Below are 141,801 nucleotides of genomic sequence, written 5' to 3' on the forward strand. Positions count from 1 at the left end.
GTGTGGGTGGGGGGGGGATCTGACCCAGACAAGAGGCGAGGCGGGTACCACTTGAGGTCTTGGCGTTATAGGACATGACTGCACGCGCCTGTATCGAGCCTGGGAAGCCCAGTGATTACAGTTTTGATTACATCGGTTAACTAACTCATTGGATTGGACGTAATCTATTTTTGATTAATCTGCAAATTGGACACAGGCAAGGCGTGGTTGTGCAGATTGGTATTAGAAAGTCAATTATATTGGCTTCTCTATTGTATTTAATGTCCCACCTAGTGTGTATTGAACTCCTGAGTGCTGTATTAACGGCTGTAGATTTGTGAGGATGCAAAGATATTTCACATATTTCACTTGATCTCACCTCGCTATGAATTTCTTTACCCCTTTAACATGTTTTTCTGCTTCTCCCTCATGTTTTCCCTCACGTGTAGCATTCAATTTTAATAATTTGTAGTACAGACAATCTAAATGAGGGAGGTTTTCTCATTTCACGGGTCAGTGAGACCGATATTTATTGAATGTTCTCACCAGAGGAGACAGCGGACATATCAGGGAGAGCCAGCAATGTGCGGCACGCTTATTTGACCAGAAGAGGAAGCGATGATAACGTGTTTATGTAAGCAGAAGATATACACAGGCCACATATTTATTCATGAGCCAGTCCTCCCTGATACATTAGTCACCTGGCCACACAGAGAGGTGCAGCGACAGCCAAACGTCTGAAAGAAGAGCTCTGTATAGCTTTGATTAAGCAGATATGAAGGCACGTGATGTATTCAGGCGCCGTAACTCCACCATCAGTCATTTGTCATAATTAGGCCTTATCTGGAGTCACGTGGTTTGATGTAAATGACAGTGATTCATAAGCGTCTTCTCTGTCCCAAACAGGACGCGGGTTCATCTCATAACTCTGACTGTGAGAAAGGTGAGACCGCACGGAAGAAGATGAATCTGAAATGTGAGTCTATTCAAATATGATTATTCTATATTCGACGTCGCGTTCCTGATACTTTATCAACAACAACAGGTAACATTTGGATTTATGAGACCGCCAAAGCTCCCGAGCCGTTTCCTCCACATCCCTCCTAAAGAGACCTGAGACTGATGATACACCAGTTTATTGATTGAGGAGGAAATTGTGGGTTGTGTTTGGATCATAGGGATATTTGTATTTTTGTCCACCGCAGCATAGTGACAAGTACAGATCAATGCGTGGTTGTTGTTTCCTGGGAGAGTGAAAAACACAGTCGAGGAGGAAGGAAGGGAGGAGCTGATCTAAGATGTAGGAATGAGTAATAAGCTGTGTGTGTGTGTGTGTGTGTTTGTGTGTCTGCTTCTGATTACTGGTCTCAGCCGACCCCCAGATCTAATAATTACTATCTTTACTTCCTTCTCCAGAACACACACATTGTCTCTCCTGCACGCAGACTGAACATTCTTGCTGGTCATAGCTGTTTTCCCAATGTGGACGTTCTGGCACGGATACTTGGATCATTCACACCAAAGTTTGGGCAGTTTTGGGGGGTAAATGACGTAAAGACTGAACATTTAACATACTCGCCCCTCTCAGAAACCACATCTCATCGTCTTATACACATTCCAGAAATTTCTCAGTAAATGCATCCGCTAAGTTTACTGCCCACTGCCCGCAACAGCTTAACTAGACATGATGCAGAAGCAACCAGAAAGGGAATTTATGAGAAGTAAACAACCTAAGATCTGAAACAAAAGCCTTATTACCATATAAATAGATATTCTCTTTATTTAATCAATGATATTCAGTGCAAAGTTAACATCACAAAAGAAACTAAATTGACTTTCTAGAGGTCATTCTTCTGCCAAATTCCTTTTACAGCTTTATTATCTGGATGTATATCTTTAATTATATAACATTGATCATACTTTTGAATCTGCACCATCTTAGCCACACGTTGGCGGTAGTTTCCTGTTTCTAGCCGCTACAGTGACACAAAAAGGGTGACCTCATTTCCCTTCATATATTTTAATCTGCTTGATCAGGATCAATAACTCAATCTGGGCTTAATTGCACCTGCTCACATCCATCATAGGTCACACACGCCTGAAAACGTTTCTTATCCCGTTATGTTAAAGCAAGTGAAAACATTCCTGTATCCTGATCCATGTGCCTCCATATGTAATCAACTTTTCCTTGACCCATGTCTTGCTTATCTTTGTCCCGCTGACACAGAGACCAACAAATAAACACAGACAGAAACATGACGGCAACAAATGTTTCCGTCAATGCCCGTGTCTGAAATCAAACGCATCCCCAATCTTTGACAACACAAATTCCAACACCTCCCTGACTGGTGACTGCATATAAATAGATAAATACACATGATATGCTGATGACAAACAAGTCTGACAAAGATGTAATGTCACCATGCCAAGGCGCAAAATGTGTGTAACCCCCCCGCCTCCCTGTAGCAGAATGGTTGAGTATGAAATGTATATTTTCTGTTTAGCAGCAGTCACAGTTTCCCACCGATAAAATCAGCTGTGAGCGAGGAAGCAAAATCCAATCACCAACGGTCACTTGAGACGCATTTGTGACGCATTCTGATGCCACGCGTGAAATACTGGATGCCGCCACAATCGGAATACAAACACGGAGGGAAGACACGAGGCCCGAGCAGAGACCTGCAGAGAAAGTATGATTCAGGACTCGCAGCGCATCGAACACCAAAATAAAACTCAAAAGTATATTTAGTGTCTTCCTGCTGCTCCGTTCCCATATGCCAGTCGCCATAAATCAGACCGACACAGACACAAAAACATCATAAAACCAGGAGCCTTGCCTGCAAGGTTATCACATTGTTCCATAGATTACGTGTCTGAGCAGCTGCTTTGTGCGGCACATACGTCAAACCGCAATTTAAGCATCGATTGAATGAAAACACAAAGCTGTTAAAGTAATAATAGGCCAAATGTGTTTGTTGTGGCCACTGAGACAAATTGTACCTTTCTGACCCTGTATGGCTGTAGCAGCTTGCTCGAAAAACAAATTATGGCAACCCGGTAAGACAAACACGGTGCTGTAGAGCGGTCAGTTGATCTCACTCAGCTGTTGGGATTGTGGAGCCGCATGCTGCTAAAGGTCAAGGTTTATAACCCCAGTGGCAGTGTGGTCAGCTTCACCTTATTTCCCCCCTGATGTCACACCAATGGTGGCGGATGACTGGACGGCCGATGCGTAGGGAGGGGCAGGGGGAAAGACGTCAAATAAAGATGGCACAGACAGATCCAGGGAGGCAGGAAGCAGCCATGATGCCAGGTCATCGGATACAGAAGCGCTGCAGCTGTCTGTTAACCACAGTGCAGTCAGCCAGCCTTAATGGGAAACCAAAGAGAGCTCACTCACAACTACTCAATCTCTGCTGGTTCTCAATGAGAGGGTCGCAGAGTCAAAGCTTACATCCCCATGCCAAGAGGAGTCCGATTTCTCTGACACGACTGCAGCAAAGCCTCAGGTCTTATTCCGCTGTTAATGCTCCATAATCCATCTACACGGCTAGCATTTACTGAAATCTACCGCATGCACGTTGTGGCAAATCTGCTGATGATGTCCCACCTCAACTGGGGTTTGGCAGCAGTTCATTTTGATTATTAGTTTGAATAAAATCCTCTTGTCAAAGTCTTAAAGCAACAGTGTGGAACTTATTTTCTGTAGAGTAGAAACGTAGTTAACAATGAAATACAGGCCACCAGGGGGCACTGTGTTTCAAACTACGTCAGATTTTGAGGAACCAAATGTGTCTTAAATAAAAATTCACAATGTGCAGCACAGCAAGAAACATCTCATTCATTTCGCAGATAAAAGATACATATGTAAAATGCAAAAATAACGTAAACTACAAAAAACACCTGATCACAGCGTGAGCGCAGTTGTAACGAACACGAACAAAAGGAACATCACTACTATATTGTGTGCGTGCGTGTGCGTGTGTGTGTGTGCTATCACTCTGTGTAATCTACATATTGTGTGTATGGCGTGTTAAAATTGTATGAGAACGTCTATGTGTAAACGCCTATTTTGTTAAAATGATGGAGTGTGATGAGCACTATTAGGGAAAAGCTGCTTGTGTGTGCAGCTGTACAGAATGTGTTTGTGTTAATTTAATGAAGACAGAGGAAAGTGAGGGAGGTCAAGAAGTTAAATTATGCATGTGGAGTGATTAGCCAATCAAGTGTTTAAATTAAATGTTGAGCGTTAATGAGAGTCTGCGAGAGATGAGAAGGTGACGCTCAGAGTGTAGAAGCTGCGATGACAAAAGAAAACAAACACACACACACACACACACACACACACGCACACATACTGTTTGCTCCCTTCTACCTACCAATACTCTCATTTTACTGGAATAATGAAGTATTGGTGCCGATGCGTTCAGGGACACTGAATAAGCCCTCACGTTTAGCTGTTTTCCAATGATGCCATTAGCGGATCATTGGCTTATCTGATATATGCTTGTAATTACTGGACATTGCAGAGAGGAGAGGAGAGGATTCATGTGCTGGGCCACATCACCACCTCACCCTGTGATGTTATATCACATGCTTATAGCAAAGTACATCAAACCTGCTTATCGTGTTATAAGGAGGCCCAGATTGTATCAGTAGCAGCCAGTGAGCAATGTGATGTGTGTCCTCCTGCTGCTCTCGGCCATGATTGTTTGTTTGTTAGCTAACTATACTTTTATGCTATACAACTACTTGTCAGCTTGTGATTTTATGCTGATTTCAATTGATAATATGCTGATAAAAGTGCTTATATGTGTACTGCCTGTTTATCTGACATATCAAGCCGTGAAGTTCTTCTTCTTGTTCTTCTTGTTCTTCTTGTTCTCCTTGTTCTCCATGTTCTCCTTGTTCTCCTTCTTGTGATTTATCTACTTTCAGGCCCGTAAATTAGAACAGGACACATCTAATCTAGGCTTGTTTGGCCTTGGTGGAGGTATGTGCCGGAGCGAGGGTCCCTCTACTTAAATATTAGCTCAATAGCTGTGTTTAGATGCAGAAGGTCAATACTCTACTTAAGCATATGTGCTGGGCTCGATTCTCCTCATTCGTCCTGCGTGTCCTCAGGCGCTCACGTCTCTCACTCTGTATTCATTGCACTTCGACAGTTGTGGCCATTTTAAATGTTTCATGAACTCCATTTCTCTGCGATCTTCATCATGAGGAAGGTTCCCTCCTCTCTCCAAATGTTTTTAGCTTTGGCTAACTATTAGCTACTGCGCTTGCTAGCTTAAAGTCATTCCAGTAAAGTTGTGTTAAGCTGCTGGTTTTATATGGGATATCTACGCCAAACATACAGTCTCAGAAAGTGCTGCTAATTGTTGCTAAGACTTTGATTGTGAGTACATTACATTACATTACGATCATCATCATCATATCCAAAGCGACTTACATTACATTACCACCCTTCGCAGAGGGGGGAGCAATTGAGGGTTCGGTGCCTTGCTCAGGGGCACCTCGGTAGGGGCTCGAACCGGTGTCCCTCCGGTTCCGAAGGGGAAGCACTACCCACTGAGCCACTGCCTCCACAGAAATTGCACAGTAATTGCAGTTTAGGCGTTTGGGCATCCATTAGAGGCTGAAGAGTCCGGCTAATGTTAGCATGGGCCTCCGCTTTTAGCCAGACTAAGTTTAGCCTGATAAGGTCTCAGTCAGGCTATTCCAAGCGTTAACATGATCAAATGTTGGTGTGATAAATGCTCTTAAGCAGGCCAATGACCTTTGGGCCTGTAGATGAGAATTAGCTTTGTAGCTAAAATCTGGTGCAATTATTTGTTGTGCAAATAAACAAATAATATAAAATATATTTCTGTGCATTGTGCAGGCAGAATCAATCTCTGGTATTTTAACACCTTACTTTAATTTCACATCTGCCAGTACACTTATGGTGAAACCCAAAACTGAAATCCAATCATCAGGCATCATTTCCTCTCCTTTTATTACCTTTTACATTATGACTTTCTGTGGATTCTCATGGTTCCATATTGCTCCAGCGTGATGGCAACAGTCTGGATGAAGGTGGAAAGGTGGAGCGGTTCTGCTGCGATCATCAGCTCTGTTCTTACATTAATCTTTCATGTTTTGAAGCGGCATTAAATCGTTATTAGTCAGAGTGCATCAAGTCCAGATACCATAAATGATTTGCTGAACGTTCCTCTCAAACGTACGCAGCAGCACCGTAATCATATTTATCTCAACGCTGCGAGTCGACACATGCAATATGTAATAAATTGGACATTTGGGGTTGTAATGAAAATCTAAATGGTGCGCACACACACACACACACACGCACACACACGCTCACACACGCGCACACACACACGCGCAGACACGTACACACAAACACAAACAGGTCTTTATAAGTGCTCAGGTTCTCCTAATGAAAGAATCAGTCACAATAGTTGTATATGTCCTATAGACACACACACTCTCACACACACACACACACACACACCCACACCCCGGAGAGCATTCAACCAAATCATTTGAAAAACGAGCAAATTTGCTTGTATGCATTATTAGGATTATTGATATGAGCCCTCCCTCTCTATCCAGCTCGGCCATGTGCAATTAAAGGAAATGCGATAAGTAATATGTATCATCATCATCAGCTGGACTGGATTTACACACACACACACACACACGCACACACACACACACACACACACACACACACACACACACACTGGCAGCACCATCACATGAATATGTAATGCCGTCTACGCTCACATGAGAAGGATGGAGTTTTATACGGCGCTCCCCTCTCCTCTTCCTCATCTTTCTCACTCCAGCCCTCCTCCCCCATCTTCCTCCCTCTTCCTCCCACAGCTTCGTCGCTCAGAGGCCCCGCAGCTCTGAAATATTTAACGTTTGAGAATGATCCGCGTCTGTCTCCCTGCAATGAATCAGAAGCTTCACACAGTGAGAAAAAAAAAACACCCGGATCTGCTTTTAGGTTTTCCGTAATTTTTTTCCGTTTCTGTGTGATTTCACAGACTTGCCGGTGAGATAATGTGAGATCATATTTTTGATTTTTTGGTAGGAGTTTAAAATCCTCCTCTGCCTTTTTTCATCAGTCAGAGGCTGGTTGTGCTTCCTCACAGCAACAGAGGTGAGAAGACGTGAGGAGGAAGAGATGGAGAGACGGAAACGTCCTCCTCTGGGATTGGACAGCATGTGAGATATTGACGAGAATGTAAATGAAGAGTTGATTTGCAAAAACAAATAACCACCATGTCATCAATTTTATTGCCAAATCAACCCACCCACCATCTGTTCAATTAATGTTACGGGAAACACACAGATTTGTGAATTATCTTCTTTTTGAAAAAAAAAAACGCTTCAAATCTTTGCTTTTTATCTCCTGAGCTCTGACCAAAGCATCTATACCAATTAACTCTGTCTTCACTTTAATGATTCTAGCCAATAAGGAGATTTCATCCAGTAAATCAGAAATGCCAAGGCAACAAAACCTAAATCACAAATGTTATAGAAACGAGGCATTGAATCGACCCACGGACACAGAATATACAGAGTAGAGATGATGTCATTAGCAGGTCAAGATTGAAGGTTTGGTAAATAGAAATTAAACATTTACATTCATCAGTGTATGAAATGCGTTTGAGGCGTTATTCTGCTCTTCAGTGTTGCTTTGGACACTTACACATGTGATCCACTGCTCAATGAAGCATGGACCACACAGCAGCATTAAGATCTCGATAATTGACTCAATAATGAATCTCTGGTTGAAATTAGATTACCTTAATTGATTGAGACAAGGCCACACATTAAGTCCAAATTCCAGATTTCAGATATAATGATTTTGTTAGGGAATTAAAAGGAAAAGCGTTGAATAATGGAACTCCATCTGAGGGCTTGGCTCAGGGGGGGATGGGGAACCTCGGGCCCGTGACTTTGAGGGTTGTCATCATGTAGCTCCGGCATGACTGAAAATGATGTCTGTTGCCACTCAGCGAGACAGATTCTGTGAGAGAGCCTCCATTTACATACATTTACATAGGAACATTCCTCTCCTCTATTCTTTGTTTAATGGGGTTTCAGGCAGACCGACTGAGTGCCGGTTAATGAATCCCTAGTAGGTAAAAACAGCGTGTGTGCGTTTGCATCCATGCAAAGGCACAGTTGTAGGTTTTGAATATCAGAGGTAGGCCTGGAGAAGCTGCGTGAAATTCAAAGTGAGAGCAATCAGAGGCCCCACAGCACAGCAGGAAGGCGTGAAGGAAAGGAAACCAAAGAGGCGCGTCAACGCATTCGCACAACGCATGGTTGACTTTGCATTTAGAATAAATTACACCTTGAAAGGATACGTACATAGGAAAGTATCATTAGATGTGCATTTGCATTTTGCGGGCCTTTGGGACCTGGGAAATGGTGATCTTGTACGGCGTGGCCTCCAGAGACGGGCCCTGACAGGGGCGGCGTGTAGGTGGAGCTCTGACATGCGAGGAAGGGGATGGTAGGCTGGATGAACGGAGCTTTCATGTGTGACAGTCTGAAATAGCAGGATTTAGCACTGTCTTCCACGCTTTCACTTGTCTTCATCAGCAGCAGCGCCTTTTCTTTAGTTACGCTCTGTCAAGCTTTAATAAATACACAGCAGACACAGAGCGGCTCAGTCAGCGGCATCACGGCTCGGTTGGAAACTTTCGCCCGGGAAACTGACGACACTAAGGGTGGATGCAAAGAAATGCGATGCTCTAATTAAGATCAAAAGGTCACACACGCACGCACACACACAAACATCTCCAACCCAAACTGAGTAGATGATTGGTGACACTAAACCTGACTTATGACGGCACAAATTTACGGTACGCTGCATGAACGTGTGTGTGTTTGTCAATCCCGCTCTACACGCGTAGATGCAGATTGTGGACGTAAGAGAAGCACGGGGTGTGGCGTCTGTGTGTGTGTGTGTGGGTGGGTGTGTGTGTGTGTGTGTGTGTGTGTGTGTGTGTGTCAGCGTGGGAGAGAGTAAATGATAGGGGTGAGCAGTTCACTGAGCAAATCAAATACAGGCAAATCATGTTGTTGCCACTACGGCGCTTTACGTAAGTGTTTGTCAGGTGGTGGCAGCTGTAAACATGGAAGTTTCCAGCGCGCGGTGAAAGGCCAAAGGCGTCCTTTTTCTTCCCAGGAGGCTAGCAGAGCTACGAGAGTATTCATAGCTTTGCCCTGATCGCCACGTTGAGACCTGAGTCGCACAAATGTAAAGGTCAGAATCACACAAACAGAAGGGAACCAAGAAAGGCTTTCAGAGCTCCCTTACATCCTTCACTCAAGCTGTCGCCACAGGGCCCATGTGTGTGTGTGTGTGACTGCGTATTGTTTAATCTGGAGTCTCCTGAGACATTGAAGGACAGCCCTGCTCTGTAATACTGTTGAGCCAGCATGTGGCGCGATGGTGTAAGCACAATTTCTGACATGCTCGGACCACTGTTGAAAAACAACTAACTCCCACGAGGGTCCCACAGAACAACGCTGTGACGGTGACATGTGTGTGTCTGCGTGTGTGCTGTGTGTGTTTGTGTGTGTGTGTGTGTGTGTGTGTGTGTGTGTAATGTTGTGTTGATGCAGGTGTTACTTTGGCCTTCTGAGAGGCTAATGGAGGGGCCCATTAACACCACAACAACTCTAACAGTACTGTAAATACTTGGTCTGCTGGTGTGATGATAGCTTTGTTCAATAATTCAACAGCTGCCGAGAAAATCAACACTGCAGCTTTCTGCAGAAAAAAAAACAACCGGCGTCTAAGACAAACATCACAAACACAGCAACCTGACTGATGTGTAGAGACAAGAGGTTACGTGCTGCACGGCCTATTGAAGTAGAGGGAAATACGTGGAATTAATCGATTAATGAAGCCTAAACTCATCACGTTGTTAGTATTTTCCTGTATTGGAGTGAATCAAGAGCATCAACCTCCTCCTCCTCCGCCTCCGCCTCCTCCTCCGCCTCCGCCTCCGGTGTATTAATGGTGCTTGATTCCATGTGATGACTTCAGTCTGCATGTAAATGAAGCAGCCGAGTGGCGGGGATACACATATGAATACGTATGTAGCTGTTAATATTAAGTGAGGTAATTTAGCATGAAACGTAGTAAAAGGTTATTTACTAAGTATGATGTGCTGGTATAGATATGTGTCTGCTATGTAAATGAGATTGTAAGTTACTGTGTAGTGTTTGAAACGCTAGCCTGTGTGTGTGTGTGTGTGTGTGTGTGTGTGTGTGTGTGTGTGTGTGTGTGTGTGTGTGTGCGCGTGCGGTGCAACGAACCGAACGACTCGCCAAACCTTTTACACGAGACGCCCGACATGAAGACAGATGGCCGAGTCATACATGACCACGTGTGCGTTTCTCCTCCAGACGCTCTTTAATAATCGTTAGTTTGTCATTTACATTATAATGTGACAAGATCATGAAAGTGTTGCCATCAGTTTGGTTCAGGCTCCTCGCCATCATGGCGGGTGGAATTCGGGTCAGTCAGTCACGGCTAAGATGTTTCCACTCCGCATGTCAAACTCCATTAGCCTGCAGCTTTATGAGGAGATCATCTCCATCCACTCATGTCTCCTCTATTGACTTATCCAGTTAATTGTGTGAATAAAAATGTATTAAATCTCAAATCTTCACACCTTTTGATTCGGATCTTCACACGTTCGCCCACCATCCTGTTCATATCATCATAAAGAACAATGCTTTATTACTATTTTCTCATCAGGGTTGAGTGCAGGATGTGCAGTACGCCCTCAATCCAAACAGCTTCCTCTGGAGAACGAGGACAGTGTGGAGAAATGAGCTCCTGACACAACAGAACATCCAGAACATCCAACACAAACTAATCAAATGTTTTATTCCTGCCAGAGAATTTATGACAGGCGAGATGTCAGAGCCCAGTCGCTTCATTGTCTGTTTTGCGGGGGGAGAACAGGGGGAATATGGTGCACACACACACACACACACACACACACACACACACACACACACACACACACACACTCACACACTCACACACACTGTATGCCATGACTTTTTGACCTTCCTCCCTTCCATCTGGCACTTTCTTCTCTATTTCAATATTCAGTTACTATGGTTTCCTCTTTGTCAGTCTGTTGCCTGACTTCCACTTGTCACCCGGTGCAGGCACACACACACACACACAAACACACACACACACACACACACACACACACACACACACACACACACACACACACACACACACACACACACACACACAGTTCCTGAATACTGCCAAACCATCTGATGGCACTAACGGTCCAGAAGGGCAAATCAGAGCCTCCTGTCCTGGATGCTGTTTGCTCTGATGCTACTCTTCATCCTGCTGTAGCCGTCGTTGCTCCGACTGTGTGTTTTTCTGTGTTTCTCTTCCCTTCCTCTCCTATTTGTTTCTCCCACAGAGAGATGAGTCACTCTCTTCCGGCTCAGGTAAGAGGAGAAAGTACCCAGACTTCAGCACCTGACACAGATCTGTTAGAGGGAGGGGGGGGGGGGGGGGGGGGGGGGGGGGGGGGGGGGGGGTGACGTGTCATTTACAGTGTGTAACAGTGTGTAACAGTGTGTAACAGTGTGTAGGTGCCGTGTGTAAGATTCCCCTCTAATAAATCGTTTCCTGTGAGCGATGTTGAAATCTGTGATCCATCTATATATAAAAATGAAAGAGAAGAGAGTGAGGGAGGATTTAAAAGGCGTTTTTCTAAAGATGGTGTCTAATCTAAATGAGATGAACAAACAAGAGAAGCAGACTGAGTTACGCTGGACTGCCTCCCACGCCTTCACTCCTACTCTTCCTCTCGTGCCCACGCACTCGCTGTTACTCTGACGTCCAATCTTCCTTTTTACTCCTCTGCTCTGCTGCGGAGGCGTTCTGTTCTCCTCTCATTCATGCACCGCCGCCACCACCACGCCGCCTCTGTGCCTCTGAGTGGAAGCTGTGCATTGAAGGTGAATTTTTTTTTCGGCAGAGGAAGAGGAGGTGGAAGAGGAAGAGGAAGCGCCATGTTTGGGTTTCGTTCCCGGATATCCGATCGTGCTGAGCTCGTGATCCGCCAGGCAGTGTGGATGGAAGCGTCTTTTCACATAGAATGTTCCAGCAGCATCACGTGGAGGATGCAGTCACACTCTCTACAAACACACACAGAGCCATTTCATCATTTAACAGGAAAGAAGATATATTACACATCTTAGTGTCTTTATGAAGATCCGATCATGGATCAGTAGAAGGATCCAGAAACAATTACAAATAGCTTATATTGTAAACACTGTTAAAGGTCTTAGGTCTTCATAGGTTAGGGTGACATTTAGGGGTCAGAGGTCAACTTGCCTCTCAACTCAACGTTTAGCAGAATCCTCTCTCTCTCTCTCTCTCTCTCTCTCTCTCTCTCCCCCTCCCTCTCTCTCTCTCTCCCTCTCCCTCTCCCTCTCTCTCTCCCCCCCTCTCTCTCTCTCCTATGCCTGACGTTGTGCCACTCTGTTGCTTTTCTTCATCTTCCTCTCCCGTTTTAACCGTTTGTGGGAGACTCATTAGCTTGTGTGCATCACATCAAGTGTAAGTGTGCTAACTGCTACAAATGGCTGCTGAGGCGTGCATATACACTGTAAATGAGCCATGTAGATGAGAGAAATGTCAGAGTTTGGTCTTTTGGGCTTCACAGGCTTGCAGGCTTGTTATCAGAGGAAGAAGATGCTGTTCACTTTGACGCATGACACACTATGGTTAAGACCACAAGCTGAAAACAAAGTGAACCTAGGACTTTACCTTTAACAGGCAGTGAAGGAAGTGACTTCTGGTAGAGAGAGAACGGGTGAGACTGGTTACCTGGTAACCATCCAAACCACCGTCCTCCCTTAACCTTAACCAAGTATAGGTTTAATTCTCCAAACGTCACCATAGCTCAGCAGGCACAGATGTCCGATGTCAGGATATAGGATATAGGAAGACATTTTGCCATTAAAACATTTCAGGTGAGTTGGATGGCAGCTTGTGAGATCTCCATGGGTTACTGACAAAATCTCAGTGTCATCATACGAGGGACGGAAGGAGGTGAGGGGAGTCGCTCCAAATTTCTCTGTGATAAATAGAGAAGTAGTGGACAGTGAAGCTGAGGATTTCTCTTCCAGTATGTGAGAAGGCGCAGAGGCATGCAGCTGTACACTTAAAGCCGTCATTGTTTATTAGCCCTGTGATGTTTAGTGGATTATATATATATTATATAATCACACGCTGAAACACGCCGGTATGCAAAGTCCTGTTTGTGTGTGCATATGTTGGTGGGCGTTTGTTCTGTATGTGCAGGGCTTCTGTTGCATTTTGCATTGCGTGCTTTGTCGCAAGCTAATCTGTATTTGGCAGGGTTCAGGTCAAAGGGGGAGGGGAGGGGAGGGGGGGGGGGGGGGGGGGGGGTGCTCTCTGTATGATCCGCTCAGGAGAAAGGTCAGGGTCATACGAGCCTCCTGACACATTTTCTCCCTTTAGCATAAACGCCACCTATTGAGTTACAGTAACATAGTGAAGTTCTCATCATGGGTTTCATGTAACTCAGTGTACTCTCCACATCTCTGATCGTCACATTCGGCAGGGTCTGAGGTCGTGACCTACACACACCGATCGCAAATGTTAATCTCACTTTACTGTTTTGTTGAAAACTAAATAGCAGATCTGATTGACAGCATGAGGGGATGATTATCGACTGTTTAACCAACATGGAGCCGTATTCTCTGAAGCCTAATGAGTTACTCACCCTTAATAAGACTGCTTTATGTTGTAAACAAGGCTTAAAACACTTAATGTTTTGAACTCTAAAGCTCCTCTATCCTTAAGCAAGCCTCAGTGCTGATCCCAACTACAATGCAATGAGTTTGTGTGTGCGTGGGTGTATGGGTGGGTGTGTGTGGGTGTGTAGGTGTGTAAAAGTGGCTTTATATGGTAAAAGCCTATTTTCTTGAATCAACTGGTCATGAGTGATTACACATGCAAGGACACAAAGAGTTCAACCAGAGAGGCCATTTTGCATTCTGTTTACAAAGGCAGAGCAGTGAGCCATAGAGCGGCTCATACTGCTGCAGATCAGGACAATATTTCGAGAAAATTTTAGAAATATATTTGTTGTTGATATAAATTTGTAGAAATGACTGAAGAGAATTTTCAAAAAATGTTGGGCTATTTTAGAATTTATTTTGTGAATAAAGACTTCGTTCAAAATAAACCAGTAAAATAAAATAATTACATTACTGAAGTGCTGCAGCAATTGTATTAGTCAACGTCTCAAACCTGACACGGTGCAGATGAAGCTTGACAGGTGTCAGAGATTGTTTACATCACTGATGTGTCATACATGTCAAAGGTGAGACAGACAGACAGACAGGTTAAGTTTTGTTTCCAGTTTAGAAATTCACCTGCATTATTTATCTGGTCAAACTCAATGTTAGAGCCTAATAAGGAGGCATCCATTAAAGCTCTATTGTCACTTGCTCTCTTTATCTAAGTAGGCAAATGTTTTCAGCTGCTTATCTCTGAACATAGACTTTGCTCTTACTGGAGCACCGAAGCTTTGGAGCAAATGATCCTGCTGACAGCCATGAGACAATTGCTCTCATATGTAACTACCATTTGGTTGTGTGTGGTATAAACATCAAGTGACTCCCACCTGAGTGACCTCGCACTTCCTGGTCAAAGGTCAAGGCCTTGTTAGGCATGTTTACAAAGATAGCTAAGGGTCAAGGGCTCTGTTTGTCTGGCTGGTGACAAGAGAGGAAACAAGGGATAGGATTCCGGTAATAGATGAAAGACGAGAGTGGAGATGAAAGGGGGGTTATCTGGTTCTCTGCTGAGTGTATTGATCTGTTTGTGTTTTCGTGGGGTGAACGGGTTTGTTGGCCACCTTCCCAGCAGAAGTGCTGAGGTAGGAGATGTATTGCACTGTGGAGTTAGAGCACAAGCTGCACTGAAATTAGGGCTCAGACCTTATTTTAGGTGTGACTTGAAGTTCTGAAGATTTGCTTGGCTGTCTGGCCTGTTGTTGGATAATTAGCAGTAAAGTACCTAAACAAAACACCCTGAAATGAACTAAAGTCATGTGGCTGCTACTGCTAAAGTGGGCTGAAGCTGCCCTCTTGTGGCAATTGTGCAGAGCTACACCGGAGTTAGTTACAGCTGATTTGCAGGAGGTAAAAATGCTTCAAAACAAAGCAGGAGAGGAATGATTTAGAATATTCTACAAATCATTTTATTGCATGACTTACACAGTATTGGGTCTGGGGAATTACACAATGTCAGTGGAGTATTTTGGCCTTTTTGTTCATCAGTTAAGTGTGAGACTGCAAACAAGAAAATTCCCACTGTCCTCAAGTTTGTTTCCTTAGCAGATTGTGTTAATACTGTACGTACGTTCACAAAGCATTTTACAACTGAGCACAACACACACGGAAAAAGAAAAGGGACCAAGTTTGGATCGAATATATTTGGAGACAATCTTAAAGCATCTTAACCTTTAAAGGCACTTAAATACAGCCTGTCTGCCTTGGTAGAATCATGATCTGAAGACATCTTACTCTACATAAAGGATTTATCTTGCATAGGAAGTCAGTTATATGTATGTAAGTATGTACAGGTGTATTTCTTTGGGATATAAAACAACTTAAAAAGATTAAGTTCGCATAGTTTGAAGGGAAAACTGAAGTTATTTTTTCTATCTGATTTTGTGTGTGTGTCTGTGTGTGTGTCAGCATGTGTGTGTGTGTGTGTGTTTATGTCAACAGTATTGTGGAACAACTAACAGGCAGGCATGAACACACATCACGAACAAACAGCTCAACGGTATATGCACAAGCACACAGACACACACATACAGACTCTCTCTCACACACACACACACACATACACACACCTGCCGACTCTACTTCAGTGCTGTTTTGTATGGTAATCTGGTGTTGATTGTCAAAAGTCGTCCACCTGAAACGTTACACTTTTGGTTCTATGGCATCTCAAATACACTTTAGTCCAACACATTTTCATAAATCTCATAAATAAAAAAAATGGACTTAATAACACACAAACGTAATTCAATAATAACCTGAGGAGAGTATGCTGAGCTATGTTAGGGAAGAAAACGACGCATTATATGTACAACAGAGCTGTGGTTATCTATCTATCTCATTTTATATCTGTGCTGGCGAACATATGGTGATTTAGCAAAACGACAAAGCATCTGTAACCAGTGGTAAGTCCCATTCTTTGCATTAGTACATGTTTCTAAAAATAAAAAAAAGTTTAAAGATGTGAAAATCAATAGTAATAAGTAATTATATCTTGTTTTATGTCATGGCACTGGTGGGGGAGGGGGGAATACAAACCTTACAACCATAGAAGGCGGCAGACAGGTTAAGATTCAATAGCACCTGTTCTATGCAAAACAACCCTTTCAAAATGAACACCAGTTTACTCGTTGGGGTGGGGGCGTGTCTTCAGTGCAGTGGTAAACTGGGTGCCATCCGTTAGAGAGAGAGAGACGTGTAATCATCATGTTTTCTTAAGTGTTCTTCATGTTCCTGTAAGGGGCTCACTTGGTCTCGTTTCTTTTGGTCTCTGATTTGCGCTCCGGTGTGTAAAAATCTGTGCTCTTCTCCGGCTTCTTCTTCAAACCTCAACGTCTCTGTCCCCCCACTCCACTCACACATGCAGGGAAATAGCACCATCCTTTGTTAAAGACAGGAATTAAAGACACAACCAGGACGCTGACGTGCACGGTGTTGGCCGGAGGTTAAGAGGAATGGTTCTGGGGTTTCGTGTACGTCCTCTTCATGCACACCTGGCAACGGCTGATGTGTGTTCGTAGATTTCCTGCCTTTAGCGTCGTCGGGACAGGCTTCCTGGAAAAGAAAAGAGAGAGAGAAAAAAGAATCAGAACTCTGTGTTGTTTACCATCATGGTGTTATTGTTGAGCAGGAGTGATGTAAGTTATGGCGGTGTTTGTGTGAATGTAGGTGTGTGTTTCTTACGTAAACATGTCCTGGTCTTCGATGGTGGCGAGCCAGAAGCTGTAGGAGTTGGCATAATAGTTGCACGTTCCACGGCCGTGACACTCGATGAAGGGAGCGCTACGGAATTCCTCCAAGCAGGAACCAGGAGAGGCCAGAGCCTGGCCCGAGCCCTCAGCACCAGCACTGGTATGCTACAAAACACACACATACACATGCACAGCCATGTCAGTCACATCATGTGATTTCAGAATGAGAGTGTGTAGTGCTGACAAATTGAAGGACAAAATCAGAAGAATCCTGCCGTGTGTCTCACCATGACAAAGGAGTAACCGATCCACAGAGAGTCCCAACCATTAGGGCACGTTGGGATCATGATGGTCTGACTGTGAACTGCTATCACCATGGCTGGGGCTTCACAAACAGAGCACCTGCACACACACACATGAGTAACATCACACAACATCGGTGTCAGACAGATTTATCATACACATGGATGAATGGCGGCAGAATGCGAGCGTACCTGCTGATGAAGGGTTTGATGCTTTCACCAGTGATAGGTGCCATGCTCATGGGCATAGGCTCAGGGGAGGTGAGCCAGTAGGAGTAATCATTACGGGAGGCAAAGTTGCAAACATTGTTGATGTTACAGAACAGGAAAGGCATGGGGCTGAACTTCTTCAGGCAGCTGCCGGCCGTACCTACAACACAAACAATACAGTCGCCTTCAGCCTTCCCCTTTTCTTCTTCTTCTTAATCTTTTCTTTCTTTCCGTTTCTTACCCAGGTCCTGTCCATGAGAGCGCTCGTTGCCTTGCACGTAGAGCAAGGAGTAGCCATCATAGATGACACTGGTTCCATCAGGACACTTGGGAACCTCCTCAGATTGGCTGTGTCGAGTTACCAGGAACCCGTGATCCATGGAGGAGGGACCAGGTGCACCCACATGGCCTGGAACACCATCAGGTCCAGGGGGGCCGGGATATCCTCTGGGGCCTAAAGATACACGTAATGAATAACTTCTGCAAAGAGATAACACACCTATGCTCCCCTTCGGCCCCTGTGCACCTCTCACCTGTGGGCCCCGGCAGACCAGGATCTCCTTTGCCTCCATTCTGGCCATTATATCCAGGGTGGCCATCTTCTCCTTTCGGCCCTGGAAAACCTATCAGACCTGAGAACAATCACCAAAAACAGTGGAAGAATTAGACATTAGGTTAAGGACGACAGAGTGAGAAAACATTCAAGTCCATTGTAATTTTGGGATGAGCCATATTGTTGGAGCAAATCTCCACCTTGTTGTCCTTTCTGTCCAAGCAACCCAGATGGTCCCTGTGGTCCTGGTAACCCTTGATGCCCCGGGGATCCAAGATCTCCTTTGATGAAAGTGTGGGGGCCGGGAGGACCAGGGGGGCCTTGATGACCTGAAATCCATACCAGCATTAGAAGTGCCACAAGATATCTCCCTCTTAAACTAAGTCATTAACAAAACCTATGATTCAGTTTTGTAAAGTTGTGATATACATTACGATCATTTGGCAGACGCTTTTATCCAAAGCGACTTACATTACCACCCTTCGCAGAGGGGGGAGCAATTGAGGGTTCGGTGCCTTGCTCAGGGGCACCTCGGCAGGGGCTCGAACGGGGGATCCTCCGGTTCCCAAGCGGAAGCACTACCCACTGAGCCACTGCCTCCCAGTGATACTTAATGAAGATACCAACTGTTTCCCTCTTCTTACCCTTTTCTCCTGAGAATCCTCTGTCTCCAACTTCTCCTTTGAATCCAAAATCCCCAAAGGTGCCTTTTGTACCTAGAATTCATGGACAGAATTTGACACTTTCATTCAATTTTATGGATAAAAAAAGCATCTTGCATTTAATAAAACACATAAACACACGCATCATTTACACACTAGACATGGTGCACATAACACACATCACACTGTATGTACACACCTGGGAAGCCAGGGACGCCCTGGAATCCCATCTCTCCCTTCTGTCCGTCAACACCTGGGAAACCAGGTGGTCCCTGAAACAAACAAACACTCTGAGTTCTACAAAGGTTTGGAGACTGGCAGAGGTGTGAGCAAACCTCCTGTAATAGTGGTGGACATGTAAATGTCAAGCTTCAGTAATGTAAAGCTTAGTAACCCACAGGAAGTCCAGGGGTTCCACCATCCCCCTTATGGCCCGTCTCCCCCAGGACACCAGGTAAGCCATGATCTCCTTTCACTCCCTTTTCGCCCTCTCTGCCTGCCACACCTGCTGCTCCTGGAGCTCCATATGATCCTACAGAAAGAGACAATGAATATGAATAAAGTTTTCCAATGCAGCATAAAATGATACTTTGGCAACAGTCATGTTGTTTCATTGTCACCTTGCTCTCCTGTTGGTCCGGAATCTCCCCTCTCTCCTTTAGGGCCTTCTAGCGCAGATCCTGGGATCCCCCTCTCTCCTTGCCCACCCTGTGACCCCTGTGGCCCTGTAAATCCCTTGTCACCTTTGATACCAGGAATACCTGGGTGACCAGGAGTGCCAGGGAAGCCAGGAATACCTTTGTCACCTGCAGAGTGAAAGAGACAGAGAAGGTCACACGGTCGTATGTGAGACTCTGATCAGAGTGTTTGTAAGAATCAGGCATCTTACCTTTGTTTCCACTGGCTCCAGGTGTGCCGGGGAGACCATGTCCAGGTAAACCTGTACAGAAGGACAGTGAGGGATGATGAGGTGGAAGTGCAGTGTTGACCACCAGACAGAAACGTTTTACAAGCTGAACCACTAACCTGAATCTCCTCTCTCCCCTGACGATCCAGGGATGCCATCAAAACCAGCTTCTCCTTTCTCCCCAGGAAAACCTGGGGGGCCCTGCATGCCACCCTCACCTAGAGGAGAACAGAGTTACACAATGTCTGTGAGTGTGTATTTGGCTGTTTCATTTCAAGTAGGCTGTGGAATATATAATAAGGGATTTTGAGATGTGACCAGTCACACAGTCCTCTGCACCTGCCGCCCCCCACAGGAGACCACACAGTACCACAGCCATCAAACTGACAGGCTGAAGTTTGTCAAATGAAATGTTTGCTATAAGCATCTAACCTACAATACAAGAGATCAGATAAACCCGTTACTTACCAGGCCGACCATCACGACCAGTATCTCCTGCAGATCCAGGAAGCCCAGGGACGCCCTTGTCGCCAGGCCTACCAGACTGACCTGTTCAACACACACACACACACACACACACACACACACACACACACACACACACACACACACACACACACAATAAAAACACACTTTTAGTTATTATTATTGTTACTACTGTTGAGAAATAGGGAGAGGGTGACATCACATATTGAAATCTGACCTGTATAGCCGACGGTTCCTTTTTCTCCTTTGGGTCCTGCCCCACCTGGCATGCCAGGCACACCCAAATGACCCTTCTGACCCTTATCTCCATGTGTTCCTTGTAATCCTGGCTCACCTAATGGACCCTATAAGAGTGGAGGATGTTGACAAATAAGACATGTAGGAATGAAAGGAATCAGACAAAAAACAAAGAATGCTGCATCTGCAAACTGAAAACTGCAGTTAGATTCTCAATCAACTTTTATTCAGTTGGATGACCACTACAATCACAAATGAGTCCAGTAGCTCAGATAAAGCTGCAGTGCTTGGATGATGCCTGGTGAAGCTCATGGAGCCATGCTGGTGGGTTCCATGTTCATGGAGATAAGGTTACACAATGTAGTTCTTATAATCACCAGATGATTACCTTCTCTCCTGGAGGTCCAGGGAACCCAATGCCTGGCTCGCCATCTGTTCCTCTGTCTCCTTTTTGACCATCCGTGCCTTTGAATCCAGGATGTCCTGGTGTACCCACATCTCCTTTTGTACCCTTTGGACCATGTACGCCTGCATACACACACATGCGCACACGCAATTCCATGACACCTCCAGCAGTTTCCCTCCGGCTGCATGAAGTCTGTGTGTGAGTCTAGAGCACACATACCTGGTATTCCCATCTCTCCTATACTGCCCTTCTGCCCAGTTGGTCCCATACTGCCAGGATACCCAGGATCACCTGTGTCTCCCTTTTCACCTGAAACGCATCATTCAGTAAATTAATGGAAACACACAATGAATACATACAATACAGTACATTCATAGAGGAGCACAAAATAGGATTGCCACTGTAGTAGGGAAACATTATTTATATGAGCTTTAACACATTTTAGAGTGCTGTAACTGGTCAGGTAGCCTACCCGGTTGTCCAGGTAAACCAGCCTCTCCGTCTTTCCCTGGCATTCCAGGGTCTCCAGCTAGTCCAGAGTAGCCTTTCTGTCCACTGGACCCTGGGCCACCTGAGGGAAAATGGGGATAAAATGCAGAAAATATTTGAGCACTGACATGTTAAGTTTTGAATCAAAGATCTGAGGTTCTGCAGTTTCTCTCCATACTATTGCAGTGTTCATATCATTCTGATGTGTCTCAAATTCATACCTCTGTCTCCACTGTCTCCCTTGTCTCCTTTCATGTGCTCCATGTCCACTTCGCTCATGTTCCCAGGAGGCCCCTGTAGACCTGGCTCTCCTCTTTCTCCTTTAGCACCAATTTCACCGATCACCCCTCTAGGTCCACTTATACCGGGATCACCTGAGAAGGATGGAAAAAAGGAAATGTTGTCTCTGCAGATACAAATCTAAATAGAGCCACAGAGCCACGTCCAAAAGACATGACATTAGAATAGTTTTCATTGTTGTTCTTCTCTCTCACCTCTGAGACCAGGAAATCCAGATGTGCCAGGGGGTCCAGGAAATCCAGGTACTCCAGGTGTCCCAATGACACCCATTTCACCTTTAGGACCTGCAAAAGACAAATGTCAGTTTAAACATTGAATAAATGACATGGGTCAGTTTTTGTTTGTATATGTATTCATTGTGTCCTACGTCTGTGTATTTCTGCCAAAATTCACTTTTCTCCTACTTGTCCAGGACAATGATCCCAACGTTCCTTCCTTATAAGTGTCCCCAAAGGTATTGTACTAATTGTTTTTTATGATGGTGTCTTGATGTTTGTCAGTCTCACCTTGATTTCCGGAGAATCCATCTCTGCCAGGGGATCCTGGAAGCCCCGGCAATCCTTTAGAACCTTGCAATCCGGGGAATCCAGGGGATCCTTTATCTCCATGAGGCCCGGGCATGTCATGACCAGGAGAACCTGGGAAACCCTTTTCTCCCTTTACACCTTCCCTCCCTGTACCACAAACCCACACACACATACACATTTTCAGTGATCTTTACATTACCAATTAACAGTCAGCAGGAGGTGATGATGCTGAAGATTACTCACCATATGGCCCTGGTTCTCCACGTTGTCCCTGGGGTCCAGGTCCTCCGGGCTGGCCTTTACCTGGAGGACCTGGTAGGCCAATGACTCCAGGAGTTCCAGGAGGTCCCACGTCACCTGAATTTTAAATAAAGTTACTTAGATCGTACGAACAATGTAACCACACCAAATTCACAATAGAGTTCGCTTCTCTACCTTGGACTCCTTGAGGTCCTGGTTGTCCTGTTAGTCCTTCTCGTCCAGGAACACCTGTTAGTCCAATGTTACCCTTCTCTCCCTGGAAGCCAACAATTCCCAACGGGCCCTGTGAACCTTTGGGGCCTGGCAAACCCCGTCCTGGGTCACCCTTTTGTCCAGGTATACCAGCCTGTCCTGTCAAGCCGTCCTGCCCTGGTCTTCCTGCTTCTCCTGGTAATCCCGGAGCGCCTGGAATTCCAGAGATTCCTACAAGGATAGGAAAAAATTGCAATTGTCAATGGCTTGATTTGGGTCTATTTATGGAATGTATATGTAGCATTTACTAGGGAGAGGTGAGACTAGATTCACCACAGTACCAACGTACCTTTGGGACCAGGTGGTCCTGGTAATAAAGGTCCAGGGAGACCTGCGTTACCCTTCTCTCCTGGAAAACCTGGCAACCCATGGTCTCCTTGCACTCCTCTCCCACCTGTCACAACATGTAAGTCAAGTATGCAGTTGTAACAGCTGATGCATGTTATTGAACTGAGAAACTTTAACATCATTTCATGCTAAAGATTCTCATTTCAGATGCTGTAAAATAACACACCTGCAGTTCCAGGGCGGCCAGTTTCTCCACGTGGTCCGGGCACACCCTGAAGACCAGGGGTCATCACACCTTTACCTGCATCACCTTTTGGACCTGGTGGATGCAAAGTTTAGCCAATATAAGTAATTGCAAATATCATATCTGTTTGTGTGTGTGTGTGTGTGTGTGTGTGTGTGTGTGTGTGTGTGTGTGTGTGTGTGTGTGTGTGTGTGTGTGTGTGTGTGTTTACAGTATATACATCTGGGTTTGTGCATTTTTCAGATTTAATATTATGTTTGCAGGACTCTGTCTTTCTGTCTACAGGTCTCTGTTTGGTGTTCTGATGCCTACCAGACAGTCCAGGCACTCCAGGAAGCCCTGGTCTCCCCTGACTGCCTTTCTCTCCAGACACTCCTGGTCGACCGTAACCTGGCACACCCGGGGGTCCCCTGTCTCCAGGCGGCCCAGTCAGTCCCGGGTCACCACCCAATCCACGGTCACCTTTGATGCCCTCTTTAGCCTGTAAGCCAGAGTAGAGGAACAGTTTGGTTGTTTAAATTGGGCTGGTTTGCATTTGTACTGAGCTAATCCGCATCCACAGCTGAGTTTTTACTGCCCATGAATCAAAGTACACGCAGACTTACCTGCTCTCCTTTGAGGCCAGGCAGACCTGGGGCACCATCTCTGCCTGGCAGTCCGTCCACACCTGGCAATCCTGGAGAACCAAAAGAACCAGGCAGACCTTTGTCCCCCTTTAGACCAGGGGCTATGTTAATGTCCCCTGGCTCGCCAACAGCACCGGGTAAGCCCATCAACCCGGGACTGCCTGGAATACCCTGCACACAGATCAACACAGTTTCAGACATACGAGAGAGAATAGCTCTGCTGACAACATGGTAAACCTTTAAAATTGACCAGTCCATTCTTTGACATCCTCGTAACTGAATTCACTTCTTTAACATGTGTTTGGATGCATGTTGGTGCATTGTGAAGGTATTCTTTGGTTTGTTTATAAGTTTGTTGTATATGGAACCTTAAGGCTTCTACTCACAGCGTTTCCAGAAGGTCCAGCAAGTCCACTTCGACCTTTATCTCCTTTGCTGCCCATTGGCCCAGGATATCCTGACAGGGAACAAGGAAGGGTTACACAGCGCCCATCAGCTGCCCATCAGCTGCCCATCAACATGGATGATGTTTTTTGAAAAATGACAACTTCATAGTCAGATATAAGCTACTACATAAATCTCTCACCCTGCGTTCCTTTAGAGCCTTGGGGGCCTCGTAATCCAGGAATGATGGAACCCTCACACTCTACACAGGTGTCTCCTGTGTCACCTAATGGAAAGCAACAAAATACAAATCATATCCACAAACTGTGTAAATGTCTGAATGAATGTTTCATCTGGTGGAGTGTGTTGTTGGTGGGGTTTGATCGCTCATGATCAATATTAATCAGAGGCCTTCTCACCTTTCTGTCCCAGTTCTCCTCTCAGCCCTCCAGGTCCTGGTGGGCCGGGGTTTCCTTTCTCAAGTTGACATTCACCAGGTTCAACTGTGATCCATCACAGCACAGAAACACACAAACATTGGGATTTTGGATGAATATACACTCTGAACTGTTAACCTTTCTGTCATTCGTAAAATGTATTATCATGATTAATGGCATACACAGCTCTCCTGCTGGTCCAGGGGGTCCTGGGAGCCCTTGCTGTCCCGGATGTCCAGGGAGAGACTCTCCTTCGACACCCATGTCTCCTTTCTCACCCGTAATTCCTTTCTCTCCAGGAGGCCCTTCAATGTGCCTGCCTGAATGTCAGTAACAGTAAGTGAGTGCACATTGTTTAACCACACAGCAGCTCATTCTGTGTATTTTCTGTTGTTTCTGTCACTTTCAGCCTCCTCAGAGTCGTCTTGAAAGCAGAAGTAAGGTTATCTTACCTGGTGGACCTGTAACTCCCTGAGGGCCAGTATAACCTGTTGGTCATCAAAAATAAATAAATTGATAACGTGAAAATAATACATTGATATCATTGAAATGTTTAGTGGAAACACTGGGCTCACTTTACCTCTCTCTCCTTGTAATCCTTGGGATCCAGCTGGGCCAGGGGGACCAGGAGCACCATCACCCTAAGACAGGATGATTACAAACACAACAAATGTCTTATGATGACTTATGATGTCACTGTACATTAAACACACACAACTACCAACAATTTGTAGCTAAGATGATATTGGTTCTGACTGAGAGTGTGGTGACATCTGCTGGTGCTTTATAGAATTTCTTCTGTTGCAGGGAAGGAGAGAAAGAGAAAGAGAGCGAGAGAGGGAGAGAGAGAGAGAGAGAGAGAGAGAGAGGGAGAGAGAGAGAGAGACTTACAAATCCCGGTGGTCCTCTTTCTCCTTTTTCACCCTGTAATAAGATAATAAGACAGAGTTTAGAGTTGAACCTTCCTAATCACAGCAGGTACATTAAAAAACGTTTGATTAGGATTGAATGATGGAAAGTCTCAGGTGAATAACTTACAGAGATCCCGTTGTATCCATGACTTCCCGGAAAGCCTTTATCTCCCTGCAAGAGTATGCATGTACTTTAATAATGGATACTTTAAAACCAAATAAACCCATGCAGTGAGAAGGTAGAGCAAGTGCAGTGACTATAATAATATAATAACATATTCACCTTCAGTCCATCATCTCCATCTTTGCCAGCTTTGCCCTAAAATTACATGTTTTGTCAAGTTTAAGATAGAATTTAAGTGAAAACAATGATTCTCTTAATATTCTGTATCGCAAATGCAAAATGTGCCATGATCTGATACAAACTCACTCTTGCTCCTGGTTGGCCGCGTTCCCCTTTGATACCGGCCTCGTAGGGAACACAAAAGCCCTGCCAAGGAAATAGGCCAAGAAATGTTTGAAACTTTGACAATGTAGCAAATCATAAACTGAATTTGAAACTTGTGAAAAGCTAAATACACACTTTAGGTCCTGGTTCTCCTTTGGCTCCGCTACCCCCCTGTAAGAACAACACACACACACACACATTCAGGGACTAATACAAATCCAAATCACGTTTTCCATAGAGTTGAATATTTGCCAATAAAGATCCATGCAAACATTAATAAATAAGTGAATGAGTACCGGTGGTCCAGGTACATGAATCGTCACAGAGTTTCCTGTGGCTTCCTGTGATGGTCCGGGGGGGCCTGGGGGTCCTGAATACCCTTGGTCACCCTGACACACAGCAACAACACAAGACTTAGACAAAAGCACCTCTAAAACAAGGTCATCATCATCAATTTAGTATTTAAAGTCTCACCTTTTCTCCTTTCTCACCCAGGAATGACAGCTTGTCACCCTACAGGGACAAAGAAAAGGAATAATAGGTCACAACCACGTTTCAGCTGTGGGTTCCGGTCTTGCAGAGGTTTGGGAGGAGGAGGAGGGTTGATTTTTGTATTATGAGGGTAAAAAATCTAACGTTTGTCTTACTTTGTCTCCTTGTTCTCCAGGAGGTCCAGGCTCACCCTGTGGAAGAATCAAACACACTGATATCAATACTGCATCCAAGTAGTAATGACATCTTTGATTATAACTCAGGACTTGACAGTGAGGGTGACTGTGGTGTGATGTCATAGACAGAGTGTCACTGTGGGAGGAACTCACTCTGATGCCCTCGTAACCCCGAGGTCCTGTGGGGCCAACGGGGCCAGGTGATCCACTTGGTCCCTGGAAGAGGAAGATGAGCGTTAGAATGTGTGATTATTATTGTAAAACGTGCACAATATTGAGAAATCAACCTTGGTCATTATACTTAAGCAAAGTTGCACAATAGGGACGGCTGTGATGCAGATTTAGTACACAATGCTAGGTAATGAAAGTTAAAGTCTGTCTCTATGTGGTTTTCTCTCTGTTCAGACAGAATGATGCAGGACATACGAGAGTTCCAGGTATGCCAGGAAATCCCCTTTCTCCTTTCAGAGGTATGATTCCGATCACACCACCAGATTCACCCTGCAGGAGACAAAACAAACACACACGTGGTATGATACAGCTGATGTGACAGGACATACTCATACTGACAAACAGATATAAGTTCATAAGAATCATATATTTTCTGATCTCAACTGACCTTCATTCCAGGAATTCCAGGGACACCCTGAGAAGAGAGGACAGTAGATGATGAACAAATGTACTGAGGCAGCGTCATGTGGCAGGATGAAGGTGTTTTCACCATCATCATGTTTAATAGATTATATGATCCTATGTGTGCTGGTGTTTCCTGCTCCAAACCCGCTGGACAATATCACAAAACATTATATAGTCAACACATAAGAAAAGACAGTTTCCTTAAAATGTCGGTACTTAATCAGTGAATTGTGGGTGTGTGTGTGCTGCTGGATGTTTACATTAGATCCTGGGAGACCACCGAAACCAGGAGCGCCATTATTGCCTCTGTCTCCCTGAAACACACACACAAAGAAAACAAAATCAGAGAGGGCAAACAGAGTTCAGCCTCTGAGAATAAAGTCACATATCAGCAGGGAGTGAGTGAATGAGCACAACAGACATTTAAAGAAAGCCTTACTTTAGTCCCATTGCATCCTGGGATACCTGATGAACCAGGTGGGCCATCATTTCCATTGACACCCTATGGGAGGGTGGAAACAGTAACATTTGTAATTAAACACTAAGAAATCCCCCAACTCACACACTCACAAAACATTCAAAGTGAAAAGTAACCATCATAAAACTACAAAGTGTAAGATTGATTGTGATGATTGTGTATTAGACAATATGCTCATGGTTATATTGTAACAATTTCTTGTAGGACTTCAGACTTGAATGAAGATCACAAGAACTTACTGGTAATCCTGGGTTACCCGGGAAACCTGGCAAGCCAGGAGGACCCTACAAGGTAAGAAGAGGGTAAATGTGTGTGAGACCACTTTGCTCTGCAGACCTTAGAAGCTCATACACGCATCATACCACACAATACTGTGTCACACACTTACCCGCACTCCTTTCAGTCCGGAAGCCCCATGTTCACCCAGATCTCCCTAAAGAGAGACAAAAGACATGTTGATCATGAGGACGCCACTCATACAGAACAACCGTGTGTGTATGTGTGTGTGTGTGTGTGTGTGTGTGTGTGTGTGTTCACCTTTGGGCCCATCGGTCCTGGTGGCCCTTCATGTCCTTGCATCCCTGGGAATCCCATATTGCCCTGCAGACCAGGAAATCCCCGCTCACCCTATGAAGCACAGGTCGCCCAGTTCAGGATCAGTGTAATAAAATCAGTGTGTGTATCATTAGAGTGTATCCAACATTCAGGCATCATTACAATTACTAAGGATCAACATCAGTTGTTGTTTATTGGTGCAGACAAAGAATGGAATTGCACAACATAGTTCAAACTAGGCTTTGCTGTATATTCAGGATGTAATTCTCGCTATGTGCCACCAGAGGGCGACAGCTTCCTGAGGGAGACACTCCAACCTCCACCGCACCACTCCAAAATGAGAGTGCGCGGTTCAAACTCAGCATTAGAGGAATGAAACATGTTATCTAACATTAAGGGCCATGACAATCATCACAGTAAAGTTAGCATGGTGAATGTTTCTGCACGACATTGGAAAATAAATCATGTGAGAATTTCAGTTCTTTCAATAACACCTTTCAAAACACAGCAGAGCTTCAAACAGCCGGGGTTTGGCCTGGATCCACTGAAAACTGCTCTGTTCTGCTGTGGGTTGACTGTTTGGCTGCTGTGTGTGTGTGTGTGTGTGTGTGTGTGTGCGCGTGTGTGTGTGTGTGTGTGTGTGTCTGTGTGTGTGTGTGTCTGTGTGTGTGTGTGTGTGTTTGAATGAGCCATAAAAGGCTCTGCTGCTTCAATAAGACAGTGGACCACACAGAGCACTGATCAGATATAAAAGACACTGAAGGCAACTCTTAAATTCAGAACAATGTGGTTTATAGCAGGTATAGTGTGTATACAAGGCTGAGGCTTTGTGTCCCGGCTGCTCATGCATCTGATTCGGAGAGATTCCCTCCATCTGATGGGAATGAAGCCTTTAACCCAGCTGTTTGTACGGTCATGCTCTAATTCAAACTGCTCTCCTGCTCTCTTGCTCTCTTCACCGTAACTGAGCCCCATCCACTGTTGAGCTTAGAACCCAGAACTCAGCCAGTATTGTCCTGTCTGTTTAGAATTCACTGAATCCCATCTCTGATCTCATCAAACTCAGTTCAATATCAAATAGTGCACAAAGATGGAGTGAAACCTAGACTCACCTTTCCTCCTTTCACACCGCTGCAGTCACATTTTCCACAGTTTGTCCCGCAACCCTGAGCAGAAAGAGAAAAGCAGAAGCTATATCACATCAGGTATGTTCAGTGTGTACGTACAGGAATGTGACCCTAACATGGTGACCTAGTTTCTCCAGCTGTGGAACATATCAAACTTGTTGTGCTTCAATGTATTTCCTCCATCCGATGTGTAACGTGTGCACAATCGCTTTATTGTCTGAGGCTCCATACAGAGTCCTGCTCATGGGTCTCATAGATCCCACTGACGCTGTAAATCACAGCTGTGGGCTGACTCCTGGAATTGGAGGAGGATCCCACGCGGGAACATATGCAACATTTCCTGCATTGCTTTCATTCATTCGTCTGCCAAGAACCAGCAAACGGTGAATTTTTAAAGCATAAAGTCTGAAACTGGGATGAGAAATAACTTCAAATCAAGAGGTTGTGACCTTTTCTGCGACACATCTGTACGTCTCGTCACCCAGCTGAAGAAAGGCTTTATTATCCTATAATCAGGTTACTGGAAGGTCATTAGAGGTCAGTGATTAGCACAACAGTGAGGCAGCAGCATCTTTGCAGCTGGCCGAAGCCCCTCAGCACCCCACCCCCCCTTTCCTCTCCCCTGGACTCTCCAGAGACCAGAGCCTGGGAACTGGCCCACACCGCCTTGGCTCTCCTCTCCTCTCCTCTCCTCTCCTCTCCTCTCCTCTCCTCTCCTCTCCTCCCCTCTCCTCTCCCCACCTCTCCTCTCCTCTCCTCTCCTTCCATCGGCCAGCTGCTGCTTCGGCTCACGTGCGAGGCGTCCGGCCAAAAGCCTGTCCGGTCTTTGTGGACAGACTCGGCATGCGCGGGCAGAAGGTACACAGGCTCAACTGCCCCCACAACAACTCCCTCTGTCTGCCTCCCACACACACACATACACATATAGAATGACGCCATGGTAATGCATCTGTCCACTGATCCTGCTGCCACTCTCTCACACACACACACACACCCACACACTCCTCTCTAAAACACCTGATAACTGATTCAATATGTGGTCTGTGGAATCATGGGAAACACACATTTCCCTCTCAGGACCTTACGACCGGCTGCCCCACACCCTGTCCCACCGCTCTTGTTCTCCTCTGGACGCTCTGCCTCATACATGTGTGGCCCTCTGCGGTGCGTCATTCCCATTGTGGTGTTCCCTCTCTCTCTCTCTCTCTCTCTCTCTCTCTCTCTGTCTGTCCCTCCATCTCTCTCTCACTTCATCTCACCTCTGCGCCTCTCGACAGTTTCCTGATATTTTCTTTCTCAGTATTGGTTTCCATTATGGCACAGGAAAAGCTGGAGGAACACCTGCTTCAGCTCAGATTAGTGTCATAAGACAAACAGAGGAAAAGGGAATATTGACTTTGAAAAGGAAACGCATGTGTGTTTCATTAAGCAAAGCGCCGGCTCAGTGCAGCAGAGCTCCTGATGCTGGATTAAAATGAGGGTTCACCGTGGGAGTTAATGCACGCTAACACGGCGAGCCAGTCAGCTTATTGTACTGTCAGCACCATCACAGCTGCTCGCGCTTAAGTGTTACTTAAGTATTTCGTCATTCACCTGTTGCTCTGCGTCTGTCTGGAACTCTATCAGACACAACTTAGCAGAGCGGACATTCCTGCTGGACCCAGGCGTGACCGAGCATCCCGAGGCCTCACACACACACACACACCGACACGCACGGCGACACATCTGTGTGCTGGTGTGCGACGGATAGAAACCCTCTGTGATGTGTGACGCCGCGTCTGGAACCACAGAGCGCTAATCTGCAGGTAGATCAAAGCAGCATTCCTGCCTTTGATTTCTCCTCTGAGTTGTTTTGCTTCTATGGCCGTTATGCATCTGAATAAACCCAAACACCAGATGGGAGCCACGGTACAAAGACCAAGCTGACATCTGCACAAAAAAAAACATCCGACTAATGACTGCAGCAGCCTTAGAGAGGAACACGGCCTGAGTTGGTATCTGCGCTTTGGAGAACAGGAATCTTAAGAAGGCCTTATCACCACAGATCCTCGGGTACAGAGGATGATGAGGGTTGATGAAGGCCGTCTGGATTATCAGAAAGCTGCAGCACGTGACTCAAAGACTTCACACATACACACACACACACAAGAGCACATGTGGCAGTTGTAAGAAAGAAATGCGATGGAGATGAAGATGAAGATGAAGATGGAGATATTCCCTCCAAAACCGCAGGATACAAGCCAGAGCAAACACAAACCCCGCGCTCTGCGGTGATGAGTGTTAATGTCCTGTGTGGATATACAGTGGCTGGTGAGTCAGCCAGCTCTGGAGAGTCTCTGCATACAGCGGGTAAACACCTGCAGCAGAGGCCTCACGTGGCTCCGGACAGCTGTTTACATGAGAGGACAGGCGGCCCGGTTACCTCCAAACACTGAGGAGTCAACGTGACGTACGCTGGCCGCCGGTGTTTACGTCTGCAGAGCGGCACAGAGCGGCCTCGTCATTACTGTGCGTGTGTGCCCGTGTGTGCCTGGATCGCTTGTTTGTCATTTGTTTACTCAGGACCGAGCTGGCAGAGAAACACACGAGATAAAGTTTGCTTAGACGGAATCTGAGATAGAGGCAGAAAATGCCAACGGGACGGGAAGGGAGGGGGGAAGAAGGGGGGAGGAGAGTAATTGCCAAGGCACAAGCCATTTATAAGGTAGAATGATGTATGTGCTCCCTGGTATTACGTGTCAGAGGTGCCTGGGGGCTGCACCTCCACTCTAAAGGACTAATATGTCAACATCACCCAGACGTGTGACATCACCTGAGAGAGGGAGAGAGAGGGAGAGAGAGAGAGAGAGAGAGAGAGACGTGAGTCATGTTTACTCTTCGTTGGCAGCAGGAGATGCCAGAGTTCCTGACGTTAACACAAACTCTCTATATAAACCGGCCGCTGTTGCGTAACCATGGCGATGCAACGGCTCCTGTTGGATGTGTTGTTGCTCTGGATTAATCATGGAACGATCCAGGAAAGGCGTTTATAGAGCTCATTACAGCGTCGCCTCCTCGACACACCCAAGCATCAAACTACTGAGGAGGCAAACATCCTGTTAAACTGCATTTTAACTTTAATTTCGCACCAAGAATAAGTGCTATTTGCAGAATTTAGTGCTTTTGTCCAGGCTAATGGATTTCCCCAAGCCTACACAGAGGGCCCTTCTCTCTGGAGTCCAGAGGCTCCATTCATTCCGCCTGTTCTTTAGCCTTTTTGAAGCTCTATGACTCACTGCCTCTGTTCTTTCAGCCAAATACACATCTCACGCTTTGTAACTGACCACTGAACATGTGTAGTGTACTTAAACGTTGTCAGGGGAGAAGAGGGAATCTCATAAGTTGTGTTGAACTGGACAATATCTGCAAGAATGGAAGGGGATTTGCCCGGTCAAGGTCATAGGTCAGTACTGCTTGTTACCACAGGGGGGCAGAGACGTTCCCCTCACTCGAGGGCTTTGCTGTGGGTTTGCGAGAAGGTCGTAGGTGTGTGACTGTGCACTTCCTTCCATGTTAAAGCAAACCGCAGATCGCTCTAACATCTGCTCAGTGTCTCGCCCAGCAACCATCAGGCTCCATCACATTCCTGCCATAACCTCCCACAACACGGCTGCTGGGGTTTGTCATTCCAAACTCCCCCCCAGCTTCTGCCGCACACACGTGAACACACACACACAAACAAACATGCATGAAAGACCAACATTGTGATAATCCCACAGATACACACGCACACACGCACACACAAACACACACACACACACGCAGCATGTATGCATCAGTGGGGTCCAGCTTTCTGAAATGGACGCCGTCTCTCCTTTGGAAACGGTTTCCACCTCACTTCGGATTCCATTTCCTGTTTAGACTATCAGCCCATTTACGAGCCGGATCGAGTCACAGGTCCCGGCCTCGCTGTCCTCCTGTCCTGCTCAGAGAGGAGCAGAGAGGAGCCTTCCTTCCTTCCACAACGATAAGAAGTTCATCTAGAGGGAAACCATGTAGATAAGTATCCTGACTCAGCTGTGCGTCATTTTGAAGCTTTTCCGAGCTTCTGTTCACACTACAACTGCAATCTGGGTCTGTGAGACACCGGTGTCCCATTTGTATTTCTCAGTTTCTTCACCTGTTTAGATTTCTCGCGTTTTTTATTTGTTCCAGGTTACTTTTCAACCAAATCCCTGAGCTTTAGACCGTCTCCATCCCCCCTGAGCCAGTTGTTTTGTCGTCCCTCTATTATGGCTTCTTCTTCTTCTTCTTCTTCATGCCTACTTGACATAATGACCCCACAGCACAAAGAGGTAAGCAGTCAGCAAGCAGAGCTGTTGCATCATTCCCGTGTTGTATTGCCTGTTCTGTTCTGTTCTGTGCTTTGGGCGTTCATCTGTTTTGGTCGATCTAATTGCTTTTAATGACATCCGGTGAGATTCTGGCTCGGCGTCCCACTGGTAAATATTGTGCAACATTTCAAAATTGACTGTTTCCATGAACTGTAACATAAACATCTGGGCTCTCGTGTGGATTGAGCCAGTCCTGAAAAACAAAACATTTTTTAAACTCTTTTTTTCTCCCAAGGTCCAGCATCCTTTTACAATCAAACCTAATTCCAGAGCAGGTTTCACATGTTCCTACTCGAGGTCTGCTCGGTTACAGTCCATTTACAGCTGTGGCGTATTGGCTCGTCTGATACCTTTGACCTGGGGAAGCCCCGTAATGACCCGCTGATGATTCTAAACCACAGATCAGCGCTTCCATATGGGGACAATCAGGATCGTTTTACTCTATAAAAGACAGAGAGGTCTCACTCTGCTGCAGGACTCATTAAACATGGACTCTTTACCCTGACACACACGCATACAAACACACACTCATACATTTACAGTAGCCGCAGTGACCTGTACAGTTCATTCTGACGTAATGAAAAGTAGATCAGTCAAAGCTGTGGTTGCTGTTGGGTCAGCGAGGTCACAGGTGTGATGCTGTCAAACAAGAGAGGAAGATGATGAAGGATGACAGGAGGAGCAGGAGGGAGAGAGAGAGAGATATGTTGACTCTGGCCGGGCTGAACTGTGCTGCTCGGACATTCCAGGCCTTCTCTGGTACCGGAGAATGAGAGAGGAGGAGGAGGAGGAGGAGGAGGGAGGTTCTGTCTCAATGCCATACTTGGAAGACGAAGCTCTCTAGCCGGTGCAACTTTCTCTGTAAACAGTGCGAGTGTGTCTGTGTGCGCGTGTGTCTGTGTGATAGAGAGAGAGAGAGAGAGACAGAGAGACAGAGAGACAGAGAGACAGAGAGACAGAGAGACAGAGAGAGAGAGCGATGCCAAGTTTGATATGAAGTTGAATCCAGAGCATTTCTCACACTAACTTCTGTTGCTCTGAAGTATAAAAATATCGAGATCTGTTTTGTTTGGGAGGAAATTAAAACCTAAATCAAATGAAAGTAGGTCAAAGTGTGACAACAGAGTTAGACTCAACAAACAATTGAGGAAATCACTGAAATATCTGAAACCAAAATGAGGAAAATATGCAGGTGTGTGTGTGTGTGTGTGTGTGTGTGTGTGTGTGTGTGTGTGTGTGTGTGTGTGTGTGTGTGTGTGCGTGCGTGTGCGTGTGCGTGTGTGGGTGCGCGTGTGTGCGTGTGCGTGTAGGTGTGTGTCACTGAACGGTTCAACAACTCAGCCAAACTTTGCTACTAAACTCCTCAACGTCTTCATCTCATCTCACCTCCTCCTCTCCCTCATCACAGCTGTACACAGTTGGAGCTCATCAATCCCTCAAACAAGCGCGACACGTGAGCTGGAGTCATCATTCATCGTTTACGTTCTGTACTTCAACACGCCGAGTGTCTCCGTTTCCTTTCTTTAAGAGTTTGCGTGGAGCTGATTTGCTGATGTAAACCTGCTCTGCTGCAGCTACAAGCAGCAGGTATTCATCTAAATCACAAACATCAGTAAGGAGCTTCTGTAACCCAAAGCAGATGCACATTCGGAGCAGTTCTCACACACACTAACACACACACAGACACACACTCACGCACTCATACACACAAAATGAATCCCAGAGTTTGTGCGAATCTGTGAATGTACAAGATTATCTGTTATAAAACGTGACCAAGCTTCATGTGCAAAGATTAAAGCGTGACACACCGTGGGAAAATCTAGCATTGCTTTAAAGTGAAACACACACACACACACACACAAGCACACACACACCAGTTAGTCTCCAGTCCGCTGTGTTCATTTTGCTCTGTGTGCTTAACTGCAGCTTTGCGACAAATCCGAGGATCTACAGTCTCGTCCAGCAGCTGCTGCTCCGCTGGGACGCCAGTGAGTGCTGGACATGTCAGTGTGGACATGTGGACATGTGGACATGTGGACATGAAGCAGGGACGCAGCAAGTCAACAGTCCCGGAATTCTCACGTGCAAAATTAACCCTTCAAATGGGAAAATGGTTTCAAGAATTTCTCAGAGGGGCTCGCTGGTTGGTGAGATGCTGCGTGAGTGTGTGTGTGAGTGTGTGTGTGAGTGTGTGTGAGTGTGTGTTTGTATGGAAACCCTGGAGTTCACTTATCTTCATGTGCTCGCATGATAACTTCAGCAGCTTCAGCCTCCTGCAGCAACCTGCTATTTTCCAACGCCTCACTCAACACTTTGAGGGAAAGAAGCAGAAAATCGGAGCTGGATGACAGCGGCGTATGAACGTGTGTGTGTGACGCTCCTTATAGAGCCTCTACGCCGCCTCTGCTCTGGATTACAGAGAGGCCCTGACCTCTTAATCAGCTGCTCCATCTACGGCCCCTCTTGACCAGTCACATGACCCCCCCAAGCCTCATCCTGTCGTCCTTTGACCTCACGCCAGGCCATTAGCGGGGACTTAAAGTTTCAAATAGGGACGCCGATACGCGGGTCATCGTGATAACCAAGCTCTTCCTCACTGCTTCAGTGAGAGTGTGTGTGTGTGTGTGTGTGTGTGTGTGTGTGTGTGTGTGTGAATGGGCAGCTTGTTGGCAAATTAGTGGAGGTTCTTCCTAATCTCATGGCTGCAGACGGGACTTTCCTGCCTTAGCTACTGCAAAAACACAGACACACACACACACACACACATACACACACACACACACACACACAGAAGGCATGCATACAATACACCCTCACAAACACTCCACCCAGAACAGCTGATCTCAGTGTTTCTCTGATGCTGCCTCGCTTTTTGGGCACAAACTTGTAAGAGAAACAGAAACAGTGCAGGCGTCTGTTCATCGCTGCTCCGGCTCGGTGATTGTTCCACATAGTAAAAGTAAACATTCCTCAACAATCCCAGAGGAACGTAACACGTCCAAGAGGCAACACACACACACACACACACACAAACAACCAATCAGAGGCTGCGTCACATCTGCACTTCATTCTCTTGTTTTCTCGATGTGTGTTTGCAGCTTCAAACAGTCGCGTGTTCGGCTTGTTTGCGCCTCAAATGCCGTTTGCCGGCGTTCCACATTTTCCCAAACAGAGGGAGAGTGATGGAGTTGTTTTCTACGAGCAGAGGCCGGCTGAGAGGAGGCCAGTGCTGGCCTGTGGCTCCTCTGTGAATGTGCGACAGGATGTGGGGTTTAGGAAGTCATTCTTTCTCTGAGGAGGAAGGCCTCTTCCTCGCCTTTTATGCTCACAAAGACAAGAAGGGGCTGGGTCAGCTTCACTTCACTCTCAAGAGCGTTCCGGTATCTGGGAATAATGTCAGAACGTGAGGAGTGGGAATGACCTCTGTGACTCGGTACCAACAATACCGCCACAACCCTCGAAGCGGGAGTATTCTCACACACACACACACACGGCTGGATGAAAACGTATAGGGTTTGGGGGGTAGTTTGCCATCAGACACACACACACACACACACACACACACACACACACCTCTATGGAAAGCTGCTGGGATGTGCGTCTGAGCATCATCAAGCTGTTTTTGCATTTCGCTTCATAAAGGATTTCCAGTTCCTTTAACTGTGTGTTGATGTTGTCGGTTTCCATAGCGAGGATTATCCCCTTGTAAAATTATCATGATGTACTCCATCGTCAAACACACACACACACACACACACACACACACACACAAACACAGAGGGCTTTGTGCAACGGCACTACGGGGGGAGAAAGTGTGAGAAAGAGTGAACAGCCTCCATCTCTGCTCCACATCAGGACACAGACCTAAGATGGAGGCTGAACACTTCACACATCTGCTCTCTATTCTTCTTCTGTTCCCTTATTTGCCCTCATCATCTCCTACATGGCATTACAGCGCCGCCCTAGGAACATAAAGACGCTCATTTACACACCAATTACAGATAAATCCTCTTTTTTGCGTGATCTGTACATCGATGTACTTGTAAACGTTACAATCTGCATTCACTTCCTCTCCTCATCCTCTGAGGGTTACTATCTTCCTCGCACACACGCTTCCTCCTCAGCCCCAGCTTCAAAAACCTCAACACATCGGATCAATCACCAATAACAGCCGGTTTGCTCTGCTCTTCTGCTCTTCCGGTGTTGGACTTTGGGATGCAGATGTTATCAGATGTTCCCTCAGGCGCCGAACCGCTTCATGTGCCGAGTTTATTCCCACCGTAAGATTAAGATGTTATCTGATGAAGTCCGATCTAGAATACTTCAGGAGAGCAAAGGCCAAACGAACAATTCCCATTGTCCGGCGATGTCGATACACAGAGAGAGAGAGAGAGAGAGAGAGAGAGAGAGAGAGAGAGAGAGAGAGAGAGAGAGAGAGAGAGAGAGACAGAGAGAGAGAGAGACCATGGACAGGAAAGGGCCACACGGGAGGGAATGAATCAAGCATCTGTTCTTCACGTGAGCGAGTGGGATCATAACACAGATCTGCTATCGCTATCAGTCCTCCTGTGTCAATGTAGCGTTAATGCTAAGTAACTCTATCTGGCTCGGCTCTATAGTAAGAAGTGGGAGTTTAAAACTTGATTACATCGCCGTCGGATACGGCCGCTTTCGCCTGACAGAATCCTTCAAACTGGGTGAAAGGAGACACAAGCAGCACCCACAGCACCCTGTCAGTTAACCTTTAATGGGCCAAATATGGAGCATGTGCTTTCCTCATCCGTCCCACGTGTGTCCACAGTGTCCCACGTGTGTCCACGCTCTCACACTGACCTGGAACGGGGGGGAAGTTTCTCCCACATTTTCACAGATAATCAAATGTAAACCAGATGATTTTGTGATCATATTCGCATCTTTGTATTTGTTTACAAGCTACAAGATCTTGAAAACAAATCAAGCAGCAGGGATCGGATCCACTTTGGTTCTCATCTTTGTGGCGAGTGGAAACTCCCACGCCTGGTGACGTTGTTGTTTCATTCTCCACACACTGATTTTGTGTTTAAAAGCATAGAGAAAACTAGAATTGTGCTTTTCCTGTATCATAAGCTGAACCAACTGGTCCATCTTGTCTCCTCTGCTGTGTGCTGGGAGCCTTTCAGGTCACACACAATGTCAGAAAGGACAACAGCTGGAAGAGGAAATCACCATAACCTCCCACTGCATGGCGCTAAAACAAACACGAAGCCGTAAATCTGATATGAGACCATCATCGCTGTCTCCGCTGTCCTCTGCTGGGGCACTTTGGGATGATTTGGCAGCAGGGTGGGACAGACAGAGCAGGTCAAGAGTGAGGAAGTGAGACGAAAAGATTTGCCACGGGGCATCATCGCTGGCTCCAATGCACATTCCTGACCTCATCACCTCCTCCGCCTCCTCCTCCTCCTCCTCCTCTCCATCAGCCGTTCCCTCCATCACTCCACACTTCCCCCGCGCCCGGACAGACGGATGGATCCATTACAGAATCTCCCTCAAGGTCCCCGAACGACATTTATGACTCACGGATTTCACAGCGCCAAAATTGCACGTTCACAATAACAGAGCACCTCGGCGAAGTCACCGATAACTCACAGAGTTGAGTGCCGAGCATGGGAATACGGAAACCCCATCACACACACACACACACACACTGGAGGGTTCACACACACAAACACAGGGACAAAGTGGAGCGTACCTGCCATCTCACCACACAGAGACACAAACACAGACAACTGCAACTCCTCCACATGTTGGCGTTTTTACAATGTGTGGGACAGGGGTGTGTGTGGGGGGTCAGGCAGGTTGTGCTTTCCCAGGGTGCACTGCTCGGTTGGTGGGCCGTCACGGTGACACGCTCAGCTGTCGTCTCTGTGGGGGGTGAAGGATCTCAGGATCAGACCCAAAACAAACTACAATTGTCTTCATGGGTGCTTCAGGTTAGAGGTCAGCCATTCTGTAAGCCTCAGGGTCTCAAGAGACACACACACACACACACACACACACACACACACACACACACACACACACACACACACACACACACACACACACACACACACACACATCATGCAGTGTGAGGACTAACTGTTGTTGTGTGTTCCAGAATCTTTTCCATCCTCTGGTGGGATCACCCAACGCTGGAACATCGCGGCCTGGAAGTAGGAGAACCTGGCAGCACCGAGGAGCTCATTGGTAATTTCTCCATCCCACACAGACACACACACACATCTCCTCCTCCTCCTCCTCCTCCTCCTCCTCAGGCACAGCTAATGACTCATTGTAACCACACTAAATGGTCGCCAAGGGAGATAAACTTTAATTTCCCTTGATTGATTCAGGTTCAAGCGATGCGGTGATGAGGAAGAGAGCCGAGGTCATCGCAGCTCAAAATATGAGCTTCCTCCTTTTCAGTTATCTGCTCATTATTGCTTTTCCCCAGTCAGTCTTCTTAAATACGTGGGGTTATCGTGTGTGTTGGCGTGTGATTGATTCCATTATTAGAGTGTTTATACGGTCAATTCACAGCTGACTTTAGCTCCACTGATTACAAAGGAGACCAAACAGGAGGCGGTGACATCATCACGTCACATCAGCAAGGACGGGGAAAGGAAGGAGAGATAAACACGGCGAGGGGCCTCAGCTGGACTTCAGCCAAGACTCTGATTCCTTTCACCAGCTTCACCTTTTCTCTATGTAAATGTGGAAATACACTTTAGAGAAGCACAAACACAAATGAATGATTTGCTTAAGTTTGAGCGCCCAACATCTGTCAGGATCAAACCTTCTTGTCTGGACCTCCCGTGTGTACAGCTCCACACAAAAAATGTCGAAATACTTGAATTCCCTCTATGTTATCTGACACGTGACGGGACGTTTAGCCAAATCCTCCTCTCCTCTCCTCTTATCTCCTCTCCTCTCCCTCTCCTTCTTTCTCCACAGGGGGTTTCTGTCCAGATGTTCACCGTCTCGTTCTCCTTCTTACTCGGTGACTAAACTCTGTCCCCACACTGCTTCCTGAATGAAAACATAACTTCAGACTTAAGAGGTACATCATGTTTTGAACAACAAACTGAAAGAAATCCCGCAAACAACATCTGGATTACTTTTGCTCCCACTTGTTTGCTCCAATTTCCAATTAAGGCTGGACGCACCATCGGAAAAAACGGATGGATTGGATTGATGGATAGAGACATGTTGTTGTTAAACATAGCGATACCTTCACTTTAATTGTTTTGAACATGTGTACTTTGATTCATTCAGTCTCAAATTGAGGCATTTTATGAGGAATCGTCCCAGCTGCGATCCACCACAGCTCAATATACAGTATATCCTCAAAACACCCCACACTTCCCATATGGTTCAATAATGCCAGGCTACCTTGTGGTCCATTAACCCCGACTGGTAATTGACTTTTCCCTCTTATTTGGATGCTCTAATCCTTCATCCTGAATCTGCACTAATCCATGCAAAACGACATCCACATGTTAAGATTAAACAACAATGCTGTCATGTTTGGCGAAGCTTCTCATCAGAGCCCATGCTATGTTGGTTACACACATTTCAATAAGGAGCAACAGGAGCCTCTAATGGTGGAGGAGACAGAACAAATGGAGCAGAAAGTCTCCAAACAGGCTGATGTTCTCCTGGGAGAATCAGAGCACAAGTATGTTTTTCTCCTTCGCCCCCTCCTCAGGATCCTTTTACTTCCACTGCTGTTTGCCATTAAATTCATTCATGAATCATCAACTTTCGAAATTAGAAAACCATGCTGGGAAATGAAACCAAACACTACCGATGCCCTTTATTAGGGGGGCGATCATCACGTAGGTGTTTCCAATGAATTCTGACTAACACAAACCATTATCAATTAACTTTGCAGCCGTAATGGAAGTGAGAGGGAAGGGGCTGAATGTTTAAAAGATCCACTGCGTCTCACACACACACACAGCCGAGGGTGAGAGTGATACAGGACAGGGTGACTGGAAAAGAGGAGAAATGTTTGACTATAACTGACTGTGGCTGAAATGTGAGAGCAGACAACCACCTGTAGCTATGACACAATGTAGAGGAAACTATCATGGAGAGTTTATACAGACCGCATATGCTCATGATAAACAGTCTTTGCTTAAATGTATACCTCTCTCTCTCTCTCTCTCTCTCTCTCTCTCTCTCTCTCTCTCTCTCTCTCCCACACACACACAACTCTGCCCCACCCTCTCTCGATGAGAATTTCCTCTACCTCTTTCCTCTCTAACTTCTCCAGCAGAGGTGCAACAGGCTGGAGTATAGAAGACAAATAAACTACAAAGAGGAGCAGCTCATGACAGGACACATACAGTTCAATCGCCACAGAGCTGACAAATACAATGTAAAGAATGCAGATGCAGAACAAATAATGTCCTTTTGAATGAGACAGAAACTTTGAAACTTTGAATCTGTGGCAGTTCACTATGCCTGGACTATTTTCTAATCTTACTTTCTAATCTCATCAAAATCAGTGTAAGGATCAAGTATGAATATAGTGAACACACACGCTGCAAGAATGTCTTTGGATCTATTGATCAAGATCATCATTTCACCTTATACGCATTATTAACTTCAGCATACATGCAAATAAAAGTGTGATCCCCCCTCAGTGTGTTCTTACCTCAGCTCCTGACCGGTCTATAGTGGAGCTCAGAGCCGCCAGCAGTAACAGGACCCCGGCGGGTAACAGCATCGTGGAGGCGGTTGGTTGCGCGCTGGTGAACCGTTACGCGCAACCGAACAGACCGAACTGACCGTCCCGTCCGCAAAGCACCTGCCGCCCGCTGCTTGTCCTTTCTCAGGTGTGTGTGTGTGTCTAAGTCTGTGTAATTCTATGGCGATCAGCAGAGAGACAGATACACGTTGAGCTGCATCTTTGTCCGAGACGATATGAGGTTCTGATCAACGCAACTCGGTCTTGTTTCTGCCCCCATCCAGCAGCAGCACTACCACACCCCCCAGGTCTGATGCGACCACCCTCCTCACCCATGCAAACGGACACAGCCCCGATCATACTAACACTTCACTTTGACTTTTTGTCGGTAAGGAGAGAGACAACGAGTCCCACTTTGGTGCTATTAGTGAGAATATTACAGGAGGTTTTGCGCGACGACCGCTTCGAGGGGGTGAAAGAGTCCAGGGTCCGGCGCGTCTCTGTCTGTTTAGAACCGTTAGCTTCATCCTGACACCGCACACGATCCTGCTGTGACCGTAAGTAGCCTGATGATTCTTTTATAAGCTTAAGTTATTGTTTAAGACGCTCTGCACTTGTTTAAATCTGCCATGTTGCTGCTGGTGGCGCAGCAGCAGCGCCGCTTTATTGCCGCCAAACAATGAATGTAGACGTTGAGATGTATGTAAAGTCATTTACACGGCAGATCGATGAAATGAGCGGATTCAAAATCGATACTGAATGATTGACGGCAAGTGTGTTGGTGTGTGTATGTCAGGTCGGGCAGATGTGCTGAAACTATATCGGTGTGTGAGTGAAGTCTGTGGTCCGCATGAGAGGGATGATGCAGGGACTCAGGTCAGTACATGACAACATCAACACTTTATTATTGATTATTGATTTAGCATTGATATCATTAACAACACTGTCTTTCCATGATCGACAGGCTGCTGCTTCTGTGCGTCTCCATTTCCATCCTCGCCTCTGGAGTTCACGCAGTAAGTTCCCTGCACACATGTTGACTCTTTCTCAGCCTCCACTCACTCACACACTCACTCACTCACTGCCTGTTCACAATTAAGCTCTCTAAACTCGAACGCCACAGCGTCTGTGTGCTTGGAGGAGCTCAGAACCCAGAGCTGCCTGCCTGCCTGGCCGGGGGAGTGTCAGGTTAGGGGAGTTTCTCTGGTAGGAGGGTTCTCATGCTTCACTCTGGCTCTGGGTGCCTGCTGATATGATTCATGATGCACATCAGTTGGTAGAATTTAAGGCATTCATATAGCTTTGCCTGCTCAGAGTGAGTAAATCAATACTCTGCCCTCCACCTGGCACTAATGAAGGGTTTGGGGTCATGACCTCTTCAGGCCCGGGTGATAGGCTGTTGACCTTTATGGTTATCGATTTGTCATAGTGCTTAAAAGGTAAAACTCCACCAATAACCTTGTTAATAAGAAAGGCATGTGCTGTTACATTCCTTTCTGTTTGTGTGTCTCTGTTTGTGCGTCTGTCTCTGTTTGTCGTTCAGACCAGGATTATGCTCCGTTTTAACTAACCAGCACCATGTGCACACAGTTGCCATGTAAGTGCTGTTGCTCACACTTGGTGGGTACTTAAACGCAACGTGGAGGGTCAAAGACTATATAGTGAGGGGCAATATAAGGGTCAAGACAGCTCAGCCCTACTGTGGACAAGAACACCTTTAAAACGTCACTACACTTTACAACGTAACTTAACTTAACCTAATTTAACCTAATTTAACCTCGAGTGTATTCAAAAGCATATTGAACATGAAGTATAATCCCTGTCCTAATGCTGCCTTCAAACTGTGAAAACTGTGGTCTTATACATTCCCTGCTGTCACCATGTGTGTGATGGGTGTGATAGTCTGTACAAACAAGTCTGAAGCATGGTCAGATTGTGAAATGAATGGCTGGTGAACTGTAGCAACAAACAACAACAAACAGGAAAATAATGCAAGCAGGAGTACATCACACGCTTGTCATCCACATGTGCCAGTTTAGAGTTGTGTGTTAAAGTTGAGCGGTTCAATTTTGAGGTTTTGATCCTGAATTCTGTCAGAAGCTGTTTGGTTGCAAGAGAAATACTGCTGATGGTTGGATGCGTCTCATAATGTCTCTAAATTCAAAATGAAGGTGTCCATCCTTGTGCCTGATGACGGTAACAACAGAGAAAAGACTGATGTCACTCTAAAGAGAAACATATCTGAGGTGAAAGGTAAAAAGTACAGTGAATGCATCATTACTGTTCAGAGCAAAACACACAGTCTGTATCAGTGGATCAGCTTGGATGTCACCTCTCTGTTAGTTGTACTTGTGATAGATATATCTGATGTCCTTTGAAGAGGAAACATTACTGGATACTATTATTACCCCATAAAATGCTTTATTTGCTACTTTCTTGCTCTCTTGGCCTTCTTGACCATGTTTGGGATTGTGCAACACATGTGCGTGTGTGCGTGGGTGTGTATTGCTTCTCTGTTTCTCCTCTTGCTGCCTGGGCAACCGTCAGATGTCCCAAGGTTGTTTTATTTTTTAACGCATTTAATATCACAGCTCATGGCTCTGGGATGAAACAGTGCAGTGAAAAGGCCCCGTTGTCCGTTTGCTTTTATCAGATTTGTCCAGGGCTCCATTAAAAGCGTGTGACACAGCTCAGGTCCTCTGTGTATTGTGCGGCTCTGCTCTGAGGCCATCATACTGAGACGCAGCAAGTTAATTTTAGTTTGGGACAGTGTTCCCTATACAGTCACGTTGATTATCAATCTAATAAACAGACCAAACCACATTTTACCGTCGGAATCTGAGCTTTGCCTCGAAACAGAAGTTGTTGAAAGGATACAGCGGGTAAAGCGATGACGTGCATGTATTGTTACAGTATAAAACCACGAGGGAAACAGTAAATCAACATCTCATCAATCACTTCTCATTCTTTTGTGATGTTTTCCATCACACCAACAAATTGATTGTTAATCCCAATTGATTCCAAGAAAACATCTGTCTCTGCTTAATATCAAATCTCTATCTGACCCCTGGGACAGCTTCAGTTCTTTGAACCCGACCCTACAATCTGTTCTGTACAGCTGTTTCCCACCATCTAGCTGCACGTGATGGTTTACATTTGGAAATTGCTAGCGTCATTCAAAGGATATTTTGGATGTTAGATTCACTTCTTTATTATAACGCTATGTTTAGAGGACATGTAGATGAGCTGAGGATAACTGAGGTGAAGACAAAGCTCACTGACTACACACTGGAACATTTACAAGCCTACTGAGAGAATCCTTTAGAATTTCCTGTTTTGCATTCTACATGGAGATTCCATACTTTAGTGGGAAAATGTAACCCCTTGGTTCTTCAGAGTGTGTGTTTGGAAGCATGCACACACTCACACACACACACACACACACACACACACACAAGTACAGAGTTTATCAGTCTTGGATGGAGTAGGAAGGAAGGCCCTTGAGGAAGTAATGCTAACAGGATGTTTTGTGGAGGACCCTTTGAGAGGATTTGATTCTCGTGTGTTTGAGAATATATTTCAAGATGTGTCTCTGCACAGTGCAGTGAGGGGCTGATGCTGGCAGCGGCTGTGTGAGTGGTGGGAAAGGGGGCTGTTATAGTAGAGGGGATGTTTCTGGCTTCAGTACCTGGAAGCCTCAGCAGCAACGTCTGCTTTTGCAATTATCTCCTCTCAGCTAAGTGGATGATTATTATAAATCTTGTTTCTGCATGTGCCTGTTTGGCACAGAGCTCCACAGAAACCACACTGTGTCAAAACTAAATCAACTTGAGCATGTTTATGGACAAAAGCATAAGAAAACCATGCAAACAATGTTCACATGAAAATCACATTAGTTTCACAGCCATGGTGTTCACTCGGGAAACGCACAAGTGTAAGCGAGCGTGCACAAGTGTTTCTCTAGCCTGCTGTGGAAAATGTGAATGTGTGAAGTTTGATTGGATCGCCCCATGGGAGGCAGACACGTGACTGACGTGTTCAATGTGATTGTTTTATGGAGGAGGAAGGCGTGTGTGCCGGTGAGAGGAAGATGTCTGCTGGTGATAAGGCTAGAAAAATGTCCCGCACATCCCCTGCCAAAATAATGGCTGTGATAGAGAGTGTGTGTGTGTGTTTAACAATCAAGGGAAGAGACCATTGTGCTGGCCTGCAGCAGGAAGCCACAGCCTCACTGGAGGATCTCATGTACAGGGCTTCCCCATCATGGAGTGTGTTTGTGTGTGAATGTGCGTTAGAGAAGGTAAACAGAGATGGTGTATAGTTTCCATTGAGGTGTTGGATTAAACCATTATGCATCTTAAGGGGCAGAAAGTTGCAAACAGATACACAACCTTGATGACGGACAATCGGCCTCTGAAACTACCAACTGAACGCCCCAGTGTACTTCAAGAGACGCAAGACAAAATGAGGACAGAACAGGGCGGCGGACGTGTCAGAGAACACAGCTCACACTATAGTTCTTAAGTCTTTTTATACCACGTAATGCCTTTAGGGGGCGGTCATGAGTCTCCTGTTCACAGAGTTGGCAGTAACAAAGGCTACAATCAAGGCAGTTAGCAGTGGAAGAGGAGATGGTACGTTAATCCTATGAACTAGAGAAGAAATGTTAGTAGGAAAATGCAAGGAGAGCTCAGTCTCTCAGCCAATCACTGGTGTGATATCTGGATCAATTGTGACCAGAGGGAAGTAATACAGGATGCTGAGAGAGACTTGATCATGGAGCCTTGTTGGGCCTTTTTACTCTAATAGTCACTCTCACTTTAGTTCTGTTTCAGTCCCCACCAAAGTATCTGTGGCTTTAGCTCGCTACATGCTAACCTTCATGGCTAGCTAGTTTTTAAGCTAGTTTTCTTGTCTGTTGTTGCTTGACAGTGTGACAATGTTGACAACACAAACATTGATTACTGCATGCTTAAAGTTTCTATGAATATTGTACATGCATGTCTGTGTGAATTTGTGCTCTAAATCTGCTAGCTTGATGTCGTATTGTTTGCTGAAGAATTGTTGACACAGCAGCCACATTTCTTTGTCAGAAAACTTTGTGTGATGATTATTTGATTAGCCTGTGTGTTTCATTCATTGTATTAGTCAGGAAAAGCCCGGCGCGTTTGGCTTTTTGCCCCATGCGGTGTATAAATTACCTCCTCGGGGGAGGGGCGGCATACAGCAGCGATACATTCCACTGTGTTAAATCCATCAGGAGGTGATGGAGACATGAAAACTCCCCTCAAACATGACAGGGGTCATATGAAAGGTCAAACCCAGGTGAGAGGGAGGAATTCTGTCATGTTATAGTTAGCAACACATTGAACGTTTCACATGACTAATAACGGCACTGAGAGCAGAGCGTTAGGATGCAGCCATGTTGTAGAAAAGAGTCGGTAAAGTCAATCTGGTGTGACATTTGTTTGGGGTCGGCGGTGGGAAATGGAAAGATAAACGTTGTGAATTTAGTGAGACAATTTGCCCTCCGTCCTTAGCGAGCAGGATGTGAGAGTGCTTGAGTGTCATTTCGCACGTGCACAGAGTGTGTGGCTCTGTGTTTATCTCTGAGCTGAGCAAAGTTCGATTTTATGGGAAACATCCTGAGTCCAGAATTGCGTGAACAGAAAATAGATGATCCAGAGACGCTCTTTAAACAGGAAGGGGAAGCAGGGCGGAGAGAAATGTGTCAGAGCTGCTTTACTGCCTTGTGTTCAAGACCCCACATAGTTACAGCTTCAGAGTATTTACTGAGGTCTATACTTATCCTGTACATGAAGAAATACTTAAAATAACGTAACATAGAGCGTCTCAACATCTGTAATTTAAATGTATCTTGCATCTCTAAAGCTCAGTTCATTGACCTAACAACCTGCTTATGATGTGAGTCTGCAAACTCCACTCAGGATTCAAACCTTCTGGCTGTGAGGCAACAGTGCTCACCAGTGTGCCAGCGTGCCGCCCGAATGGCATGAAAGTCATATGACGGCGTTGACGTGAGCGGGTTTGTCCCTAAAGCGCAGATTACATGAACACAATCCAGACACACTGAGAACACTGCAGTGATTCTGAGATACTTGAAATGGAACCAAAGGAGCGGATCATACGCCAGCTGATCCAAACACAGATATACGCACAGAGAGAGAGGACTGTGGACAGACGCAGCCTGTGTGTATCAGTGTGTGTGTGTTGGTGAGAAGATGTTTCAAACGTAGAGAACTTATTGGTGTGTGTCTTCGGTGTGTGAGGAAGCAGAGATGTTGGCATACCAGCACTTTGATTCCTCTGATAAACACTTTACATGCTTCATTTTCACTCTCATTCATCTGTGACAACCCGCAGTCACACTTGACTCTACATATGCGCTTGGACATGCATACTCTCTCTCTCTCGCTCTCACACACACACACATATAATCTTTCGCCTTATACACACTAACGGGTAGCTCATGTAAAGGTGCCTCTCCTAATCCGTTCAAATCCAGCATTTGTGTAAATGTCCACAGAGTGTATAAAGTCCTAAGCCAACTGACTTTTATTTGACTTGGAATGAAGTTCGGAAGTAAATTCATTGTGGACGTTGCCTGTGAAAAATCCCTGTATAGTGTACATCCGCCTGTGTCCTTCGCCCTTATTCCATCTCACAGTGATTAATGGCTGGAGGCAGGGGTCCCATCAGGCTACACTGAAAGAATTCCAAAGCCTACGTTCTCTCAATCCTCCTGGGCTTCAGCCTCTCAGTCCATCCTTCTCTCTTCCTTTTATAGCCTCATAGCTGCCCTGCTCTCTATCCTGCCTGTCATCTGTGCCCTCGCTCTCCCCCTCTCTCTCTCCCTCTCTTTCTCTCCATCTATCTCCAAACTGGACACTTGGCAGAGGGTCTGTCCTTTCTCTCCTCCTCCTCCTCCTTCTCTCTCTCTCTCCCCCTCACGTTCCATCTCGTCTACCCCCCCTCTCCTCCTCCTCCCCATACACGTGCATCCCGTGGTCATCTGTGTCTCTTCAGTGGAGGTAAAGCTCGACCGTGAGCTCAGATGGAAGGATTGTCTCAACTGTGTTTGGACAGAGCGCATACATGTTCACTCCTTTCTCACGGAGTCGCTCTGGACTGTCTAGTTTAGTTTAGTTTAGTTTAGTTGAACAGGTGCCCAAGGAGTGATGGAGGCTCTGCGCTCATTTGTTTGAATGAGCTGATGTGTGTTGTTACGTGTTACACTGGCATGCAGACTGCAGCTTGTCATGTCCTGCAGGTGGTTTGTAGCTGTCATGTTATCTTATCCGCCGCCTGTAGGGATGTGGAATATGGTCATTCACTGATCTCACTGTGGTTCCTCTCCTGGACAGAAGACAGGAGACAGACATTGTTCCCTTTTTCAGCACAGCTGCGGCCTAATTGGTTAGATTGAATTATTTATCGTCATGGGAAGAATGTTAAAGCCAATGCACACAATGTGGTGACAGGATCTTGTCCATTTTCTTGCCCTCCATCTCCTGCTCTCTCTCTCTCTCTCTCTCTCTCTCTCTCTCTCTCTCTCTCTCTCTCTCTCTCTCGTTCCTCATTTGCCACTTTGGGTTCCCAGCAGGCAATACTTCAGCTATCGAATCATTTCCTCCCGCCAGTCCTAATAATAAGCATGTGACATCTATTACAAGTGGAACTACATCTAATCTGGATTCTTATCTCCACCTGAACCTCAAAGAAATGCCCTCATTGTAAACGAATTTAACAATCCATTGGTCAATTTTGAGATCATACTTTACACTTACAAGTATAGAAATAACAGAACAAACACTGATATGCTCTCTCCAGTGTCCATGTTCTGTTCTGACAGAATCCTTCCATCTGGTTGTCATCAAAGTTCTGATTATGGAGGTGAGCAGCAGCCGTGTGGACATGGCGGCGTTGCCCAGGTTAGGCCGTGAGCACCAAACCCCGGTCATCAGGGTCTTATCCCACCTCCACTTAGCTCAGGCCTCAGCAGGAAGCGCTGATTAAATGTGTGGTCCACTGGGAAATGGAGCAGAGTCTGTGGATGACCCGAGGCCAGAGAGGGAGAGGAAGGGTCCAGCTGTGTCTGGCCTGGGGCAGAAACCAGAGCTGTGTTTATCCTGGAGTCCAGCCAGACAGGCAGGGTCTCAGCTCTGCCCTGCTTCTCTCAGCTCCCTGTCCTCTTTACAGCCCGACCCTGTCCCCTTTCCTCTGGCTTTCCGTTTCGGATCGCTCGCCCTCCCCTGCGCCCTCATTTTATTTTAAGTAGCTTTCAATACACGTCGTGACAAGGTGCTTTAGAGTGATGGTGAAAACAGAATAAAACTGAAATAGACGACAGAGGACGAGTAAAGAAGACGCGTTGAGATCAGAGGGACAGAGCTACGACCTACTGGATGAAAACTCTTTAACTCAGATATGAACATGAATTCTCTGAAGAAGCAATGATAACAAATCATTCAGCCCTTGAGGTTTAGGATAATTATTTTTCATAACACAAACTCCTTTCTTCCGATAGGACAGGAAAAGTCCTCTTGGAACGCTTTCTCTCATTTTAGGAATTTCTTACAGAGGAGTGGGAGTCTCTTAAATCAGAGAGGAAGACAGATTGTTGCACTGCTAGTATCAAAGAAAGTACTAGATTTAAGAAAATATGCAAAAAAAAGTTGATTTGTATGAGGATCTAACAATAGCATATTAGGTTTCTTCTAAACTGAACGCCAAAATCAGTTCTAGCTCAATCTGGGAGTGAATATGAGCCATAATTACACATATATCAAGCACTAAAACTGTTCAAGAGGTTCAGACGTTTCAGAAATCCCTGATCATCGTCCAACACCATTATTGAGTTTCAGAGCATTTAAAAGTCTCATAATCTGACTTTGTGATCCCCGTTTGAGTCTTGAAATCACTCAAACGTGTCTCTCTCTTTCTCTGTCACAATGTTGAGCTGCTCTCTAAAGCTTCTGGACATCAGAAGTCACAGCTTCATGCACTCTGTTCCCATGGTGACTCTGAGACATTTGTGTCTCTTCTCAAACTTTGTCATCCACTCTATAATCTCTCTTTTCTCTCTTTCTTCCCTGCCCGTCGCTGACTCAGGCTCACATTTGTAACACTTTTGTCACCCTCATCATACATTCTTTGCCTGTTTCCTATGGCATGTGGGTGCGTGTGAATGTGTTTGTTTGGATTTGGGGTGTTTTCATCCCTCTGGATATTTTTATGAGAGCACGTCGAGCACTTGAGCAGAAGTGATGGTGCAGACAAACTGGATATCAAACACATCCACGTGATTTGGCATGAATGACTCATGTGGCCCTCTGTGGCCTGTGAGAAGTTTCCTTATCGCCATAATGGGGGCGTTTTGTAGGAGATCTGCTGTTATATCCAGATACATCTCAATAATAAAAGCTAAGCCAAGACAAACACGGCTATGTTTGATGTTTTTCCCTCTGCGTGTGTATGTTTGAGTGTTTCTCTGCGACTCTGTGAATATATTTGTTTAACAGTTGAAATCTGATTATTGAATTAGAATCCATGTTGTGCTATTATGGGAGGGCAAAGTTGAGGCAAACATGTAAATTCCTCCAACTGACATGCTGCCCTACTATATTGTACTCTGTTTAACATGAAATATGAGCCTCAAGGGCAAAATAAGAGAGAAATTCCTGTATACAATAAGGAAATCTATCAATTTAAAGTTCTTAAGTGTGTCCGAGTTCTCGTCATTCACATTTTTCCTGACTTTAATTGTGCGTGGGAAAAGTTTCCCACAGTCCACATGTGAGTCACACAGGCAGATGAACAGCAGCAGTGAATAGTATGATTTGGTAGCCAATGTGTGGGACGTCTGGGTGTACGCTCACTCACACGGACATCTGTGGTTTGGTGTCTATACCCGCACACCCACACTCACAGGGGTCATTTAGATACGTTTACTTCCCTCTTTTATCCATCAGAAGGAGACCGGCCCTTCACCCAAATTCTTCCTCATATTGTCCTGGATAAAGTTGCTGGCAGATTGTGGAATGATGTGCAAGAAGGAGTCTCCAAAGAACAAAAGGAACAAAACGTCCCAATTCTTTTCATGACATTGTATCCCACTTTGTTTACCAAATGTGCTTCTTGCTGAATCAGTTGGAATGCAAAAGAGCACCGTTGGTTTTATGAGGGTGGCCTTTTCTCCTGGCCTTTTCTCCCCAACTTAGCTTAGTAAGAGTCGGATTCAACGTGCATGTAAACGTGAAACACAGTGAAAAGTTCATGAGCAGCTCTGAAGATCATTCAGCCATCACAGCCTTCCTTCCAGGTACAATCTTTATTGGCGGGATGATTGGACAGCTGTGTAATTAAAGTGGATCCTACGCAGAGATGGTTCTCAGCTGGGAGGAACACACACACACACACACACATTGCAGAATCTCTCTCACCCTGACACTGAGATAGCAGCATGATGAGCGTTTCACTCTTGTGGTTGAAATTGTCCAGGTGTTTGAAAATGAACACAGAGTTTCTACTCAGACTTTGACATCCGCATCATTAAGTCTGAAATTTTGCATCTGTTGACTTGGCAAACACACTCAGTCCCATGAATGCACACATACACACACACAGACATACGCAGAGATAGGAGATGATATGGAGGCCGTATCGCTGTGGCCCATAGCTGCATCGTGGTCGGTATGGCGCTCCGGGTGGCGTAGGATCGCAGCCTCACAGTGGCTGATTAGTGGGGACTAGATGTTCAAGGCCAAGGTCAAAGGGGAAAAAGGCCATAGGTCAGATCACTCATGAGCAACAGCCTTTACCAAACAGCTCCACAGATCAACCCTCTTTCTGTCAGCTGCTTCCCTGTGGTGCAGTATTTAGTTACCTTTACTCCCTAATTACCCTGGGATCCTCTATCTCCATCATCACAGCAGCCAGAGTTTACGTCCCCTCTCTGTTACTGTGTCGTCCTCCCCGCTGGGTTGAAGGGTTACGAACCGTGTCAGCGCCGATCTTCAGATCAAATAGTCCCTGTGGCCATCAGCACCTTCTGATCTCTGTTCATCTGATCCCTCCAGCACAGGGGGCCTCACACAAAACACTGTTTACGCTCCATGTTGTCTTTTCATGTGTGTAAACTGAGATTCCGTTTTCAAAGAGGCGATCTGTCATTTCATCACATCAGATTCTGTGATGGTGACTGCAGGTTTGACACTTGTGAATACGTCCATGTTTAAACAACAGTGGTTAAGAGTGTGTGTGTGTCTGTGTGTGTGTGTTGGACCAATACACCATTTTGACTATATAAGAACTTAAACTGAGGTGAGGTGACTGGTGTATCTCTGTCACTCAAACATCGTCTGTGTGACCTCTAGCTGAAGGTCAAGCATACATCTGCTGTTCATACACGTACACGTTTCTAAATTATGTTAATAGTTCGTGGCATTAATGTCCTGTGGGGATCATTGGATGTGTCAGTGATTTGCCTGGGGAGATGTGGAATGCACAGCTGTGTGTTGACATCACGGACTCCCTCTGTCTGTCTCAATGTGTGTGTGTGTATGAGATCCTTCTAGTGATCTGCATTAACTTAAACTGTAACATTTCGTCTCATCATGACATTACTAGATGGTTTTCTTTGTTGTTTTGCTTAAATCCACCAACAATTCTTCTTGTAATCGTTTCTTAAGGGTAAAAGACCAAAACTTGACATTATCTGTCTGCATGTGTGTTTGTTTTGTCTGAAAATGTCTTGTGTTTGTCCTTGTCCTCACTCTGTCCTTAAGAAGCTAATTGACATTGGCAGGAAGTGATGTGGTTAAACCTTCTGTAAACTGTACACGGACAAACCAACGCCACAGTGAGTCAGTCTGACCACAGATGATCCACATCAACCTGAGTACTGCTCGTTCTCCTGTCAGGACACGCGATGGTGGTCCAGTACGTAGGACCGGGCGGCCACCCAAAGGCCTGAAGGAAACACTTACTGTGACTCATCAACGGCATCATAACATTTAAATGACCTGGAAGCTACCTAGTCATTGAAGAGACGTAACCACCGAGTAAATCACCAGGGAGATCTCAGCATCATCGGCCGCTTCACAAAGCCGAATAAGGTTGCTACCGCTATGTATCATTTCTTGTGGCATTAATAACTAGCAAGAGCGTGTGAGAACGAGGGCAATTTTTGTGTGTGTGTGTGTGCTGTTGACCCAGCTGGTTTTCTTTTGCGTACATTGAAGGAGTTGGCGTACATGGGAAGGAGGCACCAGCGCAGCCATAAAGAAAAGGGAGGCAAGGAAAAACAAAATTCCTCATTAAAGAAAGACGTTAAGCGCTCTGTGTGTTTGCTGGGAGGCCTGGAGCTCCGGCTGCTCTTTGCATAAACATTTAATCATCTAAGCATAAGCCAAGGAAAGAGAGTCTCACGCATCAGGTAACAACGACTTAAACGTTCCTCGTCTGATATTTGAGGGATTAAAGTAATATAATGGCTTTGATGATGTTTTGCATTTGTTCCAGATGTATGATAGTTAGGCTGTGAGTTGTACAAGACGGGTGAACAATTGCGACATGATTGAGGCTTTGAGCCCTCACCTGATTTGACCCCCTTAGCAAACATGAAGAAACCTTTAGCTGGAAGCTGTTTGGCCTCAGATTATGATGTCACAAAGGACAATGAAACTGTAATAAAGCTCCTGTCCTGTCAACTCTTATATGTCTCTTCAGGCTTTGATGCTGCAGTTAAATTTGAAGAACGTCTTTAAACATCAACACACATTATGGTGTTTCGGGAAACGCAAAAACATCTTAACAGGCCCCGAGATAATCACATCTTCATATGTGCATATTAAAGTATAATAGTGATACCCCGCCTCCAGATCTGTGCGCAATGGAAAACCAATCCACACACTGCGGACTCGCTTTAAAACATGAGGAACCTGGGAAGAGAGTAGGAGGGTTTGTTTTGGCTACAGAGTCACCATGTTGGCTCAAAGAGGAAAACGGCGTGTTATACAGGCGGGTTGAGTCTATCCTTCTATACAAATATACAGGATCCTTTATACATGAAAAGGAGCCGGGTATTCCATCATGAGGTACAGCAGACGGCAGTGACGCCCCCAGACCCACCATCGCCCGCTCGTGTCGGTATTGATTGTTTGTTGGTCTAGGAAAGAGATTTGTTGCAGGGTCTAGCAACTCTTTGACCGCCGCATTTTGGTTCGTCTCATCAGCTGAAGTGTTGAGTCTAGACTTTAAGACGTGTCCAACGCGTGCTGGTTAAGGTGGACTGGATTCTCCTGTCGCTTACGTTATGATTGATATCACGAGGCAGCTTTTAGACTTTGTTGATATTGTAAAATCTGACCTTCTGTTGTATTTTAACACAAATGCGTGCACACATTACACTATGTAAAAGGTTCTGGAAAGGGTGTGTGTGGGGGGGGGGGGGGGGGGGGGGGGCGGGGGGTTATACTATGGGGAGCAAACAGGACATTGAAGCACAATTGTATTGTTCTCAGCTCAAGCAGTCATTTGCTATTTTGAGCCTATAAACTGTAAACTAATGGATTTTGCATAGCTATGTGAGGTGAATTACCTTTATGGGAGCCATTCCTTTGTGTGTCTGTCCGGAGATGACGCAGTCCATTGTCTGTGTTTTGGACTTGGAGAATGACTCCCATGTTAGGGCAATACAGGCGTCTGATTTTGTTCAGGAAGATGCTTGTGTCTCCTGTATAATCCCCTCTGATAGGCCAAGATAAGGGCTATTGGTAATTGATGTCTTTTATGGACGTGTATGAAGTCATGTCTCGCCATAGCGTGGAGGCTAAATAAACCCTAACATGTCTATATCCAACAGCAGTTTGAAATAAACCCCTTCAGATCCACAGATAGTTGTGGAAGAAATGCAGCCTTGTGCATTCCATCAGGGGTGGAAGAGAGTCTTTTTGTTGTGGAGATAGGGGATCATTAAAGGACGTGGTGTCTTTGGTATAAGAGGGTCTTTGTGTCTGAGGAGGGTCTCAATGCAGCCTTTGTCACCAGACTGCTGAGAGCTCATGTCAAAGTAATGAGGGACAAATATTCCGCGTCTTTATCTGCCACTCTGGTGGCACTGTGGGCATAAAGTGGTCATTTTGAATATTTCTTCTTTTTTTCGGGAGAAGGGAGGGTAATGAGGTATTTGCTGTCTAAGCAGGCTATGGTATGGCTGTGTAGGTGGAGCGCGTAGGCAGAGACGTCACAACATAGGCCGCCAAGATGGAGCCTCTCTGCACACTCAAAGCTGTGCTTATACATGCTCACTGAAAGGTCACCCAATGACCTTTTCACCCAAGTGTGTGTGTGTGTGTGTGTGTGTGTGTGTGTGTGTGTGTGTGTGTGTGTGTGTGTGTGTGCGTGTGTGTGTGTGTTTCCTATCATTACTATTCACTCTCACACATCATGGTAATTTCTTTTTAAATGTATTTTCCAGCCACACAGTTGAAAGAACATCAACAAGTCTAAAGAGTTAATGATTAAACCACAAAGGCATTAAAAGAACATTTGGCCTGAACACTCTTTCAAGCTAGAATATTAATGTAAAGCATTAAGGGAGTGTGTTTGTCTTCTATGTAATGTAGTGTACAGTTTGTGTATAGTCTCTTTTTTAATTTGACCACATAAACAAAAGCTTCTCCAAAACTCCACTCTGTCTCTGTCATAATGAAGACAGAAAGCTCGTCTCAGGTCTTGACCCCCCCTGACCTGTGGGCTGGGAAACCCTGTGTGTGTGACTGCTCTCTTTGATGGCGTCCTGTGTGCGCTGACCCCATTGGCTGTATGTGTTTGTGTCACGTCTGCTTTATGATGGTGGGTGGTGGTGTTGGTATGCAGCCTTGCATCTACATGGGGAGTTTTCCCCGAGAGTCACCCAGACATATTATCCCTGTCAGAGGGCAGAGCCGGCCTGTCTGATGAATGGGAATCTCACATCCATCATGAGTCATTCAAGCCATATCTGTATCATCCATTCAGCACAGCAGGCCAACACGTGCAACCGCTCAGACACATTCATCTACTAGAGCTACAAGCATAAACAACAAATGTATTCACAGACCGCAGGGTACACAAACACAGCCGGTCACACCTACACACGACACACAACAGTCTGCCCCATATTGTGCCTCCCGTACTGCACCAAAGAAAAGGCAATCAACATGCAACAACAGATCATTTCCATGTACGGAAATGAAGTAAAATAAGTTTCCTGTAGGATTGAGCTCTAACCGTCATGTTGTCTGTGTTGTGTGTGTAGGGTGGGAAGAAGCACAGCGGCCCGTGCGGAGGAAGAGATTGCAGTGGAGGATGTCAGTGTTTCCCAGAGAAAGGTGCAAGGGTAAGTCCCTCATACTACTACTGTACCTTTGAAACATGTATCACTGCTTTGCTTCACTTCTTCTGTTTTCAAATTGAAGATGGAAGGGAGGCCATGATCACATACAACGGTTTTAAAAACACCAATAGACTAACTGCTTCAGGAACAAGATGCCTGATCCCTCAATATGGTTCAATATGCTGTGAAGTGTTCCTCTTTTACTATAATTACATTCACGGCGAACTCACAGACCCCCATATAAGACACAAGGTCCCTAGTTAATATCAGTCCTGTGCAAAAAATGGGATTAGTCAGGTCCAATTTTATTATTAACAGCATTATCTAACTGAATTTTGCTCTTGTGCACTTGTGAGCTTTGATCTCTCTGTCAGCAGCAAAGCTCACAGCCGCCTGGTACGTGAACATGGCCTGAAGCCTGTAATTTGCAATTCAACGGGCAATTAAAGCATCACAACAATACAATGTCCACTAGATAAAGTGAATGTATGAGGCTAATTAGGGCGTTTAGCCATATGGAAGATTGTACTGCACAAACTCATTAGCTGGAAAAGAGGCATTTCCTCCCCTGGGCCCTGAATACTTATCACACGTTCTTACAGTGCAAGTGATGAAATTCACACCATTAAGAGAGGAGGTCAGAGTGGAGTGTGGGAGTCCCATTAGGGAGAGGAATGAGGGATAAAGGGACACGATGCCCGGGTTTTGGAACGAGACGGGGAGACATAGACTAAACAGACTGAGATAACAGGCTCAGAATGAGTGACAGAGGTCCTGCGTGACACTTAAAGCTGCTATTTGTTCCAGACAAAGTGCTGCTGGAGAGATTTGTGGATGTTGGGTGCCTTGTGGACACACACACACACTCGGCCCTGTGCGTCTCATTCCCAGCTCATCCTATTTTGGTGCTTTGGTTCTGAAGGAATTACAAGCATGTGACGTCGACCGTGTTCTGATTTGGACGGAAAGAATGCCGACAAGCTTTCACAGATAGAGACTTTATGTGGCAAATACACTGAAAAGGTTGATCTGGGGATTCTGGGAAATAGCAGTAATCATTTAATTAGATTTTAGCGTCATCATTTAATTCAATAAATTTATAAAACAGCAGTTAGGCCATGTTGTACGTACATTGATAAAATGACTGAGTCAGTTTTTTGGTTCTCTGTGGTGCCGGATTTTCCAAAGCAGCATTGCCCTGTTACCTTTGTGTCTCTTAGATTTAGAAGAATGCTCACAGGAACTATAAACCTCTCAGTTCAGCTGTGTGATGTGGTAGAGTCGAGCTCCTAGGGGCGTAAATACAGAGGTGAGGAAAGGAGCGGTCTGACCGGCGTGCACTTTTGACGCGAGAATTTACCGGGCCGCCTTTACAGTAGGTGTGACCTTTGAGCTGCACGCCCCGGCTCCCCGGCTCTGGATACAGGAAACCCCACAAGGAGGAGTGGAGCGAGAGAGCGAGGAAGTTCCACATTCCACATGTGAAGGTCAGGGAGGCACAACGAGAGGGTCAGGAGACGACCTCGCTCTCTCTCGCTCTTTGTGTCAGCCGGACGTGAGGGAAAGGATTTCGATTGTTCACAGAAGAAGTCGTATTGCCAGTGCCAAGATGGAGAGGAGTCTTACTTTGGCATCGTTAACACATCCTCTGCTCACCACCGCCGATAGCTCCCATCTCTCCATCCTTTACACATCATGTACGATGAAGATTTACTGTCCTAATGTCATTTTGCATGGAACAATTTGGCTGTTTCACCAGTTGTTCCTAAGAACTAAAGCCCCTTTCTGAGAAGTCATATATTAGAGCTGGTCAGTTGTTTTTGTCCATCAACATGTTTTCCTGACCGAACTTGTTTGTGAACACAGTGGCAGGATGGATTCTCACAGATGTCTTCATCCCTTCATCTCTTTCGCTTTACGTCTTCCTCCTTTCCATCCAAGTCTTTCCCTGAGGGGAGTTATGGCGACATCGATTGCTTCGCGGAATGAGTTGAACTGATCTCTCCCAGCTGTCTCCATTGGCTAAGACTGGACACAGCTGGGTGATGGTTGTGTACAATGTGTTGTGTCAATGGCAGAATCATTGCTGCATTGTACACCTGTGCTCAGCAGAGCTGTGTACTGTCAGATGATGATGATGAGGATGATGAGGATGATGACTTGACTATCGCTCTAAACACAATAGATCATTCTTTATTTCACTCAGCAGAATTGAAAGAAAGTCTACAAATTGATCGTCTCATTGTCTGTCTCCAGGGCAGCAACACTGATATATTGGAAACAGCACATGCTATGCTTTAATCCCCACATAATTGATGTATTTACTCGCCTATCAGAGCTCATCTTTACTGGGACGAAGAAACATAAACAGCCTATTGTTCTTCTGGATTGGAAGTTCTTCCAACATGACAGATCAGTTATGAATGTAACAGTAACAGTAGCCAAACATTTGGATACCGAAAAAGCAGCAAATACTCCTTAAAACGGTTATCAGGAGCAGCCGTTGCCTAGATTCGACTTCAACATTGTGGCTGTATTGTGAGAGTTTGAACAGTTTAAAGGTCCGGCTGAAAAATATCACTGTGACCTTTTAATATTCCTGTAAGAGAGATGGAAAAGAAATAAGTCAGTAGGAAAGACACTAATAGAAATTGATTTGATTCACTTTAAAGCCTTTGGATGCGAGTTGTGCTGGAGGCTTGTGTTTCATTGGACAGAGAGGTAACATGAGGTACTCAATGTGGCACAGGGATTAGATGAAGAACACAGAGAGGGAGGCATGAGTCAGATGGTTAAGTGTGAAGATGGAGACAGAGTCAGTAGAGACAGAAAGACAGACAGAGTTGGAGCGAGAGAATGGAGCGAATTGTTTGTTGGGGAGATAATTTCATGGCTTGGGGGAAAGCAGAACTTTGGCAGGCCGACTCTCCAGCCTTACCACCCACTCCCCTGGCAGGCGTGCAGAGAAATATCACCCCCCCACAGCACACTTCCAAAGAGCTCATTGTTCTTCTGCATAGTGAGTGTTGCTCTAGAGATTTTATACAATAAAATGCATGACAAACACAAAAGTGAAGCTAAGTGAAGTGAGGCTACGCAACTGACATATGTGAAGGACTTCATGAGACGGTTTCAGATGATTTGAATGAACGAATCACATTTCTACTGCACCACATCTACAAAAGGAAGTGAATGAAGTCAAATACAGAGATGAGAAACCCGGGGTCCAGCGAGGTAGGAGGTGCAGCGAAACCACAAAAGCATGAACACGAGGCCAGCAAGAGAAGTGAAACAGAGGACACCCTGCATCAGCACCAGAAGACATGTCCAAGGACTCAATGCTCCTTTTGTGCCGCAGTCCTTCTGTCTTCAGTTCTCAGAAACAGGGAGCGGCTCTGGGTTTTAGCAGAAGACGAACTTTCTGAATGAGCTCACCGCCCCCCTCTGTCCCGCATAGTGGAGATGGAGATAAAGAGACAGACAGAGACGGGGGGGGAGACACATATGAGACGAGAGATAATGCAGCTGAGTGTGACAGAGACGGGACTTCGCCACCGTCATGGACACTGTGCAGATGACAGATGAGATCTTTTCCACCATGGGAAAAACCGCCACAGCTGATGTGGAACAGGAAGCGGCTCACGTCACAGGAAGCAGAGCACAATGACAGAACATGGATCGTGTTAATATAGACAGTGGCTCTGTTTTTGTGGGAAATGGATCTCTTGTGTGTGTGCAATTGGCTGTGGTGTGTGTTTTCGTCTGTGACTATAAATGGCAACGATTTCCCTGTTCCATGAAAACACGTCCATGCATACTTTCTGGACCCAGTAGCTGTGACCGTTTTGTGTTTTCCTGTGTGCTCACAGACAGGATGACAGCATGGAGAGGAATGCCAGACTGTGGCAAACATGTTATCGCTAGAGGATAAATCTGGCTTACCGTCACAGCGGCTTAACGGTTTGCTGTCGCCTCGCTGTAAGAAGGTCCCCAGGTTTCTACCCTGACCTGGGTGGAGCCCTCATATGTGTGTGGGCTTCTCCAGGTGCTCCAGCGTCTCTCAACCTTCCAAAAACTCACAGTTTAGGTTTATTAGAGCGTTCAAACTGTTTGTAAGTATAGATGAAGATTGTCTCTATGTCTCAGCCCTGTGATGGACTGGAGACCTGCTGAGGAACTTTGGGAGAGGCTCCACCAGTTCCAACATTTGGCGTATCTGACCCCTGTGCAACCCACAGAGCCTAGTATGGGCAATGAACACTAAGATTGCTTGCAGAAAATGCAGACCTCTGCTGATTAAAGCCAGATCTAGATGATCTTTGATGATCTTACATGATTGATCTGTTCTGATGGAAGCAAATTGTCCGTCAGAAGCCCTGATGAGATGAGACGGCTAGCAATAAGTTATCCCGAGCTCATTCTCTGACAGCTGCCTTGTTTGGACCGTAGACTGCTCGGCCCTGCGCTCCTGCAGCCTCCCAGCATAACGTGACACCGACAGATGTCCAAATAACAATCGATGGTGTTTGTTTGGACCAGTGGGAGGGAGGAGAAGTGGGGAAAACCTGCTGCCATCAGTAACGCGTTTGGGTGGGAGGATGTTCTCCTCCTATGCTGGAAGGAGAATGACAGGAGGGATCATAAGTTGGCTTTGACCTGTGTGAAAGTGGGAGCCGTGGGGCGAGACGCTTGGACAGACGGACAGTGAGCAGCTGTTTGTGTGTGAATACATCTCAGTGTGTGAAGCAGGGTTTTGACAGTATTGTCATTGCTGATGTTGCTATGGTTCACGTGTTTTAAACCCCTCAGCCGCCGTTTGACCCCAACCTGTTAAAAATCGCGCTGAGACGTCCAAGTCGGGCATAAAAGAAACACAAACGGTTAACCGGCCTGTTAAATCTTCACACCTCACACATTCCTCATGTGGTGTGTTTGCTTTCACTCGTCCTTCTAGACTGCACTCAGAGCTGCCTGGACACTCAACACACAGATTACTGAACAATTAGTGCTCTGAGCTATAATAACAACGAGCCACGTGTTCTTAAGAAGCTGATTAAGTATTAAATGCAGAGGCTAAGTAATAATGATACTTTATTGAATTGACTTGCACCATGTCGATTTATGCAGATTTCACTCTTGTTAATGTTTTGAGATCTACATAAATGTACAGACAGACTTATCAAGCTTATCAATGCTCAACAGGAGATATTTACAGTGTGTGTGAGAGTCGCTGGTGCAGGTTGTGTTTGTTACCTTGCAACAGTGCAGAAAATCAAACCCTGCTGTTACACAAAAATGCTCTCTATAACTCAGAAAATGAACTTCACAAGATCACATCATATTTCTCCAATGACATCTTCGTCTAGAATCAAAAGAAATTCTTTTTTCCCCGTCTCTCTCTCTCAGTCAAAGCCAAGTTTGACCCGTCCGTCCTGCACCCAGCTGTGGTTTGGTTTTAAGAGCTAATAAAAGTGCCTCACTTTCACATTTTAAGATGATGGGTGCTATTTAGGAACAAGGGGCCTCTTGTCTGTGTGGACAAAGGACTATCTCTTTTTACCCACAACCATGAACTATTACAAACCTATATATCAACAAACACAGCACATGCAAATACTAGTACACCATTTTAAGGCATTACTGAATAATTATACAATTCTTTGATCCAATGAAAGGATCTGTTAATTAGATGAATATAAGTGTTTGGAAGGATACTTATAAGAAAACAGTTGAATTGTCTTACTTACTTACTTGTGTATCCCTCTTATTGCAGGAAAGGGAATTGACTACGTTTTTGCTGCTTGTAGTCATGTAGTAGAATGATCTGGTGTGTAGGTAGATGGTTGATATTGGCCTCTTGTAACATGTGTTCACCGCTCAGTAGGGCCTGATTGTCAGCATGTACATGTCATGAGAGTAACTGAGGACAAAAACAGTGAACAGAGATCAGCATCACATTATGAGCTAAAGCTTTTTACAGGAAGTGCAACTAAAACTAAAACATTCTTAACTGTGGCTATCTCAGGCCTGGATCTGGGTCAGTTATTCAACTAAAGATAAAGATATCAGTTTGAAATGATTCAATCATTTAAGACACTTCCAAATAATAACAGCAGTAGTTTCCTAAATAAATGTTTCAGTTAAATATTTGCTGTCCCACATGCATACTGCATATAAATGAATGCATGATCACCACTGTGCTGACCTTTGCCCTGTGGGGTCCCAGTGACCACCCAGTCCCACCCCTCACACTGGGGCGGACACAGTTTATCCAGTGTCTCCAGTGAGATATCACATCAGTGTCCTGTTGACCAAATGTTCCCTCGATGTCTCATTTAAAAACACTTACACCATCTACATTACATTAGCCAAATATACACTGCAGTGTTCAGTCTATATTCTCACTATATGAAGGTAACCTAAATAGGCTGTTAGAGCTGTTAAACTTCATGTTAAGCATATTTGATTTGCAGACTGCAGCCCGGGGGCTTGTGTCAGCACAGAGGGTCTGTAGGAAAAATGTGACCAGAGTTGTGGGTCACCACAGCAACAGCATGTGTTCCCCATCAGGCCTTGGTGTGTAACGTATGGCGGGGGCCTCCGGAGGAAACAATCAAAGTTCCAATCGTCTTCTCACACTCACCTCCTCAGACCTCCACTTTTCTGAGAAAGACACATTATCAGCCTGGAAGGTGTTTCAGGGTCAGAGGTCAGTGTAGTCAGATCACCTTTATGTAATATTAGACACTTTTAGACATTATTCATCTCCCGATACGCCCTGTAGTCGGTTATCATATCCATGCACAGAACTTTGCAGTGTTTCGCTCTGTTGCGAAATGTCTTGGAATGTGCATTAAGGCTGGAATGGCAGTGGGCGTCGGATCTCAGTGTGAGAAATGATGATTTTCCAGAATGACAAAACTGGACTCGGTTTGTCCAACTGGAGCGGTTGGTGGAAGCCTGCAGAGCCCTGGAGGATTACTTGCTTCCCCTCTAATGCCATTGGCTGGAGTCCATGTCAATCAGGGCCAAATTCAAGCCATGGTGCGGGTTCTGGATTACAGCGTCACAGCTGGGTATGCTGCGGTTGATCTCTTTATCCAGTCTTGGTTGGTTTTTCAGCGACGCTATCAAAGCTGTGATTCTCCAGAGCTTTGCATCAAGTGGGCCAAAACAACTGATCCTTCTGGAAATAAATAAAATATTCTTTCTCATACTACATCAAGGCTCCTTTCCAGATTCTCACACTCCTCATATGGTGCAGTGTTGCAGACATGGCCCGGTGCCCTGGGGTGCTGTTGAGGGATTTTTCCTCTGTGAGCTTCTATAAACGGGAGGATGTATGGAATTTGTAAAACATTATAATGATGCTGATAAATGGAACAATGGGAATAGAGCAGCCGCACACTTTCACATACACTCACATAGGAACGCAGACGCACAGGCGGGTCGTTGATCTCTATGGTGGGTCGACACCTAGTTTCAGACCATGCGCTCTGTTTCTCACTCGTTCCCACACACAGACACACACGCACACACAGAACGCAGCTGTGTCCTGTTTGGACACACGTGTGCTTGGACTGCAGACTTGAGTGACGTCTCATTCCATTAACGTGAGGCAATGGCACAGGTGTCAGGACCCACAGGCCCCTGGGATCAGTGGAGGTCCAAGCTGCGCCGTTCTCAGCCTGGGATCCCCCCCTTGTGCATTGATCATCACACACACCCTATTAGAAAGGCAGCACACACACGCAAACTACCCGTGGTCACCTTCAGCCTCAGCCTAACCGCTGGACCAATCACACACCCACGCACCCTTTGGACGCTATCAGATCTCAGGCACGTGTGTGTGTGCACGTGCTTGGTGCAAATGACACGACATTAGCTGGAGTCTAAACACATTAATTCTAATGTAAACTTCTCTGCACTGCATCACTAAACAAAGACAGGCAGGCCTCCATGAGAAACAAAGCAAGTGACAACACATGACTTATGTTTGTCTGGATGTCGCCAATTTTTATTCCTCCACTTCATCACTCTCTTTGCACGTGGGAAACTGTAGTCTGGCCATGTTGTTGCACCAGCTGAGAACATAGAGATGTGTTCAGAGGTCCGGCTGGAGGTTTGTCTCCACACACTGCCTCTGTTTCTGATACAAAGCATCTTTTCATAGCTGCCCGACATGTCGCCTTCTTTATTCTTCCTTTTATCTAATTTTATCATTTCACATCTATTCCAGAAGTCATGGAGGGTTTTCTGAAGTAGGACATGTATCCAGCGGTGGAGTCAGGAAGCTGACCTCCCTGGCTGCATGCAGGAGATCTAAACACACTCTCACAGATATCTAAACATCATCTACGGACGTTTATTTACTCTGCCTGAGTCCTCCGCAGGGTATCCAGTTATGGACCCGCTCCGACCTCTTCGTCCTCTCAGCCAAGTGCCTCGAGCTCGCCAGCCTCAGCGAGCCCCTGATCCCCCTCCAGGGAGCCTGAGCCCCCCCCCCCCCCCCCCCCCCAACACACACTCCCCTGGGCGTCATGGAGATGGGATGTGGAAATGCGTCCAAGGGAAACATTAGAACTGGGTCACAGGAGTGGGACTGGATCCACCCAGGTGTCTGTGGGACACTATGGTTCTTGGCATTCCTCTCTCCTTTTGTGCGTCTTTGCGTCCGTCATTACTTCCTTGCTTCCTTCATTCCTATCACCTTTTGTGATAGGGTAAGTTTGGCGATTCCTCCGTGGCTTCAACTGTCGTCCTCTCCGTGGTTTTGACTGCAGTATACAAGTCTTAACTGTGAACTAGATCACAATCACAGCTGGGGACAGTCCACCAACATGTCAGTCTTTACTGCTTTGTCTTAATTAACGTGGTGTGTGTGTGTATCAAGGACATCTGCTATTTAGTTTTGTAACTTTGTGTGTAAGACTCTTCACCCATAGTTTATCTGTTGTCATCACACAGGGCGACGTGCCGCTGTGAGTTCAACCCCCTTCCAGACAATGACACGGAGAATTTGCGTCTCTATTTATGTCCTCACCCTCACTGATGACATCACAGGACATCGCTCAATCTCAGCTCCGTGTTTAGATTCCTGTGTTACTTGCTGTATACACGACTTCAGCTAGGGCAAGCAAACTGAGCCCTCAGACATCAGCACAGCCTGATTTGCAACAAAGTAAATGCAGAGTGGAGTAAATAATCTGTATCCATGGAGAAGTGGCGTGAAAGCCAGATTCATGTGTGTGGGAAAGAGTTTCATGTACTGTATGTCCTGAAGATAGTAGAGGCTCCATAGCAAAGATCAGTCACAGACTAAATGTTACTCTGAGGGATGAGGACTGAAAAATTGCATTACCTAAGCAAATACTTTCCTCCAGCATGACTAAGCGTTTCATCCAATCGGGTACGTTACTGTCGACTTCATCTCAGGCTCCCGACTCATCATCATCAGATTCTACCTGCGTTGTCCATTTTCCTTGTAAAGCAACTTTTAATTCAAAACTGCTTGGAGGAGAAACTCCAACAAACAGATGGAGCATCAGTGGAAGCTTCCGGCCGGTTGTTTAGTGATTTATTTTATTCCTCTCTGAGGCCGTAGGTCAGCGTGCTGGTCTGTGTTTTCCCATCCTGTTCTTAGCGGGTCATTCCCAAACCTTCCCGCCCAGGGGACAGTAGTCTGGCCCGGATCGGATTTATGTTGTCACACAAGGGCACTTTTAATAGATCTGTGATTTTGGAATGAGAAATGCAAACACACCCACATTCACCCGGGGGAAGATTATGGCTGCTGCTGCTACGCTTCATGCAGTGTGAAGAGGAGGGATTTTCTCAGAGTTTTCCTGATGTGGGTCAGACGGCACAAAGTCTCGGGCTGAGTTTACAGAAGGAAATCAAAGTTCCTAAAAAAGCAGGGAACTACATGTTCCTCATTATCCCTTTGTGTTTAGTCACATTAGTCTAAGTGGTGTGTGTGTGTGTTACCGCCCTACACACTGCTGTAACTTTCAAGAGAGGAAGCACCAACACCGGAGTGATGTGATTGGAAGGAGGATGTGTGTATGTAGGTCAAAGTGACGGAGAGATGCAGTTTATATTCATCTGCTGTGAGGTAAATAGCATAGTATGATCCCACAGCTGTGTGTGTATGTGTGTGTGTGTGTGTGTGTGTGTGTGTGTGTGTGTGTGTGTGTGTGTGTGTGTGTGTGGTTTATGACCCTCCAATGAGGTGAGAGGTGATTGGATAAGAAGCAGACACCAGTTGGCAGATCCAGGCGAGAGAGGGAAGGAATGGAGTTTTATTGCTCTTTATTCAGGCGCTCTCTCTCTCTTTCGCTCTCTCTCTCTCTCTCTCTCTGTCGGCCTCCAAACAAAGCTGCTGCTTGTTTGTTCTTCTCTTGTATTCTTCAACACCTCTGCTCGTCTTCTCTTCTATTGCTCTTCTTCATAAGGACGTTGCTGCTGTGATACCTTTGCATGAAAAGCATTCAGACTCTGCTACTGTGTATAATTGAAAACATCAGTCTGAAACTAAAGCTCTGTTTGGAGATTGGCTGCAGTGAGATTACAGAGTTCCACATTCTGCTCCAAAGGCCTAATTAGACCAGATCTGACTTAACCCCTCTTACACATGCACACACACACACACACACACACACACACACACACACACACACACACACACAGACAGACACACATGCATTATGCACAGAAAATATGTTATACTATAGAATAATATCAATGAGAACATCGACATCCACCTGAGTTCACTTAATAATATATGATGGAGGTAAAGCAGCCAGTAAAAATGAGTTGAAACAAAATGCAGATGATGAAAAAGGAGATGGAGACGATCAAGTTGGAGTCTCAAGGATCGAAAGAGAAAACTCAAATTGAAGTAATGAATACGCCTCAATCAGACAGGTTATTAGTCAGCTTTGATCTGCCTGCTGTCGTCCTCATTTCCTTCTCTTCCCCCTGTGACTGTATGAGATTTGACGGCTGATTGATGACGGTTCGTACGCAATTATGGAACTCACGAGAGGAGAGGCCGAAGCTATGACGTCAGCCGTCAGTGACAGGGAGAAAAATAAAAGACTGCAGTCACAGAAGAAGCCAGAGGCCAACACAGTCTGGTAAAATCATGACTGACCTTCAAACACACAGAAACCCAAACCTATAGCCTTACGTCTCTCTGTGTGTGTGTGTGTGTGTGTGTGTGTGTGTGTGTGTGTGTGTGTGTGTGTGTGTGTGCGTGTGTGCGTGTGCGTGTGCGTGTGCGTGTGTGTGTGTGCATGTCTCATAAGTCCAGTGTCTTTTCATGGAGAGACATTCTTACTCTATTTCCTCAGGTTTTCTGTTTATTCAGGTGCAGAATTGTCGGCGGGCAATCCAACAGAATCCATTCTCGTCTGCAATCCCCCTGTTACTGGTCTAGTCGTGCATTATCACAATTCAAACGTGACTGTTTCAACTTTTAACCTCGGCTCTCGGTTTCCGCACATAACCTGCGGTCGGTCGTCTCCGTTTGTAGACACGGCGTACATGTGTGTCTCCTCCCAGCGGACACAGGAAGGGAGCGGAAGACGAAAGGAGGACGAAAGGGGGGTTAAGAAAAGAAGCAAATGGACGTGGGAAGTCTCAAAGGAGTTTCGGGGAGAGCGGCAGCAGTTCGTCCTGAGGAAATGCTGAGCAGGAGTGTGTGTGTGTGAAGGGTGAGCTGATAAGAGCCAGGAGGGTGGAGGTATGAAGGAAGTGGAGCTGTGGATCATGGGTAATTACAGTGGGGAGGACCGGAGAAGAAGTACTAGTACAACAGATACTGGAGAAGGAGTAGATCTGTAGCATTGTAGCCCATAGTGGTAGACACACACAGACAGACACACACACACACTTAAAAACATCTTTGTTATCAGTTTTGCGTGAAGTCTGGCATTTATCGTCCCTGTGTTTTAGCCATGCAGAAAGATACAGAGCAGAGTGTGCATACCATGGCACACACACGCGCGCACACACACACACACACACACACACACACACACACGTAGAGAGAGCTAACTAGTTAAGCATTACAACACTCCATTCCAGTTCTCACACACCCCTCCCCTCTGTCACTGTATATTTTGCTTCCCCCTCGAGACGAATGAGAGCCAAATTACTTTGACAGAATCGTTTGTCTTCAATAAATTTTGTCATCTCGCTTAATTTCCTTTTTTACGAGGGCGATGATTTGTCGCGGGGAACTCAGAGTTACCGCCATAACAATAGAGAACATGGAGCCTGAGTGCAAAGGAAGCAGGTGGCAGGTTTCCACTCTAATCTATTCACCGAAATTAACTTGATTCAGTGTGTTGACATTATGAATTCTGGCAAATATAGGAGTAATTAAATGGTGAGTTGGTTTAATTGTTGATTCTGAGATCATTTCAAACAGAGATCAGAGCTCAAAATGGAGCTGATGATGCTGTGGTGTGATACAGGATCAGTGTTGTGAAACATTCCCAGGTGTGTTTTCTTTGACATCGCTCTGCTTTCTGTCAGTTCAGCTTTGGGTCGGTTCTGGTTGTCTTTGCGTTTTGAATGATGGGATGCTCATGTTGCTCTGCGTGTTTTCTAAAAAGCCTCAGACTCACCAGCTTAGTTTCAACACATCTATAAATCTCCGTGCAAGTGAAAGCTCCTCATAATGTACAGAGTAAATACAGGATATGACGCCATTCCTCTTTTTTGGGAAATTCCTTTAGCATTCCAGGGTGTGTTTCCATTTTCAGTTTATACAGATATTGTGATTTATTGTAGATGTCTGTCTTCATCTGAGGTGTGGACCTGAGTCACGCTTTGCTGACTTTAGATAAGATTTATTCCAGAAACACTTGTACATCGACTTTTACTTTGTGACATTACTCAGACTTGAACCGTTGACGTGATCCAACCAGAAACCAACATTCCTAAAACGTCTCAATGTTTACTCGTAAAGTTAAAGCTTTATAGTTTGTAGTTTGCTGGTCTTCTGCTCAACTGAAGGCTTTATGTACCTACAACTTCCACCAGGGGGCAGTGGCTCCCATGTCCACAGGGAGGAACCTCCTCTGGGTAAGGACAGTAACTATCCTCTTTCCTGTTGCCCAGTACAACAGCGCCACTCAGTGGACAGTCTGGGTTATGGTCTTTATCTCAGGGAATCATTTATATTTTAGGCCCATCAAAAGAAGATAACAAATCCTATTACCTTGAGTTTAAATGGTTAATATATGAAGTGCTGCATTATGTACTATTGCATCCCATCACATGATCCTGGGCCGATCAATCCAGCGCTGCAGGTGATTTCTGGTTTCCCTGTAAGGAATTCAGGGAGCAGACCGTGCCTGACTGTGTTCCATTTGACATTTTGGTTGTTTTGACAGGATTGTTGTTCGTCTCCTCTCGCCTCTGTATGCAACAGCTGCAGGATCTAGATTGAACAACAGACAAAACACACCTCCCTTTCCAAAAAGCCACCCAAAGACAAAGCCCTGCCTTCCACACACACACACACAGGATGTATCCGCACACGTGCACATCCATCAGTTCACTGACCTCAACTGAGCCTTTATATCTACAATATCTGCATTCGATCTGTCCTAGTGGTTGTTTGAATTGTTGTCTGACATTGTTTAGGCTCCCTGTGGCTTTATTAATTCCTTTGTTTTGACCTATGACCCTTGGCTCCAGCTTCCTAACCAGGCCAGGAACATTTCTGTCTGGGGACAAACATCACTGTGTTTGTTGGTTCTCACAGGAACACTGTCAGAGCCACAAACCTCAAGAGGTCCTCACATATTGACCCCCAAGCTCGCAAAACACACAAACAGGCACTTTTCCCATGATACCCTTGGACTCAAGTGTCTCCCAAACTTCACCTTTTAAGTGCTCTCTCCATGTTGTCTGTATTATTCTGTTTCCAACCCGACGACTCATCTGTCCCACCAAGCATCTGCCCTGGCTCTCGTCCTGTCCCGTCCCAGCCTTGGGAATGCCGATCACACTATTTAGGGAATTTCCATCCTTAAGTTTAGGACCAAATTAGGAAATACAGAATTGTCCATAGCAGAAGTAATTGTGTTTAAGCTGTACGAATGGATGAAACCAATAAGATTCAGGTCTGAATGTACTTGATCTGATGTGGTTTACATGCCTGAATACATTTATTTACAAATTCATAATCTGGGTCTGCAACATTATGGCGTTTACATGAAAAAAATCAATTTATCATCTTAATCAAAGCTTTAGCCAACGTGTAAACATACTGAGTGATGTTTGGGTTTGCAAGCTCCACTCAGCAGCTCCAGCACCCAAACAGGTCCTGGTTCTGTGGTGTGAAAAGAGGAGCAGACATTTTCCTTCCCTCTATCTTCCTTCCTCTCCTCACCAAGTGCAATAATGAAGTTATTATATTTAGCTCACAGATTAGGGAAGCTGTCTGCATGTTAAAATAGCCAGCTATCCAAATCCTTCCTCAAGTGATTGCCGTTAAACTTTGAGTGCACTGCAGGTTTTTTTTATTTTTAAAGAGCAATCTGACAGCATAATCTGCTTTTATCTATTTGAACTTTATCTCGTCATGGTTCTATCTGCTTATGTGCATGTGTGTGTGTGAGTGTGTGTGTATAAGAGGTTCTTTCAGGTATGTGTGCGATAAAGACTCAATCAGTCTGACTGATTATTACAGGGCAGAACAGATATTTCAACATGTAGGTTTTTCCGTTTCAGTCATTTCTGTGTGTCTTGTGTTTCCTTAAAAAGAAGAAGGGTGTCGATTGCCAAAAAGTGCAAAGAGTATTCAGTTGGCCCTCTGGTTGTGTGATTCAGGGCCTCTGCGTCTCCCTTTTTGGCAGTAGCCTGTAGTATTCTGTCTGACCGCTGGATGGAGTAAAGAGCTGCGCGGCGGCTCTAACAAGTAAAGGTGTCTGTCTCCCCCCTGTGGTCAAATCCCGAGCAGCACTTGTAGACATGACAGGGTAACACGTGACATCTTTGACTTTGCCTCTTGTGTTGTTGTGATGCTTTGATTGCTTAACGCGTTCTTTTTTGCCAAATCTTTCTTGCCTCTTTGAATTCCTATATCTTCAGGTAAAGTTGCTCCTCTTGCTTTGGAAAATGCAATTTTAAATTTGTGGAGTCCATTTTTTAATATTTTGCCTCTTTGATAAGAAGTTGATTGATTCTTTTTCAACCTCTCTTGTCAGGGTCAGTCAGGCCCTCTTGGTCTCCAAGGTCCCCAGGGGCCCCCAGGCAGGTCCGGGGATCCAGGCATCCAAGGTCCAAAGGGACAAAAAGGGGGCAGTGGTCGTGGTGGGATCATCGGTCCTAAAGGAGCTGTGGTGAGGAATCACTTTTACTCATTTAATGATAACTTTTACACTGAGAGCTCCTTGCTTAACGTTTCTCTTTAATCCACAGGGGATGACAGGTGTTCCTGGCTTTTCTGGATTAGACGGCATTCCTGTAAGTCCATCCAGCAGCCTGTGTGCATACAGCGTTTGATTTCTGCTGCCAGTCAGTTCTGAGTGTAATGACGTGGCTTTCTCTCTGCAGGGTCACCCGGGCCAGGCTGGGCCCAGGGGCAAGCCAGGAGCAGATGGCTGCAATGGGACAAAGGGAGATTCGGGGTCCCCAGGGCAAGATGGCTACAGTGGCCCAACTGGTTTTCCTGTAAGTTTCTCCAAAATCTTTCTCTGCTGCTTTCCTGTCCTTTCCTTAAAGGACATTTGTCAAAACGCAAGTCCATAGATGATAATTGTAGAATATATTTAGTTGGATTTGTCTTAATAAGGTATGAGTGACCATTACGTGCATTCACCTTTCTTTCTCTTGATCTCTGTCTGTTTGTGTGCCTGTTTGTCTCACTTTCTACCTCCTAGGGCGGTCATGGGAGGAAAGGAGAGAAGGGAGACTCTCTGGAGCTGAGCGTCTACATGGAACGTTTCAGGGTGAGGAGTACAGGAGCTAGAGTTCACACCAATCATGGTTACATGTATGAAGGGCTTCTCACTTCATGGAATTTCATTTTTTACTTGAGATTGCTGGAGTGATCCTGGACCCACAACATGTACAGCTCATTAACCTTTGAACATTTATCCACAGGGAGATCAAGGCCCTGAAGGCTTCCCTGGCATATATGTAAGAATTATTGCCTTTTTTATTTTCTCTATTATGATCAGATAATGGAATAGCACATGTCGGCAATTCTCAAAGTAACTCTCAAGTTCATATGTTTGAGCTTGCTCAGAGACGGTTCTTGGATCAATACGTTTGAGAACCACTGACATGTGATAATGTTAATATTACACAGTCAGATCCTTTATTGTTTACTTCACTAACTTGTATGAAACCTGTTTTTATTCATTTTTAAGGGTACACCAGGAACTCCAGGATGGGTCGGTAACAGAGGGCTTCCAGGACCAAAGGTAAGTGTGTGCGTGCGTGTATGTTTTTGTTATGACAACCCAATCTGTGCTGAAGCAAAGTACTTATTAGTGCCTCCTTGTTCTGTCAGGGTCGCCCAGGGCTTCCAGGTCCCCGAGGGCCAAAGGTAATGCTACAGTAACACACTCACTCACTCCTTTATCCATGCATGTGATTGTGTATATACCAGAACACTGAGGTTTGTAGGAACTTGAACATGTGATGGCAGTTTCATGTTTTGTGTTCTTCTGCGCAGGGCACCATGACTAAAGTGCTGAAGGGAGTTAAAGGAGAACGAGTGAGTGGTCTTGTCATATCTGAACTCACAAGTTATCAAGTTTTGATGATCACAACAATTATAACACCTCCAATTTACACCACAGGGGGACACCGGACCTCCAGGAGCTGCAGGAAACACTTCTGGGACTCCCCACACACAGCCCACTTATCTGCCTGTCTGTGAAGATTCTAAATGACTTCACCTTTCTGCATGGAACATAATGACATGTGCTAAGTGATCATCTGGAGTATTAATACCGCACTTTCATTATTTTCATTAGGGGAGCCCAGGAGTGCCTGGTGAGCAAGGAGAACGTGGAGATAAGGTACCAGACACAGCAATCATGACACACATCCACACAGATATTTTCCATATACACACATTCTTAGTAGACATGTAATCTAGTCTCCTTCTCAAACAACATAAACATACTTATTCACATTACAACATGTCGATTCAGCTGCTAATATTCTCTTCTTGTATTTTATTTCAGGCCACTAACAAAGGAGAAGCCGGTGTACTGGGACCACCCGGAGGACGGGTGAGGACAGACGCATTTCTGCACATTGTAGTCAATGTCCGCTAATCGTGTGTTATGTTCATCTCATATGCTTTCTGAATGCTGTTCTAGGGTCTGCCTGGTCTAGATGGGAAACCTGGACAAAGGGTATGTTTGCATGAAAGACGAGATGCTATATCATTAATAGTTTGTTAAAATAAAGTATTACATGGTGATTTCATGAGCACGTCTCTGTTCACTTTCAGGGGGATGATGGTGAAACAGGAATAAATGGCAGAAATGGACAAAAGGTGATTATCGGTTATGTTTGATTATGCATCTGTATAGGCACATGTTTTCACTGATATGTCCAGTTCTCAATGTATATATGATGATCAATTCACACACTGACTTTGTGTTTCAGGGAGCCAGAGGAGAAGCAGGAGAGCTGATCGTATCAGACCCCTCCAATCCCTGGGATCCAAGTGGTAACATGATTAATCAGCTGATGAGTTCATAGAAAAGACATCTCTTACATGAAGTGAAACTCTATTGTGAAATGTTAAAAGGTTTAACCGTAATAGTTTACAAGAAACCACAAGACACGTCTGTGCAAAAGGGGAAGATCAGGCCGTGACTTTCTCATAATGTGATTCAACAAATACATTACAGATACAAACCGCCACAGAAAAACTCCAGTATAAACTAAAAGTGCAGAACTGGGTGATAATTCTTTGTGGTACATGAATTTGTATTCATGCCTTACACTCATTGCACCTGCATGACTTTCGATATCCCTGAGATGCTAATGAACATCTTCACTTTGACTTGTTTAGTTGGTCCTCCTGGCCCCCCTGGTGAGCAGGGTATCCGTGGATGGAGGGGCCCTGATGGAGAAAAAGGATTACCAGGTCCCCAAGGACCCTCTCCCTCTCACGGACAGCAACAAGGTGTGTGAATTACAGCTGAATGCAGAGATCAGCGGCATCATCGTACTAATCAAATAGTCACTGTTAGATAGACACACAGGTTAGTTGTTTAAAGTGGGTTTCTTTGCTGTGTAAATGGATTTAGTATCAGCTCTTGTGAATTTAAGTAGCACTACAACAGTGTTTCCCAGGATCACTTAATTTTAATGTTTAATAAACAATTTAGCATTATTCTGATTCACTCAAGATCAAGATATTTGGATCAATGGCAAAATGTCCTTTGTGTCCATCAGTATGGGAATTCTTGGGGCAATTTGGTGTCAAGGGAGAGAAGGGCCCACACGGGGAACCAGGACTTCCTGCCACTGTTGTCGGACCCCCAGGAGTCCCTGGACGCGCAGGACCCAGAGGTCCTCCAGGACCCAAAGGATCATGTGAGTAAACGAGCAAGTGTGTGAGTGACAGCTGATGCCTTGGCTGTTTCATTTTGTTTGTAAAACTAATCAATGTAACATTCTGTTTATCTCCAGGGAAAGAATACTTCAAAGGGGTTGTAGGCCAGATAGGAAGGCCTGGCAATGCAGGCGCTAAAGGAGCCAAAGGTGCTGTATGCATATTGTGTAAAAGTTCCTTTAAATTAATTCCTTATCAACTAAATGTTTAACACATTCTGGTGTGTGTGTGTGTGTGTGTGTGTGTGTGTGTGTGTGTGTTTGTCCATTCAGGTGAACCTGGTCTCTGTGATTGCAACAACAGACACTTGAAACCAGGCCCTGCGGGCTTTGCTGGTACCCCTGGTGACACTGGGATGACAGGAGAGTTTGGTCCGCAGGGTGATTCAGGAGAGCCAGGACACAAAGGTGTCGATGGGCTGCCTGTAAGAAAAATAAAGCTGCATGAATACCTGACACATCATGATTTGATTAATTCTTTAGCCTTCTAAGCTCACCACAGAGTCCTCTCGTTATATTACAATGCTGTCTTACAGGGATTTCCTGGGTCTAGTGGCTTTCCAGGCCCAAAAGGCAGGAAAGGTGACACCAGTGTGCCCAAAGAGAAAGGTACACAGTCATCTGTTATTTCACCTCATTCCCCTGAGTTTCAGGCATACAGATGTGCGTAGGCACTCCAGAAACCCATAACAAGCCCAGTTTATATGTGTGTGAATGTGTGGTCTTCACAGGATATCCTGGTGAGCCAGGGTTTGCTGGGCAAGGCGGTAATGCAGGAGTGCGAGGACTTCCAGGCCGAAATGGACTGCCTGGTTTACCTGGCAGTCGTGGTCTTACAGTGAGTCTGTTAGACTGGGTACTTGTTAGGTTGTGTTTACACTATGAACTCGTGCAGCAATGGCCCAGTTTCACCATGTGGATGCTTAAGGTCTCATCTGAGTCTGGTGTTGTCTTCTTTCCCTTACTCTCATCACTACTCAAACAATTGGCCTTAAGGGGTTAAAAAAAAGTTGTGTTAAATTAATTTAATTAAAATGACTACAGTGTGATATTGTCCTGATTCATCTCGACAGGGAGAAGGTCCTGTTGGTGAACCTGGAGATAAGGGGTTCCAAGGTCGTCATGGTCGCCCCGGTATATCCGGGCTGAGGGGAGAACCAGGAGAAGACACACTGGGCCTCAAAGGCCAACCTGGTTTGCCTGGTGACGAGGGCATTGGAGGTTACGCTGGCGTCACAGGATCACCTGGTAGCCCAGGTGAGAGGCAACTGACAGATTCCTTTCCCAGTGTTATTCCATCTTAGCATACGTTTCTACTTCGAGCCTTGAGTTCTTTCCTGTGGTTATAAGCTTTCCACTCGCCAAAACATTCCATATTACCTCATCTCTCATTACATACCGTCTTTTTGTCATTTAATACAAAGCCGCAAAATGTGGATGATTATTAATGGCTTGTGATTCAAAGAGGGAAGCATGACAAATTCATTTTGCAAGTGGTTTATCTTTTTATCTTTTCTTTTTCACCTCGTTCTCATCCTGATGCAGAAGCTGCATCCCTCAAACCAGCAACAGCCGAGCTTGTTTGAGATAATGCTTTTGCTTTTGAATAACTCTTGTTTCCGAATGCCTCTCTCTTTCTTGTTTACAACTGAAAGGCGGCTGTTGGACAGAAGGTGGAGATCTGTTGGATGTAACAGGTATCTGGTATAACAACATTTTCACCCTACAGTTCCCTTTGTAACAGCTTCTTTTGTGCTTCGCTTCTGTATGATTTGACTTATGTGCATGTTTGTTTTTGGATGAGTTTATCTTTTACAGTTTAATTTACTGAGCTAAAGTAATAATAATGCTATGATCTGCAACATCAATCCACGCTGGGCAACGAGCAGAAAAGTCACCACTTAAAAAATCATTTGTATATAAAACCATGATATAATGGTAAATGTAGAATTCTGTTCTCAGGTCCTTGTGAGAGTGTTCCTGGACCTCCGGGGTTGCCTGGACCTCCAGGACCTGAGGGATTTCTGGGTTTCCCAGGTAAAATAACAAGAAATGGGTTCTGAAAGTTGTACAGTGAAAGCACTTTCAGTCATATTTGATTTATTTTTCATACTTTGTGATGAAACAGGCACTGCAGGCTTCAAAGGTTTTGGGGGTGAACTTGGACCCAAGGGACTGAAAGGAGAAAGTGGAGATCAGGGCTCAACTGGACCTCCTGGGGAGCCAGGTAAGAGGTTTTATGTTTTCATAAAACACTGGACAGTATTCACACAGTTTTCACAGTTCACAGCACACCCATGGACTTATCCTGCTGGGTTTCTTCTGCTGACCTGTACGGTTCTCCTGTGTAGGTTTTACTGGCACCCGTGGAGACTTGGGGCTGCCAGGTGTCAAGGGTGTAACAGGAAACATTGGTTTGCCTGGTTTCCATGGCCGAACTGGGCCGCAGGGTAATAAAGGTGTTCATGGCGAGATCTTAGGAGCATCACCTGGACCACCTGGTGACCAAGGGCTGCCTGGGTTTCAGGGAGATAAAGGCGGAAGTGGGGATGCAGGGGAACAAGGCTATCCAGGTTCGCTGTCGTTTCACAGTTTCTAATGGTTCAATCGTAGACAGACAGAATAAAGAATTTGAAAAAGCCTTGTGTTCTTCATCTGCCTACTTCAGGAATGGTTGGTATGCCTGGCATGATCGGCTTCAGGGGTGATAGTGGGACTGCAGGCCTACAGGGAGAGGAAGGCAGGACTGGGCCAGCAGGAAAGTACGGCTATCCTGGTGATCTTGGAAACAAAGGCACACCTGGGCTACCCGGGCCCACCGGACAACCGGGTAAGGCTCCTGTTTCCACTAGAAATCATCCTTATACAGCAAAGGTGTTTCTGCTGAGAGGGAAGTGATGTTTTTGTTCATGCTGCTGCTCCTCAGGCTTTACTGGAGAACGGGGAACTGTTGGTGATACAGGCCCTTCAGGTCCAATAGGATTTAAAGGGCTCCCCGGAGACTATGGTGGTCAAGGTCCCATTGGAGAATCAGGTTCAATAGGTGACCAAGGACATACAGGACGAGATGGGCTCCCAGGTCTTGCAGGAATCAAGGGTTTGTTCCACGGATATTTAATGATTCCACAGCATATACTGTAGATTGTAAAGCATAATGAAATATTCAAATAATCAAATTAGATATAATATACCGTATGTGTTTGCTTTTTCATTAGCAAACGCAATTAAAAAGCAGTTTGGTTTAAATGTTTTCCCATTATTCTCCAGGAAAAAAAGGTTCTCCGGGCTTGTCAGGGTTTGAGGGGCCTCGGGGCGGTCTAGGACTGAAGGGCTTCGGTGGGGTCAAAGGGGAACTTGGATTACCAGGAGAAAGTGGCCTAAAAGGAGAGATAGGGCAATATGGAGCGAAAGGTAAGACTTGTAGTAAAATGTTTAGGATCAAGGGCCTCATTTGTCCAATATGTCGTGCAGAGGTTTCCTCAACCTCCCTCACCTCCTCTTCTTCTTCACTGATTCCCCAGGTGATCGTGGTCTGAGGGGTCAATCTGGGGATAAGCCTCACATCCCTGCCTACATGATTATTGATATGAAGGGAACTAAGGGAGAATCTGGAGAGCATGGACAACCAGGTTTTTCTGGGCCCAGAGGTGTGCAGCAAAACCATGATATCATCAGTCTTTCCTTCCACACTCTGTCCCCCCATAACTCACTTCTGAACATCATCTTCCAAAGGTTCCAAGGGTTTCCCTGGTGTACCAGGATACCAGGGGTCTCACGGTCTTCCTGGAGACCCCAGCAATGAGAAAGGTTACCATGGAGACCCAGGTGCAGAGGGGCTCCCAGGAATAAAAGGAATGCCAGGGTTAACTGGAAATCGAGGCATCAGTGGCTTCCAAGGGATGAGTGGGAAAACGGTGAGCAGAATCACTCCGTGGGAAGCTTTAGTGTACCTGATTGATCCAAACTAGGTGGCTGTGAAGTCACCTTCAACTGATTTGGGAAACTTTCGCGTCTTGTTTTGTTTTTTCACACCATGCTACTTTTTTCAGTAGTTCAATTTGCTCTCAGGTACACCAAACAAGTGAACCATGGTCCACCAAAAATCATTGATCTCACTCAGCTACCAACTGTACCCTGGTTCATTACATTGCATGTCAGAAAAACTCCTCAAACACAACTTCTCACAAAGAAAAGCCTCTATTAAGGTTAAATGGTGTTTCATTGATCTCTCGCTTTTCAGGGAATAAAAGGAACCCCTGGTGCTTACGGTGCTTCAGGAGTAAAAGGAGTAACGGGAATCCTAGGTACAACTTCAGATTTAAACCTTGGACAGATAAAGGAACTTAAATAGGAAGAACCTGTACTGTATATGTAGTATTTCATGTTCCTAATTCATATTACAGGTGAGAAAGGCCTTCGCATAGACATTCCTGGAGCCACAGGATTGAGGGGGGAGGCCGGTTTCGTAGGAGTTCCAGGTATATGATTAATGGTTTTTCTACTCATCTCTGCTGGTGATGAATGCCTTCAACACAGTCAAATCAGAACAAATACAGGCTCACGAGTGGCTGATTGTAAATGATTGACACCCTTCTTACAGGCGAGATAGGCTTCATTGGGCAGACTGGAGACAGGGGCGATTCTGGTTTCCATGGTATTGAGGGAAAGAAAGGGCTCTCAGGTGAATGGGGTGCAGGAGGAGTCCCAGGTAAAAAACGTGACTTTTGCTTTCATAATATACATTGTTTAGTTAAAGTGTGGTCATGTTATTTTGTGTCTATTATATTGCTGGTTTTGAATCTCACTTGGATTCAGTCGTGTGCTGTGCATTTCTGTACATCAGGCTCAGATGGACAGACAGGATCTCCTGGTAATCAAGGACAAAAAGGCTTTAGTGGGATTCCTGGAAACCCAGGAAACTCAGGCTTACCTGGCTTTCCAGGGAACAAAGGTAAAAGGATCACAGTACACACATTCTTACAAGACACAGAAGGAAAGTGACAATCTTCATCCATTTGATCGATGCAAATGTGTGCAGGTTTCCCCGGCCTGAAGGGTCTTCATGGGTTACATGGACTGAAAGGACAAAAGGGTGTCCCTGGAATCGCAGGTAATCCATCCCACGTTTTCTGTCTCTCAATAATGTGCCATAAATATTGCATGTGAAGAAGTAAATGTGTCTCTGTTTTCTGTTATGTAAGGTGATGATGATTGACATATTTTCTGGTTGTATTATTCATCAGGTTTGGATGGGTATGGACCAGCTGGGGAGTCAGGAACCAAAGGAGAAAAAGGAGAAGGTGGTGATCCCAACTACCTGGCTGGTATTCCAGGAACAGCTGGTTTGAAAGGCTTCCAGGGACCTCTAGGTTAGCAACTGCTCTGTTCCATTAATAAGGTCCAATGCTGACTCACTTGTGTTTTCAGTGAAAGAGTAATCTGCTGTAAACATGTTTAGACTTTAACACATTTAAGGCTGAAATAATCTTAAACAATGTCTCTCTTGTTCAGGTGACCAGGGTCATCCTGGACTACCAGGACTCAGAGGCCCTGTGGGGGTCAATGGGAGTACGGGCAGACCAGGAACCCCTGGAGAACCTGGCTTTGCAGGCCCTAAAGGATACCAAGGTGGGAAGATACATTTTAGGATAAGAAAACAACTGTTAAGGCACAGATAAGACTGGTTTTGGTGTTAATGATTTCTCCATCACCTTGGTGTGTTTCTCAGGTTACCCTGGACCCAGAGGACTTCCTGGAGTGGATGCTCCACCGGGAGAAAATGGAATAGCTGGACAGATTGGATATCCCGGACGCCCTGGTAATAAAGGATTCAAAGGGGAGCAAGGTGCATTTGGATACAGGGGACAAAATGGCGTGTCTGGGAAAAAAGGTACGGATGACAATTCATTGCCATTGCCAGTATCTTCTGTTTTCACCACTACAGGTCACAAGGAGAATGTCATCTACAGATGATCAATGTGTGACGATTCACAGATATCTGTCACAGAACTTGTTGCGTTTGCAGGCTTGTGTGTTTAATTTAGTTTTCCATTCAATACACAGAGATTTTGCTATATCATACATGGTTGCCTTAAAATCATAGTTATATACCGACATGTGGTAAAAGTAGCTCAATGTGAAAAAAACGTATTCTCACCCATTATGATTTATACCTCTGAAGGGACTAACGAATGCTATGTTGGCATACAACTAAGAGTTATGTCTTCTCAAATCTTACACCTGTTAACATTCACACTGTAGGTGGTGAAGGAGAGCAAGGGATGATGGGATTCCCTGGTGCTAATGGTGGGAAAGGAGACAGAGGACCAACAGGTGAAAAAGGAAACACTGGACCCTCAGGTATGTTATGCAGATTTGTCATATTTTATACTCACTTCCCACTGTACAAATGAGCAATGTCAACATTTAAACATTGCAATTTTCAAAACAAGCCTAATAAGCTAAACCCTTTGTCGCGTGGCTTTGTTGTATACATTAGAAATGTCTTTTATGTGATTTGTTTCCCTGGCTACCTGCTGCTTTCGTGTCTTATTCATCATTTGGTCCATCTTGGCTTCAGGGGTTGCAGGTGTTCTGGGCAGCCCAGGTCCTCTTCCACTGCCCCTCAGTCTTCCAGGAGAGAGAGGCAATCAGGGACAACAGGGTATACGAGGACCACACGGCATCAGAGGGCACATAGGGCCACAAGGGCCCCCTGGGGATACAGGTTAGTTATTAGTGCTGGTGGAAGACTTTCCTAAATTCTTGTTTTGTGTTTTAAGCATTTAAGTATATTACTTGTGTCATTTTTGTTTTTCAGTCAAACATCTCTAATTAAACATCCTGCTCAGTCACATAACCACATTTTTACTGCACAGGTTACTTTGGACCCAGTGGGCACAAAGGCATGCCTGGGATTGGCGGAACACCCGGAACTCCTGGATTCCGTGGAGAAGTTGGACATCTGGGTCACCCTGGTCTGCAAGGCATGGAAGGTATGAGCAACACTGAGGGCCATTTATGGATTAATGAATTAAGTCTGGATTAAAAGGTTTAAGAGAATGTTCAGACAGGGGGCATTTACCGAGAGGGTGGATGTTATTCAATGTTTATTCAGTGTAAAATACAGAAGAACTGAAACTTCTCTGTTCGAGAGGCTGAATGTTCTTATGCAATAAATGAGTAAAAAGTTTGGTCACAGGAGAGGTACATCATACTTGTTACTGTGTGTATTGAGTATATTCATTATTTGTATGGCTGAATTAGATAATTGTTTATTTCTGTATTGGGCACAAAAACTATGTTGCACTCATCATTCCTTTCTAGGTCACAGTGGCAACCCTGGTATCCCTGGGTTACCTGGTATGCCAGGCCGCAGTGTCAGTGTGGGTTACTTGCTGGTGAAACACAGTCAGTCCGACCACACACCAATGTGCCCTGTGGGCATGTCCAAACTGTGGGACGGGTACAGTCTGCTGTACTTTGAGGGTCAGGAAAAGGCCCACAACCAGGATCTGGGTAAGTCAGAACAGATAGACTGACCCAAAACCTCCACCAGTATTATAGTTGTTCTATACTGATGTGGTCAGTCTCAATGAGCTGGACTGACATGTATCATAGGAGATGACCTTTGAGAGTGAAACAAGATGACTTTGCTTACATTAGCTGGTAGATTTTCATTTCTAGTTATAATCTCACATTCCCATCAGTCCTCTCTTATGTACTGTGTTAGTACAAATAGCACTTTATCTGTCTGTGTGATACGCTTCTTTTTATTTGTTTCATCTTCCCAGTACTTGCCAGCTCTAGTCTGCCTTTAACAATGATTTACTAGAAATAAATCAATCACGAGTTAAATCTGCCAATGACCGAGTAAACCAGCTGAGGCCATCCAGAGCCAGATGTCCTTTTATTTGAAGATACGGCATCATAAGGTGTATTTAACAATGTTTGACTAAATTTGAGCTGTTGCTGGGCTTTGCAGGATTGGCTGGTTCCTGCCTGAAACGGTTCAACACAATGCCCTTCCTGTACTGCAACCCTGGAGACATATGTTACTACGCCAGCAGAAATGATAAGTCCTACTGGCTGTCAACAACTGCTCCTCTTCCCATGATGCCTGTAGAAGACGGAGACATAAAACCGTATATCAGCCGCTGCTCAGTATGTGAGGCTCCATCAGTTGCCATAGCAGTGCATAGCCAGGACATCACCATCCCACAGTGCCCTGCGGGCTGGCGCAGCCTGTGGATTGGCTATTCCTTCCTCATGGTAAGATGAAGAAGATTTATAAACTCTCTCTCCCTTTATCACACCGGTTTTCTTACATTTATCAAAACTATGACACAAGCTTCTTGTAACAACATTGCATCTTGTTGCTACTTGTCCCTCTTCCCCCATGCCTGTTGTTGAAGATAATATTTTTCCTTTGTTGCATTACTGAGGAGGACACATTTTGGTTGCAGTTGGTGACGTCCTCCTTTAAATATTGTAGCAAATACTTGAGTGGACACAAGATCAATCATTTCATTTCTCACATCTTTCTTTTCCAACAGCATACAGCAGCAGGAGATGAGGGTGGAGGTCAGTCTCTGTCATCTCCCGGCTCCTGTCTGGAAGACTTCCGCACAGCACCGTTTATAGAGTGTAATGGGGCCAAAGGCACGTGCCACTACTTTGCTAACAAGCAAAGCTTTTGGCTAACATCCGTCGACCAGCCGTTCCATTCTCAGCCGGGGTCAGCGACCCTCAAAGCAGGAGAGCTCCTGTCACGTATCAGCCGCTGTCAAGTCTGCATGAAGAACTTATGAAAACACCACTCACCTTTATGTTTTGAGTAAAGGTTACAGAAGTAGTTCCATGTGTCTTGTGTTCCAGTGGTCTATCGTCATCACTCTCCTTCCATGCACTAACCAGGAGACAGAGGAGGTCTGAAACAGGAGCCACAGAGCTCAAAGCTGACCGTGTGTAGGCCGCAGTATACTTCATGTACAGCAGAACCTTCAGGGAATAAAGAAGGCAAGGCTCCACACACAGTGAAACAGGCTCTCTGGGTTCTGAATGACCTTTTGACTTTTCTAATTCTCATTCGATGTAGAAAAGACAAAAGACAGTTTTTAAGGACTTATGGTGCCTTCAATTGTAAGTCGGAAGTGGGGTGTTCAGAGTTGGTAGCTCCCACCTCTGTGTTAAATGCATTCCGTAACTGTATCAAAAACATGGACAGAGATCTACAAGCGACTGTATTGTTCCTGCTGTACTGAACTACAGCAGGAGCCCACTTCATATAACCGTTAAACGCATTTTCAAATATACACTACAAGTCAAAAGTTTGGACAGAGAAGAGAATGAGAAGGTGTGACCAAACTTTTGACTGGTAGTGTATATCTCCTCTTATCGTTCTGCTTTGACATCAGGTTTGTTTTGTTCGAGTCAAAGCAAGAGCGATATTATCGGAATTCCGACTTTAAAGACATTTCATTGCACTTTCCCAAGTAAGAAGTTTTTCTAAGTTCTGAGTACAATTGAAGGCAGCATCAGCCTACACCTGCCTGTTCTTTAGAAGTATACTGCGGCCTTGAGTTATGGATGAAATGCCCCACGATTGATAAAACAAAATTCTATAATGAACCCAGTTACATTATGGAATGAAGTATTTTGTATTATATGTGGATTGGTGCTTACATTTTAACTTATTACCTCAGCTACTATTGTTAACAGATCCGACCGAATACTACAGCTGAACCAAAGACGCCTGTGTGTATGCACTGCTTCAGTTAGTACTTATACATTATACCCATGTTTTGGTTCTTAACCTGTGTATAAAGCCATTAACACTGCGTCTGCCGACTGACAGACGTGTGCTCTCGCCTAATGTTGGCCGATACTCCTGACAGTATTATCCTGCTTATCCTCCATTGCTCACCACTGATTTTTCATACAATGTCTATTTCAGGTAAATTTGTTTAACTCATTTAACAAACCTTGCTGAAAGGTTTCTTATTAAATTCTTGCGTCTTTATACTCCTCACAATGCACTGATTCTTTGTATATCAGCTGAATGAACTTGACCCCTCAGATTTTCAATATATTTAGATAAACTCTACCCGTATCTCATTTGTTTTTCCCTTTACAACATTTTACTAATAATTTAACGGCCCTAAGCTGCCAACAGGACAGAACGTAAACAGCTTGGATCAAAGGTCTGACTGCAGTTCCACTTACAAAGTGGGTCAAACTTGCAGCTTCACACAGACACATTTACTTTCTAAATTGGAATAAACTATACTGACACCATTCTTTTTAATGTATTGATGGCAATTTCCATAATGTGATAGTTTGTTGGATTGTAAAGATTAAAATATTGTTTGTTATATCAAAGACCTGTACTGTTTTATTCAAGTGTTTACAGAGAGAATCAGCCCGAAACACTGGACAAAGTGCAAAATAAAATTCTTTAATTATCATAGCATCATTAAAAAAAAATTAAAAAAAAAAAAAATTCACAGGAATTTATATGAAGTGAACTATATTTAGAGAGATTGAAATGTTTCCGATCATGTGCCAGTGAAATGTTAGGATCAATACCAATGCTGGTAACAGAACACTAGTGTAAACTGCATAAACAAGTGATTTAAAATCAGACAGTGCAACGTGTCACCCAAGTAGCAATTAGTGCTTTTAAAATCTGTGAGAATGTCATTCAAAACTTTAACAAAATAGTGACCGACTACTTCTGTGTTTCATTTCCCCCCCCCCCCCCCAAGACATCTGTGGCAAAGTGTCAACGTTTTGAAATAATGGAATAATAATCTCTCTTCCTCTCTGCTAAACTGCTAAAAAGGTCACTGGAGGCAAAAAGCAACAGGTGCTTCTTCACTCAGATTGTCTTCACAGCATCAAGTATTTGCACATTTCACTTGGCCAAAGTAAACAGAGCCGTACCCTCCTAGTGTCCATTTCGCGTCCGGAACGTTCTGTAGAATGTCTTCTGTGTAAAAACTCTCTGCTGGTGGGAACGTCTCCACCCTGGTCTTTGGGAGAAGCCTAGCAGCAGTTATGTTTGGCCCGCTTGTGGCTGGCCGCCCTGCACTCCTCCAAGTCCACTGTAGGGGACTTCAGGTTCTCGTTCCTCTTCCTCAAAATGGAAGGCAGCACCATGTCGAAAAGTGTTTCAAACAGGTAGTCCACATTAAAGCCAGTCTTGGCGCTGGTCTCGAAGCACACACTCTCTGCAGGCAGGCTGGTGTTCTCCTCCAGCATCTTGTACCGCAGGATTCTGCCATAAAGAGCCTCCGCATCTTCACGTGTGACCTGCTTGTGCAACAACGGATCCGGCGGGGGTGCGGGGGATTCAGGGGAGGCCGGCGGCGTGGGGCAGGCAGGCAGCACCTCTGGTTCGACGTCCTCGTCCTCGGAACTAGCTTCCTTCTCCGGGTCTTTGTCTAGCTCCTGGTGCACCTGGGCTACCGAGTCCGTGAGGTCAGCCTTGTTGCCCACTAGGGTGAAGATGCAGTCGTGGTTGGCGGTGTCGGTAAGTGGCAGGAAGCGTTCCTCCAGCTCGGCCAGGCTCTGCCAGTTTGTGACGTCGTAGGTCAGGACGATGGCGGCAGCGCCTCGACAGTACATGGAGCCCAAGCCGTGGAACTGTTCGCGGCCTGGCGAGACATGGGAGAGTCAAACACTGAGTCTGAGGCCAAAGAGTCTCACAAGCACCAAAGTGAGGAAGAGGGAAATGTGCAAAGAAGTCAGCAGTTTGGAAACAGAGCGTCTTTATTGCTGCTACATTGAAAATCAGGACAGCAAAGTGAATTAATGCTCCTTTTGTATGCATTAGGGAAAATTTGCAACACTTCAACAAAAATTAACTCCTGGAATTTATTGAACTTTTTCAACTCCAACATTGTCTAAGATGTAAAGTTTGCGTCTTCCTGTAATCTGCCATTAGTTTCACTCTTACGGCAGAAGGGAATAAACTCCTTTTACGGATGAGTGAATCGACCCGTAGTACTTCAGAATAACGCAACTTAGGAAACGAGACATTGAGGCAGGAGTCATGAGCATGTCTACCCGAGTGTTCCCGTCATAGGCCAGTCATGTGACTAGAAAGACCAACAGAGTCAAGCAGCTCAAACGTCTAGAGCTCTGAAACCAAACCATGCAATAAAATAGAGAAACAAGCGCTGCAAAAACATGGGACAAATATGAGGACGGCCATGGTGAGAGCCGCGCTTCCTGGTTTTCTCAGGGTTGTTTAGCTGTTTCAGTGGGGCCACAGCAGGAGATTTAGAATGACTCAAAGCTGATCCAGCGTTTCTGCACTGGGCTAAAGAACGCAACCATATCCGGTTTGAGGGCATGGAGATAGGAGACACAGGCAGGAAGCGGCATACTGGTGACTTATTTGTTGCCTATCGCTTTCTTATTGCTTATCTCTATCGTGAAAAGTCCATTTCCTTTCAAACTCTCCCCTCCATAACGATACTAGTGAGACCTTCAATTAAAAACAAGCCATCGGTTTGGGTTCTGTAAGTTGTGATAACCCTCAATGGTTTAAAGCCCTCACATTAAGAATAACAGACCATATGCAGTTAGCTGGAGCTCAACTTGAAAAACAGTTGTGACCTCTAATGACCTTTTGTTCCATATCTTAGGTCAACATTAGTGAATAACTTTCTGAGGGCAGATATTTCTGATACTTACCCAGAGGACAACAGCACAGTTCTTAAGGCTTCCCACAGCGAGACCATCATGTGTTTATTATTTGTCACAACCTTTGCAACAGTTTTGTAACCTTAAGTATCGATTTTGAGGTGGAGGTTACTGGATCGCAGAAATAGGCAACATGTGTTTCCCCCCTGAATCTCAGCAGGAGTAAACTGAGGACAGAGGCTTTGATGAGGTCAGATTAGTACAATGTTGAGCAATACAGCACAAGGTTCTGCCTCACAGACTGTATGACATATGCTGCTCAGTATGCAACACACACACACACACAGGGTGGAGCAGTTTATTATTTGATGTTAGGCTTATTTAAGTTAGATCTATTAAAATGTTTGCCCAGCGCTCCTGTAGGGTACTGTTGTTTTGACAGATATGTTTCTGGATCCTTTAAGCTTCAAACATGGCGGTATCAAAACTATTTCGATAAATATAGTAAGTTATTCTTCATAATAATGAGTAACACTTGTTAAACTGTTTGGAGAAGATTCCAGAAGCCCATTTAAACGAGTGAACACGTGATACTTAATTGTCTGTCCCTCAGCTGGTGGATTGAGTGACTAATTAGTGTGGATTTAAACCCCAACTATCTGTATAGTTTAAGAATACATTTTATTAAAGTATTTTAACCAAATAGTAGATATTTAATATACATTTGTTCTTATTGTTAAAGCGACACACTATTTTGTAAGACTTACTATGTTGACTGTGAGGGGAATTATTCATCATCAACCAACTTAATTCTTTATAAATGGGGAATTTGAAATGTCTTTGAAAGTTTGAGGTTATTTAATTAAAGCCCAGCATATGCAAACGGAGTTAGTAGAGTTCCCGCTGTGTGTATCGGAGCTCACGGTCACATGGTGGCCGGTAACCATGAGCTTGAAGCGGCGGAATCACTCGTCAGCAGGTAAACAGCCTCCACAAACCACAAAGACGCGAGATGAGAGGAGAAAGTTTGAAGAAAGCACATGAGGTAGAGTTGTTTACCGGCGGTGTCCCATATGGAGATGTAGTACGGGCCCCATTGTTTGAGGAAGAATGCCCCTCCGACGGTGCTGATAGTTTTTTCGAACTTCCTCTCCGTGTACCTGTGGAGCAGAGACGTCTTCCCCACATGCATGTCCCCCAGCAGCACAACCTTCACGTCTGGCTTCTTCATCTTCGACCCCTCAGGCATGGTGCGGCGGTGGATATCTAGAAAAAGGAACGAGAGTTGCCAAACTAACTTTTACGTTGTTCGGGAAATGTTATCAGGAGAAGCACGCCGTGTTGCAGAGACACCATCGCTTAGCGGCCTGTCAGTCAGAGCATGGAGGTGTGATTGACTGACTGGTGTTGGTTCATCGAGCTGCAGTCTGAACACACCGTAAAGTAACTGAGGTGAAACGGGAAGTAGGTGAAGGCTGAACTACCGGAGTCACTTGGGACCCTGGGTTTGCCTGTCAGGCTCCCTGGCCTGTAAAGCCCCGCCCTCAACACAGTCAACCAATCAAATTATTATAATGGGCTGCTAACTTAGGGCTCTGATTAGGCTGTACATCTGTCAATCATCAAGCTAGACGGGATATGTACGCAATATGTCCGGGAGGACAATCGACCTGCGAGGGGAATCTCAGGGAAAGACGCTCATAAAACATTTACGGGACGCCTGTTTTGTAACATTGGCTCACCCCGGTGGGCGGGGGCAGTAGACTTCAGACACTCAGGCTTCGTCACGCTTCCAATTATTTATGTATCCAAAGGGAAAAAACAACGAGGAGCCTGATATATATTATATATATATATATATATATATATATATATATATATATATATATATATATATATATATGTATAATGCTGTATTTACATTCTTCATGAGTGTCTCCAATAGGAAAAATAACTCTCAGCAAGCCAAAGCAGGGAAATAGTTATTTGCGAGCCGGGTCGTTATAAGAATAAAAAGACAAACAAATAGCTCTTTGCAAATAAATGATGTTGTTGTTTGGTGAATAATATACTCTTTACAATAACTTCAAAGCAAAAAAACAAAAAAACAGATAAATAAAACGCTAGCTGAAGGTGTGTGGTCGCTTTAAGGGTGTGGGCCAATTGGATTCCAGCTTCACCGAGACATGCTGCTTTCAAGTGCAGTCATACATTTGTCACAACATTTTTAACACCAGCTTATTCTAAAATACACGTGCATCTACACCTGTACCGTGCAAAAACATTTGATCGCGTCACCGTCTTACTAAATATAAACAACAACAACTGTTGTCGCATTCAATGACACATCCCAATAGGCTTAGACAGCGTGAGTCGTTGACAATAACCTTGGTGCAAAGATTGTCCATTAGGGAAACAAATACTTCTTACAGATTGACAGTGAGACACATGCCAGGACAGAAACGGGGCTGAAACTGCCTGTAAAGTCTGAACGCTTCGTCGCCGCTTGATTTGTCGGAGGAGTATTCCTGCTTTTCTCCGGATATCGGAGCGTGCGAGGGGCGTTTTAATGCAACATAAGCTCCAATCTTCCTGTTTGTACTGAAAGGGACTCCTCATGATCAGGACACTTTGTGTTCAGTTCTCAACGTTGAAGCGCAGTTCTCGATTGGGTAAGAGGAGCTTGTGAACTACGAGGAGTGTTGTTGTGTGCTGTGTGGAGTTAACGCCAAACGCTTAGAGCAAAGAGCGACATGGCATGCTGCCACACAATCAGATGCTCGCCGTCACCATTATCACAACCGTGCTGTCAGTTATCGCGACACTGCTCTGTTTGAACGAGAGAGGTAAAGTACAATCACAACGGTAACTCTTATCGACATTGTAAAGTAGCTTCTGTGTCGCTACTCGCTACAGACTCCAGCGTGTCTGCGCCTCTCCAGTCTCCAGAGTTGACAGGCTTTTAGAGTCCTAAATGATCAGGGTCTCTAGGACCCCGCAGACACCTGGCGTGGGCGGTGGAGCAGGCAGAGAAAGGTGAAGTCCCCTCAGAGGACTGATCAGAGGTCAGTTTTGTAATTCCCCCATTGAAGGTGAAGGTTGTGGAAATGGCAGGGGAAGCAGATCTCCAGTCAGTTTGGGTCAAACTGCTTAGATATGCATCTTGCTTTTACGACGGACAGGATAAACATGTAGGACGATGTTCGGTAAAATGGCATACAAAGAGTTGCTCTCGGTAGTCTATTTTAATTGTTCACGGGGGGGAAAACTGTAAACAATCAACGTCCAAGTCCTCCTAAAGCGATCGAAAGGTGCATTTGCTCTTGTTGTTGTTGACGTCGTTTGGGATCGCGGCGCCCCGGGGCTTTGATACAGCTACACGCACAGATCCAGACCAGGCGTCCATCATAATCCGCAGTGCTCTCCATTAAAACTCATCGCTCCCGTATAAACAAGCCCGTTAGAGCGACTATGCAAGCGAATACAACCCGGGGCTTCCTGTGGTCGGACGTGGAGACGAGGACCTTGTTGAACATCTGGGGTGAGCAGGATATCCAAGCGGCGCTGGATGGAAACTTCCGAAACAGCTTCGTGTACCGCGACGTTGCGCGGAGGCTGGGAGCGATGGGGTTCGAGAGGACCCCGGAACAATGCAGAGTGCGGATCAAGAGCCTCAAGAGACAGTACCTGCTGGCGAAGGAAGGAAACCTGCGCAACAACGGGCAATATCACAAGATCTGTAAGTTCTACGACGCCATGGAGAGAATTCTGAGCAACCGGCCCGCGATTGACCCTCAAGAATTCATGGACAGCGGCGCGATTGGAGACGAGCCGGTGGATGGAGTGGAGGAGGATGGAGATGATTGTCAGGACGCTTATTCCGAGAGCACAGGGGAATGTCCTTTTCCTGCTGAGACTGAAGTGAAGTTGGAATACCCATCTGTTCCAATTCCTATTCCTGTTCCTGTTAAAGTGACAGTGGGCAACAACAGTAAGTGCTCCCTTCTCTTCTGTTACATCCATATATTCTTGTACGCTCCATCTTTTCTAATAGCATATTCATGATGCAGTTAGATGGAATAACAATCATACTGTCTCTGTCTCTCCTCTCCTCTCTTTAGGCACTACACTAAGACCAAACTGCAGCAGCCAGTCAGCCAGTAACATGACATCCACCAGACCCAAGCGGCCCAGGAAGCGGCGTTCTAACTTCCCCATGGAGAAGCTGATGGAGCAGTTCCTGGAGCAGAGTGCCCAGGCAGAGGACAGCTTCTACCGGGCGGAGGAACAGCGTTTGCAAGCCGAGGACCGCCGCAGGGAGGCGGAGCACGCCAGAGAGCTGCACATGCTCCAGATGCTCGGTCAGATGTTCTCCACCATCTCCTCTGCAGGCAGCCCCTCCAAGCCCGCCCCGTCTGCCTGCGGCCCCGAGTACACAGGCGCTTCCCCTACGCGTACACGAGGCCAATCTCGTCATCTCAGGCGCCCTTCGTCACAGGCGGACTGTTTAACCCAACAGAGTCACCTGTTGAACCCAGATCCGCAGGCATTAGGTATTAGTTTCGGTATCACATGTGCAGCCGGCGGGTGGAATGTGTGAAGGGGAAGGTGAAACGGAAGACGTGGCTGTTTGAATGCCAGAGCTGCCATTGCACTATTTATGTTTGAGTTAAGACAGTTTGTTAAATGGGGCATACCCAAAGTAGATGAATGTCTCATTTGTGTGTATCTGTTGGCCAGTGGTATCAATATTCTCCTGTGAGAGGTCATTAGAATGATGGATGACACTCTTAAAGGTTACATTCTTACCCTGCATTTCCAATCTTATTTCCTCAGTGCTTGAACGCTACTACAGCCTGGATAGTACATCACACAGAGGCATGGATGATGACATCCTGTCTCTGGTAAAAACCATCGTCCCTCCCCTGACCTCTAAAAAACACAAGGGACAAGACGGACGAATCGGGATTATTGGAGGATGCCAAGAGTATGTTGTGAAAAAATTATCTTGTATCCTCGGAACAGAATTCATTAAGTGAAATGATTACTGACACTAAATTCTATCCCTCTTCCTCTTATAAAGGTATACTGGAGCTCCATACTTTGCTGCCATCTCTGCATTAAAAGTGGTAAGCAGTCGTTGTAATGATGCTGATGGATTAGTCATGATTTTAAATCCAGCATTGGTACACAGTGACCGTGCCTTTCTGCTCTCTGCAGGGTGCCGACCTGTCTCACGTGTTTTGCACTAAGGATGCTGCGACTGTAATTAAATCCTACAGCCCGGAGCTCATAGTTCATCCTGTCCTGTAAGTACAGGTGCACTCCCAACACGGAAGAGGACAGTAATGATTCGTCTGCATCAGTCTTTTGTGAACCTTTGTATTTAATATTGGTGAAAAAAATAATAATTATATGACTATAATTGGTTTTCACGATGTGTGTAACTGTGTGTGTGTATGTTGCATGATAATAACATAACAGTGTTCTGTGTGTAAATCACGATTGTTCATGCATGAGGCATGGTGATGCACATACATTGCTCATATAACATGCTGGTATTGTGTGTGTGTGTGTGTGTGTGTGTGTGTGTGTGTGTGTGTGTGTGTGTGTGTGTGTGTGTGTGTGTGTGTGTGTGTGTGTGTGTGTGTGTGTGTGTGTGTGTGTGTGTGTGTGTGTGTGTGTGTGTGTGTGTGTGTGTGTGTGTGTGTGTGTGTGTGTGTCAAGAGACAGCCCTAACGCGGTGGAAGAAATTGAGAAATGGCTCCCAAGACTGCACAGCCTTGTGGTGGGACCAGGGCTCGGCAGAGATGATCGATTACTGAAAACAGCCAAGGTATGTGGAACGAGGGGCACGGAGACAACCAGGAGAGCAGGAATGATCTGCTGTCACCTCAAATATGGAAGAATAGACGAGGGAGGACAGGATATAGATCTCTTATCAGCTGTTCCACTTCCACAAAGCTGCTTATGATGCACTTTGTATTAGACGTGGGCTTTGATGCATCAATTCCTGTAGATGTAAGGACATATCCTTTCAGACAGACGAGTGAGGTCATTCTTCAGAGGGAGGAGGGATTGTTGCCTGATTTGAATAAGATAAAAATATAATTTCACAGTAAACTAAACAAAAAGCAACCTTGAGATCACATTTTACTGCATATTGATTGAATTTAGATCACTATTTTGCTTTTGAGTGATTCATTTAAATTTCTCCTTAGATGAAGCTTCTTTTCTCAATTTTAGGAGGTGATCGAGAAATCTAAAGCAAGAGATATTCCTATAGTCATCGACGCAGTGAGTATTTCAAAATAAAGGTACAACTGTTGAACAGATTGTAGTTGGATTGCAAAGGGCATATGGATTCAGACCACTTGTTTGTGTTTGGTTTGCTCCTTTACAACAGGACGGATTATGGCTTGTTACACAGCAACCATCTGTTATTCAAGGCTACCAGAAGGGTATCCTTACCCCTAACTTCATGGAATTCACCCGCCTGTATGAGGCTCTGGTAGGTTGTCACTTCATAGCGTAGCACCCGTTTCTCATTTCAAACCACTTATAATTCTGCGTGTTTTCATTTTGGTTGTGTTTTGCTGTCTTAGTACCATGAGCCTCTGGACAGCAGTGATCATCAACGCAGCGTCATGCAGGTCAGTGTCGCTATGGGCAACCTCACCGTGGTGCTGAAAGGGGAACAGGATCTCATTACAGACGGCAGTAAAGGTTAGTATCAGTCCGTGTATAAATAGAGCTTTTTAAAGATACACACACTATTCCCTTGAAGTAAACAGAAATCACAAGTAGTTTCCTTTTTTGTCTTCAGTGATCGTGTGCAATATTGAGGGCAGTGGGAGGAGATGTGGTGGGCAGGGCGACCTCCTGTCTGGATCTATGGGTGCTCTGGCTCACTGGGCCTATGCTGCTGCAGGAACGGTCAAAAGGTGAAGACACAACTTTCTGCTTTGAGTTGAGACTCGTAGAGTTGTTTCGTAGACCGCTGTAATGACTATTTTTCTCTTAATCTTCAACTGAATGATGTCATTTAACTAAGATTTACATCATAACCTTTAAGGATATTTTTGCTAACACCTATATTGCTTTTATGGCTCGTAATAACACAAAGTATATATGATTTGCAGTTACTATAATTGAGTATAAAGCCACTGGTATCATTCTATGCTGTGCAATATTTAAAATTTTATCAGTATAAATATAATCCATCTTTTTTGTCTCCCTCAGTATAAATCCATCTGTGGTGGCAGCGTTTGGAGCTTGTTCTCTGACCAGAAAGTGTAACAGTCAAGCATTCCACCAACATGGCAGATCCACTACCACCTCGGACATGATCCAGGAGATCGGCTCGGCGTTCAAAAAGCTCTTTGAAAGTTGAAAATTGTCATCTGAGATCTGAATTGTTGTGTATATACCTATACATATTTAATTTTTTTGCACTCATTTTAACAGATGACACAAAACAATCCTTTTCACAGAGGGTTAGAAAGTTCTCTTGATTGGCAGCTTCTGTTCTTGCCAAGTTGAAAAGAGGTTATTATCGAGGTTTTGACAGTTCCTTTGACAGACCGTAGGTTACTTAATCGAGTGCAAAAACATGTTTGGATATATTTGCAATGACACGCTGATGTGTTGTTTAAAGTATAGCATTAACCTTGTTCTTCCCTTGTTTGATGCAAGTTATGACTGTATTAATCAACATTGTTTAGGCAAATCCTCCATAGCCTACCTGAGAGATTGAAATGGTAACGTATAATGGCTCTCTGTAACCTATAAACCTGTTCCAACTTTTAAATAAAGAATCAAGACGTTTGATACGGGTGTAAACAAACTTTTGAATTAGCTCTTGAAAACAGACCATCCTCACTGCAGATATTTGGCCTTGTCAGGAGGCTGAAACTGACTCGAGTATTATGGATTCTGGCTCACTAACACCTAAACGTAATGGAGTCATCAATGATATGCCACAGGTAAAAGGTCAATTTATTGCTGCTGCCACACACCGGTCACTACTGAATGTATTTAACATACTAAAATCACACGAAAAGTAAAAACTGAAGAGATGGAGTGTGTTTGAAAGGTAACTTTAACATTTGTACCCAGTAAATGACCCCTCTCGTCCAATAATGCTTAGAGAAGAAATTCAAGGATGTGGACATTTAATCCTCCATCAACAATGTCATTTATTTAAATGAAACCTTCAAACTTTCTTCATTTTCCTCACATCTCCGTAACAGCGTTTAGATTTAATGTCGTTTATGCCACACACACACACGCATGGCACGTGATCTGCAGAACATAGGCTAAACTGACGTAATGCGGCAACATTTGTTCGGTCACGTGACCCGTGTCCTCGGCATATGCCTCCTGTGATACATTCTTTGAATTTTTTAACATCGGTATTTTGCAAAATACTCCGTTCGGAATCAAACGCTACATTCGCTTACGCGAGGGTAAATACAATCGTTTGAAAGGTTTGAGAACGCGAAGCAGAAATCTACAGAATGACTTGTTTAGGTTAATGTCCGCGCGCGTGTGTGTGTGTGTTTGCGTGCGTGCGTGCGTGCGCGCGCGCGCGTGTGTGTGCTACATGTGCCGCTCGGTGTTGGAGCATGCGCACTAACGAATACATTTGTTCATATACAGTCGAGCTAGCAGCTAATATTAGCTGTTGGCAGAACTGGCAACACTGACTCCGGACAACACGACAACTTAGCGCGGGCAGAAGGGGCCACGCTGGACTCACGGAGGGACAAATATTACCGGGTTGGAAAACGGATAACATTAAGGACACTGGTAAAAGAAAATGTCTTCAAGCCACGTCGCTATTCGCTAGCTAAGTGTAGTAAAGTGTTTTCAAGTGTTAGCCTCGGTTGCTGCTAATGTATGCTAGTAACGTTTCAGAAGCTAGTTTAGCTCGCTGTCACCTTGGAGCTCCTAACATACACATTCTAGAATAATACCGCCATTGTATCCGCGCAGTGTTTCGGTGTTGGCCGATGTTTTCAGAGACTACAGCCGTCGTGGTTCAACGAAGTGCTTGTTTTCACGTCTGCAATTGTCGCGTCGGTCATATCGTTCGCGTAAACACCAACGCGCAGTCCAATACATTAATCCAGCCACAGTAAATTGTTCGTATATCATTGCGTCCATCAATGAGGACATTCGGTGTTTCTTACTCAATTTTAAACGGGAGGGAAAAGTTACCGTTGGCGTTAACGTTGCCGACCGGAGTGCCGTAGCTTTAGTTACAGCGAACAGACCACATGAACTCTAAGCGAGACGTTTAAGACAATAATTAGTGTGTTTGTGATTTAGTTTGCCACTCATGCACGACCATAGTAATGTTACCAGCCCGCTATCTGTAACTACTGTTTACTGTTTTGCTGCTCGGATAGAGACTCGAACCTGCATGTATAATTAAAACCAATTGTAGTTCGTTTGAATTCGAGTATTTTGTATCATTGTAGTCGTTAAATGGATTAAACAAGGTTTGTTTATGTATTTATTTTTGCTAGGTGAAGTCGTTGGAGTGCCTCGTGTTAACGTCGGATCAGCGATGTTGAATCCAACCAATGGCGACCCAAGCCATGTTGTGGTGAATTATGTGGAGGAGTATTTGGATCTGGTGGAATCGCTGCCTTTTGATTTGCAAAGGAGTGTGTCCCTCATGAAGGAAATTGATGCAAAGTATCAAGGTAAACAACCAAGATCATAAATTATTAATTAAATTATTATTATTAATGTGTAATAATGTCAATAATGCTGTTTTAACACTCACCACACTGTCTCACATCTGTACTGAAAACACAGCTACATACTGGAGGAGGTCAATGTAACATAAATAACATTATTCAGTTGATAACATTCAATGCTAAACCTTAACAGTAGTATATAAGTGTGTGTTAGTCACAATAAACCAGGCAACATATCTAGTTGATCTGATCATCACGTACCATGTAGTACACTATTTTGGACGTTTTGTCCTTCTACTGCATACCAAAGTTTCATTATCTTTCTAATATTCTTGCTATTTGACTGAACTTGGCAGATGTTCTAAAGGAACTTGATGATGCCTATGAACGGTATCGCAGAGAGTCGGACTCACTCCAGCGGCGCAAACTTCAGCTATCCATTCAGAGGGCACTGATCCGCAGCCAAGAGCTTGGGGATGAGAAGATTCAGATCGCTGGTCAAATGGTATGTAAATAATAATTTCACCTTGGATGAGATGGTTGTCTGAGGTTTGAAGCTCTCTCTCAAACACATTTGCATTTGTTAGTATTATGGGTTCCTCCTTTTGCATAAATTTGAATTTCAGTGACGCAAATATGGAGAAACACAGACATGATTCTTTTGTTTCAGGTGGAGTTGGTCGAGAACAGAACACGACAAATAGATTGGCATTCTGAACTCCTGCATTCCTCTCAAGAAAGCCCAGAAAGCCATGTGACCACAACAGCCCCTGTGACCACCACTGCAGCGTCCATGATGTCACCGTCAGCTGCCATAGCTCCCAGCAAAGCCAGCCACCATGAAAAGAGCCGCGATGAGGTTACCCCAGTGTCAAGTGGCGGAGACAAGTCTGGAGGAAAACGCTCACGGCGGCAGAAAAATGGAGAAAACCGTGAAAGTTATGTGGGCCTGGATCCCTCTGAGGAAATAGGAGGAGGCGTGTCGCGGGAAAAGAGGGCCAAGACATCATCATCTAAGAAGAAGAAAAGGTCAAAAGGAAAGTCTGAGAGAGAAGTGTCACCTCCAGATCTCCCTATCGATCCAGACGAGCCAACATATTGTTTGTGTGAGCAGGTGTCTTATGGTGAGATGATTGGCTGCGATAATAACGAATGTCCCATTGAATGGTTTCATTTCTCCTGTGTTGGGCTCCATCACAAGCCAAAGGGCAAATGGTTTTGCCCCAAGTGTCGGGGAGAGAATGAGAAAACCATGGACAAGGCCTTGGAGAGGGCTAAGAAGGAGAGGGCCTACAACAGGTAGCTTGGCCCAGGGAGCCAGGTTAACAGTCAAAGTTGTGTCTGTTGAATTTCTGGTTGGAATTACTGTTAATGTGTAAAAAGAGTAATAAAGTAATGAGGGGGATCTTGTAAATACTTATTTTTGTAACTGTTAAAAAGCTGTAAAACAGTGTTGCTCCCTGGTAATGAATGCACATTGTGTAATGTAAACAGCATGTTCCTAACACACTATCCTATGCTTAACACCTCCTTTATTTTTAGCATGTGTGCAACATTTCCCACCTCATACCAACTGAATTAACACATTATTTATAAAGCAGCACCTCAGTTGTGGTTTCATCAGACAGAATTCTGCCTCAAGAGAATAGACAGAATCTGATCATGGTCAAAGTGACAGCGTTCAGTTTTACAAGTTCTAAATAGGTGGTTGAGTGATTACTGCTTCAATTGACTTCATTTGGAGTTTCCCAAATTAGATTAAGGCCTATGTGTGATGGAGTAAGACCTCAGTTGACTGTGTGTGTCTGTCGGTCATCAGGATCACAGCATTTAATCCTTCTGTTGGGAGAAATTAACAAGTTAGCCTGAAATGGAAAACCAAAACTCAAGTTATGAAACTAACGCTAAACTGAACATAAAGCTGTGAGTAGGACCTTAAGTATTGTCGTTACATTTCAGCCATCCCATTTTTTGGAAATCTGTAGGAGTTTTAGTGGTCTTTGAAGTTACACCTGCAGTTCAATTCTAATGTTAGAAACCCTGTTGTAACGATGGTTTACACTTGCAATCTAGATCACTAAATTATTTAAATTCACCAAAAATGGTGATGTCATAGGCAACCAGTGGTTGATTGGTTAATTGCTTAGAATGTGCATGCCTGGTCTAGAGGCATTTGTGATAGATGTATGATAGACCTGTGTATTCAAACAGCAAAGCAGTAAATCCTGTGTTACACCAGGGTCTTTAATACTGTTGACACTGTAGATGTTCATGTTTGTGTACAAAATCATACTTTGCCTATGGGCCATACCACTGTTCCATTATTTCGCTTGGGAGTGTCAAACTATTACTCATAGCAGATCATCCATTTTCTTACACTTTTCTAATTATATACAAGAAAAGTCACCATAAAATATGAATAAAGTTCCTACATAAAGATGAATTTGCCTCTTTTTATTTACAAGTGCAGAAAAAAAATTACACGGGCAACAACCAGTGCAAAATCTGTACACAAATTCAGATGCAGGTTTGTTATGTACATGATTACTGAACAGGACTGTAAATACGCTTTTTTTTTTGTTTATCATGCATGTAACAGAGTTCACAACACAGCAAAGACATGATGTCAAGGTGTCTGTCAGATTGAGTTAGTTGTAGTCCATAATCAGGCTGCAAAGTCTCCCAGGGTCAAGGATGTGATCGGGCTAGAGCCCAGAGACACTGCTAGTGAAAAAATAGATCAGGAGCACAACAGAAGAAGAAGTCCCATGAATTATTGACACATCCTCCAATGGGGAATTTCTCACCAGGAACTAGATAATGGCCAAGAACCAGTCTGTATTGCCAAAACATTAAAGGTTAACGTGTGTCCCTTGACAGACTGAAATAGGAGGATGGGGAAAAAAGAAAAACCTCTTGGCAGGCGAGAAAAAAAAGGATGACGAGAAGTTGAAGGTAAAGTGCATAAAAGCTTAAAATCAAAATTGTGAGGGGTCCAAACATTAAGAGGTACTCCACTAAAACTCAACGATGGAGACGGCAGCCTTCAGGATTGTCAGGTCAACTGTCTCTCCAGCTTTGTTCTACGATGGCAGACACGCGCTTCTCGTATTCCCGCTTGTTCTCCTGGTACAGCTGGGCTGCCTGACTGTTGGCTGGACTGTTGGGGTTCGGCTCATCGAGCAGGGACTGGAGAAGATGACATATACAAGAGGACAACGTTTGAGTTGGTAGACCTGTTGTTGTTGAGACAAACCAAGCAAAGTATGTCAAACTTGCATTGTTGTAGTTTATTATTAACATTTCCTACCTGGATAGATGTAAGAATAGAAGACACGTCGTAAGTGGGACTCCAACGATTCTGTAGAATGTCCAAACATATACTTCCATCTGCATAGACTGCGTGGAAAGTAAGAGTTAGACACTGCCCACCTTTGTCTACAACACAAAACACCAGAGGAAGGAACTGTTTTCATACCATTGGGGTGAAACATCTTTGACACAAATCGTACTGTAGGGGGTTTGTTGGGGTATTCTTCTGTGAACTCAACAGTGAGTTTAAATGTACCTGGAACAAAGACATTTCATTATTCAATTATGAGCCATTACATCTCAGTGTGAATTTGTGCTAATGAGCATTAGAAAAAGAAAGAAAAGAAGCAAAGACGATCCCCATATTTGGCTCCCATTGTTCGTCAGTGATGTTTGAAATACTAGCTGGCGGGAATGAATGAATAATGATGCGGGCACTGTTAATGTAAATGCCTGTGGAGGCTTTAATGCTCCCAGATAACCTCAAGCTAAATGCAATTTCAAGACGGAGGCGGTGAGCAGGGAACAGGCTGTTTACTTCCTGTCTAAATGTGGAAAACTGCACATTAATGGTTTCCCGTCAATAGACTAACAGAGAACACGCAAACCTCTGTATTCATGTATGCAATGCAGATGTGCAAAGTGAGTGGTTTTTGTGTTACAAGGTATGCATTTGTAGAGAGATGCTCACCATCCTCAAAGGGAGTTCCTTCAGGGCTGTAAAGAAGGGAATGGGAAAGAAGTGCATCAGTCATTTTCCACTTGAAGGGATTTGCACTTACAGAATGTGAACATGCTTCTGCTTCCTCTTACCCAAATATTACTGCATTCCACACCATGATGTTGTTTTCAGACGGGGCTCCACTGACCCCAGCGGGGGGGTCCTCTTGTAGCCTGCACAATCATAAAAAACATGAAAGGCTCTTTAGGATCCTTCAATCGACAGTGCTGCCACTTTATTAAGCACAACCGGGGGTGCCAGGGTGCTGTTTAATGGTTGCCATTAGTGATGGTGAAGTCAAGTTTCACTGAGTGGATTGGAAACATTCAAAGAATAAGTAACTCCAGCTGTGCCCTTTAGACTAATACTTGAGATCTCAGCAAAGTCTTTTGAAATGTGGTTGTGCAGACAGCTGGTTAGAGGTATGGTGCTTTAGTGCCTCCATCTTCTCCTTTTGTCTGAGCCCAGCTTGACAAATGGTCTGAAGTTCAAAGCTGTAGCAGGTTTTGTTGCAAATATGAAGCTTCTGCAGCAAACCTTTGACACATAATAACCAGCTAGTTCAGCGTCGGCCTATTGCGCAATCGTTGCTCAACCTACAGCGCCTATACAGTATCATGGAGCAAAGCAGCATGTGAATTATTTAAACATTCTGACAAGACTACAATGAATTTAATCCTATACCGAGTCAAGCACCGCATGATTTCACTGTTCATTGAACTGCGACAATGCAATAAACTATTGTCTTTGTAAAATATAAATACAAAACCCTGGGATCGCACCTAAATGAGGTAAAATCAACTCCATACCTAAATACCTCCCGGCTTCCGTCATGTTCCAGTATTTCCATAATCAAAAACAGTGACAAAAATGTGATCGCCCTGACAATTATAAGGTCTTACGTAAAATGTTGCTTCGTAGTAAAAGTGGCCGAAGTTTTCCGACGTTTCACGTAAAAAAAGTTTGTTTTAACTTAACTTTATCTTAAGCAACAGCAAATAGCAGCGCTGTCGTCAACTAGCAGCTAACCGATCATAGCTAATATCAAATAATCGAGTTAATATTCAGTAATATAAACCTGGATTCGCGCTGCACTAGCGTTCCCAAATGACAAAGCCGGGGTAGGTGAGGACAAACCTTTGTACGTTAGAGATTAAAATGAAAACGATAGTTCACGCGAACAATTAACCGTCTGCCTCTTGTTGGCTAACGGGCTAGCAGAGGTGAGCTAAGTGTGCTAGCTACGCATTTAAGGTTCTAGAATCGAGTTGTAGAGCCTTAAATATTTTGGACTTGTATTAATTAACAATCGAATTCGCGTCGTGTGTGTTAATGTCGGCTGCGAAATTCAGATTCTTTCTAATAAATTAATGTTTAGTCAAACCTAGTTCACGTTAGCTTGGCAGTTTTCGACAAATCCTAGCTAACGTTAACCACCGTCAGCACAATCCCTCACCGCAAACTCACCGTTTAAAGTCTCTCATAAGTCTCCTTCTTGCCGGGGTTGACATGGTTCACCTGTGAGGAGTTCACTCGATCTTATTTTTAATGAAAAGGACCCACTGTAGTTATTTATTATCACTTTATAGCATTACAGACTTGGGCCGAGCCGCTGCGTGAATGTTACTGATAATCCAGACCCTTGGCAGCCCAGCTAGTTTTACGGGCGATACCACTTCTTCAAAGAATGGAGGGGGGGATACATTACAAACACGTCACTTACAGGTTTTATATCAGCTCAGCCTCTCGGTCACCTCATGCCAACATGTTAATTCCAACTAATTTATGCTATTATTTCAAACAATTCATGTAGTTATAATATATATTTATTATGTTTTAGTATTGGTATGTTGTCCCACCGTTGCCGTTGAGGGTGCCGGCGTTGACGGGGCGTGGCTAGTATGACGTGATGTTTGTGCAGTGCAGGGTGTGATGAAGGTCGGTCCACAGACAGGTGACTGTACAACTGTACAGCTGTGTTCAACACGTGACAGTGGAGTGTGCCGACATGTCCGACCCGAGCAATGACCCGCTCTGGAAAAAGGAGGCTAATCTACATTCATATATACTGTTAATCCTATAACACACACATTGAAACCAACAATAAATTAAGTTTTGTGGGTTGAGTTTACAAAACATGAAAACTCCTGAGTTTTTTCTTAATGTGTTATAATATCTTCCCTGCTACTACTACTTTGAGCTTCATTCGCTGTTTATAGCTTCAGGTTGTTTTAGGTCTCATGTTACAAGGCTCATGTATGTTAAGTTTATTAGTGTGGCTGCTGCCCTAAAATAAAGCGGTCGGCGTCATGAAAATTGTTTATTTTTGCAGAACATTTTCTTACATTAAGCAACATGTAGATCAGTACTTGTTTTAACATCAAGAAACATGGGGAAAAAAATAAAGACAACACCAGTTCTAGTTGAGAGAAATCAAGTCTCGGCAGTGATTTAAAACATTAACGTTATTTTTGAGCTCTTCACTGTAGAACCAAAGCTTAATCATACACAAAACAAGCACTTTCTCTTCAATAACACAAATGAAATAAAAGACCTTAATTCAAAATGTTTGTCTAAATGATAGCGGGCCTGCCCTTTACAACAAACAAATAATCTCAATGAACCGGACCAATCCATGGCTTTAAGGCAAATGAATGCTTATTTAAGCTTATAAGACATTTTGAGCAAAAACAATGGTGTCTCAACCGTGTCGGTGACCTTTAGGAGCCGTGGTAAAGAAGCATGGTGCTGAAGAGGGCATGGTCATACAACTGCTCAGCTTTGACAGACTTCTGGTGCTCCACTTGGCTGCCTGCAGTGCCGTTGCTCTCACTGAAGACATGCTGGCAGTGGATTAACTCTGCTGCTGGGTCACACACAAATGGATGATCAGGTTGGCTGTAACCATTTGAGGAAAAATCCTCACAGAGCGTTTCACCTCTCGCTGCAAAATGAGACAAATAGCAAAAAGGACACATACATATTTAATTTCTGACTTCTTAATTTATGTTCCTGCAAGTAGTTATGCTGAGAGAAGCAGGGTTGACTTTGTTTTGCACAACTATAAAGCAGGGGCCTAATGGTGGCAGCTAAGAAGCCACATGTCACTTTGTGTCACTAATGCACACTAGGAAATTGTACTATAACCATTTGGATTACACAATAACGTGGATCGATGAATTGCGAAACACATTCGAGAGCACCTTACACAATCACACGCGCAACCTTGGAACCCGATTTAAATAGGTCAAATCCTGATCCACTTCTGTCTGACATACATCTATGACACAGTGGCCTAGTTCAAGCGTCTGCACCGCACCAAGGAAGTCTAATTTACAAAGTAAAGGGGATTCAAAATTTTGAACCTGTCTTGCGCAATAATGCCTAAATATATGTTTCTTGGAAATAATTGGATTCCCCCAGTTACCATATATAAACTAACATTCGTCTCAGGTGATCCAAAGATTTCAGACATGGAAACAAGAACAGAAAGATGTAAACGTGTCAAAGCACGAAGCCCACCATCATCACATTTAGAAAAACAAACATTTAATGACTCTATACGGAGTACTAGAAGCCCTCTGATGTTTAAAGCTAAATAACTTGAAAGTAGTGCACAAGTTACTGGTTACATAACTAGAAAATGGTGTAAAAGTTACAGAGCAACTTCTTCAACAGCTCTAAAGTCAAGCTTTTAGCAGAATGGAAAGATTCATGCAAATGTTCTTTAACAGTAAAGATAACCATCACCAATATCAAAAGTCAGGGGATATTATCCACACAACATACACATGTGCAAGTCTGAATAGTTACTTAGAACACAGGCTTTCATTGTTAAACAGTTAATACTCAGAATACCATCAAAGTCTCCTCTACTATAATGAAAGCAAACAAAACAACAGGAGCATCCAAGAGCCAAGTCCCCGTAATGTCGTAATACATGACATCCTAAAACTACAAAAAAAGCTGCACAGTGAATCTGCAATTTATAAGTTACATTCATGTTGATTCATGATTTGGCATAAGGCAATTATAGAATAGAAAAGAAAATCAGCTTATAAATGTTTACCATTATACGTTTCCTCAGGGCGGAAGCCATATTACTCCCTATAGTGCGTTGACACTCATTTCTAATAAATGTCTTCCTTCTTCCAACATTAATTAAAATAAAAAAAACCCATCTCTTCAAATCACTCCAGACATTAGATATTATATCTATCAATATGATGTTAATTATATTGTTATAAAGTGGCTATTCAATCTCTTAGAGCCAAGCACCTTAACAGCTTCAGCTGCTCCAACATAGCATAAATCCAATTTATGCACCTCAGTTTTATCAAGTTAACATTCTTTATATCAAATACAGTAAGCCTAAATGGGTCAGGGAATGTTGATTATTAGCTCATGTTTCTGCAAAATTGTGCAAAACAAAAGTCATCCTCTTATTACCAACTGAAAAAAATGTGAACGCATCAGATATACTTAAAGTATATTACAGCAAAGAAATCTCAATTTTATCCAAGCATGATCAGGTTAATGAATATAATACAAGGAAATTAGAAAATACTCAAGCAGACATACACCGATTTATGTCTCTTAACTATAGCTCAACACCAACTTAAAACAAATGTATGCCTTTTATGCATACAATGTCACAAAACAACAGGAGAGAACTTAACCAGACGCTACCAAAGACACACATCGTTCAAATGGAATATTCGACTGTGTTGCGCACACTCTAGCCCTCTACAAGTAGGCGTAAGAGTTGGTGCAGCGACAGGGGGTCTGCATTGACGCCACAGTGATGACCTCCAGCTCTTTGGGCGCAGGGATGGACATACCCTCTCCCCCCCGGTCCTGACACTGGTCCATGGGCCGGGGCCCTTGTGGTGGAGCAAACCCATTCATTCCAAATGCAAAAGGTCCTGGCCCACCTGAGGTAACAGTTGCCGCCAACTCCACATTCATGCTCTCCATGTGAGGCTCGATAGCACCGCCCAGTGGCCCATTCCCATTATGCATTAATGGGGGCATGCTCAGACCTACAAGTCAAGAGATGACAAAAAAGTATTACTTTGTGTGTCTGTGTGCCCATAAACGTTTGCTGACATTGCATAAAACTCAAAACTGTACCCAAAACACAATAAAGACATGATGATGACATGACATGATGTATTTGCTTACCATTTGGTCGAGCCTTTTTCATTGGATTCATTTCCATGCCGTCAAATGACCTTTTTCTATTGGGCACTCTATTTAAGAAGCTCCGTCCCTGGATAGTGGGATGAGCATGGCCCCCGTTCTGAGCTGTTCCATTTAGGAAGAACCCGGTCTGGGACTGAACCATGTTTTGTTGGAAGTTCTGGGCATTGGAGAGAATCTCAGCACACTTCTGGAATCCCTGGGTGTGGGCCAGGTCAGCAGCAGTCAGCCCATTGGTATTCCTCACACTGCACAACGGGAAGAAGGAGTGTCACAGACCCTCACTGTGTGTTTGGTTCACATTCACACAAACAAAATAAGACACACAAGTTGACACACACACACATATACACGCACACACAGACTCATTCAGCAAACATTCACACAGACAGACACACAAACAAATGTACAGAAATAGCCTGTGCTGCTCTACTCTCATTCTCTTCGTCATCTTCATGAGGGATGACGACTGATCACATTTGGATCATCTGCATCTTCCATAATAGAACAAAAACCTGGAAACAGAGTTTCCAAATGACTGGGGACACAAGTTTGCTGCAAATGAACATGATTAAGACAACTGAACGTATGCACCAGTATGTTTGAATAAATACCTGATGCAATCCAAAGGTGAAAAAGGTTAGGGTATTGACTTTAACAGATACTTGTGTAACTCTCGGTGCTCCATCTTGTCTGCAGAAGAATGGTGATCAAGGAGGAATTTCTCACGGGAGGAAAAGGATGACATCATGTCACAGTTCCAGTGGTGATCCTGCTGAAGATCTGCAATGCTGTATCTACATTCCAGGTGGAAGTGCTATGCTGTTCATGTTGGAAACCAGCATGGCAGAAACTAGAGACTGCCCAAGACAAGAAGCTTTGTACATCCAGTACATACCAATGCAAGGTGTGGAAAGAGTGAGTGAACAGATTCTTGGGGGAAAGATGAGGTAAAGAGCCATTCAAAGCAAGACGGAAGATGTTTCTAGAACAGAAGTCCAAGGTTTGTCCAAAAGAAGTCCTTGAAGTTGTATCATCAGTGGAAAGCTCCATGGATTTGATGGTTAAAGAGGACAAGACATGGACTTGCAATGCAACCTTCAAGCATCAGAACTCCAGAAGTCTTCTCATGAATAGTAAAAAGCTCTGAGGATGTAGCCTTCATCTTGACCTTCATCAAAACTCGGCATTAACGTTTCACAGCTCAAATTAAGAGTCTTTGCATCGCATACAGTGTTGTTAATCATGTTCATTTGCAGCAGGACTGTTGTGATTGTCTGAGTGGCATAATGAATGAGCAAACAGTGCCTTGACTGGGACTCTTTCTCACCGTAGTCGATGGTGGTTGTCAGAGGTTCAAAGCGGGAATTTTCAGACTTGACCATGGTATAATATTTGAAAAGTGTGGAAGCAATTTCACTGGACAATTAAGCCTCAAAAGACAACTAGCAGGGCAGTGCAATATTAAACGATTATAATTTACATTACACATTCTCAGTTGTTATCCAATATGTTCTCTACAGGAGATTTTTGCTAGATTTGCTGATTTTTCACTAGTTTGACATATGGAGCAGTCAAAGTATCTCCTGCTGCTCCATTCCTGCTGTTCCTGCTGCATTCCTGCAAATGTTAAAAAGTGCATGGAAATTTCCTAACAACATCCTTTTCAGGTTGATGAACAAAAAGATGTACTTGTTATCAAGTAAAATGTCAGTGCTTTGTTTTCTGAGGGAAAACGTCTTTCTGAGAGAAAACCGGGACTTTTGGTCCTCACTCCTTTAGGGTTGCACATACAACTGAAGAAGAAAAAGGAAAAGCTTTTCCATCTGTAGCCCTTTTCACAGACATGCCAAAGTGCTGCCAAACCAAACCCTTGTGAGAATATAACTGGTAAATGCTGCATTTCACAATAATACACTAGGTTGTATTCTAGATATTTCTGTACTCTTGAGTAATTGTGTTTAATTGTCCAAGTGATTTTCACTTCCACACAATGGTAACAGAATTAGAGAGTACACTGTGACTGTTTGGTCATTCATGATGTTTAGGAATTGTTCTTTCTCTGCTATTTTATCTAAACAAGTGTGCAAAAAGGAAACATTTCAAGAACTAGTGCACATGAAAAACAATTTATGAAGAATCAAAGTTAAAAAATAAAATCACACAATAACTTGTATGCACATTACCCGTCCCCTTCAAATTAACGCTTCCAAGAGATTACTTCAAGACAAATTACATTTGTACGGAAACCCTTTTGGGGTAGATAGACTGGTCTCACTCCAAGGACTACTGAATGCAGACGGTGGACTTTGACAGCAGAATTAAACAATTAAGTATGAAATAGGCCATAAAAGAGTTACTCTATTAGTTACATGTCCACCATCTGGAGTTAAATATGTGCCAAGAATCCACGATCTCTAAGCTTTCCAAATTTCAACTCAATATTGATTATGACAGTCAATTAAAAGCTAATCTTTATAGATAACACAAACCTCATGTTTGTCACTTATGCAATTGTTAAATTGTTCTCAATCATACTCAATATAACGTGAAGAATTTCCACTATTGTACAATTACAACAGCAGATGCTTCGGTACATTCACCAACAGACCAGCTCGGCCATTTGAATGTTAATCTACCCGACTCATCCTACTCGATACAAACTAGATGCATTGTTCAGTAGAATTAAAATAATACATAAATGCATCGTTATTTCTTGTTCACCACGTCTCCTTTTGAAAGACCTTGGTCACTCTTCAATTTATCAAAGGAGTTATTCTTTTATTATAAAATTATTATTGGCTTATAAACTGGATATTCTTCATTCTCTGCTTAGCATCCAATATGTTACTTTTCAAACTAAGTTTCTGAGGAAGATTGAGAGGCGCTTATCAGTTTCCTAATAATTCAAAACATTTATTCCTTTGGTGAGACCCGACATCCACGGTTTGTACCGATCAAACAAAATGGATGACTGAATGCGCTGATTAACCCAAGTTTGATATGGAAAAAGGAAGCGTTAATTCTTCGTAAATGCCTGGTATGCTTTGCTTTTCCGTCCTAAGCACACAGTATGTTTCTGCTCTAACTACCCTCTAACCTTCCAGAGGCAGCCTATGATCATGCTACAAGTTGACATGGGACTCACATGATTAAACCTGTCCATATAAAGGGCTCCTATTGTTAGTTCACAAAATCAAAAAACAAATAATAAAAAACAAAACAGAACAAACTAGATACAAGAACAATCATGGATAATAAGCAAAGCATGCAGGTCTAAAACTTTTTAGTTTTGATTCATAAAATCCTAGCATTAAAACCAATCACCGCAAGAAATACCTCAACAGTTTGCCAGTGTGTAGATAGGAAGCGATAGTGAGAACACTCAATGCCACAACAGTGCGGCTATCCCAGGGAACGGGGCAGACTCAGCAGTGTCTATTCTCCCCCTTTCTAGGATTACTTGAAAAAACCAAGTCATTTCCAATTCAATGGCTGCAAAACATTAAGACGAATGGTTCTGTTTCTGTTAACAGTACAGAAAACTTTCTTTTGTCACTTATGTCACTTTCATAAAGAAAAAGGTGACAGAGATTAGATGTCAAAACAGACTATGATATCATTGCATAAGGTTAACACTATGACACACAAAATAAAACAGTTCTTTGTATCAGGTGAAATAATTGGCACAGTAAAATGACAGTGAATAACCATTGCAACAGGATGAATGTTAGCATTATACAGTCAATGTAAACTTGTGTAAATGTTTCTATGTAAATCTAATCATCTCACTCAGCTGCTCTAAGTCCTTCTCTTTGCACTCCTCTCACCAACAACCGCCTCTACCTCTGCCTGACCTACTCACAGACCATCTTAGTACTTTGGAGGCTCATGACAAATTAGCTTTTTTTGTTATATTGTTTTAATAACATAAACGTGGAAAAAGCTTGAGTAAAATTTAGGGAAATTTGCAAAAATGCTGCAATTGAATATTGTATTTATTATGCCACTGTAATTTTAGCATTGATATTATAATATTGAGATGTGTATAAAACTCACTGGGAATTGAGCCAAACACAAATGTATTTGTGTGTATTTCTGAAATGTTATTTACAAATTTGAGATTTGAGGCTGTAACAGTATTTATTGATTCAGACTTATTTATGATTCAATCTGAGTATTATATGGTGAGACAATAACAAGTATTTTTGTATTTTCATAGATTTTGTATTAGACTTCATCAATGCATAACCAAGGGAATATGGCATTTTAAAAAAGATAACTCTTAATCAAAGGTCCAGCCGTCCGTTTCCAGTTTTGTCCCAGTAAGGCAATTCAGTCTCTAATACATCATCCCACCAAACGTGGTGTCCACAGGACAAATGTAAACAGTTGAAAGGACAATAGATTCACTCCTTTTCTCACTTTGTCAAGAACCAGAGATGGATTTTAAAGGAATAATACTGAAAGGTCCATTTAAGTATTTGACCAATATCACCGGTAGTTGCTCCTCCGGACTTCAAGAAAGAACCATTGACAAGATCACTTTAGGGTGTGATTTTTCACCCGGACATCAGTGAACTGGCGTTCAAGGAAATGCATGCTGAGGGGCTGTCACAATATGCACAGATTCTCAGTTTCAACTGTGAAAATATAAAAAAGCAGCAAGTTGTTGGAGTTGTTGGCTGTGAAGGACGAAAGGCCATTTTCAAGGTTGATGTTCATGTGACCACTGCAAATATTGTCAGGATGTACAAGTCCCATGAAACTGTAGACAATATCTGCAGATGTGACGAAAAACCTAACTAAGAGGGAAGAGAAAGACTGTACAAATGGTGGAATAAGAACCACAGAAGACTTCAGGTTCACGCTGACCTCAAGATCCAAGTCAACACCTTTGTCCTTGTCTGCATGAAAATTGGTTCCATGGTAGAAGATCCAGGAAGACCCTGATTTTAAGAGAAATATCAAAAAGCCAGGCCAAATGGATGTTGGCAAGAGACAGTGATGAGAGAAAAGAGAACCATCCAACCATGAAACGTGGAGGAGGCCCAGTGATGTGGGATTGCTTTGATGCCTCTGGCACTGGGTGCCTTGAATTAGTATAGGACACACTGAAATCAGAAGGCTATGGAGGCAATGGAACAAAACGTACAGCCCAGGATAAGGAGTCTGTGTCTCAGTCTCTGAGGTTTTTGATGATTCAGGTCATTATCCCGCTGCACCAAAGAAAGGATTGAAAGACACAATTTTGAAGCAGAGCGGTTTGAACATCTGTAGCGCTGGAACTGAGAGAAAGCTGGAACCTGAGGACCGGAGCAGTTTGACCTATCGACATGACATTTCAAAATATTTTATTGTCTATTAGAAATAGGTCATAAAAGTTTCTGGTCTTGAATTGTGGTGCTCATACTTTAGGTTTAATTTAAGAAAAGATGATTTTTGGATGGGGGTTTATTTTTATGGAAGGGTACCAATACTTTAAGCCAAATCTGTATATATTACAAAGACGAGAGATGAAGTTCGGCAGGTCTCTGCTGTGGGTTGCAGTGCAGAGAAACATTTAAGGTCTGTGCCAACTAAGACTTATGTTGTGTAATACATGTATACAATATAATCATCTCAGTTACAGCAAGCAAATGTCTTAACAAAATGTTTCATCATGTATATTGTCAGCCTGGGCTTTAAACAGGTTATACAACTGATGATTAAGTGGTTAATATTACCTACTGAATTGAATTTATTTTTATTTGCTAGAGTGTATTAGCAAAATGATGTATTTAAAACTTTCCCCCGAATAAGCAACATTCTGTAACATTTAAGATTTTTAATTTAGTTTGTTTTTAAGCATTTGAGATTTTGTTTTGTTAAACTTAACAGGATGATATTAATAAGGCAATTTATGGAAATGTCATTGTAACGTTAATCTGATCACAATTCAAAGAATTTGTTGTTGGTCTTAATTTGATCTTAACACAACATATTTTGTCATGAGCCTGATCCCCACCTACTTTGCCTGAGGTTCTCTGCCAGGTGTGCCACTCTCTATTTCTGGGTCATGAGTTAAAAAGAAATGACAACTTGACAATAAATAAAATTTCTCAGATCTGCAGGGAAAAATACACATCATATTCATCACATATCAATATTACTCAACAGCTGATGACCAAATGCACATTACGTGGCCTCAACAGGGACTGAAGCATTTATTAAACGTGTCTTCACGATAGAAGATTTCATTTGCTCAAACCAACAAAGCAACCAGGGGTTTTGCATGCCAATAAAAATCAAGTTCAAGCAAGAGTAATAAAGAACTACTCATTTACAGGCTATTGCAACGATAATCGATGCAGCTTTGTAGGACTGCCTTTGTGTGTGTATATATATATATATATAATACATTTTGGCACTTCTTCCCTTCCTTCTCCTCTCCTATTATAAAGGAAAGATTTTAGAGTTGTTATTGTTATTACTGTAAAACAGGTGTGTTATCATTGTTTGCATTCCTCACTAAAACCAGAGCAGGCTGAAGGCTCAAAGACCGCAGCACTCTACTGAGGAGCGATAACGATGTCAATACTGAGGCTTTTCCACACTAACAAGTGCCTCATGAATAAAACACACCGCTTATATTGCACTCTGTCCGTCTATTTTCTGTTGACTAGCTCAATAGACTCTGTTGATCTAAAATCTGTGTTACACCAAATTGTGACCATGACAAGCAACTGTGATTTTCATGTTGAAGATTGACATGATGAATACATACGTACAGTATGTAACTGTAACATCCCTGGTGGTTTTGAGTTTCGAGTCATAAATGGCTGTCAAGATGAAAAGGAAGGCCTGTTGCAAGAATGAACTGTTGGTGAAACTATAATGCTTTAGATAATATTTTTTACAGGGTATCTAGTAGAAGTAGTAGTAGTACAAGGCAAATTGACTTGTTTAGTCAAAGAGTAACTTCTCCAGTTGGGGAACTGAAGGAGCTACAATGAAGCAAGATGACTAAATAAATGTAATTTCCCTTAAACTACTAGATATTGTTATACGTCTTGATGTGTATGAGAACTTCCTACGGTGTTATAATTATTAGTAGTAGTAGTATTATTTAGCCAAACTAAACCTTTTTTTTCTACAGAATAACAAAATTTTGTATTTGCGTTCTACTTTTTTAGAAAATCTGAAAATGGGTGAATGGTAGGCGTTCAAATCATCCCCACTGGGATTCAGTAACTATGCTGTGTTGTAGATAATAGCGAGGCAAAACACAATCAAAGTCTAGGAAAGTTTAACCTCCTCCCATGTCTTGGCTCCAAGTCTAACCGACAGGACTAATGGGTTGTGCCTTTGTGTGTTTCTTCCTGCTGCAGGTTAAGCCTGCCAATGCAGAAAAACAGCTGCAGACTCTGCAGGTGTGGCCAAGACTACAACTGAGGTCTATTATTTATCCACTTCTTAAAATAGCACCAGTCTCGCCCCAGGTGACCTGGGCTGGCACTACTTTTGTTGAATGTTTTTGTTAGCATCACCTTTTTTACTTTAAGAGCATTGTTATCTTAAGTCACCTGCTCTCAAATAAGAAATAATTAATTAAAATAATTAGGTTCTTCAAAGCTAGGAAATGAGATCTTAGCATTATGTGGTATCTCCTGTATAATCTTTCAAAATGTTATTGGCAAACTATTTAGATGTTCAGTTTATAGGTTTGTTTTCATTCTCTGCGACAGAAATGTTGCCTTTTCATACTGACAGCAAAAAGGGATTCAAAAATGAGGCAGTGTGCATTTGGTCATTCAATCCAGCTGCTAATTAGACACTAACCAAAACAAATGTTAACAAAGAAAACCACACTCTAGGATCAACAAATATCATGCAGTATGGCCTACTGGGCTAGAAACAGTTTATCAACCTTTCCATTAAGTTGCTCTCATGCATGTGTAATAATGGAATAATGATACTGAAGTGGTGATTATGTGTTGCAGGCACTTTGTTGAGCAAATTAAAGGCTCTAACATTTAGTGTTTCCCTAAATAACATAATTACTTTTAAACTGTATTATGTTGCCTCCCCTTTCCTGAATTTCCCATCTAGGGATCCATTAAATCTTATCTTTTATATTGTGTTTCAGCTAAATGCATTTCCATATGAAAGAGAGAATCATCTCAGTGTCTGTAAAACAAATGTTATTATGATAATATTGTGTTACTATTACACACAGAGGGCAACTTAATGTGAATTGTTGGAATGATAAACAACAAGTTCAGAAATTATCAAAATGTGTCACATTTCCAAGGGAGCACCACCAAACCAATGAGTATTCAGTCATAAGAAATTTCATGATCAAAATGTTTTGTGAGCTTATCTGAGCGCGACCAAGATGTCTGTCTTTTATTCATTAATTTTTAATGCATCAGATACTATTGTAAGCCAGCTAGAAATCCACCTCCTGGATACTTCCTGCTCTTAAGATGCTCATTACATCCTTATCTACAAGACGCCAGCACAATACAGTTCATTGTTGAACCATTTTTTAGAGTTTACTTGCCACTGGATTTGAAAGCAAAGTAGCTGATGATTAACAGTTTCATTACGGGGAGTTAACCTGCCCTAACCGTCTGGTAGAAATAGCAACGCGGTAGAGTGCTTTGTTTTTTATGTGTGCTACCATTTGCTACCAAGTGGGCAACAAATGAGCCAGTTTGAACTAAATAAAAGTGGCTCTATGGAGGACACAAACTCAGTGTTGTATGACAATAATATACCACAAATATGCACCTAACAGTATTTTTAGGACTGTCATACATTCAACTTTACGTATAAAAGTCTGTTCAAAAATCCTTCAATTAATCTTACATCTACATATTTTATAAATTGTGTCAAGCTTGTCAAATCTTAACACAGATTTGTAGCTCTAACAAGATCCTCTGACTAAGCACATTTGTCTGCACTGCTGTAGAAACTACATGTAAATACAGCATTTCCATTTCATCACTGCTCCAGCTTGAGTTTGGTGATAATCCCTTGTAAAGGTGTAACTGAGGTGTTGAATAGTACAGAGGAAAAGAAGTGAGGAGACTGGAGGGATTACAGGACTTACTCAGCTTTCGCTCCCTGAATCAAGAGAGCGTTGATACACTCCAGACTGCCCGTACGAGCAGCCTTGTGGATGGGCGTCTCGCCCACATAGTCCTGAGAGATGACAAAGACTGTAGTTAAACAAAGAAAGGGGCGATTGTCTTCAACCTAACGCAGGCTAAAACACTGAATTCTTTATGATTCAAATATTTAAGACTGAGAGCTTATAAAATTCACACTCCTGTTAGATTGCTGAGGTTTCTAATCAAATTCAAGGAAAAAGTGCAGGGCAGAACCTGAACTTTTCACCCAGACAACACCACCCACACAAATATACAGCTACACAACAGTAACAGGAAGGGGAAATGAACCACACGAAGGCTGATTAGTCAGAGTGTTTACAATCAACTCAATTGGGCCGTCAATCCTAGAACGCCCAAAGCTCAAAAAACAAGTTCATCATTCCAGTCCAGCAATTAGAAATAAATGCTTTCTTAATGACGTAGACATGTTATGTTTTTGTGACCTACTAATCTGATTTCACTAAGCAGTGCAGTGGAACATTAAATATAGCCTACTGTTGAAGTCCAGGGTTTTCACAACCATTATACGGCTTAGGGGCAGTGCCTAACCGTTTTTGCACATTGCCTAAGTCACAAATTCCCAAAATGGGGAGCAGGGAAAGAGAGTTTAGGCACTCCATTTGGTGTCAGGAGCACACGGAAGCTGAGCTACAGGCTTTAATACAAGAGCGCCACTAACAGTTATGAGCGTGTCGTCATTTGTACGTGAGTGGAAGAGGTTTTATTCGCTTAAACACCGCTCTCAGGTGCCTGTTCTTGTTTTTAATCCCTCAGTTCTTTTCTGAGCGCTCGGTTAATTTTCGGACCGCTTTTAGTAGCGCTCTCATATTAAAAAGGTATCTGACAGCAAATCTTGGTAAGTAAATCACAAGTGAAGGACACGCCCCTTTCAGAAGGGGTACATTGATATGCACTGGTTGTTTCTTGGTCATCTAACCAATTTGGCAATATAGTATACAAACATTTAAAATTACTACATTTAAACATTTACATTTTTAAAAAGTTTTTGTCTGTTTTCATGCAATGTCATCAAGTTGTTTCCGTTTCACAGTGTAATGGATTCATTGTAAGCCTGGTTTAACCAATGCTCCTGAACGATGCAACTGTGAAAAAGTACAAAATGTACAGACATGTACACATACATCCATTTGCAACACGCAGGAGCATTTATCAAAGCCTTCATGTTTCAAAAATGTGGTAATGCTTAAAAGGCAGCTTCCAGTTACATAACTTAACCCCCCCTACTTAGCACCACACACCCCTCCCCATAGGACAACAGCAACTCAGACCTATGTAAGCGAGGGAAAACCCCTAAGTCTGTGCATGGAAACACAGATACATAAGAGCTGAACACAGAGCAGAGTCACAGCAGCTCCCTCTTCCAATACATTTGATAATGATGCTTATACTGAATGTAGGTCAGATGGAGCAGTGTATGGCAACAATGCACTGCAGGGATTGTGACCCCATGGTAGAATGATCCCCTTAATGGGATCAGGTTAAGCTCTATGTCTCATACTGAATGTCCTGCTTTTTGTGTATTTGTTGTCACCCTAACACCATAGCCCTATGCTATACAACTATTTATTTACATTGGATCACTCTATCTCAGGAAGATAATATCCAAAAAGAAATCACTTGATAATTTGAGTGACCTACAAAGTTCAAAACGGACAGATCCCAAGTGTATGAGTTATGCATTGTATCTACCTGTTTGTTAATATCTGCACCAGCTTGCAGTAGCCATAACAAGCACTCGGGGTGGCCACCAAATGCAGCAATGTGCGTGGGCGTCTGTGCAAACCTGGAGGTCATAGCGTTCACACCACAGCCCACCTGAACCAGGCGCATCACACACTCCAACTGCGAAGAGACGAGAGAGAATAAGTGTTTCATACATTCAAACCATCTCAAAACAAAACATGTACAAACGCAGGGCAGGTATCGACAAGTGCGTAAGACTAAGATAACAGAGAAAAATGCAACTCCTCTACGCAAGCGAGCTCAATCTCTCTCTACTCACTGCGTAGTTTTGGCGCTTGGCACGGATCCAGATTACGTGCAAACTCTCGGCCTGACCTTTCAATGGAGTGCGTAAAACAAATATTTTCACTTCCATTTCAGCGGCCATGTGTAAACACTAATGTATGGAGACTTTTGTTGACAACGTATTCAAAAATAAGTCGCCACAGTGTGGTTGAGTTGACGGTTACGCTCCACGGCCACGCGTTTGGAATATAACCTTTGTACACAAAGCAGCATTATGTTCGCGCCAAGAAGGGTTTATTTCTTAGGTAAAAGCTTATATCTAAAACATTCTACTTAAAGATGTTTTCCTCCTAATCGGGTTTTCATCCGACGTACATTTCCACACACGTTAACATTAAGGGTTTAGGAGGCAGTGGCGTTACTTTTAAACGTAAATATACAGCACTTGTGCGATAAACGCAGTTTCTAAGCTACGAGTCTGGGTCTCAGGTAACCGCCCCCTTTGCTTGACGATGGCCGCTTTTTAGCTCACGTAGCTAACAGTTATAAATTAGGAAATGGCCGGGGCGAAGCTGCCGCCGGGGAGCCCACAAGCTTTCGAATTAGAGCGTTAATACATGCAGAGGTAGCCAGGTGCGCCGAGCAGCTAGCTAAGAGTCTACCTTTCCAAAATGAGCGGCCCAATGTATGGGTGTCCAGCCGTAGCAAGAGTCCTCCATTGTTAGGTCAGCTGGGTTGGAGATGCACTGAAGGAGAGAGCACAAGGCACCAACATCTCCATCCCTGCACGCCCGGTGCAGAGGGAAACGGGTGTTTAAAACCTCCTCACTCGAGAATCCAGATTCAATTCCCAACGACATTGTAGCAAAAATGTAACTACAAACGTTAAGAAAATGAAAACAAGAAAAATTGTCGTTATTTTCCGCCTAGTCTTTGACGGAGCGCCCAAACTATAGCACACGCACGCACCACCCCGACTGCTGTCGATTCTTTCTGCCTGACAACACAAAGCAGAGGCAGAGCACGCGCCGGAGTGAAACTTGAGAAGCGGAGAGTGAGCCGCAAACTCCGGAGTGGCTTCAACATGGATTGTGGAGTTTGTTCGAAAAACTGTGGGAAAATAAACAAATACCTCCTGGGAAGCATATAGATAATATAAGGATATTAGGAAGCAAATTGTTGTTTTTGTTTTTTTACTGTTTGACTTCATATCAGACGGTTTAAGTAGGGTAAAATGTGTTACTCACGAAACTAATGAATCATAGAACAACATATGAATCATTCTGAAATATGAATAAAAAAGTTCTTACAAAATCCACTTTAAATAAGATTAAATGCTGAAACAACAACATTCTAAGGCTTCCGTTTGGTCAGTCATTATTACTGCTCCTGGTCCTGTCATCCATCTGTCATGATATATGCTCTATCTTTACTCCGCTGCATTGTTCTTTCCTCTTCCATGTTTTCCTTTACTTTACTATTTCTTCCACCATTTCCCTTTGTTTCATCTGTGCTTTATTATCTTACTTATTTTCTTTTATCATTATTTTCCTTTATCAATTATCATTGATGAAAGATCCCAAAATATTACAGTTGTGGAGATTTACATAATATAATAATATATTGAATTATTTAATTCCTGGAAAGTAGCAATTCTTCCCAATGAGTACTTTTTAGTTACAGTTTTTGATAAGCAAGAAAGTACAGTTTTGAATACAGGAGCAACTGTTGCATTGATGCTTTCACTAAGGTACTGAGTTTGAGTTTTCCTTCCACCACTGAAAAACAATATCTCTAAACCTATGACCAGACTTGCTGTACATATAGAGAGATTAATCCAATTGTAACCCACTGACGTTTCCTTTGTTTTGCGAGACTCAGACTCACACAAAAAAAGAATTACAGAAAAAAGACATCAGTGAACAGATGGCTAAACATTTACTACAAGTGTTGGTACCGTTCCACTAAAACAAAGTTTGCTTGAAATGGGTAACAAAAGGGTATCAATAAATCTGTCTAGGCCATTTTCATTAGATTTTAATTCAAAATATGTTTCTTCAAAAATCAAAAGCAAAGAGTCAGTTTTATTACACATGGATTCAAGAATGTCAGATTCCAATTAATTTAATCAATTTCAATTTATTTAAGACAAAATCGATTGTGTGTGTGCGTGTTTATTGGAACAGTAGCAAGACTTTTAGCCATGCCAATACATCTTATTAACATGTTTCCATGAATTCTCTTAGTTAACAATTCAGCAGGATTGCCTTTCACATTATGGCTTGTTTAGATTGTATGAAGAAGCAGCTGCGGCATTTCCACTGTGATCAATGGAATGCTTACAAGCAGTTTGAGTAATAAAGTTAACCCTGGATTATTTACTTTACTGTCCTTGGTTGGCAGCCACCTGTACAGCCTCCAAGCACGTACTACACTGCATACACTATGAAGGGTCATGAAAGATCAAGGGCTGTATTTACACAGTATCTTATCTTACCACTAGGAGTCGCCCAAATGCCACGCAACGTTCCCAATTGCAAGAGCTTTCTGTTATGAGCCGCTGCGAGCAGAGGGACAGAGAGAACATCTGGGCTGAAAGAAAGGAAGGAGATGACTCTTTTCCTATTGGTGATGTCATATACTAATTGATTGGTTGAGAGGAGACCGGCCTGCCTTTGGAGAATTCATCATGAACATCTACTGCTTTCCCCCTACTCTGCAGGAAAAAACCCAGAGCAAAAATGGAGATAATTCTTCAATCAGACATTTAAAAGGAAATAAGGTAGAAATTGCTAAAATGATACATAATTGGGGGCGGCAGTAGCTCAGTCCGCTGGGTCGACAGCTGGGAACCAGGGGGTCGCCGGTTCGAGTCCTCTGTGTGGACCAAGTAAGCAGACTGGTAGCTGGTGAGTTGCCAGTTTGCCTCCAGAGCACTGTCGAGGTGCACATGAGCAAGGCACCGAACCCCCAACTGCTCCATGGCGCCGAAAAGTGGCTGCCCTGCACCCCCTCTGTAAGGCATGTGTTTGTGTGTGTGATATGTAAGAGGGGGTGCAAGAAACATTTCAATTGCATATAATTTGCGCGTGAATTGCATGCAACATGATAAATAAACTATCTTCTTCTTCTTAAATTCTATACCGTGAAAGTCATGCAGTTAAACACTAGATACAAGGCAATTTTAAATGCTACATATGTCGTGTTTCCCTTTCACCACAAGATGGGAGTAGTAGGGAGGCAGTAGTCGAGTGGGTAGAGCTTCCGCTTGAGAACCGGAGGGTTGCCGGTTCGAGTCCCTGCCGAGGTGCCCCTGAGCAAGGCACCGAACCCTCAATTGCTCCCCCCTCTGCGAAGGGTGGTAATATGATGTAATGTAAGTCGCTTTGGATAAAAGCGTCTGCCAAATGATCGTAATGTAATGTAATGTAATGGAGTAGACAACAAGAGTTGTACAAACATGACGTTATATCCAATGCAGATGAGAAAATCACAGGAATGATACCAGAATCAGATATCTGTTAACTTGTTTTTTCTGGTTGACTATTTCAATTTAATTGAATTGAATTTATTAATGAAAGCACATACCTCAGGAGACCTGCACTTTATTTACTTTAGAACACAGAGAGGTGCTCTGTGTTATCAGAAAGGATTAGGAATGAAGAGAATGTTAATGGACCTCAGTGTCATCCTGGTATGGCTGGGATGATGTAATGCCTCATCTCATTGGTCAATCTTCAAGCATCCTCGGTGAGACGTTTCATTTCCAATTTTCGCCGAAGGCTCTTTCTTCACCTCGCTCACACTGCTCACATCTCTCTCTCTTTCTTTCTCTCTCTCTCTCTCTCTCTCTCTCTCTCTCTCTCTGTATGTAGGACTGTGGCCAATCTGCAGTACAAAAACACAGCGATATTTGAAAATAATTGCTAGAATACTGTATAACAGTGCAAACAGCAAAGTGAACACAATTTTGAATTACTTGCATACAACATCACAATGGGACAAGTCTGTTCCATTCCATTCTAAATTCTAAATTCTAATTCTTCATAACATACAACACAAAACAAACTCCAACATCTACATAGCAGAAGTAAGCTTGACTGTATACTTGATATCAGCTTATTACATCAGCTATTACAGATACATGGAAGTTATTTAGTTTCTAATCATGTGTTAAAGGGAGAAGTGAAGCTATTATAATGGAACTTTAAAAACTTTGATGGCCTTTTGAGAATAACTTCCTGCTAATAATTTGGAAATTTTGAGTCAGAGAGGACTGTCCAAAGAAAGCACTGGTTTTGGTCTCTGTGGGAGTAAGGCTTTTAATTTGAAAGGAGTCACAGTTTCAGCCTACTTTGCCATGCAAGGCAAGGCAAGATTATTTATATAGCACATTTCATACAAGATAATTCCCAATGCTTTAGAGAATATGCTGGAAGGATAAAACAGATCAACTCAGATTTAGTCTGCACAAAAATAAAACTGAACAGAGACTAAAAAGGAAGCAAAAGAGGAACTTCTAAAAGTTCCACCTTCATGAGCCGTTCCTTCCAAACAGCTGACCTCTACATTGTGACAGGTTATGACTCTCAGCGCTCTCATGTGACTGCCATATAACCTTAAAAACACAGAGGGTCATGGAAATATTTTCAGTGATTGGGCACAGTAGGCACTGTTGTTTCCTGCCTCACATTGACCCCCCACTGTCCTATCCCAAACCTGCCCCACCTCACCACTGACCACTGATGGACCAGTTGGGCCATGTCCTGATAATCCACAGTAAACAATGTAACATAAACAATTATTAATCTCTTTTCCCCCTCTATCTTTTTTTATACCTCCTTCTCTCTCTCTCTCTGTTCTCTCTCTCTCTCTGTTGGTTTAACTGTCACATAAATCCATCATGGCCCGATACGCAACACAACCAAAATACCAAAACCAGTCATGCGGCCGCTGCTCGCAGCACCGTGTCAGCCTGGTGTGTGAGCGAGTCCAGGGAGGAGAACAGGACTGACATTGATTGGTGACTGATGACCAAGATCCAGGTCTATGTGTCAGTTAGACAGAATGAAGAATAAAAAGAGAATAAATGAATTGCTTATCTTATATTGTTTGCTGTGGATTGTCAGGGCCGTCCCCCCCCCCCCCGCCGGTCCATCAGTCAGAGGGTCACTGAGTGAGGAGGGAAACAGCGCCTGCCATGCCCAGTAAGTGATTGGCTTTGGGGCAGAAAATATTCCCAAACCAAACTCAAAAACAGACATGTGACCTCAACAAATGTGACGTGACAGCAAAGACTCAATGGTGTACACACAAATTAGAATTTTGGGGACTTCCCAGTTATCACCAGGGATGTGAATCATATTCAATTGTGAACGGACAGTTGCTCTCTTTCTGCGCTACATTCTGGAACCAGCATCTTCACTGACACCTAGAAGATCTGTTATTCTCTTTAGGTTCTTTGGGTCTCACATTAAATAACAACGTATATATGAATGCATTACTTAATGCTGCAAGAATGAGAAACAGAAAAGCAGCGTTGTGCTTCAGACAAGAATAGATCCATTGATAAGTCACTCAGTCTCTGTAACATTACTGTGAAGTGACCCTTAAAGCTAAATGCAAAACAATAATACTAGTCAGGCCAGACAAGTATTTGGTTTTGTTTGCATCTTTTTGCACCTTGAAACAAAGGTCAGAGGTCATGGGTAAAAACTCAGAGAGCAAGAGATCACACAGCCATAATTTAGGGTTGTCTTGCTTGAGTAGATGACACCAAGTTGGTCTCCAAAACATTTTCCCCTGTTAAATAATGTGTATACAACCGCAGAGCATATCAGCGCTGCAGTGCTTTCCACCACTGACAGACTTCACTTTGTCACAATAACCAGCAATAGACAGCTAAAACTAGCATTATTCAGTGGGTGATAAGCCTACCAGTGTGTCGCCAGAACGAGATATCACACGATCCCCGATGACACATGGAAAAGGTCTATAGACCTGTAGAGGCAGCGTGTGTGCGAAAAGGACAAAAACACATCTTTACTGAGTAGACATTAAGCAATCGTGGAGGCTTTTTCAGGGGAGGGGTGACTGTGACATTTCAGCTCCAAGTCATTCAGATGAGTTATCATTCTCGTTCTTCATGCGTCACCGCTCTGTGCATTTATGGACCTGGAGCCAGCTCCTAGGTCTCGATTCCTGTCACTGACCTTGACTACACATCTACGCAGGAATGCCACTGATAGCCTATCAGTCTGAGTCAATAGTCCACCTGACCAGTGTTTGCTCAGATCAGAGGGCCTGACCCACGAGACAGACCTCAGGCTCACATGTGTCCAGTGCTTCCTTCACATCACTGCTGTTCAGACTGCTGAGATGAGGGAATAGCTGCTTCAGTATTGACGATACCAAAGTGTTTACTCATGTGCATGTGTCACTGTGTCTGTTCTCACTCTTGCTCTACGTGTTTGTGATATCGCAGGAGAAATGGTTCTTTTTTTTGCTGTTGTCTGAACATACTGTGCATTTACCACTGAGTCAACCTCTCATCGAAGAAAGAAGGATGACGCAAAGGTGTTATATATGGCTTGGGCAGAAACACAAGTGTTGGTGGGATACGGTTGTAGGATTAACATTTGGAAATGAGTGAAGTCATTTGAGTGACATTATTCAGCAGAAGAGTCTATGCACAGACAAACACACACACACATACTCACACTCAATACTGCTGTCATGTAGCATTCATCCCAATGTGTCACGGCAATGATATGCTGTGTGTGTACATGTGTCATCATGCTTTCACCAGCATCATTGATCCAGTCTATCTAGGTGTCAGGAAGCTCTACCAATGAGCCGGCAGACACAGAAGCAGATCCCTGCCATCTGTATGTTAAAGTGTTATGAGATGGACATAATCAGAGAGATGGATTGCATGTTACAAATATGTAACTTCGATTGTTGTCAATTGTCTTTGTCTGTGTCTGTGTTTATATTTAAGTGTGGATCTATAGAAGGTAGAAGAGCGCTGCATGTGTGACATGCATATGTGCTGCTACAAGCCCCCACATGAAGGATTTCCCCTTTCCTGCTTTTGCTTATGTAGGTTGAATGCAAAGGCATTCCTCGCTCGCTGTAAATAATCAGACTGAAGAGTCTTGAATTTTCCAGCATTATAAACACTTGGACTCAAGTGGATTCATGGGTCAGATGTGAGGTTAAGTTTAACAAACGTGTCAAGCAGCATCTTATCCACACATTACTCAACCTGTACCGTTGTTGATGAGGGGGCCAGTCATGACACATGATTCAACAACAGTCCAGACACTGTGTGTGTCCTTCATGCTTACATGGATTTGTGCGTAACTCCCTCTTTACATGATTTTCACCCTTTGACCCCTAATGACAAGCTGAAGTCTTACGCTCAGCAGCTGCCAAATGTCTAATCTATTGAATAGAAGTAATATTCTCTGTGTAGGTTTACCTGGGTATTCATGGGTATGTCTACCTCAGTATAGGTGTTAAATGTATTTAAAATAATTCACATTTGTTCAAATCCAATTGTTTAACTGTTTATCATCTTGTTCCAACTTTGGGCAGGCATCCGCATATTTCATCATCACCATCAAGGCTACAGACATTCATCTGTCTGGGTATGCTGGTGCATTCGTCTTCTGTCTCATGTCTCCCTCGCTGTCTTATCTCAAAGACACACCTGCCTGCTACAGATCTCTCATTCCCTGTGCGTTACAATAATCGTCTTTTCTCTGACATTTTGTGCCTTTCCACAACTCGCTGCATCAAAAATAGATATATTGGGCTGTATTCGACTGTTGTCTTTTCGGTAGTTTCTATACTGTGACATTTGTGTTTTTGCGAGAGTATATCATTGTGTTGCCACAGCGACACTGTTCAAAATATTCATCAATATTCATCATGCTGATGTATGTGTCTTGCTTTGTCTTCCTTGTTTGCCTGTCAACATCCAGCACAGGAAATTGTGCCTGAGTGCATTGTTCTTCCTTTTGTCTTTGTCGACGTTAGACTGTAGTGCACCTGGGACTGCAGCATGTGTTCAGCTCTGTGTGCTGGTTTCTGCCCATCACAAAAATACAAGACTACTGAGATATAGCTGTGGGAGGAGGTCATTAGTCATTGTCCTGTCCCTGAGAGACCCTCCGGGTGAGAAGCAAGGAGATCATCGTGCCCAGCAAGACTGCATTGCCGCTGGGCACGCTGGAGAGGACGGTTGCTGCAGCTTTGGAGGTGACATCAGTTGCTCGTGATGTCAGCACAGCACCAGCGCTCACAAGGAGAGATGATGATTAAGAGCGTTGCTTTCTTTCTTTCAGGGGACACACAGCAGTCTTACACATACAGTACCATGAAAGGAATTTAATCCTTTTGAAAATGAGACAAAACTACTAGCAATAACATTGTCTCAAGATCAGGACAGGAAATTCATCTTAAGTCAAGTCGAGTCAAGTCAATTTTATTTGTCTAGCCCAATATCACATATACTGTCTCAAAGGGCTTTACAGACCCACAACATCAGGAGAATTCTGTGAGAGGATGAGGAAAAACTCTTGAGAAATCCTTAATGTACAAGGAAAAAAGGGAGAGGCAATTCCAAGAGAGATTCCACAAATGGCCGGGTGTGCAATAGAAAGTTCCAGTGGGATTATATAGTACAAAAAAAGCATGTGAAGCAGTAAACACAGTCAGAGACAGAGAGAATGATATACGCACGTCTTACTGTACCGAATTGTTTCTTCATGATTCCCTCCTGCCCTCTTTGTTTGTGGCTATGTAAGCGCCTGTAATGACGTCTCCAGTGCCTACTTCCTTGCTTAGAGCCAAAACAATTGAGTGTTTTCAAAGGGATATTGTGAGTCAAATCAAAAACTGAACGCCGCTCCGATTTCGTTTCTTACGCAGTTTCCTCCAGAGTAGTTTGGATTGGAAGCTTCTCTGTGTGTCTGACACATTTTGACTGGAAAGCAATAATCAAATACCAATATTCGCACTCATGCTTACATCATTAGTTTTGTATTGCGAAGTGACCTTGTTGGGAAGCTGGGTGTGGCTCAGGGTGTGTATTATGACCTTTTGCAGCAGTGTGTATCAGCTGCTCATTCCAAACGGTCAATAACAGACGTCACAAAACTGAATTGCGCTAATTGACCTTCGTAGCGTTGACCTTAGATGACTTCACTGAAAAGGAGTTATGCAAGCTTGTTTTAACTTTAACACAGTTTGCCACAACTTTAGGGAGGGAACAATATTCACCCAAACACAGACAAAGCTGTGGACTCGGTTTGTTATACGAATAAATGTTAATTCAGTTCAGGCAATCAATCAATGGGTGCACTAATGTTCTCTGGAGTTCTTTTGCAGCTTATTTGTTTTTATCGTCATGTGGCTACCCTATAAACCTCACACTGGAGGCATGCGCTGTGTGGAAAAGTGTTAATTTACAGAACTGCAACTGTGTGGGAATGTTTATTCTGTCACTATGCAGGCTGCAGCACTACTGACAGCTTCCACAGAGTTTGACCTACTTAGTAAACAGCCTTTGCCCTGCCTGTTGAGGACACACACACACACACACTGGGAGCACAATGCACAGCCTAACCTCCTATAACCTCTCTCATAAATCTACATTCTTTAGAGAAAACACAAGCACAGATAGAGTTCAAAGGGGGACAGAGAGATCCCGGATCGACTTCAGGTAAAACACAATATGAGACAGATATCAAAGTTTGTTTGGATATGAATTCCTGTTAAACTTCGCCTCCATGCAGCTATATTCTCTTTTCTCAGAACTGTAAAACTGTTCAAATCCCAAAAGCTCAACCAAACAGTGGGCGACGTCAATCCACATACTCCCCAATTATACCAATAAACACCATTTATGAGACTACAGCCCGGTGACTTTACACCCTCGTGCACGCTTGGGTTTTCTACTAAACACATGCACACTAAACCACTATAATCCTGTCTTAAACATGACATGACACCTGTTATAATCTCTCAGCCATGTGCACTAAATGCCAAGGAGGATTATAGCAGATGTCACGTCATGGATTACGGAGGTTCTATGTATGCACGGACAGTATATGAGTCTTACATATATGTAAACACTAAATGTGACCCCTTTAATCTGGTTTGTGTTTAGACATTTGTGGCTGTGTGTGTTCTAGGGAGAATATCCGTGTGTCTGCAAGAAACACACACACGCACACACACTGTTTTTCTTTCCCGGTCCTGATGGCTGTCTGGCTGACTTCAGTGTTGCAGGGAGGAGGGGGGGAACCACAGCTGCTGTCTGACGTAAATGCAGCACAAACGCTCTGTTTGTGTGGTCACAGCCCCTCTCACAGCTCTAACCAGCTAATGGGTTACCTCACACTGCCTTCCTCTCCGCTCGCGTCTGCATTCTCACTAAACTTTACGGATGGATGGCACAGACAGGCTGAACGAGGTGGTGAAAGCACAGGAAGGAAAAAACATTCACACTGATTTTAATGAAGTCTGTTAAGTACGAGTACGAGTTGAGTACGAAAGCGTGCATGTGTGTGTGTGTGTTTGTGTGTGTGTGTGTGTGTGTGTGTGTGTGTGTGTGTGTGTTTGTAGCACGCATTTCATGTACTAACGTACACAAAGCCAGACCCAGACACAATAGCAGCCCAATCAGGTTTAAAGTCGGTGACTGAGGTCAGGGTTTATGCCACTTTGTGATGCAGTCCAGCATAAATGCAAACCTCAGTCAAAATGACTCATTTGACTAGAAGCTCCAGCAGCACAACAATGTGAGATTATCTGTGCCAACGAACACTGTGAAACCAACGTCCGTAAAGTGATACTCGCCTCCTGCATGTTCCGTGTGTTTTGTTTCTCCAGTCATTACATTTACAGGCATGTTAAAGCTTCAGTTCTACTCAGATGTCATGGAAACACAGTATCCAGGCATGAAATAGAATAACAGATTAGATAGATTATGTTAATTTATATTGATTGTTGTTGTGGTGATGGTTGTTTACAATCGATTACCTGCCGTGCTTCCTGTGATAAGCCAGTTAAGGTAAGAGTCATGCCTACAACCAATTATCCTAATTCCGTTCTTGGAAACCTCATCAGAATCTTACCCTGCCTTTTCCCCTTAACTGCAGCAGAAAGGTTGATTTAGTCATTTACCAAAGATTCCGATAGTGATCAGGGGAAAAACTTTAAATCTCCTCCTGCAGCAGGACAAACAAACATCATTTCATTTTCCCCTCTTGATTGTCAAAGGTTAGATTTAGTTTGGAACATTATTTAGGATAAATTATTTCTTCCTCAGCACAGGCAAAGACCCAGAGGGAGAGCGATGATGGATCGATGAGCTTCAGAAGGACTCAGTCACCTCCATTGATCAACCAGAGAAATATTTGTAATGAGCAGTCACAAGGTCCTATTTTCCCCTTGTAGTGCAGGATGCAGCGCCTTAGTTGTTTGCTTTCATCTGAACCGAAGCACTGAACCAGAGGAGGAAATTGACGTAGATGCATAAAGACTCACCTCTGGCAGTGCAGATTTGATTAGTGCGCAACCATCTCAATGGAAAGCTCAGTTAGGCTAAGGGGATTGTAAACGTGCCCCTGAGACTTTGACGCAGGCTGCTGACATCATTGCCTGTGCTTCCATTTGACCAAGCAGTGTGCTTACCGCTCACTACCACAGAGGGAGGGGGAGGGAGGGAGAGAGGGGGGCTGTGACAGAGTGTGCATCAGCGCAGGAGAGAGAGAGAGTGACATAGGGTGGACATGCAAATACAAATTGATGAAGCTTCAATGGATCATATCTCAGTCGAACATTAAAGAAACAGACGTGGCCTGATTGGAAAGATAGAAGTCGACATGAAATCAGGAGGAAACACATGAATTCTAACCAAGGTTAATTTAAAACATGGCTGCCAGTATGTGGTATGCAGCTGCCCACCTCACCACTGTGACTGGGATATTTATACCATCCCTCCTGCAAGGAGATAATTCTACCAGCCTCCACCATACCTACACAACATCATTAAGTCTGCTTGAATGTCACCATGCACCTGACACTAATTATATATGGAGCCTATCACAGTCAAATAATGATATTTGACTCACAGCGTGGGAGGCATGGATACGAGGAATAAACAAATGATTCTTTCCTGGAGTGCTGCACACTCTGCACATTATCAGGCTGAAGCTCACACCGGCACTCCAAAAACATGAACTAACAGGGCTGGAGGGAGATAATGATTTCAGATCCATCATATGTGTCTTTTTCCTTTTCATGATTGATTTGTCATTAAAGCGTTCACACAATTTGTGCTGGTATTGAGTCTGGCGGATCTCGTAGCTCCGCTGCTATAAATGGCATAAGGTCTGGCTGTGAATCGTGCACTTTAAGCTGGATGAGCAGTGGCTGCTGTGCGGCGCTGTGGCAGGTGATTCCTCTCGCCGTGCCGCTCTCGTTTAGATATTTATCTTGCTGGCGTAAGCGGCTGACATTTATTGGCCCGAGAGAAGACTGGAAGGAGATAAAAGTGATGATGAGAAAGAAGGTGGGAGGGTGAGAGATGTCAGATAAAAAAGGGAGTTAATCTGAGAATGAATTCAAAAGTCAGAACTGGGTGGTCTGTGGGCGCAGGAGAGTGAACAGAGAGATACGCACACTGAGTGATAGAGAGGTGGAGAAGTGCAGGTCAAGTTGGACGAGGATCACAGGACGAACTCGGTCTAATTATCTACTGTCTGCTTTTGTCTCACATGCGCCCTAGCAACAATACCAAACACAAACCAAAACAGTCTGTGGCTCACACATGGAACACTGCTCTATGGACTGGAGCTTCTAATTTAGTTCAGCTGAGTTCAGGCCTGACCAAATGAATCATACCTTGACCTAAACTGCCACAGTTTTCAACAAAGTGACACATAAGACCAAATAAGACGACGTACTAGACAGGCTGACACATTTATCAGAACCGCAAGACATTCTGACACACGCATAAAAGCAACTCTTTGCATATGCTTGTGTTTTTACTACACTGTGCTCTTTGTTTCTCCTCACAGTTTTTGCATTTAAAGCAGTGGAAAGTGGAGTAAAACAAATGATTGTAATTGTCTGTGTCTCTAGTCTTCAGTTTGTACCACGGACTCAGTGATCCCACTGTTCTGCAGCTCTGCAGGAGGCTGGAAAACATTTGCTGGATTTATTGTTCTGGCACTGATAATCACCGGCGTTAGAGAGAGGAGAAACAAACAATATGTACTGGACTCACGGAGGTGTGTGTGTGTGTGTGTGTGTGTGTGTGTGTGTGTCCCTGTACGTGCGCTTCCATTAGCAAGGTTGAACGAGCAGCACAGTTCAGGACATGAGGGTGAAACTGCAGGCAAACGCTTTGTGCAGAGAGGAAAATGCAAATCGAGTCTCTTTGTGCTGATCTGCATTATTGATCGTATCGGTTCCGAGCAGTGACAGATGGCTCGAATCAAACAAACCGTATTTTGTCGCATCATCGAAGAACCAGACAACATCACGACCCTTAAGGTACCAATTATGAGAGCTGACCTATTGACCTCAGCTTTAGCGTTCCTTTTTTGGTGCAGCAGAGGCTCCTCTCCTTCACACACCTTCCGTCTGGATATGTGTGTGTGTGTGCTCACATGTCTGAACCTGTGTACGGCACAGCAGATGTCCTGACTGTCATATCTGCCCCTCAGACACCCTGCCGTACCCAGCTTAATGCCTCCTAATCCACGCTTAGCTGTTCTTTTCTCTGGGCGACTTCTTTCGTTCTCTCAACCTTGACAAATTTGGGCCCAAACAAAGGAAGGGTGCTGGGAGGGAGAGGAGAGGAGAGGATGGAGGTCAGGTGGAAGGAATTAAGCAAAGAAAGCGAGGAAATTAGAGTAAAATGAATTAGGAACATTGAGTTCAGGCTAAACTCAATAATGTGTCCCATTCCACTTCATTAACTTGTTCCTTTACTACCCTCAGACCATCAAACACTAACCTCTCTAACCAACTCTCTTACTGCATGATGCTGTCATGCTGTGCTATGCAACCGTCTTTATCAATGATGACATCACATGTTTTCCTTCCCCTCACTCAACCTTCGTCCTTTGCTCCGTCTTAGGCTGTGATCGGCTTTAGGGGGCAGCTGAGGGAACATATGGTCAAGCTGCGGACCACAACATGGAACAACACCTGGAGGATCACTTCTTACTTTCTTACCCGTCTGGACTCCTTCAATGTAATTTTCCCTCTTTAATCCTCCCTTCTACGTAACAATTTTAATTATACAACGCATGTGCTGTATTTCTGTCCACATGAAGACCACACTCTTCCTCCTCACTCCCTCATCCCACCGTCTGGTAGAGCTTTGATGGTTTTATTCGTCTTATCCTTGATTTTAATCAGGTCCTCCCTGTCTACTGATTTTCCACTGTCCTATATATCAAATCCATTTCATCATGAGCAGATCAGTTCTGCAAATCCCCTGTTAGTTATCGGTGTGTGTGTGTGTGTATGTGTGTGTGTGAAAGAATACAAGAGTAACCCGGGCTTTGTTTTTGGAACATTACAATAACGATAAAATAAAAGTATGGCATCGCTAAATCACATCGACTGACGCGCTGTCACGCTCCATTCAGCAGTGACCTCATTCTGTGGTCTCAGTTCCTCTACTCGTCTCCACTTCACCTCATATTGTCGTATTCCTTTCCCTCTCTCATCTCATTTCTGTGTGGATTTTGCCCGCTCACATAGCTCTTCCGCGATAATGTCTCTCTGCTTTGTCTATTCTGCAATTGGCTCACCTTGGCGAGAGCACAGCTTCTGCTTTTTGGGTCCCCCACACCCCCTGCCGCTGCCACCCTCAGTCCTGGATAATAGACCAGTCTGAGGTATGACGCACGCGGCTCTGTCTCCAGAGGGGCTTTGCTCACACAGGCATTCATACAGGATCAGCATAGACGAGAGTGAAGCGAGCAGGTATTTACACCTCCAGATAACTGACACCGCAGGATTGTTGTTTCAGTCGCTCCGTTGATAATACAACACATTCTTGAGGAGAAAGGGCTTTTGTTACACTTATGAAAGGTGATCAGGGTGTGAGATGAATGTAGAGCCATCAGGTATCAGCTGTTACATATGATGCTACACATAAAGATTTTATTTTTCCCCTCCATGTCAGATTACTTTGACCTGTTTACTTTTAAGCCCTTTAAGCCGTGAAGAACACACATTCACCCACGCCTGATAATTTCCTTGCACAATAACATGTGCAGTGTGAGCCGTGATCCCAGCCTTATTATTACACAAACAGCATGAACTCAGATAAAACCAACACAGCAGTCCTACAAATACACGATGCACTTCTTTGAATTCCCTGATTTGTTTGTAGCTGGAACTCAACATGGAGCACAAAAGTGGTGATGAAATGTCAGAGAGCAAATTTGCAGTTTTGGAATGAACTGCTGCGACTGAATCAGAGACATGTCGCACATGTATTTCCTTCCATTTTCTCCTTACGTGCTAGGGGTCTTTGTTGTTTGACGTGTGAGCCTGTGACATTGTTTCAAAAAAGATATAGATGTTTTTTTAAAGGCCTAAATGTTCCTGGACTGTGCAGCCCTTGAAGGCATCGTGTGTTCATGTCCTCTCAATTGTTTTGTAATTCAGGAGTGGTTTTGATTTGGGGACAGCACACACCATTCAACATGTGTAGACAAAACAAAACATGCCCTCCTGCCAGGTCATGGGGGGGTTGGAGTCTCATTCACACCCACATTCACACATATGGCTCATTTAGCATTTCCTGTTCGCTTCACCTGCATGGCTTTTGGACTGTTTGAGCAGAGCGGAAACCTTTGCAGACACACTGACAACCTGCAGGTGCTGTACCATAGCCATGTTCACACGCACACCCACCCACACACACCCACACACACTCAAACGCACCTTTCGACATTCTGTCTTTTTTCAGAATGCTGGACAGGAGCTGAGCAGAATCCAGCCTGCAGTAATATTTTGGATGTTCGGTCTGAATGAAATGACTTTGTGTCTGACACGGTTGCTCATAGCGACCAGTACACTTCAGAATGATTGACCTGAGTGCTGTGGTGCAGACGTGTCTCCCACACTGCAAGACTCCAGCTGACCGTACAAAGGCTTTGTTACCATCTCTGAACTATTGCACTATAAATAAACAGTTCATCACGCTCAACTTTATGCTATGAATACAATCCAAATATGGGTCTCATGCTGCGAATATCCCTCAATTACAAACAAAATCTTTGAAGTAAGTTGAAGAAGAGCAGAGGAATATTATCGTGTAGACAGTAAATCAGATCTTAAAGCTGACCACACAACACTGAGTGTATTTCCTGTCAACAGTGGGGGAATTATATGGTTCATACTGCAGATAACGTATTTAGATACGGATATCATACACAGACATTCTGAACATAAAACATGTCACTGAAAGGCAACACCAGCTATATGGGGAATCCAAACCTCAAACCCCCTCTTGACCTATGAGTAAAAAAACGTGTCTGTATGTGTGTGTGTCATTGAGAGACAGAGAGAAAGAGACAGGCGGGGTAGGAGGAGGAGGAGGAGGAGGAGGGGGGAAGTTATGAAGCCTTCATCGCCTAAATTGTTTGTTTGAGGAAGGTTGGGGCAGGACCTCATGGGTGATAGCTTGACGCACAATCTCATGAGGACGCCAGTCACCTACCAAAGTCAACAAGCACAGACAGAACAGCGTTAATTACTGTGGAAGAATGGGACCTCTGTGCTTCCAGAGAAACAGTGACACCAAATCATCACGCACTGCCGCCGTTTCAGAGGCGCCTGGAGGATGAATAAGTGAGCAAACTACACGGGGTGAGGATGATCAGTGGAGGAAGGTAGGGCGGTTCAGTTAAAGATTCTGTTTCCCTCTAAACGTCTTTTATCTATATAAATTTACTCTCAATGATTTGTCAAACTGAAAATAGAAGAGTTGCTGGGATGAGAACATGCGTAGCCAGCCTGAAGAACGTTGCAGTGACGTCATTTAAAGACGATGAGGCGTTCAATGACGAGCCGTGCTGACGCTGTGTAGTGCGTCAAGGTCGATTTGAGCAGAGCTGGAGATCCTGGCCTGTGGCTGGGATTTGGGCTCCAAAGCAATAACGGTTATGAGGAGAAATACAGAGGTCAGTGCTGTGGAGGACCTGAGTCTGTCCCAGGATATGTGAGGTTTGCACAACAGCCAGAGCCCTGAGGTGATGACACACATCCATGTGGAGAAACCTGTACAATCTTTGCATATATGAGTAATTTGGGAAATGCAAATGTATTGTATTTGCAGGATTCGCAGGAAGGGATGGACAGTTGTAGAATTGCACAGCGCAGAGTGGATCTCACAGACCAACTTTACTTTAGAACTAATCAGTGCAGATTACTATAATTATGTATACGTGATCAACAATTCCTCTTCTGTGCTGCTGTGTCAAAACAGAATTTCCAGTGTGAAAAATTTTCACACTGGCTCTGATGTCAGCCAGCTGGTATTGAGTTCTTCGACCAATCGCAATCAGGTAACGCTTAGTAACTGTAAGAAAAGAGAAGTGTCAAACTGTCAGATTTAATCTTGTTGTGCAGACGCCGTTCTCACCATCAGGGGGTTTCTGGTGTCTTGTGTTCCTGACCCGAGAGTCATGAAGACATTGATAGATATTGTTTTTAATGAGTGGGATTAGATCTGCTATACTGACAAAATGACGTGACTCAACACGAACAAAAGAAAATGTTAGATCTCCACTTTCAAAGAAGCGCCTCTTTTGATGACTTTGAAGTCTGTATTCTTGTCACTACACGATCTACAAAGCAATAGATTCATACACTTACAGACAAGGTGCCGCCTATATATAGCTGCAGACACACTGAGGGAAAACTGCAGCTCCTGATGGTGAAAAATCATGAGTCATTGGAACCTTTCTCTTAAACATGTGGGCGCTCAAAATGATCTGCTAAAATAAAATGTCGGACATCAACACCCGATGTATGTGAACCGATCAACATTTGATCGGGTCGTTCCAAAATAGACTTACTGGCGTCCTTATGCGAACATATGCAGCAGTTACCAAATGTACATATATAGACGACCACACCAACTGCTCTTTGCGTGACCTTTTCTCCCGTCACCACAACACACCTCTGAAATGTGCCTGACCCATTTTCAGTCAACGTTGCAGTGGTAACCGTGGGTCAGGCTTTGGGATTCTGCTGTTCACACTGCAATGCTGAACTACCTGTCTTTGTTGTATTTGCTTTACTTGGTTTAATTGCTGCTTGGCTGGCACAGAGTCCTGTCAAACTGAAACATTGTTTGGGGTTCGGTACTTGAAGCCTCATGTTAGTTAGAAAGCCGGTAGTAACAAAGTCTGTTGATTAGCAGCGACATGATACTGATTAAGCCTGATTGTGTGGGTTTTTATTTGGTCCAGCCAGGGAGTCAGCTGTGTTTTGTTTTGAAACACACGTACACACACTTAGAGAGTAATGAAACCCTTCCAGACATTATCTTTACTTCTTAAACTCTTCATTTCTATGATCATTGTAGACATACAGCTGAGTGTTCCTTCTACTTGTGACCCATCATGTATGATCAGATCTTGGTCCAATCTTAGCATGTGCCCCGGCCACATTTAGCCCTGGGGTTTGATCTCAAGTTCCACACTGTGGCATGTAGAGATCATCTAAGGCCCGAATATTCCACAGATTGTTCCAGGAAATTTCCCTTCTTTCATTTTTCAGGAATGAAAGCAGGATTACTATGAACCATATAAAGATTCAAGACATGTGACTACTGCCCTCTGCATACTCTGACCAGGATGATGTGTAAACTCATTGTTGATCTTTAAACAAGTCAGGTTGACGCAGGTAAACCTAGTTTGCATAACAAGACTGCTTTGCCTATACAAAGAAAAGCATCACAAAGTTACAATATGCAAATAAACACCTGTGGTTGAGTGCAGTGGTTGGTTTACACACTCTCCCTCACTGATTGTCAGTCTATCCATGCATCATCCATAATGTATCCAATCATCACCATGTTGCAGTCAAGTCTATGGGGTTCAAGCATACAGGCTGGTTTGGCACGACCCTATGAGTGGAAACACATTAGTTAGGTCAGGACAGTTTCATCAGATGGGATCCATTTCATTAACCTTTACCCAGTCCCACTTAGGCCTGCTGGATTGCCCCCACCTCCAGCACACACATCTACACAGACCACTTAAACCTTTAACCTTTCAGACAACTGTGTTCTGAGATGCTGTTCGAACAAATCAGCCTGTATTGGTTGACAGAACGACACCTCCACAGGGAAGTCCCCGCAGTGTGAAGGTGCTTACTTATTCTGTGGGGGAAGAAACCACACACAGCAGCATGAAGATTTGGTTCTTTCCAGTAAGAACAGTCAGCTTAGACGCATCAAGCAAAAGCACAGTGATACTATGTGTGGCAAGTAATCAGGTGGCTTCCAGTCTAACGTGAAGGGCCACATACAAGACCGGCAACACAACCTCTGTTCATCGCTTCCGAGGGTTTTGTGTTGGCCTTTGTTCTCTGTCCCACTAATCACACTCCTCCCTCATTGCCTCAAACTGCTGTGCGTCCTCTGTGGTGTAGCATTTCCACCCCCTGCCTCTCCCACGGCTCAGCAGCGCAGGGCACGGTGAAATGTTCATGTACTTTCTGTGCTGTACCTGTGACAGGAGGCGGGCCGTGGAATTTCTGCAGAGCACTTTTAGTCTTTTGGTTTTTACACAAAGAACACAACTGCAATCTCAAAACGTCCAAGTAGATAGAAGGAGCCTGATTTCAGTAATACAAGTACCAGACGAGGCAAGTGCTCAGCTAATCTGCTCACAGATCAGAATAGAGGACAACACAGCACAATAGAATAGAACAGGACAGGACAGGACAGGACAGAATAGAATAGAATAGAATAGAATAGAATAGAATAGAGGACAAAACATTAAAATAAAGAGTAGAATAGCTGGAGTGAGGAGAGGTGAATTAACACAATAGAATAGAGTAGGACAACGTAGAATAGAATAGAATAGAATAGAATAGAATAGAAAAAAAAGGAATGAAAACACAATAGAATGGTATAATGGAAGAGAGTAGAATAGAACAGAATAGAATAGAATATGCTTTCTCGGAGTAAACGCTTCCACCGGTTGCTTTCTGTTTCGTTTCTCGCCGTGAGCTGAAGCGTCGCGCGCAGCTCGGCTGTGAGTGAGAGAGTGAACAGCTGCCCGCGAGCAGCAGAGAGAGGGGGGGGGTCACGTGGTGAGACAGCTCTATGACTGACGTCACCTTCCCCCATCTCCCAGCAACCCCTCCATCAGCACTCGCGTCACCGTGCGCCCGAGCCGCGCGGTTGCTCGGCAACCCGTGCCTTGCGCTGAGGCCCGGCCTTGCCTTGCACCCAGCTCGGAGCTCTGACGCGGGTGTGACGTTAATAAGGTGGATATCAATTTGTTATGGCGGTGGAGGGAGGGGGAGGAGGAGGAGGAGGAGGAAGGGGAGGAGGAGGAGGAGTTCCCCCTCTGAGTGCCGAAGCCCTCTGCTCTGCATTCCGCCGGAGCTCACACGTTGAGAGCGCCGAGGCGCAGTTTAGTCCAGAAGGCGTAGAGACTTGTTGTATACACGCACCGCCAACATTAAACAAACACACCTAAAGGAGAAAAGGACAGACTTTGCCCGGCGGTTTTGTACATTTCTATGTGTCGCTGTGACTGTGGAATGTTTTACGTTTCTCGCTGGCTGAAGTGTGACAGAAGGTGTATGTCCGCGCTGTGAGGTAAGAGCTTCTCTCTGGCTGATCACGATTTGACTTTTTGTTAGCGTCTATTCGACCCTTTTCCACTCAGACGTTGTTAGGAAACATCAATTTATATTCGTTTAACTTTTAATAAATGGGGGAAAAATTGGATCAAATCCACTTTTCACTTTCAATCCGCTTTCACGGTGAGATTTGGTGCTATACCCAAGAGACACGCCGAGACTCTTTGTTTGCTTTATGGCACACTTACATTACTAATGTAATGTCACTAAACTGAACAAAAGAAAATATGTAGTAAAATAATATAAAATAATACAATGAAGACAATTCACAAAACAGATCTGATTGAACTTCCCTGTGTTTTTGACATTAGTACTAGAGCACCTTTTTATTTTTCATTAGATTATAATACAACTTTATTATCCGCCTTGGTGGAAATTTGTCTTAGTTCACACCAGAAACACACTGAGAGACAATCAACAATAAGAGACGGAACTAACTTGGTAAACATGAGAACGATGATGAGTAAAATAGTCGTTAGGTTAGGTAAGGTTAGTTATTATGTTATGATTCATTTCTGTATGGTCTTTGTTGTTGCAGGTGCCGCACTAGAATTACCCCACGCATAATAACTCCAGACTGTAGGAGCGCCATGGTGATCATGACAGAGGGCAGCCCGGCCGCTCAGCCCGGCACGGCCCAGGGACGGCCCCTGCAGGTCGGCTTCTATGAGATCATCCGCACCCTGGGGAAAGGAAACTTTGCCGTGGTGAAACTGGCCAGACACAAAGTCACCAAAACACAGGTGAGCAATTTAAAACGTTGATGTTGAAGGTTTGCATTTGCAGAATATGATCTCAGAATGCAAAATAGATGTCTTTGCATTGCATTTATTTATTGATTTTATATGTATTTCCAGGTGGCCATAAAGATCATTGATAAGACTCGTCTGAACCCCTCCAACCTGGAGAAAATCTACAGAGAAGTGCAGATAATGAAGCTGCTGAACCACCCCCACATCATCAAACTATACCAGGTGTGTGCAGCGTGTCTGTCTGTGGTGCTGTGGTTTGCTGTGCAAGTGTGTTAGTGCGCAAAATGCTGAGTCCGTGGGGGAGTGTGTTTTGGGCCCACTGTCACTGTATGTGTGTGGCGTGATGTGTGAGCGAGGAGCAGAGAGACGCTTAATGCATGCAGGATTCTGCTGCGGCGAGGGAAGCTTGCGTAGTGGCGTAGTGTCTCTCACAATGCAATTGTTGTAGTGCGTCACAGTGAGTGTGGTCTCTTGGGATACGTGGATGCAGTGATGTCGGTATGAGGAGCACTTATTTTCTCGTGATTTGTATCTGCTGATGTTGAAAGAACAATATGATAGCATTAGTGCAATACCTCCCTTTGTGTGTGTTGATGTGTAGTATTGTGTAATGGTGGGATCTGTCTGGACCATGAAGGATGCATTATGAACAGATTCAGAATTCCCAGTAGAGCCGTGCTTAAAGACAGGTTTCCATCCACATGTCTGCCTGTAAATCCAATTAGCCTCTGTAGAAGACGAGTGCAATGTGTCTGCCCGTCACGTGAAGCAGGAGCCTGCCAAACACTGCTTTACTCCTAATCAAATT

General features: G+C 44.1%; 8 protein-coding genes and 1 long non-coding RNA gene across 12 annotated transcripts in view; 5 read left to right on the forward strand and 4 right to left on the reverse strand.

The window, feature by feature from the left end:
- The window catches only part of LOC143007646 (uncharacterized), a 12,836-nt gene extending 9,243 nt beyond the window's left edge, over positions 1-3,593 (forward strand). Inside the window, exons 2-3 of the long non-coding RNA XR_012964502.1 lie at positions 886-955; positions 1,396-3,593. This is a non-coding gene — a long non-coding RNA (uncharacterized LOC143007646). The remainder of the gene's footprint in view (positions 1-885; positions 956-1,395) is intronic.
- An 11,683-nt stretch (positions 3,594-15,276) lies between these two features.
- On the reverse strand, positions 15,277-42,804 carry col4a1 (collagen, type IV, alpha 1). The gene is made up of 51 exons (XM_076159126.1): positions 42,529-42,804; positions 29,458-29,511; positions 28,328-28,417; positions 28,179-28,223; positions 28,030-28,074; positions 27,752-27,814; positions 27,573-27,626; positions 27,296-27,322; positions 27,103-27,177; positions 26,830-26,892; positions 26,656-26,691; positions 26,483-26,521; positions 26,305-26,397; positions 26,144-26,179; positions 25,991-26,050; positions 25,844-25,879; positions 25,688-25,732; positions 25,541-25,573; positions 25,230-25,290; positions 25,102-25,137; positions 24,832-24,969; positions 24,632-24,715; positions 24,415-24,498; positions 24,215-24,285; positions 23,808-23,999; positions 23,515-23,683; positions 23,185-23,277; positions 22,960-23,064; positions 22,593-22,841; positions 22,401-22,514; positions 22,137-22,304; positions 21,825-21,914; positions 21,552-21,704; positions 21,314-21,412; positions 21,061-21,150; positions 20,824-20,963; positions 20,416-20,542; positions 20,181-20,261; positions 19,832-19,930; positions 19,695-19,745; positions 19,426-19,611; positions 19,204-19,337; positions 19,005-19,077; positions 18,788-18,859; positions 18,344-18,472; positions 18,124-18,222; positions 17,832-18,044; positions 17,573-17,750; positions 17,366-17,480; positions 17,071-17,243; positions 15,277-16,941 (listed from the first exon to the last, which is right to left on the reverse strand). Exons 1-51 carry the CDS (start codon positions 42,598-42,600, stop codon positions 16,833-16,835), a joined length of 4,941 nt encoding a protein of 1,646 aa, XP_076015241.1. The 5' UTR covers positions 42,601-42,804; the 3' UTR covers positions 15,277-16,832.
- A 93-nt stretch (positions 42,805-42,897) lies between these two features.
- Positions 42,898-87,139, forward strand: col4a2 (collagen, type IV, alpha 2). 2 transcript variants are annotated; one of them, XM_076159124.1, is made up of 48 exons: positions 42,898-43,118; positions 43,358-43,437; positions 43,526-43,577; positions 57,884-57,964; positions 73,189-73,323; positions 73,403-73,447; positions 73,538-73,654; positions 73,864-73,932; positions 74,087-74,122; positions 74,356-74,409; positions 74,499-74,534; positions 74,664-74,705; positions 74,791-74,862; positions 74,968-75,012; positions 75,181-75,228; positions 75,319-75,354; positions 75,453-75,497; positions 75,611-75,674; positions 76,023-76,136; positions 76,409-76,549; positions 76,646-76,717; positions 76,841-76,992; positions 77,104-77,176; positions 77,299-77,405; positions 77,641-77,824; positions 78,223-78,264; positions 78,530-78,604; positions 78,696-78,794; positions 78,919-79,140; positions 79,236-79,397; positions 79,494-79,664; positions 79,835-79,978; positions 80,089-80,214; positions 80,300-80,481; positions 80,808-80,871; positions 80,971-81,045; positions 81,168-81,275; positions 81,411-81,518; positions 81,606-81,677; positions 81,811-81,936; positions 82,079-82,195; positions 82,296-82,457; positions 82,829-82,927; positions 83,148-83,294; positions 83,446-83,562; positions 83,894-84,085; positions 84,552-84,838; positions 85,123-87,139. In XM_076159124.1, exons 2-48 carry the CDS (start codon positions 43,412-43,414, stop codon positions 85,375-85,377), a joined length of 4,998 nt encoding a protein of 1,665 aa, XP_076015239.1. In that variant the 5' UTR covers positions 42,898-43,118; positions 43,358-43,411; the 3' UTR covers positions 85,378-87,139. The 2 variants fall into 2 exon arrangements, with proteins under 2 accessions (XP_076015239.1, XP_076015240.1); XM_076159125.1 differs by lacking the exon at positions 78,223-78,264.
- A 183-nt stretch (positions 87,140-87,322) lies between these two features.
- Positions 87,323-90,720, reverse strand: rab20 (RAB20, member RAS oncogene family). Its single transcript, XM_076159127.1, has 2 exons — positions 90,278-90,720; positions 87,323-88,224 (listed from the first exon to the last, which is right to left on the reverse strand). Exons 1-2 carry the CDS (start codon positions 90,465-90,467, stop codon positions 87,614-87,616), a joined length of 801 nt encoding a protein of 266 aa, XP_076015242.1. The 5' UTR covers positions 90,468-90,720; the 3' UTR covers positions 87,323-87,613.
- Positions 90,721-91,748: 1,028 nt separating this feature from the next.
- Positions 91,749-97,046, forward strand: naxd (NAD(P)HX dehydratase). Of its 3 annotated transcripts, XM_076159186.1 has the most exons (11): positions 92,290-93,209; positions 93,340-93,771; positions 94,055-94,205; positions 94,302-94,347; positions 94,439-94,527; positions 94,946-95,054; positions 95,465-95,515; positions 95,625-95,729; positions 95,824-95,944; positions 96,045-96,162; positions 96,461-97,046. In XM_076159186.1, the coding sequence occupies exons 1-11, from the start codon at positions 92,690-92,692 to the stop codon at positions 96,609-96,611; spliced, it is 1,893 nt and encodes a 630-aa protein (XP_076015301.1). In that variant the 5' UTR covers positions 92,290-92,689; the 3' UTR covers positions 96,612-97,046. The 3 variants fall into 3 exon arrangements, with proteins under 3 accessions (XP_076015303.1, XP_076015304.1, XP_076015301.1); XM_076159188.1 differs by lacking the exons at positions 92,290-93,209; positions 93,340-93,771 and adding an exon at positions 91,749-91,890; XM_076159189.1 differs by lacking the exons at positions 92,290-93,209; positions 93,340-93,771 and adding an exon at positions 91,902-92,283.
- Positions 97,047-97,861: 815 nt separating this feature from the next.
- On the forward strand, positions 97,862-101,371 carry ing1 (inhibitor of growth family, member 1). Its single transcript, XM_076159115.1, has 4 exons — positions 97,862-98,029; positions 98,752-98,931; positions 99,285-99,433; positions 99,599-101,371. The coding sequence occupies exons 2-4, from the start codon at positions 98,793-98,795 to the stop codon at positions 100,229-100,231; spliced, it is 921 nt and encodes a 306-aa protein (XP_076015230.1). The 5' UTR covers positions 97,862-98,029; positions 98,752-98,792; the 3' UTR covers positions 100,232-101,371.
- On the reverse strand, positions 101,368-104,613 carry ube2al (ubiquitin conjugating enzyme E2 A, like). The gene is made up of 6 exons (XM_076159116.1): positions 104,429-104,613; positions 103,054-103,134; positions 102,932-102,957; positions 102,407-102,496; positions 102,239-102,327; positions 101,368-102,117 (listed from the first exon to the last, which is right to left on the reverse strand). Exons 1-6 carry the CDS (start codon positions 104,470-104,472, stop codon positions 101,989-101,991), a joined length of 459 nt encoding a protein of 152 aa, XP_076015231.1. The 5' UTR covers positions 104,473-104,613; the 3' UTR covers positions 101,368-101,988.
- Positions 104,614-105,268: 655 nt separating this feature from the next.
- On the reverse strand, positions 105,269-120,304 carry ankrd10b (ankyrin repeat domain 10b). The gene is made up of 6 exons (XM_076159039.1): positions 119,973-120,304; positions 119,032-119,184; positions 117,261-117,352; positions 108,146-108,411; positions 107,896-108,003; positions 105,269-105,905 (listed from the first exon to the last, which is right to left on the reverse strand). The coding sequence occupies exons 1-6, from the start codon at positions 120,168-120,170 to the stop codon at positions 105,682-105,684; spliced, it is 1,041 nt and encodes a 346-aa protein (XP_076015154.1). The 5' UTR covers positions 120,171-120,304; the 3' UTR covers positions 105,269-105,681.
- A 19,643-nt stretch (positions 120,305-139,947) lies between these two features.
- sik1 (salt-inducible kinase 1) overlaps positions 139,948-141,801 on the forward strand; it is an 8,305-nt gene continuing 6,451 nt past the window's right edge. Inside the window, exons 1-3 of the mRNA XM_076159100.1 lie at positions 139,948-140,197; positions 140,780-140,984; positions 141,099-141,215. Of these exons, the coding sequence (XP_076015215.1) occupies positions 140,832-140,984; positions 141,099-141,215 (270 nt within the window). The 5' untranslated portion in view covers positions 139,948-140,197; positions 140,780-140,831. The remainder of the gene's footprint in view (positions 140,198-140,779; positions 140,985-141,098; positions 141,216-141,801) is intronic.

This window comes from Genypterus blacodes, unplaced genomic scaffold, assembly GCF_046128005.1.
Source record: "Genypterus blacodes isolate CSIRO-AG114 ecotype Tasmania unplaced genomic scaffold, CSIRO-AGI_Gbla_v1 ptg000093l_1, whole genome shotgun sequence".
Lineage (NCBI taxonomy): Eukaryota > Metazoa > Chordata > Actinopteri > Ophidiiformes > Ophidiidae > Genypterus > Genypterus blacodes.

Bases quoted from the DNA above. Each gene is read 5' to 3' on its own strand.
- ankrd10b (XM_076159039.1), bottom strand. From the start codon at position 120,170: ATGTCGTTGGGAATTGAATCTGGATTCTCGAGTGAGGAGGTTTTAAAC. The intron at 108,412-117,260 runs GTAAGTCCTGTA...CCCGTTGTGCAG, and splicing joins ATTCAGGGAGCGAAAGCTGA to TGTGAGGAATACCAATGGGC. The intron at 108,004-108,145 runs GTAAGCAAATAC...CTTGACTTGTAG, and splicing joins GAAAAAGGCTCGACCAAATG to GTCTGAGCATGCCCCCATTA.
- col4a1 (XM_076159126.1), bottom strand. From the start codon at position 42,600: ATGCTGTTACCCGCCGGGGTCCTGTTACTGCTGGCGGCTCTGAGCTCC. The intron at 29,512-42,528 runs GTAAGAACACAC...CTTTCTGCTCAG, and splicing joins TAGACCGGTCAGGAGCTGAG to GGTTGCGGGACAAACTGTGG. The intron at 28,224-28,327 runs GTGAACACACAC...GTCTCTCTTTAG, and splicing joins CAGGACCGATGGGCCCAAAG to GGAGATCTGGGTGAACATGG.
- ing1 (XM_076159115.1), top strand. From the start codon at position 98,793: ATGTTGAATCCAACCAATGGCGACCCAAGCCATGTTGTGGTGAATTAT. The intron at 98,932-99,284 runs GTAAACAACCAA...TGAACTTGGCAG, and splicing joins AATTGATGCAAAGTATCAAG to ATGTTCTAAAGGAACTTGAT. The intron at 99,434-99,598 runs GTATGTAAATAA...CTTTTGTTTCAG, and splicing joins TTCAGATCGCTGGTCAAATG to GTGGAGTTGGTCGAGAACAG.
- naxd (XM_076159186.1), top strand. From the start codon at position 92,690: ATGCAAGCGAATACAACCCGGGGCTTCCTGTGGTCGGACGTGGAGACG. The intron at 93,772-94,054 runs GTATTAGTTTCG...TTATTTCCTCAG, and splicing joins CCCAGATCCGCAGGCATTAG to TGCTTGAACGCTACTACAGC. The intron at 94,348-94,438 runs GTAAGCAGTCGT...TGCTCTCTGCAG, and splicing joins CCATCTCTGCATTAAAAGTG to GGTGCCGACCTGTCTCACGT.
- rab20 (XM_076159127.1), bottom strand. From the start codon at position 90,467: ATGCCTGAGGGGTCGAAGATGAAGAAGCCAGACGTGAAGGTTGTGCTG. The intron at 88,225-90,277 runs GTAAACAACTCT...ATGTCTCGCCAG, and splicing joins CTCCATATGGGACACCGCCG to GCCGCGAACAGTTCCACGGC.
- col4a2 (XM_076159124.1), top strand. From the start codon at position 43,412: ATGAGAGGGATGATGCAGGGACTCAG. The intron at 75,013-75,180 runs GTACCAGACACA...ATTTTATTTCAG, and splicing joins AAGGAGAACGTGGAGATAAG to GCCACTAACAAAGGAGAAGC. The intron at 75,355-75,452 runs GTATGTTTGCAT...GTTCACTTTCAG, and splicing joins ATGGGAAACCTGGACAAAGG to GGGGATGATGGTGAAACAGG.
- ube2al (XM_076159116.1), bottom strand. From the start codon at position 104,472: ATGTCAACCCCGGCAAGAAGGAGACTTATGAGAGACTTTAAACG. The intron at 103,135-104,428 runs GTGAGTTTGCGG...ATGATTGTGCAG, and splicing joins CTTATGAGAGACTTTAAACG to GCTACAAGAGGACCCCCCCG. The intron at 102,118-102,238 runs GTAGGAAATGTT...CATCTTCTCCAG, and splicing joins CTATTCTTACATCTATCCAG to TCCCTGCTCGATGAGCCGAA.